The sequence below is a fragment of the Phaethon aethereus genome (genome assembly GCF_964289735.1).
Source record: "Phaethon aethereus genome assembly, chromosome: 11".
NCBI lineage: Eukaryota > Metazoa > Chordata > Aves > Phaethontiformes > Phaethontidae > Phaethon > Phaethon aethereus.
The window spans coordinates 12,970,216-13,092,111 of NC_138587.1; the positions used below are offsets into that span (position 1 = coordinate 12,970,216).

Consider the following 121,896-nt stretch of genomic DNA (forward strand, 5'->3'; position numbering starts at 1 on the left):
CCCTGTAGACCAAAGTCAGCTGAGAAACATAGATTTAGCTTCAAAATGCCTCAAATTCTCAAGTGCTTAAGTGAGACATTTCCAGTCCAGTCCTCCCTGGTGAGAAGAAGAGTTATCAGTGCTGGGGGTAGAAGCCTTGCTAAGTTCCAGCTGGTTTACCCATGCCCAGAAACTCCAAGACTTTGCCCCATCCAGCAACAAGGACATGTTACAAACGTGCCAGCTGTGGCTGAGATGCAGAGCACTCACCGGAGGTGCATTTCAGCACTTCATCATTTTCTCTCGCTCTGTGCCTCACTCAGTTTGGAGTCACTGCCCCTCAGACACATTGCTAATAGATCCTAGGTTTAGGAAATTTAGGATTCCCGAGGATTAGGAAATCCAAGAGGAAACCTGGGCCAAGCTGGAGATGCAACGGGTCTGACAGGGTTCGGAGAATCCACAGTCCACACACTCCCTGCTCACCTCGAAGGGGAGAAGCGACCACCTGCTCTGGAGTTACAGCTCTGCAGGCAGGAAACCCAGCGCAACTGCAGAAGGATGCGTGCCACCCTGAGACCGCACAGCTCTGCCGCTGCCCAGCCTGTCTGCTCTGTCCCCGCGGCCACTGAAGCTCAGCCAGCAGCTGGGGCGCGTGGTGACACGGTGGTGACATGACAGAGGCCCGGCTGCAGCTTTATGCTGGAGGACAGCCTTGCCGCGACATCCTGGGGCATCAGCAGCAAGGAGAGCGGCACGTCCCTCCGGCTGCCCTGACGGCTGGCCGGGCTGTGTGCTCTTGTTCCTCTGCTCCTTCGACTCTGCCCAGCCCACGACCCCACAACCCAAAAGCCGCCTCTTATTCCAGTCCAGTGACACAGAAAAACAGCCATCAGGGTGGGGGGAAGGGGTCAGATGCCAGCACGGAGAAACCCTCCAAGTCAGACAGACAAACAAACCCCAAGCACCGCTTCTCATGGATGTCACAATAAGCAGCACAAACTGTAGCTGCAGGAAAAAAATCTGATAGACACCAATTAAATGCATGGCTTGCCTGCCTCTGCCACGGCAGGCAGTGGTGGTTTGCTGGTGGCAGCGGAGTATCACTGGTCATTGCTGACACTGCTGAGCCGCTGCCTCTCCCAGGGGATGCCAAGGACGGTCAGTCTCACTGGTGCGACGCGTGCCCGCGTACCAGCTAGTTTATTGCCAAGTACACCATAAAGTCACTCATGTCCTGCCTTAAAAACAGGATCGTCACTTCGCCGTGAGGCCAGATCTCCCTGGAGCATTAGCAGTGGGTGGACCCAATGGAAAAAATGTTGTTTAGATTGCACAAAATCTGGGCTAGCGCAGGCGGGAGCATGTCTGCTATTGCTAAGCAGGATGCTACAGCCAGGGCCAGCCCAGCAAAGGTCCTGCCACGTCCCTTGACACGACGGAGAACAGGATCACCCCATGCCAGAGATATCCGGAGCAGCTGTTGGGTGGCAGCGTGGGACAGCCAAGAGAAAACTCACAGCCCATCCCCGAGCCAGAGTTTTTCCTTGCCTGCCCACAACGATGCTGCCATCTGCTTTAGACATCCCAGAGACGACTCTGAAGAGCCGCACTGGTGTGATAGCCACAACAGCACAATGCTGTGCCAGGCAGCCCAGCCACGGCATCCCCAGAAGCAAGCACTTCCAAAACCAGCCCTCCTGGTGCTGGCAATCGGGCACCACAGCTCTCCCGGGCATCTGCATCACGCTGCAGCACGTGCTTTTCCTGGGGGCTCTGGGCCCCAGTGTTCCCCATAGCACTGATGCCTGCTCCCCCACGGGCTCCTGCCTTGCCCTCCACGCTGCAGCCCGCACCCCTGGCCCGGAGCATTCAGCGCATCGCCAACACGACTGCAAGAAACGCGCTTCCCTCCTCTTATTTAAGCTGCAGCCACTAGATGGTAATCCAGCCCTCCGAGTTAGATCAGCTCCTTGCTTTGACACAGTGGGCAGCAGGTAAGTGTCTGAACCCCAGCAACTAATTACCAGGTGCCTTTCAACAGCCCCTGCCTAAATCAGCATCCGTGCCCCCCACGGCTAGTCAGGGAGCCCTTCTGGCTACCGCTGAGCTGCACAACCTGCAGAAGGCACCCCGATTCAATGCCACACGCTGGAGTGCAGTCGTGACTCTCGTTCTTCCAGCTGGATAATGCCACTCCTCCGAGCTGATTAAGAATAGTACAAAATAATAACACTAATAATGAAATAACGTTTTTTAAACCCACCATAACCCTGAAATCTTCATTAATTATGAATTTTGCATGGCAACCGTTACTAAGAGAGTCTCCTCTGAAACTGATGTTCAAAGAACTTTACATCAAATCTTCAAACAGCTGAGAAGGTTCAAGCTACAAAGTCGAAACATCTGTTGCTTTCCATGCATTTTTCAATGGGGAGATCAGAGAGGAGGAAAAAAGTGTACAAAATAATCCTGGTTCTGCTTTATTATTTAAATACAATGACAGCCGATGATATATGCTCTGCTCAGAGAGAGAGAAAGCAAAAATGAAGGCAGAGTGTTATACAGTTCTACCTACTGGAGCCAAAAATATAATATGCTTCCATTTGCTTTAAATTTAGCCCTTCTGGGAAATGCTGTATTAACAGCCCTGGGGGATGAAGTCTAAAAGAGGAAAAGAAGGGCAACTTCTCCAGCAGAAACAATGAGCTGACGGCCTCATCCCTCCTCCGACTGCCATGCAAAGCCCGGCTATGGTGGGAAAGTTAGGAGGCACGGCTATGGGGTGAACCTCCCAGCTACATCTAATGCCACCTCCCTTCGTGGCAGCCAGCAGGGAACAAGCAGAAAGGGTTGTCCTTTGTGCCTGCGGGAGGGACCAGGCAGATGAGGCTGTCTCCTAAAAACTGCCTTCAAAACACACTTCCCACACTCAGCTTTTTGCCCTAAGGGCAGGCAGAAATGTGGAGACTGGTGCCTCTTCACACCCGATTAGTTCCGTCTAGTGAGGTCTTTACTAGACCTGTCTGCGACATTTTCCAAACTTTTAATTTGAAAAAACTAGCATCTTTTTACCCAAAACCAAATCTTTCAAGCAATAAAACAATAACCAACATCCATAACATTTTCCAAGGCTTTGCAAAATATTTGGTGTCACATAGGATCGATACCGCTTTCAGTGTAATGTTGACATTTTTTTGTTGAACAGTGAGAGGGAATTTCTAACAACATTTGGATTAAAGATCTCAATTCAACACACAGCGCAACAACCTCTAGCCAAGGTACTCTCAGAGATGTGACCCAGAAGTTTTCAAGGTCCCTTGCACTTGCGGTGTTTCAACCGCTTTCCCTGGAGCCTCAAGCATTGCTGCATTGTAGGACCAATACCTGATGAGAGGTTTACCAGCAGACAAGCCTCTCTTTAAATGGGAAAACTGACTTCAGCTTTTCAACCATGTGCTTCTGGGGACTGCTGTCCCTCTGAGAGCTCATACTGGGTTGGAAAAAAATGGTCTGCCACAGGTAGGTTCATTTAATGCCAAGAAACAAGACCGATTAGCAAACTTTAGGTGAATAGCTAAAGGACATCAAGGACATCTGTAACACGAGGCTGGGAATGGCTTCTTGGGTCACTGTACCAAGTCCCTGCTGACACAGGCACCATGATATATTATCCCTTAATAAACATAAAGCTCAAAGTTTTGGTTCAAATCCCCCAAAAGGAAGGTGGAGGAAGCGTGAGAGACTGACTGGCTCCCAAAAGCTTTCTGAACCTGAGATTCATGACCGAGCTCACCTCCCTGCCTCAGACCCATCCTCAAGCAACAAAACTTTCCTCAAGGCACAGTCGTCTGCTACTGTGGCAAAGGTGAGAGTTCCCCCCATGCCTCACCCCTTCCAGCAGGAAGGTGTCAAACTCCTTCAAAGAGGCTTTTTCTGCCTGGAGAGCCTGCTTTCAGCCCCAGTTCATTCGGAGGCAGCTGGGAAATTCAGCTGCTGCTGGCTCAGCGCAGGCAGGAATGAATTATCAAATGCTGATCCTGAAGGCATGTAAAATGTCCGAGTCACGGTCATGCTGAACTCCTGGCCATCCTCTTGCTTTCAGTGTAATTTGTAATTTCAATTTGGGCTCCAACAGCTCAACGGCCCTTGGGGCTTGGTTGGGTCAGAAAGATCAGAACAAGAGGAGGAACAAGGAATTAACTTTTTTAGAGTGCTCTGTCCCAGCAGCTTTCCCAGCTCCCGTCTCACCCAGACTCACCTGGGCCCCCAGGCAGCTCCTGCCCTGTAAATCCCATCAAGTTTCAGCAGCTCCTGCCCGTGCGACCAGCCGGCAGCAGTCAGAAGTGAAGGCTGAAGCCAGTGCAGAAATCCCCTCCTCCCCAGGCAGTGCGTTTCAATTACCACAGCGTGGGCTTCCAAGTGGATTTATCAAACCGGGCCTATAAAGCAAATTGAATAATCTTGTGCTTCAGACCTATAAAATATAAGCATTATACTTGAAAGTACTTTGACAAAGTAATAGAGATGGAGAGTGAGGGAAAGCAGTGAGGAGAGCAACCAGCTCCTTGTTAATGTGTTGTAACCGAACCCAGTCAATGCCCAGCTCCAAGGTACCTCTCGATCATGGGAGCCACCAGGGCACATCCAGCTGTAAGACTGCATGATCTGGATGGAAAGCTGATAAACTTTAAGATATAAGGCTATTTGATCATTCATTTTGCCCAAAACTTCTCCCCTCATTGTTGAACCTCCAGATCTCTACAAAAACAAGACCTGGGGGAAGAGTTGGAGAAAACTGGGACCTTGAAGGGGGCCTGATAGGAGTCAGACGCCCGTCCAAAAATAGCATCTGTGAGCAAACTGGTCTTCACGTCTCTGATGAGCAGGACCAGCAGAAAGGAGATTAAAATTCAACACGGAAGATTTAGAGGCTGGTCAGTGGGAAAAACATACTGAGTGTGAGCATGGGGAAGCCCTGGTGTACGTTGCTGCTGGAGACTGCAAACGTGCAGTTGTTTCAAAGAAGCAGTTAGGGGAGTATCCTACCACAGTTTGGGACAGGGAGAACACTGATACACCGGACAGGTCCAACATGAGGTCTTTCATGATACTAAACCATTTGAAAATCAGGGTACCAGGCCACGTGAGACACAGGAACAACCCTGGCTCTTTTGGGGGCTCTCCTGCTCCACCTGCTTCTGCCGACACTCAGGTGCTCCCTTTTTTTAACCCTGTCCCTGACTGTAACACTAAGCCCCACCTTGGGCAGACTCTTCCCATACGTCCTGATATTAAAAATGAACACAGGTTCCTCGCCATAGCGGTGTGCTCTCCTTCCCGCTACCTCTGTGAGACCCTACAGTCAGGGGGACCTCCCAAATCTTGGCCACTGTAACACCATAATACTGCCATTAGCGGGAAGCATCTGCTCTCTCTAGCATAAAAAAAGACATCCGCAGCCTGCCAGTACCAGTTTTCATAATTTGTTATCTGATGGTAGGAACAGAGCTCCAGGTTTTGCTTTCCTGAACCCGATCACGCCCTGCCCTCCATCAGCCCCTCGCAAACCACACTAGCACTGAAGACAAACCACCTACGAAGGAGGCAATGCCAGGAACAACCACCAGCTGTGATGTTGTCCAGACAGTATCTGTAATGCCAAATGAGGAGCAAACTACAGAAAGGGCTTAACTCCTTGTATCTGCCTCCATTCTACCTCTGCAACCCTTAGGTCATCCAGAAGCGTTAACCCAAGAAATGGAGCCATGAGTCCTCCTTCTCTATCTCCTCCCAAACATGAACACATGGGATCCCATGTCTCCACATCATGGATTTCTTTCTGGCAAGTCTGGAGTAACATGCTCACCTACTCACCCAGACAACACTTGTCGAGACAACCCACAGTATGTGCAGCCCTTCAGCTCTAGCAAGTCCCGCTCTGGCCTGAAGCTCCATCCCTTGGCAGGACACCATCTGAGAACCACATTTCCACCCAGGCAGGGGACATATCCGACCTTCCATGTCACAGCACCCAGTATTTCCCCTACTAAACCAGCATGCAGAGCTGCAAGGCGTGATGGAGCAGAGTGGTAAAACCATTCAGCCAGCCCTTCAGAAAGAAAAAATAATTATCCAGCCTACAAATTTACGCCCGTGATTTCCCACCGCAGTGGAACCCCCTCTGGCCGTCCGCTTGACCTCAAGCGGACGTCAGACCCCTCTCCCTTGCTTGTTATTTACTCTCCGCTCGCTGCCTTTCTTCTGCCCCAGTGACCCCACTGTTCCCACATCTCTGCTCCGCCTTTAACCCCGTTTTGGTTTAGGGTCTGATTAACTCTTGATGCTGAAGGTTTTCGCCATCAAAAGGCTTTGTTACCATGGTAACTGCTGGGGGGGATTATTCAAACCAGTGTGTCCAGCTAGCACGGGGTCAGCAGGATGGAGGAGCCTCTGGGGATGCTCAAGCCCCTCTCCCCAGCAGTGCCCGTGCCTCCTCCCCGCCACCAATTAGTGCAGATCAGCGCCGAAATCCCGCAGCCCTCCTTAACTCCCTCTCTGCATTAGCACCAGCTCATACACTTTTTTTTACCTTTTTTTTTTTTTTTGCGCCATGTGTCACTAATTTTACTCATTTTCTGAGTTTGTCTAGAATAGTAAAAGATTTGATTAGAGCGTTCCCGGTTTTAATTGTAATTAGGACAGTCATTGTACAAGCTATAAAAGGAAATTGGGCTACTGCTGAGTGGAAGAGCCCCTGAGAGAATAGGAGCTGCAAAGGGAGAATTTCGTTCATAAAAGACGAAAAAAAAACAGTTTGGGGAAGAAATAAAACTCCAGCTCAGGATACCGTGACAGCCAAAGTGGCCCAAGCATCTGGGACCATAATAAAAGCATGTTTCCTTGGGATTTCAGCATGGGTCACGAGCGATTTCTTCCCTGCTGCAACCTTCTGCATGACCTTGGGGGAAGCAGCTCTGCTCTTGTGCCTCAGTTTCCCCCACTGGGACTGATCTGGGCAGCCTATGAGCTAATGACTTGTTTTACAATGTGCACTGTGATCCCTTGTGATGTGGGAGAGGCGAGCATTGAAATACCCCCCCCTGCACCCCATCACTTGCCAGGAGTCACCTTGCTGGTGGCACCACGGCTGCTGAGGGACACCACCTGCAGCCAGGGGACAGCAAGATGCCCCCGGCCACCATCCAGGTCCCAAGGATGGACATTGGACTTTTCTGCTTTTTTCCAGCAGAGGGAGGGGAAGGCCAGCTCAAGCCTGTCGCAATGGTATTAATGTTGGGAAGAACACCTAGAAATAGCATGTGCAGAGTCACACCAGTCACACCTCAAGAGCCTGTGGAGGAGCGGGGCTCCCCAGCCATAGCAGCACCGGCGTTTGCCAGCCTGGGGTGACCTTGTTGGCCACCCTTGCCAGGCACACGGTGGTGAGCCACCAAGCCGTCGGGGACCAGAGGGACGGGTGAGGTGCCTACAGCAGTGTTTCTTGACCAACTTCACCACGTGGAAAAACTGCTTTTGACAGTCGTGGCTGAGATTCCCGGTCATGGTCTGCAGCCTGGCCACTGCACCCCACCGCCAGCCCCCCAAAGCGGGAGCGTCTGAAAAGGGGCAGCTGGCAGTGCCCAGAACCATCACCTGCCCACCACCCCGCGGCTCTGCAGAGGAGTGGCTCGCATCTCCAGAGCTGTCAATCCGATGCCATAAAATTCAAGATAAATCAATTTTCCCCCTTCCCCCGCTCTAATTCCACCAGGGGAGACGGTCGTTTTCCTGAAGCAATAATTTGCCTCAGTTTAAAAAAAAAAGTGAAGCTCTGCCTGCTCATGGCACATTAATGTGTATCAGCCGTCACCTGCCACCTCCTAATGATCCCACCTCCGATCCAAGCCCAAAACTGTGGGCTTTTTACCACTACATTTAAAGCAAAGAACAAACATAAACCCGTCACCTCCCAGCGTGGCTGCGATTTTCATTAGACCAGGCGGGGAGAGGAAGGGGGTGTTGCTCTGCTCGGCCCTTACTGCCTTACATTTTATGGATTTTTTTTTTTCTCTTCCCAGCAGCTCAGAAGAAACTTAATCATCACCTCTGAGTGGGAAGAAACCCCCCATCGTATCCTTCAACTTGCGGGGCCACGTGGTGCTGCTCTGGCCTCTCCCATGCAACGTCTGAACCCAGCGCATGGCCTGGCACTTGCAGCCCATGTTAATACTTAAGCTGGATTTTAATTCGTATTATATTTATTATATTATATACATAGTTATATATTTCATATATTGTGTATGTGTCATGCGTGTGTGTATGCCGATCTGCGCCTGGTCAAGGAACACTGCGGACACAGACAGACGGAGCCGAAAGCCTCTCTCCTGTGGGAAGTGGCTGCTCGAGGGCCCCTCGTGCTCCCCGAAGACGTGGCAGGTCCCTTTCCTGCAGGATTACGGAGCCGAGGGGCAGCCCAGCGGCATCGCTGGAGGGGCCGGGGCTGCCCGGGCTGGTGCTGCGGGAGGGGAAGCAGCAGCCCGGTGCTCTCTGCACATGAGTGGACGGACCTCGCTGTTAACGAGTTACAGCCTTGTCATCAGCTGCAGCAGCAGCCACGCTCCCAGCCCAGCCACTCGCAGCCCGCGCAGGAGCTTGGGGCCGGTGCGCGAGGGAGATTTTTCTGCAGACCTGTTGGCTAAGCCTGAAGAAGAGGATGAGTCTAACGCCAGCCTTAGTGGCTCAGCTGCCGGAGGCTCAGCCTCCCGGGCTCTGAGCACATCAGTGGTGCCACCAGAAGAAAACAAGCACTGGTGGGACTTCAGTGGCAAGTAAAGCAGGTGTTAAACCCCCAAGGCAAACCCTCTTGTCTTTCTGGCGTGCAGCTTACCAAAGGCAGGAGGAGCTTTGCTGGTGGTTGACACTCACACCACGGGCACACGGCTGTCCATGAGCATGCCGTGGGACAGGAGCGTGGCACGTCGCAGACCCTGAGTCCCCGTGTTGCACACACCTTACCCCGAGGCGACGCACGGCACCGAGCACGCAGTGCTTTCTGCAGGAGCCGCACTAGCACCTACGTGCCTGTCCCGGCCCTCGCTGCGCGCAGAGGGAAACGGAGGAAGGAGAGAGACCTCGAGAGACCCAAAGGGCCGTCTCCCCGGGGCTGGAGAGGCCAAGGAGGTGCACAGAGAAAGCGCAAGACCACAGTGATGCTGTAGAGATAGAGATCTTGTGCGAAAAGCCCCGGATGAGACCTTCAGACCCCACGTGGGTTCCCTGGGATGTGCCGCTCACCTGGAGCCCGAGCTTGGGCGAAACGACGGCGCGGGGACCTCCAAGACCCCCGGGGTCAGCCAGGGCGGCCGCGGGCGGAGGGAGGCGGGGAGCGGGCTGCCTTCGCCGCCGAGCCCCGGCCGGCTCCGCGCGCGCTGCGGCTGCCGCGGCGTTCCTGGATTACCGCCGCCTCAGGCGGCAGTGGTGTATGTCAGTGCTGGAAGGTTCACATTTTATCGTTTAATCAAATAAAGTGCATTTGTGAATTACACAATCATTTGCAGGCCTCGATAATCTTTTTCTGCTTAGCTCTGCGCTAGAACTGAGGAGGCAAACAAAGACATTTGTAGCTGTCGTTGGAGGCGCTGGCTTCGTGCCAGCAGCTCTTACTCCTTGGGAAAACTGGTGTAATTTGTATTGAAGAACATCCTGGTGATCGTGAAATACTAGGTATTTATTTGTTTGGCCAATCAGGAGGTTTTTAAGCTTTTGTTCCCTGGTAAAACAATAGAACAAATATTAAGAGGGAGGAAAAACGTAAAAATCCTGCCTGCAAAGGGCTCAGAGAAAAGCAACAAGGTTCAGCAAGAAGGTTTGTGGGGACAAGAAGCATGTCCCAGATGAGTGCCAGGGTCACCCCTTCCCCTCTCTGCACCCTGTCATGGCACGCAGATGTCCTCCAGCAAGAAATTTCAACTCAAAGCAGGAGAGGATCCATGTCTGTTGTCCCCAGGGACGGGAGGGAACCCCAGCAGTGCCGAGCCCCTGAAGAGGGGAGTCATTGAGGGGACAAGGCTCCACTTCTTGCACTGGGGTGGGTTCCCTCCAACACATCCAACAAGGACATGCCACCACGGAAACCCAACCTGACTCTTTGGGAAGAGACCCTCACCCCCGTGCCTTGAAAAGACTCCAAAAGCAGTAAAAGCCCCACTGCATGTTGGAGTGAAAACTTACTGGAATACAGTTTCCGCACCCGGCACGGTGCTCAGCTGCCGCCAGCTCCCACGTGGCTGCCAGGATGGTGTTTGCAGCCACAAAATGTGAGGAGATGGGGGCCTTTTTCCCATTGCCCTCAGTTAAATCCTTCCAGAAACCTGAACAAAATTCAGTTCGAATGTGATTTTCTTAAACATTTGAAAGGTTGGTAAACAAAACCTTTTTTTATCCTAGGATAGAAAAAAAGATCAAATCAATCTTTGTTTTAATGGCACATTGGCTAAAATAGTGGATGTTTAATACTTGCTGCTGATGTTCTTCTTGCTGGAGAGCAGGAAAACTGCAGGAGAAAACAGAAAAAACATCCAGTTTATTCATATACTAAATGCAGAGAAAAGATGTATTTAGGATCCACTGTACACAACCAGCCCTGCAAACCCAAACCCTCAGGAGACTGGCTGTAGGAAGGGAAAACTGTAAGGAAATAAGAAAAAAAAAACAAAAGCAGCTCAATTTGTGTGATTTTGGTCTGTGTGCTGGGCAGAGCTCCGGCCCCGAGCCCACACCCCAGGGATGCACTCCCCAAACTCACCTCCTTCTGCCTGGCAACGTCCCCTCACGTCTGCCACGGCCACCCAGTGCCACTGAGGTACGGGGTGACGCGACAGCTTCGCAAGGGCCAGGAGCTGGAACAGAGGATGCCCTACACCGCACAGACACGACTGCAGCGTCGCCCACCGCCCTGTGCCTCTTCCCCCCACCCCCAAGCACTTCTGCTGGCACCCGTTATGTCCCCGTGGGAGGAAGGACCACGGCGGCCAAGAGCCAGAAGCAAAGCTGTGCCAGCCCCGGGCGGCTCCTTTTGCCCTGGTATTTGCCTCGTCTTCCTCGCAGTGTAGCGGACTCCGCTCCTCTGCATCTGGTCAGCAGCTCCGAGCGCTTTGAAAGGCGACGAGTGGAATCCAACGGTTTAAAACAATTCAATATAAGCTGCCCAGGAAAGCGGCGGGTGGAGAAGACCCCTCCCACCCCGCATACGTTCTCCATCCAAATCCCCCTGCAAGCACCAGAGTAGCCCTCGGAGCCACTTTGGGGCCGTGAACAGCCACAGCGCTGGGTCCCCGTCCCCACGCAGGCGCTCAGGGACGCTGGACCGTCCCGATGCCGTTTTGCATCGTGCCACCCTGGCACAGCCGTGGACTCAGCCGCAGCTCCCGAGGGCCACCCACCTCTCCCACCTGCATCACCCCCAAAAACACAGGCGAGACACCGGCTTTAGCAAAAATGTTTAATCTCTCCTTGATGCGTGTGTTTATTTACAAGTACTAAATCTGAAGAACATTAAAATAGGAAATAGCAGGATATTTACACGATTAAAGGGCGTTTGACCAGCTGCGCTGGCCTGTTGCTTCAAGTCTGAAACAAGCACAGAAAGGTAACCAGGACTCCGGATTTTTATTTTTTTCCCCATTTAATTTTTTAAAACTATTAAAATTCTCTGCCTTTCACCGGGTCCGCATTAGGTTTCCCCTGCTTTCTTAAAGGACAGCTCGTTGTGCGCTTCGGTCGGGACCGGGGGAGCCTGGGGGGGGACCCTGCTACCTGTGCCCCTGCTCCCCGGCCCGAGGCTGGGGCCAGCCCCGGGGGTGGCACGGGGCTCCTGCCGGAGGGGGCACCAGGGCCAGGCATGGGGGACACTTCCAGGCTGGACTGCTTTTTTTTCTTTGAACCCCAAACTGAAAAGGCAATAGGGGGCAGGGAGGGACCTGCTTACTGCAGCGGTCGGGGAGCCCCTGGGGTCCAGCTCCCTCCGACGGCGGGGGCAGAGCGGGAGCTCCCTGAAACGCAGGCTCAGGGCAGGGGATGCTTCTCCGTCTCACCCCATTTTGGGGCACAGGCAATGCCACCGGTGAGTGGAGTCCTGCGAATGCTTCCCCGCCTCTCCCTGCTCCTAGGCAGGGTGATGACAGGGACAGCCAGCCCGGCTCTGCCCCCGGCCCGGACGGGGCGAGGGAGGAAGGAGGGGCTGCCTGGCACGATTAAGGACGTTGGGCATCATGCGAAAGGCAAAGGTAGCACCAAGAAGCGCCGGAGGTGGCGGGCAGCATTGCAATGCCCACCCTGCCGACCACCCCCCTCCCCATGAGAGGCAGCAAGGGGACCCCGGCGGGGTGGGGAGGTGCTGGGGGGGATCCTTCGGTGGAGCAAACCGCAGACAGCCCAAAGGTCCCCAGGAGGAAGCCAGCGGGAACCCATACCCGGGAGCACACCACGGGCTCTCGGCACTGCGGTGGGGTGGGAAGAGCAAGACCATAGCACAAGCGGAACTTGGCAAGGGAAGCCCGTAGAGCACAGCCACACCACAGCACTGCCAGCCTGCCCAGCGCGACACCCCCGGAGACCTCCCCGCTGCCCAAACCCAACCCAGGCCCACCACGGCCAAGAAACTCGCCTGTCCCTCCAGCCCGGCCAAGGGAGCACCTGCAGCGTCGCTGCTGGGAAAGCAACAGGCCAATAAACCCTCTGCTCTTAACGGTGCTTCCAGCCCCCGCTCGCCAGCGAGGACATTTCCAGGGGGATGCTCTTAGAAACACATCTCCATCCTCTCCAACCGGCGGTGGGGAGGATGCCACCATCCCCTCTCAATCACCAAAAAAACACATGCTTGGTTCCCTCAACGGCAACAGCAGCTCCCCAAGACTCTTACCGCTGCACCGGGCAGGGCCCACGCCACGTCTGGACAGAGACTGCAAAGCACCCGCTCCCCTTCCGCCGGACGCAGTGACGCACGGCCGTCGTCCTCCGGGCGATTCCCAGGACCTCCAACGCTGCCCAGCCGGCCGCACCGCCAGGAAGCAGCTTCGGGCCAACCTTGCACCACGGGGAGCCACGGGCACCCCTCCACCCCACCGCGGCGGCAGCCACCTCTGCAACGGCTCCCCGGGGGGACCTTGTCCCACCGGAGCGCCCAGGGAGATGCCGGCAGCTGGTGACGGCGGCCCCGGCGCGGGGTGGGCACACAGCTGTCCTTTAAGGCTCTCCGAGTACCACGTTTGAGATTTGAACCTCTGAAGTCTTTCTTTTTACTTTGTTTTTGTTTTTTTCTTTTGGACGAGAAAGTGACAAATTAATTTCGAGTAAAAAAAAAAATAGATAACAGGTCTAAACAAACCTCTAATATTCAACACTTGCAGTTCTTCTGTTTTATGGGTTTTTTTTTCTTCTGTTTCTTAAAAAGATCAACTCAGACTAAAATCTAGCACAGTCATGCAACAGCCCACAGCTCTCAGAAATCCAGCGACAGCTCAGGGTTCATAGGTTTGGGAAACAATTATTACTTCTTTTTCAAACATAGTTTTGCTGTTGTGGTTGGGTTTTTTCTTGGTTTTTTTAATCAGCATCTTCTCCTTTCCCTTATTAAAACAAAACAAAACCAAACAAAATTACAACATAATGAGAGATGTGCAGGCTTCAAACGATTGTTCTGCATGGTGAGAAAGGCTTGGAAATTTCTTCCAGACCATTTGGTAATCTTTTTTTTTTTTTGTAGTTGTTGTTTGTTTTGTTTTAACTGGCGGTGTAAATTCATTTCATATTTATATTGGTTCGATTCTCCTTCAGTTAACTATACAGCACCCCACTGGGGCACGAGAATTAGATTGTAACCACATATATATATATACACACTTTTATTTTTTTTTTTAATTAAAAACTTCATTATTTCTCCCTCTCCCCCCCTTTAACTTGCAATTTAAGGGAACAGACAGAAATCAGCTGGGCTTTTTCCCACTTGAATTTTGACAGCCGCCCGCTCCTGGCAGAGTTTGGCCCCGTCTGCCGTGGCCCGGGCAGTGACAGGAGCTCTTGGTACAGAAAAGGAAAGAGGTTTGCTCATTTTTGGGGGAAGTTTTTGGTCACCTGCCACCATTCGGGGCAGCGTTCGGCACCTTTTCGTCTCTGGAAAGCACAAACCCATGAGGATCTGACGTTTCGGAGGGGGCGGCGAAGGGAGAGACCCTGGGTTTTCAGCACCCCCCCCGGCAGGGCGGCGGCGGTGGAGGGGAGACGGGGTGACAGCAAGGAGAGAAAGGGGGAGAAAGAAGGAAAAAGAGAAAGAAAGGTCAATCTTGGGCGGAAAGGCCTGCACACATTTGGGCTTCCCGGGGTGGGGGAGCAGGTGACAGCCCCGTGGTGGCTGAGCACCCGGTCCCTCCGCCGGCTGGTCACCCCGGGTTGGTTTGCTGGGGGGGGTCCGGGCCAGGGGACGCGGAGGAGCTGCCTCCCCTTTCCCCTGGGGAGCTGATCCCTTCCCCTGCGCCAGCACAAAAAGATGATGGGGGGTGGCAGAAATCAAAGGGGATTCGTTAAGGCTGCTCCAGCACCAGGGAATCTGCCAAAAAAACCCCAAGCTGGCTCTCCGTGAACCCCCCCGACAGCCACCAAGCCCCCGCAGCGCAGCCGCCCTCCGCCCCGTGTCGCGCCGGGACAGGCAGAGGCAGGCAGTGGTGCCCACCGGCCACCGGCCCAGTAAAACGAGGACGAGCTCAACAAAACACCAACCATCCCTCCGCGATCCCCCAGGAAAAGAAAAAACAGCCTCGGGATCTCCCTTCCTCTCTGATCACGACCTCCAGAACCACTCCAGCAGCATTTAAATAAGAGCATCTATCCAGCTAACAAAACTCCCACCTTTTTTTTTTTTTTTTCAATTTTTTTTTTTCCCGCACTAAACGACATTCAAATAAAACATGGCACAGGACATATTTTAAGAAATATCAAAGCTCAGGGACTTCTCCCTTTCCTGCCCACCCCTACTGCCCCCACACTCAAATCTCCCCAGCATCAGTCCTTTAGCTTATTTTTTAAAACTGTTTCTGTTAAGTTTGTTGCAAAAATTTAGAATTTTTTTTCCCCCTCCCATTTTTTGTTACAATTTTTCTTTAAATTAAAAATTTTGTTTGTCTCGTGTAAATTGTGCAAATATAGCAGATAACACTAGTGGCAGAAGGCCAGAGAGAGAGAGAAGGGATAAGAGACAGAAAAAGAGAGAGGAAGAGGAGGAGAGGAGGTGGCCAGCTGGGGGGGAAGGAAGGGAGAGCAAGTCAAGTACAGTAAAAATAGGAGCCCACCCACCCTCCCTCCACCAAAGTAACAACAACATCCAAACACCGTCCTAGAAAGCCCCGTGGTCCCGACCCTCCTTCCTTGCGGGCTCAGGGGCTCTGCCCGGGCGAGGGACACCCCGCGGGTCCATGGGGCGTGCGATCCCCTTCTCCTCCGCCCGGCATCGCCTCCTGCAAGGTCCCTGCTGCGGCCCACTTGGGCTGGGGGGGTTGTGTGTGTATGTCGGGGGGTTTATTGATGTTGCTGCTGTTGTCAGGATTTTTTTTTTTTTTCCCGCTAAAGCACGAGGTTTCCTTGTTCGTTCATGGGAAGCGTGCGGAGGCGCGGCGGCTCCCGCGGGTCCGGCCGGCCCCAGCCCCAAAGTCTTCTTCTGCCCATGGCTGCCGCTGGCCGGCCCTCCCTCCTGCCGCTTCCGCTGCCCGGGATGCTGGCACCGCGCCGCTGCCTTCTCAGCTGCTTAAGGCCATTGTGTCGATCGCCTGCTCCAGCTTACTCCTGAGTCGCTGCCTCCGGGCCTGCTCGTCTTTCTCCAACGCGGCTAAAATCTGGGGGAGAGAGGCGAGAAGAGAGGGTGAGGAGACGCCCTCCTACCCAAAGCGGCTCCTCCTTGGCCATGCTGGCTCATCAACAGCATCAGGGCACGAGGGTGTGGTCCCGTGGGACGCAGCGCGGGTTCGTTCCCATCCCTAACGGGGCCAGGAAAAGGCCAAGGGAGGCACGAGGTGGAGGACACTGCCCCGAGCTCTGCCACCCCACAGGCAGAGCCCCAAGGGGCTGCAGTAACACCCGGGACCTGCTTGATACTAATGAGAAGCCAACTTGCATGTGGGAAATGAAGAAAACAAATATCTGTCGTCAAACGGAGGGTGAACCCCAAAACCAAGACTATGACACCTTCACACCACATCCATGACTCCAGCAATGCCCCAGCTCCTAGAGAGGCAGGGGCCGCGTTTCAGAGACCACGATCAAGCCATGAACCGATTCCACGAACACAGAAAGACCAAACCCATGAGGCTTCAGGTGCCGACAGTGGCAAAACCCCCCTCACCTCTCCCCAAGACAGACAACTGGGGGCCACTGGGGTGATGGAGGAGGACACCAGACGGATGCACCAGCAAAGCCTGCCTCGCTGGGAGCCCTTAGTCCTGTGCAAGGGGTCACAGACGCCCAAGGAGGACTTTCCTCCCTTGAAATCCTCTTTCTCTAAACCAGCTCCTGGCTGTGATGACAGATCGCAGGGTGGAAGGACGGTCCCCTGCCCTGGGCCGGACGCAGCTGTGCCCGCAGGGCCAGGGACGGACTGGCGGCTGGCGGAGGGTGGAGGCTTAGAGTGGGGAGAAGGGAGTAATGAAGTGTAAAACGAAGGGGCATTGCCCTCCCAGCAGCCAGGAGTCTCGTCTCACTAACATCATGCCAGCAGAGCAGAAAAGCTGGTTTAAAAAAACAAACCTGACAGAAATCTCATCTCCTCGGGTGAGTTAGTTGAGAGAGCAAATTTTTTGCAATTAAATATCAAGGCATCCGTCAAAGGGGACTTGATTAACCATTTCATTGGCCGCATAATTGGAAACAAACTGTTGTATAATTAATAGACTTACTAGGAGGCAGGCAAAGTCCATCAGGAGCCCTACAGGTAACTTCTTAATGGGGAATCAGCTCCCTTTGATTAAGAGCTGCTGCAGCGCTGGCGGGTGGTGGAGCGGCGTGCGGGGCGCGCTGTGCAGCATCCGCCACGCTGCCATGCAGCAGCCTCCAGCCACCGACAGGCTCTGGCTCTGCGCCAGGCTTTTTGGGACAGGACCGGGCTGGGGCCTGCCTGCTGGGGCAGTAAGAGATGCCCGATGGAGAATCTCTTCCCAAAGGAAAGGGGGAAGCTGCATCTCGACACCGGCGTCCGCTCAGGAGGGGAAAATTTGCCAGCGATAGCCGGGCACATCTCATTTACCTCGCCTGGGCTGCAGCTGGACTTGCAAGAGCTCATAGATTTTGCCACAACCCTGCTACCGGGGATGCACCCCCACCATCCAGCTCCGCTGTCAGCCGTCGCGCTACACGTGGAATTAAACTATAGTAACACTCACTCAGAGATCAAAACCCCACGTGCCTGAAAGGTGGCTGAGCCGGAACCAAATGAGATCGGTCCGACAAGTGGAAGAGGAGCCTATTCCACCCGCTTGCCTCCTCCGCCTCTCCCGATAAAACAGCTGTGTATCCTGGGATGCTGAGCTGTCAGAAGATTCACAACCTGCCCTGCATTTATTTGCTCCTCTCTTCTCTCAGCCTAACGGAAACAATGCAGTCAAAGGAAACCTGTGCTGAGTGTAGAGAGACACTAAGGTTTGTCACCTGCTGTAAGGAGCCAGGACCACTGATTACCAAGATGCAAGTACCCAAGTGAAAATTAATTATGATTTCCATTCACAGCCAATGACAGCATATTATTGCACTGAACAACAGGAAAAATTATTCTCTCCCATTTTGCATCAAAGAGGGTGCAATCGGGCTGCATATAATTGTGCTTAATGAATGAAAACAAACAAAGGGAACAGCTGCGATTTATTAATCCCATTACAAATAATAAAAGAAGTTCCTGAGAGCTGTGAACACACTTGTGATGCTCAGAGAGCGGTTGACAGCAAGACACTCAACAGATGTCAGGCTGCTGTTAGCGGGCAAGAAGAGGACCTGTGACCCTAAAGAGCCGCTCATCCATGCCAAACGGTCCCCTCCCTGCTCCTGCCCTCGCCCAGGGCTTGGAGGGTTTATTTAAGGCTTGGGGAACTTCTAGCCTGGAGGAAGCAAGCACCTGATGATGGTTACCCTGCAGCAGATCTAGATCCTCCAAACCGCTCCCCTTCCGTCCTCACGGTAGCCACAGAGCTGTTGTACAAAATGTAAAAGCCCGAAAACCCTTCATGGCCAACTCATCACACAGAGCTATGGGGGCCTCTTGGACATGCTACCCCGTGTTGTCTGGGGAGCATCACAGAGGTGCCACCAGCATGGTCACCAGCACAGTGACCACCACGTGGCCCCTTCCAAGCACCAGGGTTTCCTCCCATCCCTGTAGGCAAGCCAGGCCCTCCTCCTCCTCCTCGCTCCTGCGAAGCACCCAGCTCCCTGAGGATTTTGGCCACCACAGTCCCAGTGCTGACCTTAGACCCAGGGGCCAGGTCTGCTGACCTAAATTCACACCTCAAAGAGGCACTGGGAGATGCCTCTCTGGATTGCTGCAGGGTACGACGGGGACCCCGTTCCCTCTCCCTGCGGAGCAAGAGGCTGGCTCTCCTGGCTATCTCCAAGCAAGGAGATGTTCTGGCACTCTGTCATCTAAATAAGCCACCGTTCAAACACAAACATCAGTCTGCTTTATTGGGACAATAAAACCTATACTATCATGTTATATGTATAGATCATTATTTTACTGTAGTTACGTATTTTTTATGTTTTTTTATATTTGAGCGGTGCTTTATGAAGTTAATTTGCATAAATTTCAACAGAGGAGTTTTTAACCATTCTTACTGATGTTCACAAAGCAAGCACTGAGGAGGCCACCCCATCCTCCAGCATCCCCAGGGATCGGAGCCAGATGCCGCCCGTGTAATCACGCGGCGTTGGTAGCGCCGTGGCGCTGGGTCAGTGGCGGCGGATGCAGGAGCCACACTGAGATAACACCGTGAACTCTGCAGCTCCACTGAGCTCACGTGCCAAGTATGTAGAAAAATAGGTGTTTCCCACATTACTCACTGCAGAAAATACAGAGAATGAAGCGCTGCCCGCACCAGCGCCTGCCTCCACACCTCCCAAGCCTTTCCTTCCCCGCCAGTCCAAGCACAGACACAGACTATGCTGCCCTCCCACATTTCATGGGATATTTTTCTGTAGTAAAAGCAAGCAACTGCAGAATGCAGGCAAATGGACACGGCTCACAGCCCAGGCTTGACTCCCTATCGCTGCATGTTACCTCGTCCTTGTACTTGGTGATGTAAGAGTAGATCTCGTGCAGTGCGCTCATACTGTTGAACTGGCTGAGGTGTAGCCGTGACTGCTCCGCCAGGTATGCGCTCATGTCCTGGTCACTGATTGCTGGCATTTTAGCTATATCTGCATAATATCTGCAGGGGAGAAAGAGAAGAGTGGGTCAGAAATAGGGACAGACAGAAGAGGATGGAACACCACCGTGACACTCGCTGAGAACAGCCACTGGAGAGGCAAGGTGAGAGCATCTTGCCTCCGAGCAGTGACATACTGCTATCACCGATTATAACATGACTGCTCATCAGGAGCTCTCTGAGCACTCCACAGAGCGGTCAGCATCGTTAGGAACACGTTCCTGATGGAGCAGCATGGAGCCCAGACCAGCCCAGCTCACTGTGCTGGGGAGCCAGGAGCTGCTGCTGAGGGATTTCCCACCCTCTCCTAAACCACACATTTTTCCTCCTTCCCATCCCATTGACACATTTTGCCACCAAACCACATCCACCAGAATCCTCCATGCCTGCACAACACGTAAGGCTTTTCTACCATTCTCCTAAGGCCATCGTCTTGCTAAAGCCAACAATGCCTCTTTGCACTCAATGAATACTTGGTGCATGAGCACAAGACAAGTTCACATCCAGCCCTTGCGTTGATACACGCCCATGCGGTTATGTCTTCCGCAGCAACAGACATTCAAACACCCTACGACTGCCACTGGCCATGCTCAGAAGTTACCACTCACCAAAAAGCTACAAGAAGCTTTTGTTTTCAGTGAAAACTGAGGTTCTGCAGATGCATCTGTGAAGTCAAAGGATCCCAGGCAGCAGAGGAGGCAGCAGAGCGCATGCCTGGGCCAAATGACTTGGTGCTTTCCTGCCTTCCTTGTGCTTCTCTGATGGTTGCCACCAGCAGGGTAATACCTCGCATTTCCTAGGACACCTTAAGATTTGCAGTCCCATCCCATAGCCGCCTCACTGAAAGGCTCAGCAAATACAAGGAAACCCAGACACAGCTTATATGGTCCAGAATCGTAGCAGAAAAACAGAATATCCAACAGAATATTCATGAAAACCCAGGGAGATCAAAGCCGCAGCATCCCATTGCAGCAGGAGGGTTACACCAAGCAGATGCACGAGTGGACTGGTCGCTGAGGTCCTTTTGGAAACCAGAGTTGTGTCCACAAGCCTCTATTAAAAAAGAAACCTCACCTGCAGCAAACAAGCCCTGGGTGCTCCCACCACCTGGAAATACAGAGTGCCCATCTCTCCCAGGTTTGCTTTACTCCTCCTGACTCCTCAAACTACTTAGCGAAGTTTCTGGTACAGTGATTAGCATCATTAGCCGAACGCTGAGGTGGAACATGGCTGAAGCACTTGGATAGGAGCAGATGGCAGCAAGACCACTTGAGGAGGTGAATATGAGGATCCACTCCATCCCACAGTGCTGAACTCAGCTAGTGATAAAATACTTTGGCAGTTTTTACAAGGAGGGTCATTCACATCCAGAAAGTGATGCGAGAGATTTCCTGGATGCTGCCAAGAGAGCAGTGGGCTGAGGTGCGGACCTCTGACCAAATCAGGCACCTAGAGATCTGGTACACCTCTAGAGAGATTCCCCTAGGGTGATGTCTCCTAAAGCTGACATTACTTCTAACTGTGCTGAGGAATATTAGGGACAATATGCCCAACCTTCTCAGTTCCAGCCAGCTTTGATTAGCAAAAGAAAACCCATAGAGGTCCTCCTGGACACCCTGTAACCCCGTAGGTGAAGACACCTGTGGGAGGGACTCACAGGATATGAACGTACAAGGGAGGGAGACCTGCTGAAGAAGAAAGTTTTTTGTGGCTGCCACCACAAGATGTCCAGGTAACGTGCAGCAGTTTTACATTCCAGGTTTTGTCACAACACACATATTTTTATCATGACAGGATGGCAAGAAACCATCATTTTTCAATACAAGCGTGCATGGCTCATGTGGACCACAATCCCAGTCACACCTACCATTTCCAGAGGACACCTCCCACAGCCATGACCCCGGCAGCAGTCCCTTTGGGTTCTCCCAGGCTCACCACCTCCCAAGCCCTTTACCGTTGCTGTCCCTGCCTCAGACTGGCAGCATTCCCTCTTTTCAACTGGTGCCTGAACCAAGGCGGCAGACAAGACCTGCTGTTGGGACTAGCAGTCCCTCATAGCCGCTCTCGCATCACTCCCATCCCGCCTCTACAAAGCTTTGCAACGATAACAGTGCCAAAAGCCAGAAATGCCGATTATGCCGTAAATCCCTGCTGCACAGAAGCGGTGGGAGAGTCATACCCTGCACAGGGCAGCTCTGCCGCCTGCTCTGCTGCCTCTGGGACTGCACTGGCAGTAAGTGATGGCAGAACATCTGTCACCGGTGAGATCTTTCACCTCCTCCGCAGGGACACAGCGTGTCTAGACCAATGTTTCACTCTGGATTGGTTTTATACCTTTTTTCCTCCGGGCACACACAGAGCTGAGTATTTTTGTCATACAGATGGCAAGGTCACTGAAACTCCCCTTATGAAGTTTGTGATGTTCCTACAGGACCCCACTCCAAAGCCCCCTCCAGTCCCCCAAAAGAACTTTCTCCTGTTACAATGCAGCTCATCTCTCATCTCAGCCATCATATTTCAGGGGCACCTTTTCTTCTGATCCAGGCCCTATCTTCCTCAAGGGAAGAAGCTTGCTTTTGTACCTGCCTGCAAAGCACCAGGCATGCCAGTGGTGCGACAAAAATAACTGCGTACAAGCAAGTATGCACAGGATGATTTAGGCTACACACTTGCAAACTAGAGAGTATGATGCTTATTATTGCCTGGACGTCTTTCATTTAGTTCATTATGTACCTGGTCTAGATCCTGAAACACAGAAGGGTCCCGAGTTAAAAAAAAAAAAAAAAAAGAGCATGATCTGTATAGCACAGCACATCAGCACAAGGGAAAGGTTGCATCAGCAACCTGAGGTCTGCCATTTTTTAAGCTTGATGAAGTTCCACTTTACAACACAGCAACATTTTAACAGTAGCTCTTTTTGGAGGGCTTTGGAGGACATCTCCTAGGTTTCTCTCCCAAAAGTATAAAGCTAAACACTGCATTATGCTTGAGTGCATCAATTTGCAATCAGTAGCATTCAAACCCTGAACCTTTACTACTGCATTAATTACTTCAGTGGGACAGAAGGGTGTCTCTCATCAGCTAGCAGTGAATGTGGAGGGTGTCAGAAGGAGTCAGGGGACCTGCTCCTCTCCCTGCTCCTTGGCACAGTGACAGTAGAGCCCGAGCGCTGCCTCAGACCATGTGTTCTCATCAGGATCCCAGGGGAGATCTACAGATGGACGAGAGGTAGGAAATGGTCATTTTCAACCATTCCAGCAAAACCTGTAGCATTGTCACAGTACAAAAAAGGCACTTCTCTAGTCCAAAGCTGACTTTTTACTGCTCTTCGAAAGCAATCCAGGGAGGTGTTAGCAATCCCCTAGCACAGACCAAGATTTCACAACAGAAAACATTAGACAAACTAAAAGTGGGGATTGCTTTTAGCACCCCTTAAGCAAGTCATAAATGGCTCTGTCAAACAGTCATTGCAAACTCATTCCAGGAGACAATCACAAGAAAGCATCATCTCCCGCATGACAGGATCACCTTCTGCAAGCATTAGTATGGTCCCTCTTCAGACAGCTGCCAAGAGGAGTCCTCCCAATGACCCACGTCCCCACACCCACGTACATCCACCAGATGATGCAAAGAGCTATTGCCAAGTCTACTTACCTTTCCACCCAGCTCTTGTAGTTGGGGATGTCCTTGGCGTACAGTAGTTTGTTGGAGGGAGAGTCTTTTCCTAGCTTGTGCTCAGAAGTTGAGCAGGAGTCCATGAATGTCTGAGCCACCACAGATAGGCAGGCATCAGTAATACTGTTCTTGTGAATGTCGAACACAAACTGGGGGTTCTTAATCACATTCACCCAAAAACGTAGAGGTAGACTGAGGGAAGAAGGAAACAGGAGTCAGCACCTGAACTGAGCCCTGCATGGTAACCAGCGCACATGCCAGTTGCGGAGGAGCTCCCCATGACCCAGAACTGGGCAGGATGCTTTCCCAGCACCCCAGGAATGCAAACAACCTGGGGTAAACAGCTGTTTCCCTCTGCCTCATTGCAATACCACCTCCTCTGCCCACCCCCACATGGCCACAGCTCTCCACAGAGAAATTCCTCAGCGCTGCCAACATCTCCAAAGGTAAAGCAGGGCAGCGCAGACCCGCAGTTTCGCCAAGGATCCACTCATACTGAAGAGCCCTTGCTGAGCTCACAGGTCAAACCAGGCATGGTCCCCTTCTCTCACATTAATAAGCCCGTCTACGGCGCCGTGTGGCATTTCACACATCTCTCGTGTCTGAGGAGGGGGTTAACTGGATTCCTCGGGACTCATTAGCACATTTAACACCACGGGAGAATTTAGGCAGCCTCAGATGTTGGAAATAAAGCTCTCAGCTGTAGAGGCAGCGGGTCTCCTGGCCAGCCACTGACAGGATGTTTGTTGCGTACTGACACACATGCCACTATCCCCGGCTCCATTTCCCAATCCTGCTGCCCCTCTCCTCTCCCAGGAGCATCTCTGGGTCTCCCCCCCTCAGAAAGCCTCTCTGTTCCGTCATCTCTCAGCACCAACACCCAGCGAATGCTTTTATCTTAGACAAAACACACTTTATTCCCCAGGACTTTCCTAATGAGGGTACTGGGTGCATGTACATATTTCATTTGTGAAGGGAATGGCCTCGAGAAATTAGCTCCACACATCGAATTAGCGCCCAGAGATAAGCACAGGCATTAGTATGCAGGAGCCTGCATGCCCAGCCCCTGCGGAGCAGAGCTTTTTTTTCCTCCCTTGCCTTTCGTTCCTTCTTTTAATATAGAAAGCCAAGTTATAAATCAGTTCCAAGCACTTCCGCACTCTCACATCTCCATTTAAAAATGTTTCTTTTCCTGCCCTGCTAATTGCCAACAGTTACTGAACTATACAAAAGCAATTTGGCTGCCATTTAACAAATGCCAGACATGGGAATGTACGTACCCGTCTCCAGTAACGGCAAGATCAGAGAGATGAAATCAGTGAGGCAGCAGAAAAGAAAAATGCCGAGGGGGGGCTGCGGAGCAGGAGCCAACGCCTGCTAGAGCCCCGGCCCCAGCACAGCACTTACGGAGGTCTCAACAGCCGCTCCGCCCCGCTTTTCAGGGAGCTATTAGCAGAGCTGACGGGCTGGCTCTACAGGCGAGCTTATGGAGGACGCACACACGGCTTTACGCTGACTTTGTCAGGGCACGCGCGGCTGAGCAGCGGGAGGGAGCATGGAAACACCTTTAGGACAGTCAAGACAAGAACTGGGGCTGGCATCTCCGGAGGAGCCCGGAGGACAGAGAAGCCTGAGCTGCCTTTGCTCAAGGTGAGACGGGAACAGAGCCGCTGCGGTCCTCGGCAGACTCCAGCCGTCAGGGGGAGCGTGGCGCCTGGGATTTGGGAAGTGTGGCGCCTGGGATTTGGGGATGGACGGGCTGAGGGAGCATTGCATTCCTGGGATTTTTTTCTGCTGCAGGAAGGCATGCAAGGGATTTACCCACACCCGAACTACAGAGATATGGGCCTCTCTTGTCCTGGATAATTTCCAGAGACATATTTCTGCTCCCTGTATGAGGGGTTGGAAGTATTGTTAGCTGTGCTATCATTAGCCCCCCATCCCACTGCCCCTCTCCATTACCAGTTACTCTTCCAGGTGTGCCTGACATCGTAATCATTGATCTGATGCTTATCGGCTTGTTCATCCAGGAAATCAAACATGTATTTGATGGCGAGAGGCAGCGCGCTCCCACGATGTGCTGTGCTGAAGATGGTCTCAAACAAGTCATCCACGAATTTCTGCAGGGTGCCCTGAAGAGGAGAGAGAGAGAAGGGCCGCTCAGCAACACCCAGCACCAGCAGAGAGATGAGCCAAAGGTCAGCCTTTAAACCTATTTCACTTTATTCCTACCACCTGGAAGAGAAGCACAGCACAGTCTGTGTAACCCTACTGGTTCTCAGTGGTTTACACTGGGAAACAGACACTGCAGTGATGAGGTATCTCCTTCACTGCATGATCTGGCATGCTAAAAAGCAGACAAATAAGAACGCCACACAGAGCAAAAACCAAGTGAATGTATGTCATATCATGGTCTTGTTTGGATCCTATTAAGGTATCCAAGATCTGATGACAGACATGGCTGAACAAGCCCTTGTCCCACGAGTCTGGGAGTCAAGTCACAGGGGAGATGGCTGAGCCCAGTCTCTGCAATCCTGAGCCAGTACCTTCAGCACAGCCCTCTGCTCCTCTCTAGGGACATCTCAGACACACAGCACCCACTTGGCACTAGAGAATGTTTTGGATGTGCTGAGGGAAGGGGAACCTGCTGCGATGCCAAATGCCCTGGGTAATTACCCTTCCCACATCATTGATTTTGCAGCTTTATCCCAAACACCAAAGGGGATGAGGTGCTTGCTCCAGGGCATCTCTGCTTTGCAGTCCAGCAGTTGCTCAAGGGTACAGGGAACAGTAAAAATGCCGAAGGGTGCAAAAAGCAAATAGGAAAATCCCCTCAAGGGATATTCATTGAGGGTTTTGACACGCAAAAACATCACTTCCAGCTCAGGAAAGAGGCCAGGAAAGAGAGTAGCTCCTCCTGTGCTGAAGCAGAAGGCAAATAAAAAAAGCAGTGCTTACCACTTTTGCACAACCCAAATCACTGTCCTTCCACACTCAGATTTAAAAAGCCAGACAGCAGCTCTGCGTCTCTGGGCCATACCTTGGTGGCTAACAGGCGGGTCAGGTAGATTTCGGAGACCATCTTGCTGCCCCGGTCGCCCTCCCGCTGGTCCATGTGGTCGTGGTTTTTCACCAGGTGCCAGAGCTTGGTGCCGCTCTCCAGGTCAGGGGTGATCATGGGGGTCCGTGAGCGCAGGCTGTCGGGGCTGCTGGCTGTCCGCAGCATGCTCTCTGCAAGCACGGAGCAGGGGGGGGACACTTGTACCCTGCCCACCTCCGCCTCGATGCCAACCCCTCCGTCCCCCTTCCCCCCACTGTGGCTTCAGGGCACATCACAGCTGTGAAATGGGAGCTTTGGGATCCAGCCTCTGCAGTCACTGTGGACTGGGAGCCTTGTGGGGACTGTCCTCACAGCCTGCCAGGCTATCATAGAATCACAGAATGGTTCGGGTTGGAAGGGACCTTTTAAGGTCACCTAGTCCAACCCCCCTGCAATGAGCAGGGACATCTTCAACTAGATCAGGTTCCTTAGAGCCTCACGCAACCTGACCTTGCACATTTCCAGCGATGGGGCATCTACCACCTCTCTGGGCAACCTGGGCCAGGGTTTCACCACCCTCATTATGAAAAATTCCTTCCTTATGTCTAGTCTAAATCTACCCTCTTTTAGTTTAAAACTGTTACCCCTTATCCTTTAGTGCCTGCTAAAACATCTGTCCCCATCTTTCTTACAAGCCCCCTTCAAGTACTGTCAGGCTGCAGTAAGGTCTCCCTGGAGCCTTCTCTTCTCCAGGCTGAACAACCCCAGCTCTCCCAGCCTGTCCTCCCAGCAGAGCTGTTCCAGCCCTCGAAGTATTGCTGTGGCCTCCTCTGGCCCCGCTCCAACAGGTCCATGTCTCTCCTGTGCTGAGGGCTCCAGAGCTGGATGCAGCACTGCAGAGTGGGGCAGAGGGGCAGAATCCCCTCCCTTGCTCTGCTGGCCACGCTGCTTTGGATGCAGCCCAGGAGATGGTTGGCCTTCTGGGATGTGAGCACACATTGCCGGCACATGTCCAGCTTTTCACCCACCAGGACCCCCAAGTCCTTCTTGGCAGGGCTGCTCTCAATCCCTTCATCCCCCAGCCTGTACTGATACCAGGGGTTGCCCCGACCCAGGTGCAGGACCCTGCACTTGGCCTTGTTGAACCTCATGAGGTTCACATGGGCCCATTCCTTGAACTTGTCCAGGTCCCTCTGGATTGCATCCCGTCCCTCAGGAGTGTCAACGGCACCACTCAGCTTGGTGTCATCTGCAAACTTGCTGAGGGTGCACCTAATAACACTGTCTGTGTCACTGATGAAGATATTAAAGAGTACTGGTGCCAATACAGACCCCTGAAGGACACCACTCGTCGCTGATCTCTATCTGGACATTAAGCCATCGACCACTACCCTTTGGATGCTGAGGTACAGAAGCCAGGACTGTCATGGAAGGGGTTCTGCAGAGGTCTGTCCTGCTCCCAGCACACAGCTGTCAGGATCACAGATGCCTCCTGTGCCTCTGAGCTCACTAGACAAATCAAGGCTGAAGTACACTTGCCAGCGTGTTCGCTGGAGTCCTCAACTCTGGTCATTTAAGTGCAGAATGCCTCTGTGCCTATTTTAATTAGATTTCAGGGGAATAAAAGGGAGGGGATCCCTTAGCAGCAGCCATCTGACACACATCTTTCTCCCCCGATTCCGACACTTTGCAAAGAGAGATGGTTCTGAGGGCATCTGTTCCCTCTCCAACATCAGAATAAATAGCATGGTGCAGGAGAGACAGGTGTTTGGAGGACCTTGTTCACATGCGCCACAGTTACAATCACCTGCCCTGTGCCTTGGTCTGCAAGCCCAGCCCAGTGCTGGGCCCACAAAGCAGAGGATGCCCTGCCCGCTCACCGTATCTGCTGAGGGACTTGGTGAAGGTAGAGGAGTTGGAGATGTTGTACGCTGAGTTCTGCTTGGGCACCAGAGCTACCGAGGAGCCATCCGTCACCTGGGGGGAGAGATGGCATGAGCAGGCTGCAATACCAGAGGGGCACAGGAGGAACAGCCCCGCAGCAGCAGGGAGAAACCAGCCCAGGAGGGATGAAGCTACACTGCACCCCACCCCAGCGACATCCATATCCAGCAAAGGAGACCTACATATCAATCTCTGCGACAGCTCAGGGTAAGGGGTCAGAACAGGAACACACCAGAAACCTTGGCATGAAAATGGCCAAGTAAGGTCAGAGCAAGAAACAGCCTCTGTGAGTCCTGGAAATGCCCCACAGTGCTTCCTTGAACACAAGGACTACAAACATGGGGCCCAGGCAGGGAAGTGACTGCAGACCCCCCGGCCATACCCTGCCCGAGCAGCATGGTCTGGAAAGCTGAGCCCAGGCCCTGACCAAGCTGAGGAGGGAGAAGAGATGCTCAAGCTCAAAGCAGCTGGTGACTCAGTGCCCTCCACCATGGACAGCCTTACCTGGTAGTGGGCCAGAGTGTTTAGCCTCTTCCAGTCATTGTCGATCTTTGTGGTGACATCTTCGTCCTGCAGTATGATCCGCGCCATCCTGCCCTGCCGCCACTCTGTCCCCAGGAGGGAGAAGGGCTCATGGTTAGGGAGTGATAGGAGCACAAAGCTGAGGCAAGGGTAGGAGCATGGTCTGGGCATCAACAAAAGAGCCCTCCCACCACCTTCTGAACCCCAGGACTGATGACTATCAAGATGGTGCTGGGCAAAAGCTGTTTCTAAGTACTCAAGGAAAGACAGCATCGATTTGAACCTGGCAACTGTTTCCTTTGCTCCTCTCCTCTTCATTCTCCTGCCCCTCCTTTAAGAACAGGACTATTAACACTTTTCTCAAATATTCTCCTTGGACCTCAGCCACTTCAAGCCTGCAATCCAGACCACAGCTGAGGCGGCTCCTCTCCCCATCCTCTCTACTGGCAGGACCCACACTCTCATGCCAGGGGTCCTCACAAACAGTCAGTGCCACCAGCACAGCAAAAGTGGACTGGACAAGCACAAATACTCTGGTCCTGCCAGGTCTCCTCTCCTGCAGGAGATGCAGGTTTTCCTGCCTTGAACAGTTTTTTTGGCACTTCTGCTCTTAGTCACATGCCTGGTCCCCACAGGGAAGTGCTTGGCCTCTCTCTTACCAAGGTCCATGTCTCCAGCTTTGGGTCGCTGGGAATACGGCACACCCTTGTAGACAGTGTCCAGCAGCTTCTCTTTCACCTGCGTGATGGTGTCACAGTTCAGCACCTTGACAGGGATCTCCGGGGCGTTCTCATTCTCGGGGTTCACACAGTTGAGGGTCTGCACAGCACAGCAGGGCAAGAAAGACTCAAGTGAGAGGTTGTGACCTTGCAAAGGCAGGTCCAAGGCCATGGGGCTACAGCTGGCTACAGGCCATGTCTTCTCACCTCCCAGGCCGCTGCGGAGTTGCAGCCATGCGGCACATTCCTGCTCCCATTTTCTCCCCACCTCTCTCTGCCAGCCTCAAATCTCCAACTATTCCCAGAAAGGCAGCACAGTGTCAGTGAAGGAATCCTAGGCCAGCAAACCATGCCCAACTCACCAAAACCTGTCTAGCCTGAGCGATGCGCCAGCATACTCCACTCCCCTCCCAAGCTCACCCCTGTGAAGACCAAGTTGGTGAAGAACCAGCTGTAGACTCAGCCACGAGAAGGGCCTGGCTCATCATTCAGCTGGAGAGAGAAGATGGCTCATATGGAAGAAGAGAAGTATCTCTCCATCTCCTGCAGTAATCTCAAGGCTCTAACTTTCATCCCCAACAAACATGTGCCGTTGGCTGCTCCTGGTAGCATGTGCTAAACAGCATCTCTGGCCCCGTATCTGTCAGGGCCAAGGGGTTTGCTGGGAGAGGTGGGGAGGGGGATTCAGTTCATATTTAGTTTTCTCAGCTGCATGGCAAGAGCAAACCTTGCCACGTAAAGGCTCTGTTTCTGACCCTAGCTGAGATGGGCATCACACAAGACAGGGCAAGAGCCACCCCAGGTATGCCAGAGAGAAGAAGAGACAAACCACTCTCTGCGAAGTACTTTGGGTGCCTCTAAGATCTTGTTAAATAGCTGGACCTAGCAGTCCTGGCAAGCCCCAGTACCAGTGAGGCTTCCACTCGTACTAACCAGCATTTTGTAGTCAATCTGCTGCCGGATAAGTTTGTCTTCACTGAGGGAGTAGCGAGCCTCTCCTGTGATGGCATCAATGGGTCCCTTCTCCATTTGCTGCTTGATGGCGCAGTAGAGCATGAAGAGTGGTTCCCCAGCACACTCCTGCGGGACAGGGGATGGAGGAGAGGGAGGGAGAGGGGTGAGAAGGTGCCAGGCACCAGCCTTGCCTTTCAAGAACCAGCACAGGAGCCTGCTGTGACCTTGCAGCATTAAGCCCCAATATGTGGCTTTATAAAGAGTCTCCAGCCCTTGCTCAAGACTGCAAGGAAGGGGGCATGTGGTAAAATTGGTGGAGGGATTCTCTCCTTCCAAGCCTGCTGGAGGTTGTTCCCTTGTCTATCAATCCTTAGGCTCAGCTTCCCAGAGTTTCCAGACACTCCCAGTGAATTCTGCTCATTCTACAGGCCAAAAATAATCTAAAAAGGTTAAATTAGGGGCTAGTGAAGAGCAGGTTGGGTCTGGGGCTTTAAGGGATATATATGGGATATAGCCTGTCTTTTGAGCCGGCTCAGCCAAGAGAAGCACTTGAGAACTGGAAAGGGCACATTGCAGTGGGACAGCCTGGGGGGCCTTGCCCAGGTATCATGATGCAGTTCTGGCATCTGCCAGGACCCCAGTCTCACATGAGAGAAGGTCAAAGGAGCCATATGATGGCTGGGCACAGCCAGCCAGATCCACCAGGAAGGAAAAGCAAGACAGTAACTCACTGACAATCCTACCCCGAGTCTCCAGCTGATGTAGGGGACCAGGCAATGAGGTTTCCTGAAGTTAAACTATTTGCCACTTGCATGTCCCCACTGCCAAACCCCTACAGTCAGAGCCATCTTTAGTCACCGGCCAGAGCCACATCAGCATCTATCTCACAGGTGGAGGAAGGGAGTGGGAAATTGGACCAGACACTTCCCCGAAAGATGCTGGAACTGCAGCAACCCAGGAACCGCAAAGGACCTGCCAAGGTCGGAGGCACCAACCAGTCTGGAGCCACGGGTTGGCGTAAGGGTGCTGGAAGTGGACACCCCTTTATCACCCAGGGGCCAAACCTCTCCCCTAAGCTGCATCCCAATGAGCCCTTCCAGATACAGGCATTAGCCCTAATGGGGAAAAAAGGATACACTGGGAGCAGAAAGGACAGGAAGAAATCCCAGCAGATTTTACCCCACCAGCCCTCACCCCTCCCTCCCGGCCGCCTCACAAATAAATTGTACTTTGGTGCAAAGTGCGGCTGCTCTCCCTGTCGCCATATGCTGTTAGCATCTCGTTAGCATCTGCGGTAATTAAAGAGACAGCTGCTAACGAGCAGGAACAGGCATACATCATCCCCAGACCTTCCGACAACATGCCTGTCTTTGAAATTATGTTTCATTTGCAAACTTGGCTTCATTAAGTCAGCTTGGAAAAGTGAGACACCCAAGGTGGGTGCTACGCTGCGCGTTACCGGCTGCGTGGCAAGGTGGGAGTGCCAGGCTGGCCGCAGAGCCGTGAGCCCCCAGGGGCTCCCATGGCACCCCGAGCCCATCCTCCGGCCATGGTAGAAAGACTTGAGTTGCTTCTTTTGGTCGCTTGTAAAAAAAAACTCCTCGACTTCCAAGTCTGCGGAAGTGGTGTGGATGGAGGACAGCTTAGAGCGGGACTCCTGCTCACATCTGGCACAGCTGCTCCCACCTCAGCCCACAGATTTCCCCCCTCTGGCAAGGCATGGTTGCTGCCCCCACATCTGCAGCTCTGCGCCCACCTCTGGGGATCCCCACCGAGAGAGGTGGGCTCAGCCCTTCTCACACTGGCAGCCCAGCTGCACTCCAGGCATCACAGCATCAGCTCCTCCGCTCCTTGGACACTGGCCGGGCTGATGGGGAGTAAATCTCTTTTCTGGATGCATGGATTAGAGCTGGCCCTATGGCCTGCCCGGAGGGATGGAGGCATCAGTGGTCCTGGTGATAGGTACGTCACTCCTCCAGCACCATGCAGGCTTTGGGCGGCTCCTGCGTGCCCCAGGATCCTGGTCCCCTTCTGACCTGTCAGGCACCCCAATGTCAACCAGAACAGCCCCTCTGCCCTGTGCCCCTGACTCTGCACATCCTCCACGTTGCAGCTAGGCTTCCCCACTTATTCCAAATGTGTATCCCTTAAAATCCAAAACCTCACTCCCAACCTCACCGTCCTCACTGGCTCCTGAGGCCTGGGGCTGAGATGCTGCCGTGGGTCACAGCTCACTGAGCCACAACAGATGCGGATGGTTTTAGGGCTCGTCCTTGACAGAGACCAACAAAATGAACAGGGACCACAGAAACCGGCACCAGGCCGTTGCTCGGAGATGACCTCCATCAGGTGAGATAAAGAAGGGGACCACTGAGACAGGGCCGGGAAGCCCTGCAGGTTGATGGAGGGCAACCTGCCCCCCAAACACAGCCATGCCCACGCTGCCAGCCCCAGTGCAGTTTGCTCACTGCTGGGGGCCTGAGTGAGGGGGCTTGGGCGGGGGGTGTCTCTGTGCAGGCCGAGCTGGAGGAGGGCGGCTCCAATCGCCCCCGTGCATGCAGCACCGGTACGTTGGGAGCAGGCTGAGGCGAGCCAGCTAATGCTCAAACTGTCTTATTGACTAGATCTAGCTCATCAGGCACCTAATATCGTGCATTTTTCAGCACTTGTCTCGATTTATCCCTCTCCCTTTCCCCGGGGTGTCTCATTAAGAGTCTGATAAATGCTACTACAGGGTGCCTGGGAAAGCGCCAGCTCTCGCTGACTCCCCACGCTGCTGGCCCTGGGCAGAGGGGCTGTCCTGTCCCTGTCCTTCGCCCCAGCACACCAGGGCAAGGCGATGCCGAGTGCCCGGCCCTGCTCCAGGCAGGTTTGCTGAGAGCCGATCTGGCAGCTGGGCACAAAACCGCCTGCCTCATTTACATGCGCAATTACCGCGGTTCGGTGCAGTTTCCCTGCTGGCAAACTGTCTGCTGTGAAGCCTCTCCATCTACTCCACGAGTTTCTCCTGCTTTCGATGCCACCTGTGATCCTCACTGCCGGGAGACAGGTGGAAACAGCCCCGTGGGTCTCCCTTGGTGGGACCAACCCAGGAGAGGCCATGAGCACATCCTCAAGTCTCTTCCAGTCTAACTCAAGTGACCCAAGCGATGGAGTTTCAACCACTTCCCTGGGGAGATGATCCCTACCGTAACAAACCTCACAGCCAGCGGGTTTATCCAGGCCCTCCGCATACATTCCTCCTGTAATGGCACATCTAGACCAGACTTCTCTCTCCCACTGCTACCGTCCAGAGACTGGAGGCGTTTTCCCCCACCAAAGCCATGGCACAGCCAAGGACTTTATAAAAAGGCATTGCCCTGGTCCCATCCTCACATCTCTCTCTCCTGCTACTTCTTATCCTCAGACCTGTCCCACACTGGCGATGCGCCCAGAAGCCTCTCCCAAGAGGGACAGGGCTGTACAAGGACAGATGCAGGACAGTAGTGGCACATGAGCTGATCCAAAGCAGCTTCTGAAGAAGGTGAACATGCCCCTGTCGCCTGCCCATGTGGCCCAGCCCAGCCAGGGACAGGACAAGGGTGTCAAGTCACGCACATGAATGCAATGTCCCCAAACGCCGCCGTGGGCATTCGAAGGCTGCGCACTGCGCTTCGCTCGGCCAAAGCACAACCTTGTCCACTTCACAGAGCCCTGAAGGAGTTTATCCACAGCGAGAGCTACTCCTGCCTGTCCCACCAACCCCACAGAGCCCAGAGAGCCATCTGCTGGTGTCCTACCTGATCCCACCAGGCACCCTGCTGCAGGGGCGGAGGGTGGCCCCGCTGAGCAAAGCCCCAGAACGAAGAGGCGGTAGGAGGTCTGACACCTCCCTGCGACCGGCACAGCTTTTCTCCTCTCTCACCCCTGGAAAACAATCTCCGCTGCATGCTACAGCTAGATTTTTATAGATACAGGCTATCCCTCGACAGAGGCAAAAAGCCAAGTGCATGTAAGTGATATTATAAATCACCTCTCGTTGACGATCACTTGAGCTCTGCACAGACTCCTGCTTGCTCTCATCTCTTGGCTGGAAATGGTTCAAACCCTCTTTATCTTAATGAGGGATGAAATCCCACAAAAACGGCTGCGTGCCACCCCGCCTCGCTGCACTGACGCCAGGCAGGATCCCAAGAAACAGCTCTGCTGACTGACAAACCCACAGTGGGACCAGAGATGCGTTCACCCAACTGGTGTCATCCCGAAGCAGCAGCAAGACCGAGCCAACGGTCCATGAGTTGGAGCTGCAGCTGTGTAACCCGCAAGGCTGCTGGTGCGGCTCTAGCAGGTGGAAGCACTGGTGCTGATGGGATAAATGTTCTCAACAGGGGTTGGGTGAAGCAGTGGTAAAAGCAGCCCTTATGGTTTGGCATCCTCTTGTGCTACCCCCAGTGAAACTGGGAAAAAGGCAAATTCAAGCTAATGGGCTTGCCAATGCAAGCAGGGGCACAAGGAGGTCCAACATCATCTGCACCCTCGTGCAGACGCTGTGGAAAGAACTGCATCCCCAGCTGCCAAGAGGCCCCATGGGGCATCCATCCCCATCAGGGCACCTTTTGGAGGGGAAGCAGAAGCAGAAGCAGAGATGCCTGGAGGAAACGATTCCCTTACAAAGGAGCCTCAGTGTCAAAGAGATGAAGGAAAAGCAGCAGCATTACATGAAGAGCACAGTACATCAAAGTACAACTCAAACAGGCAGAAATATCCTCCAAGCACAGTGAGGTCTACAGAAGGACCAGCTCCCGGGGCTTTTGCCTCCTGAGTTACACAAGCAGAGGCAAGGAGGGAGGAATGGGGGTCACTCTGAAGGGATTCAAGACTGAGCTGAGTTGCTTCAGATTTCCTTTCTCCAGGCACCATTTTTATGAAGATCTCAAACGCACTATGCATTAAGCAAATCTGGTCTGAATTTCATTTCTCAATCTCAGCCCTTTCTCCAAAAGGAGACCCAGAATCACTGATGACATATCAGAAACACAGGATGGGAATGGAGACCTGGGAAGCAATCTCTGGTCCAGGAGGGAGCAGTGACGCTAAGGAGCACATCAGCCCAGGCTCTGGGTATCACGCTGCCTGTCCTGGTGAGGCAAGAACCACCTCCCCACCCACACTCATCATCAGAAGCCATCCCTTCCCAAACTCACCTTCAGAAACTTGTACAGTAGAAACGTGAACCAATTCGTCAGCATCTTCTCTGCCACCGACTCCGTTCTGTAGGGAAGGCAGAGAGCAAAGTTGTCAGGAGACGATATTAAAAGGGCTCTGATCTCACCCGTTGCCACCTTAGCCTTGGACTGTGGCTATATTGGTTTTGGCTTTAAAAGGTCACATCTGGAAAGGCAGGAGCCTCAAAGGAAAGGGGTACAAGCAGACAGCAAAAGCTCTAGTGAAAAGCCTGCCCATCTGAGCCACAGCAGCCCCTCAGGAGAGAGAAGCAAATTGGTCTCCGGTGTATTTGGAGATCCAGAGCAAGCCGAGCACAACCTCGTCCCATGGGGAGTCTCGCCCAGGGGATGACCAGCTTTCTACCTCTCCCCGGTACCTTCTACTTAAATGAAGTTTGTTTCTTGCATCACGTCCCATTGGAACCAGGCAGCTCCCTCCACAGGAGGATTGTATGAGACACCTAAGCCAGGTAAAATGTCACCAAACCTCTCTCAAGCTCCCCAGTTAAAGCACAACCGGGAGGGAAGAGCTGAGGTTGCAAGGCAAGGTCAGATCTCAACCCACATTCCCACAACAGAAGCACCTCCTCCCAGGTCACCGCGTGCCTGATCTAGCTGGAAGCTCCTCTCCCCACCTGGGAGCTGCTGCTCTGATTTCTGCTCCTGCAACGCACTCAACAGCACTACTGCCCTGGCACAGACCCACCACTACTGGGTGACAGAGGAGATCCCAGCAACACTCAAAGTAGCCCTTGGTCTCTACAGCCTCAAAGCCCAGGACCCACAGTAGAGTGAGAGGACAATCACCAATACTGGAGGGATAAAGAGAGTTTTCCCCAGCAGCCTGTGCAAGGTCTGTCCAGAAGAACTGCTGGAGGAGAGGACACCTGGTTCTTGGCACTCAGCAGTGGTAAGCTTTAGGAGGGCACCCTGGCTTCCCTCCGTGCCCCTGCCTTTGGGCCTGCATCTGGGTGGCTCTCAGGCAGGGATGCAGAGCCCTGCAGTGCAGAGAGGGCACCGGTCCACTGGCACATGCCTTGCTTAAAGCCACCACTGGATTTAGCTCTGGAGACTTTTGATCAAACTCTTCTCTGGTACTAATTCAGCCGAAAACAAGGGGATTAAAGGAGGGAGGAATAAGAGCAGGGGCTGGAAGCTCAGGCTGCTCTCCACATACCTTTGTAGCACTGTGCAGAAACTGTGCCAGGCTTGGGATTTAACCCTTAAAGCCTCTCCCCTTCCTGCATGGTGAAAATCCCAGGTCTCTGTGTGTCTCCTTGGAGTGATGTGGTGCTGTAGCAGTTTACAATGAACGATGCTGCAATCACCTGCTCCAAAAGGAGCTTAAAAATGGAGCCATGCCTCTCAGTTTTTGGAGATGCAGTTGAAGGAAGCAGCCAAAACTGTCTTGAGAAAACCTATATATTGCCCCTTGTTCCCTAAACCATGGTTCAAATCCAGACAGCATCACGCTCCAAAGTAGCATGGGAGGGCAGGTCTGGGGGAATTGCCTGTCTGCCTGGGACTGTCACGCCGTCACCGCACAGCGTGTGCGAGAGGGAGAGCAGAGTCAGCCAGGATGAGTGTGAGATGTGGTGGGCCCAAACAGGACATGGAGACCCTGGGGTGGTGGTACTGCAGCTGGGACATGCCGCACCAGCAGAGGAGGGGGACAGCTGGGCATGGGGGGAGCTGAGGGTGACACGTTGTTTTTAAAATGGTTTTTACTCCCTTTAAAGCAAAAATGCCAGCCAGCCTCCTGAAACTCTCCAGTATGCTTCTTCAGCTTATCCACCCATTAATCATCAGATCAGCCACTTGCAAATGCAGATGCTCCTGAAAGCACAAGCAATACTAATAACTCACGAACGTGGCTGCATTCCTGTTGCACCAGGGGGAGAGACACAAACAGGTTGACTCAAGAGACAAAACCCAGAAGGACCCTGAACATCAGAACCACCAGGAGGAGTCCCACTGCCCGACACCATGCACTGCCCAACAGCAATGCCATGCCCAGCAGATGGGCCAGGAGCAGTGCTGGATGGCCAGATGGCTGGGGTAAGAAATCCACTTTCCCAGAGTTTATTCAAGCTGACTCAGGGTCGTATGGTCCCATACGAGGCTTTCTCTTGTGCTAATGGGGCTTAGCCCTTTTTGCCCTCCCTGGAACAGCACAGGTCTCCTTAAACCATTAGGGGATAGTAATACCTGAGCTTCCAAAGGAGGGAAGCCTTCCTGCGTTCTGCCGAGAAAGATTAATCTGTCAAGGGGACGAAAAAAGAGATAAGGAAAGGGATGTGGGGAGAAAGCCAAGGAGAGGGTGGTCTGAAGCTATTCAGCAGATATACCCTCCCTACCCTCAGACGAGGTCCGCCACAGACAAGCCTGTAACACCGATCTGAAGTGCCATCACCCAGGCTCTGGCAGATGTTTGTCTTTATCTGCGATAGAGCCAGATGCCACAACAATGGGGGGATTATCCAATAACTAAATAAATAAATAACAGCTTTTCCCAGTTAGATCAATGTTAATCCAGTTGCCCTGGGCCGTAAGCACACTCTCGCGCCCAGCAGCGGGGCTAATCAAGAGGATGGAGAAGCACAACCCTCAGCACCGCTCGCTCCGTGCCACAGCTGCAAGAAGAACAAAGTCTCCTTAAATATCATTCAGGGAGGCACAAGCAAAGTACCAGCCAGGGGACCTCGTCCCTGTCCTAAGGCTTCCACAGCTCCACCTGCGATGGACCCGCAAACTCCGCAGCTGGGGACCAACAGTCCTTGGGCTGCTGGCTCTCGCCGTGCCAGCGCGGGCTGGGCTCTGCCCCCGTGCCACTCCCATGGCTTGGCCACTGCAGCTGCTGGCCTCCCCACACTGCCTTTTATTTATATTTTATTGATTTGCTTCATTCTGGAGTTCTGCTCCAATGGAAGCGGCTTCCTGATGCTCCAAGAGACCCAGGAGCTAGAAATCCAGTTTAAATGTTTCAGTGAAGCCTGGTGTCACGGAGGGACAGTGAGAAGGGAAGAGCCCAAGGATGTGCTTTGGGGAACAGGGATGGAGAAACAAGGGTTGGAACCTCCACAACCCACCCCTCTTCCGGCCAGCCACGGGTCTGCACTGCACCCCCTCTCTGGCACATTGCTAATGAGGTGCTTTGAGAAATTAAGAGCGCCCTTGTAAAGTGATAAATGAAGCGGAGAGAGCAAGAAAGCAATATGCCTAAAGAGACCAGCTGAGGGAAGGCAGCAGGGATGTAACCGGGACTTGATGATCTTAGAAGTCTTCTCCAGCCTTCATGATTCTATGTGTCTGCTCCAGGCACCTCCCCAGGGCCAGGCACACAAAGCCCCACAGGCTTTGTCTGGTCTGGCTGTGCCACAAACATTGGTTGATGTCTGAAAGATGCTGTTTTTTTAAAGCCTTTCTGGTGACATGCCAGCCCCATGGCCCTCAGCCGTCCCTGCATCTCTGCCGGGGGCTGGTGGCACCAGGCTGGTGGAGGTGGAGACGGGGAGGCACGGTACAGCACGGCGTGTGAAGGCAGAGGACATCACGGAGGGCCTCAAGCTGGGCTGGTGGAGCTTATTAATTGTTTTTGCTCGTCACTTGGTGTATCTTTCAATATTCATCAGCCCATGATGAAGGAGAGCTCAGAGCTATCGTTAAATATTGATGGGCCAGGCAGACTCGTGGCAGGGCTTGGCAGGCTGCCTCCTGCTCACGCTCGCCCCTGGCCCCAGTGAGACTCCCAGCTCGTGAAGATCTGCTTGGCTTTCCAGGAAAACCCCCACGTGCCCGGCAAGGTGGGCAAGCCAGGGAAGACAGGTGGGAGCATCACTGCAGCGACACGCGACACCGCCTGACGCCAGTGTGCATCCTCCTTGCAACAGCCTACGCAGCCGGCAGCTGCCGAGCATCTCGCTCCCTCCTTCCCAGACAATGTGAACCTGCAGGGGCCAAACCAGAGCGAGGACTTCTCATGGGCAGCTCCTGAGCTGGCTGGGTTCAGGTGGTCCCACAACCCTCTCTCATACAGACAGTCAAGGAAACGCTTCACCACAGACCCAGTGCAGACATTGCCAAAGCCAACATCAAAGCCATCACTGATGGTATCCCCTAAAACACACATGCTCAGAAAAGACTGGGCACTGTCTCACAGCTCTGACCTCTCAGAGGGACACTCACCTCCGCAAGAGCAGCTTGGGGTGGTTCTTACTCTCCAGGTTCTTCTCAATGAGATCGGAAAGGAGCTGCTTGAGCACACCCGTGGCGTACTCCATCTCGCCCTGCAGTGCCGTCATGATGAGAGAGGCCACGTTGCCACGGTCCCGCATGGAGAAGCTCCGCTGAGCCTCCAGAGTGCGGATGAAGGTCAGCAAGAAGTGCTTCTTGTTCAGAAGCTGCCCAAAGAGGGTCAAGGACTTCTCCACATTCGCCTGGACCTGCGAGGATAGAGCAAAGCTGGGAGATGGGCATGAGGGGAGGGTGACAAGAAGGTGGCTGGGCTGCACAAGACCCTGGATTCGCCCTTATGCCCCAAGAGGAAAGGATGAAAAAGGGTCAAAAAGCAGCTGGATTTGCTCTCTCCATACTACCGAGCTTCCTCTTCGGTGATCAGTCTCTGTCCCCTCCAGAAGTATTATCTGGTTTGTAGTATCTCAGCATTGGGTTAAGAGAGTCTCAGGGCATCCATGTGTGCGTGTACACACACACACTCTCTCTCCCCTCCTCTTCCATACAAAGACTCTCTCTCATACATGTGCAAGCACATACACACACTTCCCTCTCATAAACAAACTCTCTTTCTCTCCCAAACACACACACACAAATTATAATTTTCAATTTCAGCTAACAAGCAGCTCAATTCCCACCCAAGACGCTGCAACACATGCTTCGGGCACTGCACAGAAAGCAAATAAAGCCACAACCCCAAGCTCCGCTGGCAGTAAACCTGCTTGGTTTTGGGGGGCTGGATTTCAGACAGGGAAACAAATAGCAGGAACTTGTGTCTGCCCCACTCCAGACACAGCCTGAAATATTCCCTTTCCTCTTGAGACATCTGAAGGCGTATTTCTGGCCACGCTTGGCTGTGTAGGACCCAGCAGGGACTGGGCTGGGATGCTTTCATCCCCGTGCCACTGTCGTCAGCCCAGCTCTGGTCAGCCCGGACCACATTTCTTATCAGAAATGAGCATTTCTACAACACGTTTTCGCATTAGAAAAGATGGTTTCCTCTGAATAAAAGCCTTGCTGTGGTAAAACATCAATTTTAATGATTTTTTTTTCCCCCCTTGTCTTCCTGATTGGGAGAATAAGTGAAAAATTTCATTTCACGTCGATATTTGGAGACAAAACAACACTTTTCATTTCAAAACACCAACTCAAAATGAAGAACAGGGTTTTGACACATCAAATCATTTCACTTCAATCACAACTTTGGATCGGTGCTGTTTGGTTCACCAAAATTCCTCATGCTCGTGACTACCCTCTCCAAAATGCTCCTTCCCACCAGCTAAACACCCTGTTTCCCACCCAGTCCTGATCACCTCTGCGATCCAAGCCCCCAGGTGCCACTGTCACCCTCATCACCCAGAGCATGCCAGAAGGGTGATGGGGGAGTGACAAACCCTCTCTGCCCCCATCCTCAGGGTTCCCCTCGTGAGCACCACACAAGCAAGCACGTGGCTCAATTTCCCTGAACACAGGTCAGAGGACAATGTCCCGCTAGGAACAGAAATGCTTTAAATGATGTTTTCCCAGAGTCCCTCCCTCGGGACAACGCAGGGACCTCATTGCAACGATGCTGGTAACTCAGGCAGATGCCTGAGGTTCAGCAGCACCGGCTGCTCCCTATGGGGACGCAGAGATGCTGGTTGCTCCCCCAGCATGGGAAGACCCCAGAGCCGGCTGGGGCGCAGCGGCTGTGCTGGAGACCTACCAGACCCACCAGTAAAACTGGGGCAGAAGGAGGCATGCTGCATCCCCACCCCTGCGTGTTGCTGGTGCTTTTGAAGCCAAGACCAGGCAAAGCAGACCATGGGACAAGAGGCTTTCTTCCTTCAGCAAAGTAGCAGGATCTTGATAAGATGGGAAACGGGTCCCATCTGACAGTGACCATCCCACTGGGAGCCTCGGCAGGGAGCAGGGGAGGACATGAATCCCCCATCACACACAGCATGGCAATGCCTGAGCCCCCCACACCTCCCTGGGCCCCCATGTTTAACTTGCTGATCATTAGCAGAAATAAATGAACAATAAGGAATTAAATATTTAATCAGGCTTAAATCTGCACAAAGCGACAAACCTCCCTCCCAAAACCTAAAGAGAAAGGGAGCGGGTGCCGACAGCCTGATGCTCGCTATGGATTAGCGTGTGCGTGAGCAAGTGCCGTTTCCCTCCCGTCACTTGCAATAGCTAATGTTACACTCTGAGTAAAGAGACAAATAAAAGCAAACCTTATTAAATTATATGAAGCTTACACAACTGTAGTTGCTTTATTTAATCTCTTTTGGGGTTTGGGGTTTTTTTTTTTTTTTCTCCTTTGCAACTTTAACCCCTTGTTTCTCAGGCCAGGCTGAGTGCTCTCTCAAGTGGGATGTTTTGAGTTAGGAGCTAGAAGGGAATGAATTCACACCCAGACTCCTATGGCCAATGCAAAATTGCTCCTCTGATACCCTTTTTGATACCCTTTCCACCCCTCTCTCCTTTGGGAAAACCCATAAGAGCAGGAGCAGAGGTGAGCAGAGAGCCAGGCGTTCGCACAGACAGGAAGGGCTGTGCCCCAGGGAGGGCTACGCTCACGCCTGCTGCGGCTCTGAGCATCCGGAAACCCGAGCTGCAAAGGGGAAATCCATGGAAACAGGGTCCCCGCTGCACTCCGGAGCTGGGATTAGGGACCAGGGAAAGAAGGCGGGCAGCGGGCCCCGCGCTGCAGCCGTGCTGGCGCACAACACCAGCACGTGCACTTGCAGTTGGTAAGAGCTTGTTGCGTTGTAATTAGTGACCGTGCATCTTGCACCAGGGCCGATTACTTCTCCTAAATACATTGTGAAGCCCACGTTGACATTAATTACTGTGCCGGGTCAGCAGCAAGGGGAAGCTAAGGTCACCCCCCTCCTTTCTGTAATCAAGAGCGGTCTCAGCAAGCCCAGCAAATGAGAAGCCAATTGCTGTGCAATTGCACGCACTAAATTAAACAGACATGGGGAGGCCGGGAGAGGAGAGGGAGCTGGTTTGGGGAGAAGGGGAAGGATGCCAAGGATGGGTTCTGCATGGGGAAACAGAGCCAAGCAAGCAGGCGATGTTGGACAAGCCTGCTAGAAACGAGCGGCCGGTCAGGCATCAAACAAACCCAATTGAATAAAGCAAGTGCTGTAGAAAATGACAGCAGCAATGCTATTAATATAAATATTGATATTAATGTCAGAGAGTGCAGTAACCATTCGGCGGCCGGTCTATGTTCGCATGGGCTGCCACGCAGCGAGATGCTCTTTGCTGCACCAGGCTGGGCCAGCGTCCGACCAAAGCATCTCTCCAGCTCTACAGCTGGGGCACGGGGACTCGTGCAGGGGAGCGAAACACTACAGACACAGACAGACAGACAAATGGTACCATACCTCCATCTCCTTCAGCACAGGGTGGTCCTCTATCCCTGGGAAGAGAACTCGCATGGCGTAGGTGCGGTAATCCAGAAAGGGGATGCCAGCCCCGTCCAGGTCGTTGGTCAGCTCGTTAATGTCAGTCTGCAGCTCAGCAAAGGCTGGGGTGGGAAAAGCAGAATTAAGAAACACATCCCGGAGTCCCAGCACCCAGCAGCAATCGGCACCCAGCTCCCACCCCCCCCTCCCCCAGCACCCCATGGGTGGGACCGCCCAGGTGTGAACTGGCTCCGCATCTCCCTCCGCAGCAGGCTGTGATTGCTGTCCCCATCCCAGCGATGGAAAAACTGAGCTGTGGAGGGTGGTGATGACTTCCCCAGAATAAATCAAGTGGCAGATTTGAGAACAGGACCGCCGGGTCCCAGGAGGCTCAAATCCCCCCTGCTGAGCACTCACAGTCTCTCAGGGATGCTGGGGGCAGCAGGGAACAGCAAGTCTTGAACAAAGACAGAGCTTCTGGGAGAAAACATTAGCCTAAACCACAAGAATGTCCTCATTTCTTTTTGACCTAAATACTACTCGAGAGAAGAGCTTGAACACCCCCACCCCAGCACCTCTTGATCTGAGCAGAGGCAGACGCAACTCCCAGGGGAACGTGATGCAGAGGGGTCCTGAACCTTTAATTGCACCTACAGGGAAAAGCTGACAGGAGAGGAGTCCCGGAGATGCACCAGGGAAAGGGGTTTGGGGGGGGGGGGGAACCCTCAGAAAAATCAAATTAACAGCACTTTAAAGGGAGCTGAAAGCCAGGCAGAGGACTGCAGGCTCGTCAGCCTGATGAGAAAAAACAAACCGTCAGCTTGAAAGGCGTGCTATCTTATCTGTAACTAGTGGGACTAGAAAAGAGAAAAGGCAGGGAAGAGATTGTGCCTTTTAATTAAAAGCAGATCCTTTTATCTGCCAGCTGTGGAAGACAAGACACCATCCCCTCCACCAGCTCCCTCCCCTCTCCCTGTCACCAGTGCCATCCGCAGGCGTCTGTAGGGATGGGGATTTGGGGGAGCAGAGGGTTTTTCTTTCTTCCTCCTTTTTATTATCTTGTTTTCGGTGCCTGTTCCATCCGCAGCACCCGGGCTGGCTGTCTCTGGCAGGGTTGGGTCCTCGGGAGCCAGTTCAGGGGGATAATGGGCAATTAGGTTTTATCAGCAGGATTATCCAAGGAATTCTGTCCAATTTCACAGCATTCGTCTGTCACATAACGAGAGACCGACTGCCTGCTCACAAACAGCCCTCACTACCCTCCTTGCTCTCTTTTCTCCCATTTGGAGAAACAGAGGGGAATTCCTTAACTGGAAAAATCCCCAGATCCCACCCAAAATAAGTTTGCTTCCTCCGGCAAAGCAGTTTTTCCCATTCCCGTCTCCTCTCTGGAAGGCAGTGGGAAAGGCTAGGAGTACACAGAGCCTCAGGATGGTACGAGACCCTCCAAGACCCCCACATTAGTGGCACAAGGATCCCGCACCCTCTTTGCACTCCAGGGCTACCCGGGACTCCAGGTTGTCCATCTGCAGCTGGAGGCGTTTCAAGGTCCGGTCAGCGTCCCGGGACTTGCGCTTGTAGGCAATGAGGACAATGATGATGATGAGGAGGAGCAGACCACCCCCGCCGCCGATCCCGATGATGGCGGGCAGGGTGAGCAGGCTGTCGGAGTAGATCTGCAGTGTCCCCGGGGAGAACTCGAACCCTCCAGCCTTGATCTGCACCACGGTGGGGGAAAAAAGAGGATGTGGCATCAGGGGCCATGTGCCCAGGGCAGCCCCGCCACCATGCCCGCTGCTGGGAATGGGGGCATGACTCTCAGCCCAGGGAAAGAAGGATGTGGAACAGCGCAGGGATGGCAGGAGCTGGTCCGGAGCACCATGGCATGCTTTAATGGGATGCAGGACACACACTGCCAGAGCGGGCAGAGAGTTTGATGTCTCATTCAGACAACATTACAGTAACAGATGGGATGTGAAGCGAGTTCCCCCACAGGTGGGGAGCCTGGGGTGGACCATGCCAAGTCCCTTTAAACCCGGCGGGGTCCCGGAGCGTGAGCACCGCTGCGCTACAACCCCACGAACAAAGGCTCCTTCCTTATGGCATGAGCCGGCACCGGGGGGAAGCGGTGGGAACCCCCCCGGCCCTGGCACAGGCTGCGCCTTGGCACCCAGAAGGGAAGGGAGGTTGTTGGCAGGACCACCCAGGGTGCAGGAACGCCCGGCTGAGTGTCCTGGGAAGGGTACGAAGTGTTTGGTCCTACCAAACATGTAATCAGGGAGAGCAATGCCTGGGGTGTAGGAAGAAGGTGCCTGAGGATGCTCCCGCACACGCACTGACTGTCTGGTCCTCATCCAAGTATGAGCACACAGCAGGGCCGGTGCCAGGATCAAGACTGAACCTCTGTGACACATGGGACACGAGAAGCAAAGGCACCAGTGTTGGCATTTACCGTCACTTTGTGCTGGCCAGTGAGGTTGGGGGACTCGCAGAGGAGCTGGGTCTCGGAGACGGTCAGGGTGCAGGGAGTGTCTCCGATCAGCACTGTGTAGTTCAGGCGGGAGTTACCAGCAGCTGGTGGGAGCAGGTTCCTGCCCTTTGAGGGAACAGGGAACAAGATTGTCAGTTCTCATGCAACAAGGAATGCTTAAAAAACTCAACATAAAGGGAATTTGTGCTCCCATGGTGCAGGACTTCGCCCCAGGAGAGACAAAAAGCCACCTCCACGGAGTTGTTACCCCTCTGCCCCCAGGCGCGCACCGCCTCACCTTGAGGATGAGAGGAGAGCTCGGCTTCAGCTCCAGCATCCCCGTGGGGCTGAGCGGTTCAAAGACAGGGTCTGGGTAGTAAACGAAGTTGGTGGTGTTGACAATGAGCAGGGCCTGGACGTTATCCATGATGAAGCCGATCTCATCTGGGCGGTCGCCAACCTCTGGAGGGCTCCGCACGGGGTTGTCGATGGAGGGCGCGTAGCACACCATGGTCGTGTCGTTGTAGACGGTGCAGTTCTGCAGGAGGCATGGACTGAGGTCAGACCCAGCTCCTGAGAGGGAGGTCAGGATCTGATGCCACAAGGATCTCCTGCAAGCAACGGCTCTGGACACGGTGTTTAGACTTAGGATCTCCTGTCCTGTGCCATTATATCAACAGGAATCACATTCCACCCCGGGGCAGAGAGAGACTCCTGTCTGCAATGGATGTGCAAGGGGTGGCAGGTGGGAGCTCGCTGGGGACTGACTCTTTGTGTCACTATCCCGCAGACACCCCACAAACCTCCCATAGTTGTGCACACTCAGATCTCAACCCTCTTCTGGAAGCACCTGGCTGGAGGCCCTGCAGGGAGATCAGTGCCTCTCTTTGGGTGGCAGCCCCTGGACCACGGACCCTCCAGGCCATCACACTTGATGGGCAAGGGATGCACTTTCCGCCCTGTGTTGCAGAGGGACAGCATCCCTCCTTCTTGTGCTCTGCCCCCAGCCCCAGCCAGCACCACTTACGTTCTCCCTTTCAGAGCTGCAGTACTTGGCCCGGATCCTGGGCTCTTTGATGGTGGCCAGGTTGGTGCCAGTCACAGTCAGCAGCGTCCCACCACTAGAGACATGGAGGCAATGGGTTAGAAGAGGCAGCTTGGCACTGGGTCCCCACTTCTGGGAGGAAAGCACCCATCCTCACCAGCCAGATGCCCATCTGCCCCAGCCTGGGTGCACTGCAATGCCCCAGGACCTCTTATCCCACCCAGGTGTTACCACGGCCAGCAGGATCTGGCATTCACCACCACCAAATCATCTCAGCTGACCCAAGGGCCAACTAGAGATATAAAACCTGCCTAATTAACACTAACATCCCACCCTGTGTCTGGGTTTGGGGTCTGAAGGCAGTTCCCAAGCTAAAGGAGACCAGGGGTCCACAATGGGAAAGCATCCTGAGGAGGAGGAGGTCCTCTCTGCCACCACCTTCTCTACCACGCAAGGCAGCAGGTGGCAGGGTGTGCTGAGCCCTGCTGGGTTTTCTCTATGTCTTGTTGTTAAAAGCCCCGTGGTCCTGGAGAGCTGGACCATGCCCCTGGGGAGCTCGCTCCTCATCAACACCCTGGGGAAGGTTTCCCTTGGCGCTAGCGCTTAATGGATTCCTTTGCCTCCTCTCCAGCCAATTCAAACCTTTTAGAAAAATATGTAAACATTTAAAAAAAAACCCCAATGGGAAATATTTTAATTTTATTTGCCACCGCCAAATGTCAAGCTGAAATTAAGCAGATCCAAAGCGCTCTCTGCTCTTGCCCCCTGCCAGGCTGAGCACTGCAGGCCAGGAGTTAGTAGGGCCCCGGTGCCAAGCCATTGCTCACGCTCCTCTCGCCACGTCTCTGGAGCACAGCCCGGCAGCTATCGCAGCAGCACCGAGATGTACCCACCAGGAGGAGGGGATCCATGTGGAAAACAGCCCCCCACATGTCCTTCAAGCTCCCTGCGGGCACCCCACAATTCACCTGTTGATGCTCCACTCTGGATCGATCTTCTGGATGGTGGGGTCCTCTGTGTAGTTGTACTTCACCTCTGGGTTGCTCAGTTCTGCTCGGTTGATGTTGATGAGGATGGGGGAGCCGCCGGGGGTGTGCCCGGGGGGAGTCCTGCACCGGATCTCGCGGGCGCTTCTCCTGGGGCAGAAATACACAATCCATCAGAGCCTGGGCAGGAGGGAGGTGAGGGTGGCTGGTGCTGCCCGTGAGCCCCTGCCCCAGCCCCAGCCCCTCTCCCCTTCTGAAACTGCCGGGGGTGGGGAAGAGAGAAAGGAGAGGGAAAAAAAAAAAAACCACCCCAAGAAATGAAACAAAAGGCAGCCGGGAAAGGCTGAGCAGCTCCTGAGCGTTCCCATCACGCGGCTGCTGCAAACAGCAGCGATTAGGGCTGATAACCAGTAATTACTGCAGGAAAATATTTAAAGAGCCGCTCCATTATCATCCCTAATCTAAAAATTATCCACTTCATGCCTCAGGGCTTTCTGCTTTTAGAGAAAAATCCCCGTTCTTTGGGCTCTTCCTGCAGCGTCTGACACACAGAGGTTTCAGGGGGAGACACCTCCGCCCGCCCGCAGGGTTTGGCTCCCGGGTCCCTCCTGCTCCCCAGGATGGGCTCCCAGCCGCTGCCTCCATCTGGGGGTCCCACTGCCTCTGGAGGTGCCCGTCACCTGCCCTCTACCACCCTCCATGCCCCTCACCATGAAAAAGCGCAGGGCCGTCCCCCGATAGTCACAGAGACATTGCTGCCAGCGTTGAGGTGGCTGCCTTCGATGGCAATCCAGGTGCCACCAGAGAGAGGGCCCCGGGCTGGGACCACGCGGGAGAAAGTGGGCGTCTGTCAAAGGAAAAGAGCATCCCTGCTGTCGGAGGGGCTGGGGACTGAAACGTGTGTCCCCAAGCAGCCCCGAGCAGGTGACGGGGCCGCAGAGGAGAGCGACCCGTGGGACAGTGGCAGGGCACAGTGGTGAGGGCTGGCAGTGCCAGCAGGACCGTGGGGAGGCAGAGCAGTAGCAGCTTTGCAGAAATTCAACCAGCGTGACCCAGCACCTGCCCAGAGCATCCCCACCTGTCCCCCAGGGAAATGAAGGCCAATTTTCCAACTGGCTGGGAAAACCACCCAAAACCGCCCAGCATCACCTCCGTCCCGCAGTGCCAGACCTGTTCCCCAGCACAGGGCTTACCACAAAGGTGAAGCTCTTGGGGGACGTGGTCCGGTAGCCGGGCGAGCAGTCACGGATGCACACTTCCACCCGTGCCTCATGGACCTTGCTTGGGCTGGCATCTCCAATTTCACACACAATCCTAAGTGATGAAGGGAAGGAGCCCTCAGTGCCCCGGCACCGAGGCTCTCCCTGTGCTATGGTGGGGATGGACTGGCTTCAGGAAGGGACAGATCTAACACCAAGCAAAGGTCCCAGGTGCCAGCCAGTCCATGAGAAACCAAGGCAGTGGCTGTTGGCACTGCCAGCCCTGGGGGAGCTTCCCGAAAGCTTCTGGGCTCCTTCCAGAGCAACCACAACCAGCAGGTACTTTTCTCACAGTTCAGCCTAGTCAGCTCCATGTCTTCAGCAGCCACAGGCAGCGTTTGAGACCAGCACCCCTGTTGCCCACCTACCGAGGTGACCCGGAGCACGCCCACCCCTCGCCAGGCACTTACTGCTCAGCGCTGATGTACTCGCTCTCAATGGGGATGCACATCACTTTGCCGACTCGAACACCCCAGCGAACATCTTCAAACTTCAGGCCCAGGTTCTCGCCGGTGATGGTCAGACGGGTGCCTCCTTGCCTGGGGCCGGTCTCGGGTGACAGCTAGGAAAGAGCACAGCCATCAGCCAAGAGAGCGGAGCTGTGCGGACACCTCGCTCAGGCAGGCTGCAGGCTGGGCAGCCACGGGAGGCGTGTTACTCCCCCACGAGTGGCGAGGAGCAGATGGGTGATGATAAATGCCAGCACATCTGCAAGGAGCCCACAGAGTGGGAAAGACTCCCCAAATGACAGCTGTGTCCACAAACCCCCCAAGAACAAGCCAGGAGATGCCAGATGTGGCCAAGCAGAGGGTTGGGATTTGGACATCCCACTGTAGACAGAGCCACCCTACAAATGACATGGACATGGATGGGAAGGAGAGAGGGCAGTGTCAGTCATGGCTCCAGCTGAGCCAGTGTGGAAGCATGTGGATCTGCCTGGCCTTTGGCCAGATCCCACGCACCCAGGGATGAGGTGCCCACATCTGAGAGGTCCTCAAAGGAGAAAGCATCTCCACCAGGTCCCCGCACATGGCAGAAAGGGGGAAAGGGGTTTTTCTTCACCGGCAAACCCTGTGCCGAGGCTGGCTGGGAAGGGAGGGTACAGCGCCACGCCTCATTTACCAGAATGACGCCAAATAAAGCGGACCCGTGTGGTCTGACAGACGGCGGCGGGATGAGGGATGAACGGAGGCGCGGGCCCACCGCTGCCTCCAGCCAGGCCATTACAGGCAGCTCCACACCAGTGCTGGCCAGCCCCAGCGCCCAGCACCCACCTGCAGCACTAAGCGGGGCGAACGGCAGGGCTGCGCGCCGCGGCTGGGACTGGGGATGGGGTTGGCTCACTGGTGACACCAAGAAAGCAGGGAAAAGGCAGCCGCGGGCAGCAGGCGAGGGAGGGAGTAACGAAGGCTGGGTTAGGAGGAACGTCAGGAGGAACGTGTCCCCTGACCCAGGAAAAGGGACCGTTTTGTTGCAGGTGATGCTGTCCTCTGCTCGCGTCCCTGTGATGCGGGCAGAGATTCCTCTAGCACCAGGAGACATCTCTGCCAGCACTAAGCCCAGTGCCTGGACAGGCTCAAGCTATGGCCATGCTCATGCTGTGACCAAGCACGTGTGAGCTCTCTGCATTCCTGGCAAATCTGGGCGGCTGCAACCCTGGGGCCTGAGCCAGTTGGAGCCTCCTCCTCCTCCTTTTCCTCCTCCTTCTCACACAGGGCTAGTCCTGGATGCCACCCCTGCAGCGAGGAAAGGCCGACAAGCAGAGAGTGGGAAACATGCAGAGCTGGGGACCGTTTCTGCAGGGCCCCACCGCAGCCATCGCCTCTCCAGGGTTAACCACTGTCCTCCAGATTCACACTGGGCTGATCACCTTCAGCGTGCTCGAACAGGGGCACCAGGTCCCCCCTGCATGCAGGCCGCCCTCAGGACGAGTCCCAGGGCAGCAGCAGAGCTGGGACCCAGGGCATCCAGAGCCCCAGCTCCCGATGAGGTGGCCACAACTCACAATTTACACAGCAACAAAACCCCCCGGGGCTGCAGGGAACCACTGTACCCAGCTCAGCCCCTGCCCGAGTCCAGGATCAGGACTCCTTACGGCCGCTGCAGCCAGCACCAGGTTGGGTCTTCCCGCTAAATCAAGCTCCACTGGGGCGGCTGGCAAGAAGCGGCTGTTTGTTTGGTGTTTCTAAATGAGTGTTAAAAGCTGCTCGAGCACATTACATTCCTCCTCCTCCTCCGCGGCAAAGCTGACAAGGGCCACGCGTTCAGGGAGAAACAAGCCCGGGAATGAAATGACATCGTCGACTGCCCAGCGCAGGGAGGTCATGACTAAACAAGGCGCATGGGAGGAGGGAGCTGGCGAGGAGAGTGGGGGCTGCTTCAGCCTCCCCTTTCCCCCTTCCACCTCCAAACCCCCAGCCCCGACAAACACCGCCACTTTCCTGCTAATTGGTTTCACAGGGTCCTTTTACATCAACAAGCAAATGGCTCCGGTGGGCGCAGGTGGTGGGCTCACGCCCAGCTCTGGTGGCTGCAGCAGGGCCAGGAGGTGCCGAGGCCGAGGAGTTCCCCCTTCCCAGGGGAAGAGATATCGCTCTGAGGGTCACAGCCAGCACCAGGCAGGAGCCCACAGAGGTTTGGAGGGGGGCTGTCCCCACCACCAAGCAATGGGCAAGTGATTCTTCACTCCAAGGGTGAAGAATCGTGGTCATCTCCCAGCCCATCCCCACTACCCATGAAGACACCCGCACCCCGGTGGGCTGGGTAGGAAGGAGGCTCCATCTCCTCCTGAAACCGCTGGAGAAGACTCTTTTCCCCAAACACCCCGTGCTGCCCTCTCTGCACCAGGCTGCCCTCCGGATCGCATCCAAGCCTGCCCACAGCCCGAGGCACAGGTCAGGGCTTGTGGGAAGCAGCAGGCAACAGGCAGGCTCTCAGAGGAGCATGACACCAACAGCTACGCACAGCCATGCTGATCACCGCCTCCCAGGCACTATCTCAGAGCGGCACCGAGGTCAAACCCACCGGCTAACAGACCCGCTTCTGCTGCACCGGCAATTACTGCAAAATTTTACAATGACTCAGGGCAGGAGGGCTGCTACCGAGACTGGACACCATGAGCTGCTGGGAAGCTGCTGTGAGTGGTGTACGTGTGGATGCCTGCAGCCCTGGCCACGCGAGCACAAGAGGACAGGGCAGAGCCTTCAGCGAGGCCACCCTGGACCACCCCTGGTGTGGCCCAGCCACTGTGACCTCTGCTCTCACCATCCGCAGGCGTCCGGCTTTGGGATGTTCAGCCCAAACATCACGAGAAGCCATCAGGGACGGGGAGTCCTGCAGCCCCACACACAGCAGCAGCATCCTTGAAGGGATGCAGGCTCTGTGGCTTGACCCTGTTCCCCCAGGAACGGATCCCTTCTCCGGCCAGCAGCCCACCAGGCAACTCAGCAGGCAGTACTTCTCGCAGGCAGGGCTCTCTGCAGGCAGGGCTGTGCCCAGGGGAGGGGGCACCCCCCTCGCAGCTGCCACCCGGCACGCCGCAGCGCCGGTACGCTGCGAGAGGCAGGCAGGGGCAGGCAGCGCTGGGGAAGGCAGGACTCTCATTTCCAGCCTCCATCAGATAAGGCACTGAAACCCAAACAGATCAGATCCTGTGCTAAGACTCCGATAATTAACACCGGTGAGGCCCGGCCAGCCGTGGGTAAACAGAAGGTATCCAGCAGAAATACCCACCAGTCCCTCCTCGTGCACTTGGAGCCTGGCCCAACAGGCATGTGAACATTAGTATACGCAATCTTATTAAACAAAGGTCATAAACGCTGTCAGGGAAGGGGGATGATGAACGACCAGCGTGCATGGCAACAAGAGGAGGAGCAAAGCGGAGCTGTGGCTTTCCCGGGATCCTCTGGCCGTGCGCAGGAGGAGCGGTGGGAATCCTGGAGACGGGCCAGAAAGCCCAGTGCAATGGGGGTGGTGGAGAGAGGATTTTAGCCTTGGAAATGAAAGCGGTGACAGGAGATGCTCAGTCCTAAATACCAAGTAGATCTGGCTGCTGTGAGATGCCACTGGAGAGCCCTATTCCCATCTCAGTCCCCTGCTGCATCTCCACTCCCATCCCCATCTTCCATCCTGGTCCCCCCGCACAGGGCATCACCGTCCGCCCGTCCCCACGTACCTTGGTGATCTTGGGGTCGGTGCAGCGGCTGTTGCCGCTGCTGGCGTGCATCCAGCTGCTCTCGTAGGCCAGGCAGTGCTGCCGCAGCGAGCAGCGCCTCTCCAACACGCACCAGCCACACTCGAAGCGCGGGTCGGCCTTGAGGCACAGACCGCAGCTCTCCCGCAGGGCCGAGCACTTGTACAGGTGGGCTGCAATGGCAGGAGGAGCGCAGGGGTCAGCGTGGCCCTCCCCGGGCACCCACGCGTGCCACTGGCCACCGGGGGGACAAACCCCCCTGGGCAGGAGGCACCATGCACCCTAGACTCAACACCAAGGCAGACCTTTGGGCTCTCTCCCAAAGCTTCTTGGCAAGCCTCTTGTTGAGAAACGCGGCTGATCAACACAGCCGGAGCATCGCTCCCTCCCCAAGGCACTGGTGCAAACTGCAGGCAGGCAGGGGATGGGGAGGCTGGAACCCGGGGAGGGCACCAGGCTGCTTTCCCACCCCCGTCTCATCCCTCACTCACCCTGGATGTTCTGGGGGTTGTCGATGACAAAGTTCCCATTCCAGACCACGGACAAGTTGACCGGCAGGTCGCTGATGTCATTCCCTTCGTAGAAATACTGCAGGAGGAGACAGAAAGAGGCAGAGCCTGTTAGTCAGTGAGGCAAAACGCCCTGGTGAGGGGCACGGAGAGGCGTATAACCCCATTACGTGGATGTCTCCCATCAACCCAGAGGAGAGGGGTGGGGGCCTGGTTCGGACTCGCTGCCCACTGGTCAAAGCATCAGACACAGCACATGCAAACCAGTAGGTTAGACTGGCAAAAAAAGATAAATAAGCAAAATAGAGAGTTTCTAAATAGACCCAAATCCCATTAACCCAAAGGTCTGAAGCTGCTGCTGCTGAGAGAGGAGGAAGCAGATGGTGTCTCTGCGGCACACACATACCTCTCCCCACCAGGCACCCCAGCCCTCCCCCATGTCCTCCCCACTCCAGGGACACTCAGTCGGATGTTCGGGATCACGTTTGGGATCACATTCATCACAAGTGAAGCTCAGGGAGGACACATGGCAGGAGCAGATTCGGCACAGCCCTCCCAACACCCGGTGGGAGCATGTCCCCGCGGTCCCCTCCAGCCCCATCACCCATAACACAATGATATAAAGCTGCGGCCACATGGCCATGGGTGGGACAGAGCCAGGCACTAGGCTGGTGCCACGCCAGCCCTCGGAAAGATCTTGGGAGACCATCCCTGCCCTCCACACACCACCTCCACACTGCATCCCCAGCTGCCCTGCTGCCAGCCCCACACCATGCTTGGCTGTTGGCTGTACCCTCCTCCAGGACTGGCACCACAACCCTGATCCCCTGAGCTCCTGTGTAAGGAGGTGACACTGGGGGATCCCCAGCTTCAGGGGACCCCAAATTCAGGCCCCAGCATGCGCCGCTGTCCAAACACACCCACCTCTGCTGCTCCTTCCAGCTTGGCCGGTGCTTCCTCCCCACCCAAAGCCCTCTCCCTTGCCTCGACACACGAGCCCCAGTCCCGGCAGCCCCATCAATATTCCCCGCACAGCCCCTGCATGCAGGCGGAGAGGTTTAATCGATACAGAGGCAGGAAGGCAGTCGGAACCATCCCTGACAGCTAATGACCTCCTTCGGCAAGAGATTCCCTGCTCCTCGCCCGAGAAAATGACAGGCGTGTCAGGAGAGATTAAATGAATGATTCATGGGTTGCTGGAGTTTGTTAGGGAGCGGCGGGACGCGCCGGCAGCGGCTCAGCTGGCCGCGGGCTGGCCGCAGCCCTGCCACCTCCTCCAGCCAGCCCGAGCGTCACCCTTCGCAGCCCCAGTGCCACACCTGGAGGAGGTGGCCTCAGCATCTCCTCCAGCACTGTCCCAGCTGCTGCCCCACAGAGCACATTTGTCCCCTGCCAGTGACCACTCCGGTGGGTCTGCTCTGCTTGAGTCCCTCTACAGGAGGCAGGGACATGAAGGAAGCCAGCATGCCCAGGTGGCTGTGGGAAGCTTGGGTGCTTCTCGCCTCATCATCAAAGCTGGTCCTTTCTGTGCTGAGCCCCTCCCAACCAGGCAGCATCACCAGCCACAGTCCAGCATTAGACACGGCACCAAAATGGGGCACACGGCTCAAGTGAAACATGGCTACGGCAACGCACCCCTCCCTTAACCATACAAGGTACAAACGAGACACCAAGCCTGGTCCTCTGTTACACCTCCACAGTTTTTGGCTAGTGGTCCTACATCCAGGGGCCACCCCACCCAAACGCAGGATGGAGGACCCCAGAACGCAGCCCTCCCGGGGAAGAAGGCTGTTGCCAATCAACCGTATGCAGCAATTATAAGGCATAAAACATCCAACCGCAAACTCAACCCTTTCTTGAGCGCCCAACAGCTCCACCACCACCTCCCCTCTACAGGAAGAGCCCGATCACCCACCACTATGCAGCCTCTCAGCCCCTCAGACACAAGCACCTCTCACAGTGTTTGCTCAGAGGACCTTCAGCCACATCTCCACCACGCACCTTCTACAACCAGAGCCTCTCAGCAACATTCCCATCACCCAGCCTGGGAAGATGGAGCCAGAACCAGGCTGGGAGTTCCCGTATCCTACACCCACCCAAGGACATCCCCAGCAGGACCATGATGAGGAGCTGACCAGACCCGTAGCAGCGAGCAGAGACCATCCCCTGGCAGCAGGAGGGAGCACGTGCTAGGGAGGGCGGTGACGGCGCTGGAGCAGAATTTAGCTGTGACGAGCCACGTGGCAGCGTAAGTGAAATTGGCATTTTCAATTTGTACTCTGACATGTCTCATTTGGGGCCCTGGCATCTCGGGAAGGCATCCAGCCTGCAGCTGTCCAAAACACTTATTTGCATCTCTCTGCCCTGGCTGCTTTTGGAAATTAGTTCTTCTGGGAGGTGGGTCAGAGGAAGAAGAATAGGGGGAGAGGGAGGGAGAGCATTAACTCTTCATGCACCAGCCTCGAGACAGCAACAGTGCAATTGCACAAGAGACGGCGTCCCTCTGGGAAAGGACGCCATGCTGAGGATGCTGCATTTGCCGCGGCGTGGAGGTGGAGCGGACGGCGCGGAGCGGCCAGGAGCACAGGACTGTGCGGAGGGAATCAGCAGCCAGGAGCAGAAGTTCTCACCCCTGCTGGCGTTCACTGCGTGGGATCACCAAGGGAACGCAGATATCAATGAAAAACATGTCCTCGGCATCTGCGTTTCCATCAGCAGCCTCTCACCTGCCCTGCAGCGGACCCGCAGCTTGGATGCCATCGCTGGTCCCTGTAGGATGCCAGAGCTGGAGCAGTGGCTCGGCAGCATGTGGGCAGGAGCTGCGGCCGCAGGGGCTCAGGGCTCAGCCTCCTGGAATGCCAAGATCTGTCAGATCCCTCTCTAATTTCCAAAGCACCTCTTATTTTGAAGGATGTTTTCAAAAGACCTCCCTGCAGTTGCTCTTGCCGTAGCATGGGCAGGAAGGTGCCCTCTCCACCCGCGGGCACAGCCCCAGCCGGGGAGGTGGCAGCAGCATCCAGGCTACGGCAGCTGAGCAAAGCAGTAGCCACTTTCTGGCCCTGAAGGCCCCACAACTGGTGGAGATCAGGCAGGGGGGTGCTTACATCCTCTCCATCCCATGGGATCCAGACAAGAGCCCACGGGCAGCCAGCAGGTCCCATCACGCTGGCTCCTCCCTGCTGCTAGCTAGCAGTGCTAAGCACCCATTAAACACTTAACTGTTATTAACTTCCCAGTTAATCAATCGCCGTGGCTGGCAGTGATGTGGGATGCACTGCGGGAAAGGGGGCCAGGGCAGCGTGAGCCGGCGGATGCCCTTACCCAGGCAGCCCTGCTGTCAGACCACCCTTCCCTCCAAAAAGGCGCCTCGAGGCCGAGTTATGGGAAAGGGACGTTTGCTCTGGGAGCAAAAAACAACAGGCAGAGCCCCAAGAGCAAAGCAATGGCACCCAGAAGAGAAGCGTTCTCACACGGCACGGCCCACAGAACGGGACGGGAGAAAAGATGTCATCGAGTGAGTCAGCAAGCAGAGATGTGAGCTGCTTGGCTGCTTACCCGACCCAGCCAGCCTTTCTGTCCCTTCTCTGGAACAGCCTACAAGTTGAGTGTGGAAGGGCTGATGGGGATGCACCAGCCCCACCGACCTGGATATGGCTACTCCCAGTAAGGTCTCCTTCTGGAGGGATGTGGTTCAGGCAAGAGGACTCCTCACAAAGCCTTTATCAAGGCTCTTCACCCAAAACTTATCTCGGGCATCTTCCCAAGTAATAGCTGACGACCTCATGTGCTTTTGACAGCTCCAGTTCTCACACCCGCTCCAAACCCACACGGGGGATGCCCACGGGCCCAGTGTGCTGAGAACTGTGGGTGCCACATGCCCTGAAGGTCTCACATTTGGTCCTAGCAAGCCCACTGCTCACCCAGCGGCTACCAGCAATGGGCACCGAGAGCCGCCCAGCTCCCCGTGGGGTGAGGGATTCAGCCACGCTCCCAGGGGACAGAGCCGCAGCCAGCAAGGCGGCACTCCAAATCTGGGGGTGGGTGGCACTGAGAAGCACTTTGAGAAGCTCCTGCAAGCACTGTGCCAACTAGCCAAAGGCACTAGCCCTTCCCAGTCCAGACGAGGCAAGGTGGCCCCATGGCCATCACACCCATCGCATCCATCCCACTCCAGCCACGACCTGCACAAGCCAGCACATGAAGGAAGGGAGGGACTCCGCTCCCTGAGGAAGGCAGCGGAGGGGCTGCTCCTCTGCCCTCCGTGAGCAAACCCACACATCCAAACTTCCCTTGCAACCCCCCTCCCTCGCACATGCACCATCCCCCTGGGCTGCATTTCTGGAGGAGCGCTTGGGCTGCAGCTGTGTCCTATTTTTCTGTAGTTGATGACCTCAACTCCTTCCCCGCACTACGGGGACGGCAGTAATGTACATCGCGTCTCGCCAGGGCTCAACTGCAATTCATCATTATTTTATCTGCTGGAATTTAATTGGATCCTATCAAACTCTCCTGATACTCCCTTTTCACTTTAAACACTGCTGCAGGAAAGATAAATGTAGGCACCGCTAGGACGGAGAGCACGGCTTTGTTGGCGAACGGTGCTGGGGTTGTGGGCTCCAATCCTGTTCCCCTCTCCATGGCTGGTTAATTAGAGATACATATACTGGAGGTGTGCGGCGCTCGGAACAGGGCATGTGTGTATGATTTATGTTCCTCTATAAATACACCCTAGGCCTAGTAAAATACCGTCATCCACACAACAGCATAACTTGACGGTAATGCTTGGCCTCTGATTCTGGATGTCCTTTTGCTCTTTTCACATAAATCTCCTCCTTTCCTCCCCCATCACACACAAACTTCTTTGCCTGGATTCCTCCTGCCCAAAATTCAGCAGGGTGTAAGTGAGAACCCGAGACCCTGGGAAGATGTCAGAGCAACACTCAGGCTCCAACACAATAAAAAAAAAGACTCAGAAAACATAAATCTACCAGGTCTTGCCTGCCTTCCCGGCACGAACGCCTGGGGCTGGGCACCCCAGCCTCAGCATCCGCAATGGGTACCACTCGCGTGCCCCCCCCACCAACCTGGCTTGCTCCGCACCCACATCACTTTGTCACGGGGATAAGCCGCTCCGGGACGGACACCCCGACCCACGCCTGGCGGGAGGGGAGCGACCTCCAGAGCTGCAGGCAAAATGAGTGGGCAGGGTGGGCTGCCATATCAGCGAGGAAGAAGCCGAAAGGGGGACAGGGAGGTGACACAGCTGCTCCTCACCACACGAGGCTTTGGTTAAAAGGAAAGGGAAATAATTGAGGCATAAAGTTTAAAGTGCTGAGACGACAAACTCAAATGCTCATGGAAAAGAGATCAGGGGTTCTTCCTATTTTTACATTTAAAGGGAAAGAGCAGCTCTAAGGCTATTTCAGAGAGGAACATTAACCCCTGACAGCAAGAAACACCTGTGGCCATTTTGCCAAGGCCAGGACTAAATCGGATGAAGTCCAGTTTTACAAGCAGTAGTGCACATTCAGGACTGTGTTACTTTCTAACAGCAAAACTGTTTGGTTTTTGGGGTTTTTTTCCAGCAATCGGAAAGATAAGCCCCATTGTGGGATGGCAGATGGTAAAGAATGGACAAAGGCAGGGATGCTTGGAAAAAGAAATTCAGGCGTTACCCGCACACATTAAGACAGGTGACCACTTCTCCACCCTCTGTTGCAAGAAGCAAGCCTGAAAATGTCTGCCTCCGGAAGATTTAAAGTAACCAATTAACAAAAAATAGTTTACTGGCAAAGAATTTATTTTCTTAATTAGGTTTTTCTTTCCTTTTTGCTTCTGCACAAAGCATGTGGAAAACCTTTAAGGTTGCTTTCCTCTCGAACAGCAGAAAGACACCAAAGTGAGGAGGCAGAAAAGGTTTTTTTCTGCTTCTTTTTTTGCCCTGGGATGTGTGGGGAACACCAGGCCTGGTATCCTTTGAGTGCACTGAAGATCTATTGGGTGTCTCAAATGATGTTTATAGTCGACACTCAAACCTTAATGAATGGACTGCTGAATATTTAACCAAGATGTTCTTTCTTCAAAGTGCTAACATGTCACTGGAGTTTGACAAGCACTAAAACTAAACAAAAGCTGAAGAGTTTTAAGCAGGCTTGACTTATTATCCATTCCATTCACTCTTGATTCAGGAAAGCATCCCTAATTCCACAGACTAATTAACCTCCTGTTTAGATCCCACTGAAGTCCTGGAAACAAAGTGTGCTTAAATGCCTTCCCGAGGAGAGGACATCCATTCCTCACTTGCTGGCTGGGATGATATCATCCTTTCCCTATTTCTCCACTCCCCAGTGTCCTCCACACCAGGCAAGACCCAAAATCATAACCCAAAGGATGAACTGCAATGGAAGAACCCGGTGGGTCACGGGTGGGTGACTGGGCAGGAGCCTGAAGTGCTATCAACCAGCCAGATGGACTGCAAAAAAAGACGGGGAGGAGACAAGCATCACAGAAGTGTGAATCTGAATCCCCCACACCATAAAGCAGGCTGGCTAAATGCCCTCAAACATTAAAGCAGGCGAGCAGACCCTGAAAGCAAGACAGCTTCTTTCAAGCCAAAACTCTCTTCTTCCGTCTGTGAAGCCACCCTGCTCATGAAAGTCACGTCTCCTGACTGAGACCGCAGCCCCATGGAGCTGCTGCCACCTGCTCCCACACCCACACAGCCCGCAATGCTTCCCACGCACTCTCCAGACAATTTGCTTTGCTTTCCAGGTATCCCTGGCAATTTTCAGGTCAAACATCCACCACTGTCAGTCTGGGACGAGGTGCTGGTCACCTCAGCTCCGTGTGGGGACCATACGGCAAGCAGGCACACCTCAAGCCTTCCCATTCATTTGGACAAGAGCTGCAGAGGCCGTGCAGCTCATGGCACTGGTGCCGGCAGCCATGGCACCCCTTGGGAAACACAGGTGGTGGTTTTTGCTTCTGCCTCTCCCTCCTGCCTTGCAAATTGAAACTTACTGAGGAGAAATGAGTCCACATGATTCAGACCCCCCTCTGAGCCCCACCACCACTAGATGAGGGCTCTGCGCTGGTGCAGGCACCTCTCCCCCGGCAGCCCCCAGGAGCCCCGAGGCTGCCGCTGCCAGCACCACGCAGCCGCGGCGCTTCTCTGTAGGGAGCATCCTGCAGCACACACCGTCCCAAACTGCTTTTGAGTGAACTAAGCCAAACCTCACGCTAAAGAATTGGGCAAGAGGGAACTGCCAGCTCTGCCAACTGCAGGCAGAGGAGACCTGGCAGGAGGCTGGGCTGGCCGAGGGGCGCTGGGCAGGCAGGTGCTCACAGGATGGCCCCGTGAAGCTGGGGACCAGCAAAGCACCGCGAGGGATGAAGGTCTGCAAGCCAATATCCGCTTCCCCCACAGACCTCCTGTGCCCTGGGCAGACGCAGGTTTGGCTCCCAGGTGCTCACACAGCTCTGCGCCCGGCCGGGGCCCCTGCAGGCTGGGCTCTCTCTTCAGGACAAAGAGATGACATTTCTGCCACACTCTGCAACAGGGCAATGGTTCCTCCAGCCCATTTCCAGACACAGGTGCTCCGGCAGTGGGACCGGGCACAGGCACATTGCAGAACAGCCCTCGAACAACCAAGCGGGTACCTGGATGTAACCGGCCTTCGGCCAGGACAAGAGTGGCTTGGCTGACCCTCAGGAAACCTCCCACATGGCTGCAATGGAAACAGAGCAGCCAAGCTTGGCTGCCAGCAGCAACGAGACCCCAGTGAAGGGACCCCCACCATGGTGGTGTCTCTTCTCACACACAGCCATCATGTTCCCCTCAAAGCACTAACACCGAGCCATGCAGGTGACAGGCAAGACGGGTACGGGGACAGATCCACGGGGTGAAGCCCTGGTGAGGGTCACGATCAACAGCAGAGACAAGCAGCCAAGACAGCTCTGCTGGGCAGCACTCAGCTTGGCTTCTTTTCTTCCCCGAACAGCAGCAGCAAGACAACAAACCTTTGCGTCAGCTAATGGCTTCTCGCAGCAAAGCGCTGCAGGCACTGCTCCGGTCCTGCGCCTCCCAGGAGCCTGCCCTTTGTGCCACTGCCTGCACTCGCCCCCAGGCCGGCACAGACCCACCGACAACATCTGGCAGCTCAGGACAGGAGCGTTTCTGCTCCTCGCAAACTGCGTGTCGCTGAGAAAGAGCCCCGGCAGCAGGCGTCCCCCAGCACAGCCGCCCAGGGCAGGAGGCAGCGACTCGGGATGCCCCTCCTGCCCAACAGCCCTGGGAGCGCAGCCAGGGCTGGTCTTCAATGGCCTCTAAATGTCACTCGTGCCACTGGAGGACCGGGGAGCAGCACTGGTGTTAGGCTGCAAATGACCTTTCACAGTGTGAGTGATGGAAAACAAATTTGAAAAGGATTAAAGGAGAGAGAAGGGAGGAGCCGGCTCCTTGCGGATGAGGGCAGGTTGGTGCAGAGCCCAGCGGGGCAGCCGAGGAGCTGAGCAACGCCAGCTCCAGGGGCACTATTATCACCCTGGATGGGTTTGCTCATGGGCTTCGTGCTCCCGGCGTGGGATTGCTATGCAGCACGGGGGACACACGTAGCTCACCAAGGGGCTGCAAAACACCCTCTCACTTAGAGACAAGGCAAGCGGAGAGGGTAGAGCAGGCAGAGATGCCTGCAGAAGTGATCTTAAGCAGCAGAGCTGCAGGGAGCAAGGAGGAAGAGGCAGGCAGCGATGCACCAGCAGGGCCGGGATGGCGGGGGGGCAGGCAGGCAGGGGGATGAGGGTCGGTGCCAGGGACGGAGAAGGGCTGCAGGGGAGGAGGGGAAGCACTCATGGGGCTGGCAGGCACGGCTGCACGTGGGGCAGCCTGTGCGCAGCGGGACACAGAGAAGGTGTTAACTTGATCCTGCTTGTAAAGTGGGATGGCTTGGTGTCAGGGGGAAGCGAGAGCAGGCAGAGGGGAGGGGGAGGCAAGGCTCTGGCACGTCCAGGCCAGCTGGCTCCAGCCCAGGCAACTTTCTTCAGCTTTCCAAAGCCAATTTCCTTGGAAGTGCTCCTAAAGCCTGGCGGCTCCCCCAGGGCGGCTCTGGCATTGAGCCTATCCAGAACAATCCTGGGCAGCAGACTCCCCATGCACCTGGGGGAAGCAGGGGTAAGCCCACCCCACACCCCACAAGCACAAGAAAACTCCCGTTACCTGACCACAGGAGAGCAAACCCGGCGGTGCAATGAGCTGGGAAGCTCCCAGTGAGCAAACGAAGCCCATGCCGAGGTGAGCCACACACTCACCGAGGTGTTCTGGCACTGGATGCTGGTGCTGTTGAAGCGCAGAGCAGTGACGCGGGTGGTGCTGCCGGGGATGTGGAAGATGCACTCGTAGTTGCGCTGGCCGGACTGCGGCTGGGGCAGGTTCTTGGCTGTCAGGGTGATGGGTTTCACCACGCCCACGGGGATGTAGATTTGGGTGGAGGGCAGGATCTGGGGGCAGTCCTGCAAGAGGTGCAAGGGACAGCTGATGAGAGGAACACCGCACAGCCTCAGCATCCTCCCCCAGCATCCCCACAACCTCCCGTTGGCTGGAAGGCTGGGCAATGCACTGCAAAAAGACCACCCTGAGCACAGGCTTGAGTAAATCCTTTGTGTGCAGCCAACCTAAACCAGCACCTCACAGCTGCTTTGACCAAAGCCCTGAAGACAGAAAAGGAGCGCAGAAAGGAATGTGGCAGCAGGGCAGTGGGGTGTTTTCCACAGCTCAGGTTGACCCAGGCAGGAGATGGTGAGGGGATTCAGCTGTGGGACCTGCAATCTGACACTGCAAGAGCAGCACACATTTGGGCAAAATGACTGGTAATGAGATGGGCTTTAATGCCATCACTGAAGTCAGTAGGTTTCCGAGTTAACACCCACTGGGCTATGCACTGTCAGGCTACCCCCTCAGCTTTCCTGTTTCCCTTCGAGCCTCCATCCCCCTTCCTTGACAAGTGGACAGAAAAGCCTTCGCCCCTTTGACACTGCAACATGCTTCTGCAGTGTTGCAGAGAACCTGCTCTGCAGCAAATGTTGCTGCTGCTGCTTCTATCCATGGCCAACTCAAAGCAGCACCACCCCAGCCAGCCTGGCTGCAGGCTGCCGAGAAGACAGCGGTTCCAGCAAGGGAATGCCGTAAGTCCAAGCCCAGGAGGAAGGCAAGGGCTGGGGGCTCGGCACCACCGTGCCAGCACCCCACAATCCTCAGGGAAGGAGCTGTTGGGAGGGCAAAGCACTCAACTTTTAATAGCCGCTGGCTCCCAGCTGCTCCGGGGGAGCCGATGAGCCTTGTATGCAAAGCACAGGGGAGCAGGAGGCAGCAAAAATAAATGAGCTCAGGCAGCAAAACAGCTCTGCAGCCCCGGCGGGTGCCACTTCGGCAACAACAGCCTGATGCAACCCCAACCCCGCCTTGCCGAGCCTGGTGGAGGCCTTGCACCTACAGCAGCGACTCCTGGAAGCATCAGCTTTAAATAACGGCAAAGGGGGAATAACGTGTGCTGAAACGAGCTGCTCCGAAAAGAGAAACGGCAGCAGCAGCACCGGGGGTGGAGGCAGCCGCCCCACTGCTCTCGCAAGGCTGCTGTGGCCATGGCTCAGCTGTGAGGGCAGCTCTCGCCCCAAGGCCACCGGCAGCCACGCGTGGCCAACGCTGCCCAGCTGTCTCCTGCCACCCCACAGCGAGCTGGGCCGGACCCTGCACAGCACCAGGCTTTATCTCAGCCTGCAGGATTAATCTAACTTTCAAACGATGCAGAGAAATGAAATTGTTTCATTTGGCAAATACTGACAGAAAACCCTAACTCATTTTACTCTTTAAGTTTCCTGTTCTTCGCAAGTCTGTATTCCCCAAAAGTGCAATTTTTAATGGAAGAAACTACTTATCCCCAAAATGTGCTAAACAAAATGAAAGCAGAGAGGAACAGCAGTGCCAGCCCCAACCCAGGGATGGTGACAGGGCTGGGACAGTCTAGGGACCCTCAGCACTGCCCTGCCACCTCCCCCTCCGTATTCACCCCTCTGCAAAGCGGGGCTGAAGTTGCCCCCACTTTCAGAACCAGCTCAGGGCTCACAGCAGAGAGACCCTGCGTGCCCAGCTGCCATTTATAATGAGCAGTCCCAGCCAGCTCCCGGCTCAGGGTGGTGATGGAGGGAGATGTCCCCACCGGCTTGATCCCTGCCACGTTGCAGGGGGACCGCGGGGGTGGCACATGCCTTCCCCATAGGGCACACACACGGTTGGTGAGATTTAGCTCCCAGCTCGTTCTCCAACGCCTTCACCTCCTCATTTTTCCATAATTATCGCTGCCGGCCCGGCCGGGATGGTGGGTAAGTCCGTGCTGCCCCAGCTGGGCTCACCACGGATGCTCGCAAGACCAGTGCCTGGGGAGCATGGCAGGCCCGTGCGTCCCTCTCGCCGCGCAGGCAGTTGGGCTCGTTTTGCTGACTCGTGGTTTGAGCCGAGTTCCCCCGCGACGTCACATGCTCCGCATCTGCCGGAGAAGTGTCTCATCCAGCAAAAATGTCAGCCTGCGCCCGCACAGGAAGCACCTGGTGCTGGTGGGCGCCCGGGGTGCCCAGAAGGGTGGGGGCACCGCGACAACTCATTTCCCCTACAAGCAATTCCAACCACTGACAAAACTCACCCTGGCACTGCCCAGCACTTAGATCCCTTGGGAATGCTCTGCACAGCCCACCAAGCTCCTCCTCCTGCTGAAAACAGCCCCGCCCCCGAGGAGAGCCCTGGCTCCCAAAGCAGGGAGCTACAAAGGGATGGGACGAGCAGAAAAGCAAGACCCTGACACACACTTTCCAAAACACTGCACAGCTCGGATATTCTCCATTAAAACCATGTTTCTAGCTGGATGAAAAGATGACCAGGGTTCCCAGGTTTGCTTGAAGAGGTAAGAGGTTTAGAGTCATGCTGCAACTGCTGCGGTTTGAGCTTCTCTGGCAGCTCCCAGCTCCAGCTGCAAAGCTGCAAGGAACCATCAGCGGAGGTGGGATGAAGGCAGTCTGGGGCTGGGCTTGACCCTGGCTTTGAGGGTCCCTCACAAAGGCCTCAGCCATTCCCACTGGTGGGGGAACGAAGAACAAACACAAGCCAAACCTGCTTAGACCGAACCAACATGCTTGGTCCCCACAGGTCAGGAGCCTTTCACCCTCCGTGGCAGCTCTGCATCAGCAGGCAGCAGGGACTGTTGCAGGAGAGCAGCTTTTTGGGATGGGAGACTCCAGCGTCCATCGCTGATCACCCCACGGCCACCACTGGGCACCGTGAGCGGGGAGAAGCAAACAGCTGCTTCATCATCCCTTCTCCACCCCTGCACCCCCCAGCCACCACAGCTGCTGGGCAGGGACATCCTTCCCGCTGCTGCCATTCCCAGGCACTTTTACATGAGTGGTGGCTCCTACCCACACCCCGTTCCTGCCCCGCCACCCCCCAGAAACCCATGCAAACACCCCCTGCATGCCTGAGCAAGTGCCATGCATTGCTCTTTGCATTTTCCTACAGAACAGCTGCTTTCCCACCTGGGAAACCGTGGTCAACCACCCATGGGAACCAGCAGAGATGGAGTTAAACGCTGCTGTTTACCCCCATCCCTGCGTCTCCTGACCAGTGCCCACCACACTCCAACCAACGCAGACAGACCAACCAAATCCTGCTTAAAATAACCCTCCCAGTTAGACATCCTCCCACAGAGGGGATGGGGCTGGACATCTACTGTTAACTGGTCCAGTGGTGCCATGGGCTGGCACCGAGTCGTCCCCCCCCACCGCACTGCCCTGCTGGGGACCGGGACAGCCGGGAATGGGGACGGGATGTCTCACCCCAGCCCGGACAAGCAGCCCACAGCAGCGGCTAGTCTGAGGGTGTCTCGCCATCCCCGCCGGGAACTGCTGAGGCCACACCGATGTGCAAACAGGCTGAGCCAGGCGCTCCAAACCTCAAGCCAGGCACTGCTCCAGGTCCCAGTGTGGCCAAAAGGTCTGCTGGGGGACAGCCTGCCCCTGCTCGGGAGTTCCCAGGCAGCTGGCCCGTGGGAGCAGCGCGCGCATCCCACAGACAACACCCCCGGGTGGTACAGCCAGATGCTTTTGGGTTCGCCTGGCAGGGAAGGGGGAAGAGCCCAGCAGGCTCCCCATGCTCTCAGCAAGGGGAACGGGCAGACGAGAGCCATCAGGCTCCAGCGGTCTGGACACCACGTGTCCCGTGTGCAGGAGCAATGCTGGGGCTGGCTGGAAGTGCAACCTCAAGAGCAGGCTTCTGGGATGCCTGGGACAGGCCGATCCCTTGCCAGAGCACAAGCTGGGAGAAAACGGCTTTGTCTCATCTTCTCACATTACTGAATCTCCCCTCACGTGGGGCCACTGGGCTGGGCTCGTTCTGGCCCGTGCATCACATGCTGAAGCACCGATGAGCACAGTGCAACCCCCTTGCACTCAGATGATACCTCCAGGGAGATGAGGGACAGTGCCAGAGCCCAGAGTTTGGCTGTCTTGTGGAAGGGGCAGGGGAAAGCCGTCGCCGCGCTATCCGAGCGGCACGGAGCGCTGGCAGCGTGGCCGTGGTGCAGCCCAGGCAGCTCCACGCTCGCCAGCAGCGTGGGAGCAGGACGGGCTGTTTGACGAGCAGAGTCTCGTTCCTGGTGCTTGCCTTTTGCTGTGCAGAAACAGCAAGCACCAACCCCACCTGCCCACGCGTGGGAGCAATGGTTGGGCTTTTCTAGCTCTCCCGATGCACTTGGCTGAGAGGCAGCTTCGCTCAGTTCCACACCTGGAATAAGGATCAAGACGAGAGCCAGCACAGCCCCATGCAGGACCACCACCATATTCTGCAAACCCATCCAATTCCTGAAGTCCTTAGGGGCTCCAAATTGGGGATTACCCAAGTAAGAGACCCAAGCAGCCCTCTTTGCAGGCTGCAAATCCCAAAGGTCCCCCCATAGACACAGCAGCTCCCCTGGGAGAGGCAGCAGGACCAGGGGCTCAGGGATGTGGTGGGTTGACCTTGGCTGGAAGCTCTATAGAGCAGCTTGGTGGGCACCCAGCATCCAGTCAAGGTCAACCCACTCCAAGGGAGCAGGGAAGCCATGCAGGACTCAGCCCCAGTACACAGGAAGATGCTCCTCCACCCATCTCATCCCTGGCACAAAAGCGATGGCACTGCTGGTGGCTGGGCAATGGCTCAGTAATGGCCCAGCTCTCCCGCTCTCTCCTGGGAGAGCTCTTCAAGTGAGGAGAGAGGCAGAGGGGGAGGAAGGGGAAAAAATTAATTGGGACATCTCAGCCACAGAGGGATCCATCTGACTCCACACCCAGCCCAGCACAGAAGCAGCGCGACACAGGGAGGACAACAGCCCTGATCTAGCAGGACACCCATGAACCCACAGGTTGCCACTGAGGACGAGGGCAGACCTCAGAAGGTACAAATTATAGGGGATGGAGATTCACTTGGAAACACTGCTCCTCCTGAGCGGGGAGATGCAGAGGCAGGCTTCCTCTCGGTGCCAGCCAAGATGGCAAAGACCTTGGGGGACATCTCGGTTGCTTGCCTTTACACATGGTCTGTGGACACAAGCCTTTCTTGTTCACCTCTGCTCCTGGGGACCTGGGAGGCTGCTGGGACACAAACTCTGCCAGAGCTCAGAGACTGAACTTTATCTGAGATGATCTGGGCAAACACTTTCTCCAGGACAACATCCATTTGAGCCACTCCCGTGAGGACACCACACAGCTTTGCTCCCAGCAGCAACCATCAGGCAGCACGACCCTTCTCGCTGGGCCCTTGCACAGGAGACTGTAAACCCAGGTAAGCTCAATCAGAGCCCCCTTCCAGGATAGGGACAGGAGAGAAACTCTCCTTCCCAAAACTCTCCCTTCAGGACCCAAATCAGCATTTACTTTAGAGCCAGCGGTTGCTTGCCAGACCTGCAGACCCAACCCAAGCAGTCAGCAATGCCACCACAGGCTGGGTACGTCGGGACCTCCTGCAAGCGCCCTGCCAACAACAGGTTTCCCTGGTGGGTGGCATGGATGCTGCACAGGACGAACCCCCGCAAAAGAACATGCTTCTTAGCAAAGCGTTTGAGATGAAGGTGGCGTGAGGTGCAGCAAAATGGTTTGTTTTATGGATTTCAACTTCCCCTCTCTGAAAACAAGTTGTTCTGCAATGACAGTTCAAGCTTGCTCCCTTCAAAAACATCAAAGGAAAATGCTTTAGCGTCTCTGCCTTTGTTTTTCCCTTCATTCAGCCTAAAGTGCTCTTGGCTGCACCCAGCTTCCCAAGCAGCCTCTCTGCAGAGGCACTCCTCAGCCAGCACAGCCTCTCCGCACCGGCACACGGTCCCAGCAGCACTTCCCACTCCTCCCTCACTGCTTCACAGGCAGCCCCAGCACCCCGGGCAAGGCAGTGGGCAAGGCAGTGGGAAAGGCTTCCAAAGCAGTTTTCCCTCTTCCCTGCAGTGCAGGGGGCCACGACAGGACTAGGACGGGAGAGGGGAGCCATGTCGCATCGCCTTACCTCGGAGAGCTTGACGCGACCCTCCAGGAAGGAGCAGTCGGCAGCGTTGTGGGTGCAGATGTGGCGGTACTTGCACCAGTGGCAGGGGAAGGAGCCGTTCACGCAGGACAGGCAGCTGTGAGAGAGAGAAGCGGGCAGCGTTAGGGCAACGGCAAGGCAGGGTCCACCAGGGCCCTTCTCCGGATGCTTCTGTGAGACAGCAGCCACAGGCGATCTCTGCCCCCTCATGCACAGGGTGCGGGCTGCGCGCCGATGGGCTGTGAGAGGAGATGCCTGCACACCCAGATCCCCGGGCTTTGCCCACGGCAGAGCGAGGGGAAACGGCCTTTCCAGCACCGCAGGGTTTGTGCCCCAGCCAGGGCAGCCACGCTCCCTCCTCCGCTTGGCAGGCTGACCCGGTCGGCCCCGGTCCTGGGGTGGGGCCGAGCTCCAGACTTTGGGAGCTTTATTTGGGTTCGCTGAAAGGCGATTTTAGCAAGAGGTGGCAGAACAAGGACTCTGCACCGCGGGGAAACAGGGGAGAAAGGGCCAGATTAATGCATGCTCATCGAGAGGAAAATTATAACTGGCAAAAGGTTGGGTCAGATTAACATTTTGGGACTGTAGAGCCTTTCAGCTGCTCACAATAGGTTGTGTGTGACCCCCTCCCTCGGCCCCCTCATCCTCAGCCCTCCGCAGCCGCGCGTGCGTGTGTGTCTGCGCTTCCACCCCCTCTCTCCAGCCCGCGACGTTTCCGTCTCCCTCCCCAGCCTCCGCGCCGGGCTCTTTGTGCGGTGGGATCGCGCGTGCCCCCCTCTCCCTGCCCCTCCTGGGGAATGCACTCGGGCACCTGGGGATGCCGGGGCGCGCGGGGATGCCAGGAGCATCTCCCCCACGCAGGGGGGCACATAGAGAGTCCCCTCCTTGTGCAACCTTCCACACAAGCGGCACCCCAACAGCCTGTCCCCTTGCTAACCCCCCGCGAAAGCATGCCCTCCCGGCACCATGAGGCATTGTTGTCTGCAAGCACAGAGCATCCTGCGGAGCCCACGGGCCGGAGGGCAGCTTTTGGCACCCTCACCCGCTGGGTGTGGAAGGGCCTGAGCCCTCCCTGCCACGCTGTCCCAAGGCTGCAGAGAGGTCCCACATAATGCAGCGAGCCTTCACGGGGCAGGTCTGCACCAGGCATGTCCCGTGCAGCCCAAGCTGCCCTCCCAAGGAGAAAACAGGGGAGCTGCTGAAGCATAAGCTCAAAGGCGAGAAAAAGAATCAGCATGTTTTGTTGGGTTTTTTGGTTTTTTTTTTTTTTTTTTTTTAAAAAGACAAAAAAAAAAAAAAGCAGCAGCACCATTTTTCTCCCTGGAAGGCTCATACCTGCTTTCACTGATGCGAGCACGAACAGGATCATGCCCAAAGCAATTATATTTAAACAAAGGCAGGATCTTCCCCTGAACACAGCCCTGGCAGGAAGCAGGCAGCCCTGCCCAGCCTGATCCCATTCCTAAATCACACGCTACCTCTCTGCCTCTAACCTCTGGGAAACGATGGGGGAAACATCACAGCATCACCGTGCGAGGCAACAGAAAGAAAATCTTCCTGGAGAGGGGGATCCTTGGGTGGCAGAGCCTGGCATGCCGAATCCCTGAGCCCTCCGGCAGACTTGTCACTTTGGAGGTGTGAAGACAGCGTGCGGCGGGCAGCTCGGGGTGCGGGCAGCTCAGGGTGCACACCTAGGGCTTTGCAGGGCCACCGCTCCCTGCACACCCTGGGGCTCCACACACCATTACATATACAGCAAGACCTTCCCAAATCCATGTGTACACACCAAGGAAATATTTAATTAAGCTGCTTGCAAAGGGGGCTGGAAGTCATTTCCATGTTTCGCTCACATTTTCACTTCCAAATGAACAGCCCTTTTAGCTTTACCCACAAATATGCTAATTGAGATGCTCCTTATGCAAATATATGCAATTTTATTTCAGCTGCAGAGATTCAACTTAAAAGCAGAGCCGTAGCCTCCTATCTCTGGTTGCTTTGATGGAGGGAGGTGCAGAGGGTGGGGGGAACGGGGGGAACAAACAAAGTGAAAGGACGGTTCCTGCCCTCCCAATAAGGGCTCCAGCAGTGACCGGTGGGCAGGCAAATCCAAGGCGCAGAGGCAGCAAGGGCAGGGAAAGCACGGGTTAATCCTCATGGAAGCAGAGCAACCACAGAGAGGTCATGTAAGAGAGGAGCATGGTCCAAGCAGTTGCAAGCCAGGCGCTGGGGCATAACCACCAACCCTCACATGTAATCAGTCCTCCGCAAAGGAGAGATTTTCCAGCCAGCAGATCTTTCAGGGTCTGCAAAAGGACTCCGCAGTTCTCGCTCCACCAACTCGCAAGGCACCTCAAAGCAGGCGGGTGAAGCACCCAGCACAGCTCTGCCCCAGGCACCCCATCCCCCAGAGCTGCAGCTCTGCTCTGCCGTTCTTCAGGGCCAAAGCCAAATCTTGGCCATTTCGGGAGCCTCCTCACCTGAGGGTCTCCTTTGCCATTTAACTATTGCAGGTCCCAGCTGGTCTCCTGGTCTCCACTTGCCAAAGGACCTAAAGCATCTCAGGTTATCCTCCACATACACCTCAAGGTGCTTGGTCTCCCCCCTCCTACTTCAGCCCTCCTGGCTGCTTCTAACTTAACCGAGCCATTTCTAAAGGCCCATCCTTGGAGATGGTTTTCACGCTCTCCCTTCCAACGAGGTTCTCCATCTGCTGTAAGGACATCAAAGAGCACTCACTGCTCCACGTCCCGCTCCACAGCATTTCTGCTGCGTTTAGAGCCTGCCTGGGTCAGCACCCCCGGCTGGCCAAAGACCCTGTAAGGTGGCAAGCAAGTCAGCGCCTGGGTGCCAGTAACACAGCGAAACCCCATTTCCAGCCCGCCTGGGTGCTGCCAGCCTCAACGTGTCTGTCTGACCCCCGCAGGCTGGGGCAGGAGCCGAGGCAGGGCTCCCCGGCCGCAGGTCAGGCTGGGCGGCATGGCCAGGGCCGTATCCCCAGCGTGTCCGTGTGTCGCCGCTGTCTGTTCCCGGCGCAGGAGCAGGTTGCTTGGCAGCATGATGCCATCTGTGCCGTCTCTCTCCTTCCCACGGTCAGGCACTCTTCCCTCATCACTTCTTGCCTAAGAGGCTTTCATCACTCCCGATAATTAGAGGGAGGCTCTCCTTCATGTGTTGAAGTCCCCCCCTCCTCGAAGCCTGTCGAGCGTGCGAGAAGCCCAGTCAGGCAGAAAACCGAGGCTGGGGGTGCAGGGCAGACATGGACCCACAGCTTGCTCCTCATCTGCCTCCTCCCCAGCCCTGCCAGGGCCCGGGCAAAGAAGCCCAGGCTGGGCAGGGGGAAGGGGGCCAGACCCTCTGGTGGTGGCCCCGTCCCTCCCAGTGTCCTCATGCAAGAGGAGCGGCACCAGCCTCAGACCCGCACAGAATCGCTCTGTGCAGAGTGCCCCATCCCAAAACAAGTCCAGGCTCGCTGCCTGCCTGCAACCTCCTCCAGAAAGAGCAGGCAGCCCTGCAGGCAGCAGGGCAGCTCTGCCTGCCTCTCAGTAACACGGGCAAAGCCGAGACCTCCCCACAGCCTCCACGCTTGCCCCCGACTCACTACACAGGTGGGACAAGACCTCCTGATGCTGCTCCCCTCCACTTTCCAAACCAATCCCAAACTTGCTGAGGCCACACTAGGGAAACACCTGACATAGCTGCAGAAAAGCAGCGGTGCAGAGAGGACAGCAGGACGGTGAAGGAGCATCTCAGAGCTGGGCACATCTGCAGGTGGGCACAGGGCCACAAGCATCATTGCAGGACGAGCCCAGACCCAGGGGTGGCTTCAGGGACCAGCTCCTCACTGGGCGCACAGGCAGCTCCAAAGGTACCTCCAGCTGCCAAGGAAAGGTCACAGCTGTCTCCTCATCTGATCCAAAGTGATGCCGCAGCTGATAGGAAGCACTGGAAGCCAGCAGTGCTGGATTTGGGCTCCTCACTCACCCTCCTTCCCGCACTCCCGGCCCCAGGCATGCCACAGGGGAGAAAGCCCACTCCCTTCTCTGATCTCTGGGCCTGAAGGAGCCCAGAGCTCTTAGCACATTGAGCGGGGAAGGCAGAAAACAAAATCAGTGTCCACAGGGGTGAGAGAAACCTGAGCAGCAAACACAAGAAGGATACGGGATGCAAGCACTGCACACACACGTGCGCGCACACACACGTGCGCACACACACACACACACTGAGGCTACTTCCATGGAGCAGCACGTTCCTGAAGGAAGGACATGGAGCAAAGGGCCAGGAGGAGGGATGGGGGGAGTTCAGTGGCACCAAGAGCAGAGCAGGGGAGGTCCATTGAGAAGGGAAATTATAAACATGGTGCTGATGGAAACAGCATCTGCGCACGCACATCACAGCCAGCTTGCAAGCTCCCCAACTGCTCCTCAGACCTCCTCTTGGCAAGGAGGATGCATCCTTCACGAATACTCAGCTCCGGCGTAGCCTACATCTGGAGCAGCAGCTGTCAGGGGTGAGAAGCTGAACTGCAGTGCTTTGGGCTTTATAACCATCTCTCTGCCCCAAGGAGGAGGGGAAATCCTGAAGAGCAGCAGGAACAGACGGTCAGTAGTCCCCAAGCCCCTACACAACCTATAGGCAGCTCTGCCCTTCCCAACTGGTGCCCAGACTCAAAGCCGGGAGAGGCAGGGGTGGGAGATCAACTCTCGCCTCCCTCCATCCCTGCCTGTCTCAATCCATTTCTGCCCTTCCTTTTGTGCCAGCTCGATGCTTTTCCATCCCTGCTGGGTTTTGCCAAGGGCCTTACTCAAGGACTAGGGGTTGGGCATGCAGACCTGCTGCAGGGTGGCCTGGGACATCTGCCATCGTGCTGGCTGGAGGGTAGAGAATCAGGCCCTGGTTTTTAAGGTAATTCACTTGAAACACTTTCAAGCTGCCTCCCCTCACTGAAACACAACACCAGCCTGTACCAGCCCTCCTCATTCACAATAAACGTGGCATAAGCCAGGTTATCCCAAGCAGTCTCTGGGGCCATCCTATGGGATTTTCCACCTGTCCCAGCCCAGGAGTACGCAGGGATCTGTTACCGCCTCGCAGCTCAGCTGTGCTAACTCAAATACACTCACTCAACTGCTTGCAGCCATCTGTCCATCTTTTTCTTTGAAAAGAAAGCATCTGTAAGCATCTGGAAACAAGCAGCGTTGGGCCAGTGGAGAAGCCGCCGCGCTGTGTGCAGGCAGCCCGGGACATGGCGAGCCAGAGGGGCTGCAGCAAGGAGCCCAGCGGCCCGAGGGCTGGCATTGTCCCATGGGTGCCACTGGGTGCCTCGGCCACCAGAGCAGCCCAGCCCTGTTCCCAGTCCCTGGGGCCATGCATTAAAATCCCATTTACTTAATGGAGGCTTACAGGGAAAGCCTCACCCTGTGGGACAGGGCCGCAGCAGAGTCACCTCTCTCCAGCCAGGAGGAGCTGGAGCCGCTTGGCGTGTCTGCCCCTCGCTCCAGCCTCGGAGAAATTCAGCATCCTGCCACTGATGGGACCCGGGTGTCACAACCATCACCGCAGCGAGGCACAACCACGAGGCTGGTACCATCATGACCAACACTCGGATAAGACACAGCACGGGCATGCACCAGCGCAGGTTTCCAGGCTGCCTGGATGCCTTCTTGGGGACCTATGAATTTCCCCCTCTCCAAAAAGCCAAACCACAACAGGAGCTACAGACCATTTTCCAGAGGAGAAACCCAGAGCGCATAGATATAGTGGGAATAAATACAGCTTGGTATTCCCTGGAATTGCTCGCTGGCTTTCCAGGAGGATTCCCCACTCGCCCACCTCACCAGCAAGCGCGGGCTCTGCCGGAGGCAGGCAGGGAGCCTGGTGTTACGTCTTCATCTTGAAAGGGGACTCATTTCCCCACAAATGCTTTGAAGAGGGAGTTTAACGCTGACAAAGACGCCCTCAACATCTGCCCGCGCACGCGCTGGACACGGGCTGATTCATTAGACCATTAAAGGCACCGAGAGGTCTTTAAACGCCTGTGCTTGATCCGTGCCCCATAGGAAACCCCCAAGGGAACCCACTCCAGTCCCTGCCATGGGGTTTTCCATCCTGTGCTCCACCACAGGAAACACAGCCTGTCACCAGAAGCAGCCCTGCCCGCCCCTGCTCCGTGGGCTGGCAGCGACCCTCAGCCACCCACGTTCACCTTTGCAAGGGACCCTATTTTCTACATCAACCTCCAGGTTTCCACACCCCCATTCAACGCACCTCCCACAGCTCAGCCAGAAATACCCCCCGCCTGACACACAAGCCTTCAGGAGCAAGATGCCCAAAAGATGCCACTGCCTGGAAAAGCCTGCCTGAGCCCCATGGGAGCCCCGAGGCCAAAGCTTGCTGGGTGACCCTGCTGGAGCAAGGAATGGAGCCCCAGAGAGGGTGCAAGTCCCAGACCAGGGCTCCCAGGGACCCTGCCCAGAGAAGTACCCCGGGAGCGACGCTGGTCTGCGATGGGGACAGCCCCCTTGCACCAGGTGACACTATAAAGCCCTGCAATGACAGACAGGACAGAAACAGGGCTCTACCTGGAAGGCATCCCCTTGGCTTGACCGTCACAAGCCAAACATACAGGCAGCACAACCTTCCCTGTTGAGAAAGGGATTAGACATATCTTCCCTTCTGCAAACCTTCCCTGGGCCAGGCTGGTTCCAGCAGCCCTTGAAAATGCACGGGAAGAAGAGTTTTGCAAGGCGGTGAGAAACAAGAGGGCTGGGATGCTCGCACAGCAGCTGGATCGACCCCACAGCCTGCAAAAGGGCTTTAGCAGCGCGATTTGCTGATGCCTTTCCAGGCATCTGCTGAAAATGAGAATGGTCAGACCCTCCCGGTACATGGCGGAGCTGCGTTGGCTTCCCTGGAGCAACCCCAGCTGACACGAGACAAGAGCTGCCTTGCAATCCTCCCATCTCTCTACTACTATCTAAAAAATCTTCCCTAAACGTTTCGTTCTCAGCTGAGAAATGATTCAATATGTAGGCCTCTGGCTCCCAACCTAAGCAAAGCTGCCCAAATATAAAAATTAATGCACAGTGATCAGAGAACTCCACAGGAAAAACATTAGCCTCGTGGAAAAGCATATTGTTCCTAATACAGAATTTATCAGGCTGACGTATAGATTTTCCTCCACAAAATATGAAACCTGGATCTGAAAGGCTATTAACTCCGAGCAGATCCATTAAAGATGCCTGTCTGCAAATGATATTTAAAAGTATTGCATCATTCTAGGTATTGTCATGCTCCTAGGTACTGGCTATGACTTGACTGCAGGTCACATAGTTAAAACTGCCTCCAAACCCCAAAATTCTTGACGTAAAGAAAACAATAATAATGTTCACCAGCCTAGAACATGGACTTTTCTATCAGCTCCAACTGGAGCCCATAAATATTAATGCATCCATAATTAGCCTTTTTAAATAATGCATCCAAAATTAAACATCAACGCAGTAATAAATCAGTCAGGGCTCTTTGTTGTAGGTTGTTTGGGGGGGGGTTGGGTTTTTTTTTTCCCCTCCTGTGTCAGACACATAAAATAAAATGCCAATTCCCTCGCCACCTCTTCCCACTGGACCAAAATGCCAGAGCCCAAATTGGACGGAATCCGATGCCATTTGTACTTAAAAGTCTTCTCTCTTTCATTTAGAAAAATAAAAGCCACATCTGCTTTTTGATTTGCAAAATAATGATATGCAGCAAGCCTGAGCCAAAGCTGAGCTAACGTTATTGAAACCACACGACGTGAAGGAAGACAAAGCTCATCTCGGAAGTCAAGGTGAGGGAGAAAGTCAAGTTTGCGAAGTCTCTCCTCCCTCGCCGGCACAGCGCTTCCAGCAGCTGGGACCCGCTCCCCATGCAAAGAGCGGGCAGGGCAGAAAGACAGAAATCCCAGGGCTGCGATGCACAAGGTCTGCAAGGGCCATTCCTCGTGGGTGTCGCTGCGTCCCTTTCGGAGGCAGACAAGTCCCTGGTGCTCTCCTCTGATGAATTCCCCTCGGAGCTCATTCCCCTCGGAGCTCACAGCAGGTACCAGGCCAGGGCACCTGCATCTCACCTGTTTTTTCCCTGATCAAAGTGGAAAATCCAACCAGGCTTTGGAGGAGCAACCTGCGGCAGAGTCCCCCGAAACAGCCTAGACACTTTGCAAAAGGCCATCCAAAAGAGATCACTCTGCATTTGCTTATCTATAATTACTGATCAGCCGGAGCACCACCATCCGCGGGAGGTTTCTGGCAGGGGAATGAAATCACTCGCATTCTTGAGCTCCAAATTCTTTGCCCAAACACACCCCAGCATCTTCTCCGACATACCCACAGCAGAGCCGTCTCCCCACTGCTCAAGCACTCCCCATCAGGAGCTCGCTGCTAGAGGCTTTAGAGACCCTGCTTAGACAGCACATCAATAATCCACACTCCCTCTATTTTATCACATGCGTATTTCAAACTGCCTAAAAACCCATACGTGGAGTAGATTTCAAGGCAGCCTGACAAGAAAGCAAATCCACAATTACTTCCAGTTAGGAAATTCTTGGGTAAATGCCCCAGGACATGCAGCATGTTCTATCCCATGTTGCTGTAACTTTCCAGCTCGCTCTCCAGCAAGCCTGGGAAGCAGGTACCAGCGAAGGAAAACACAGGTTTCTCCTTTTGCATCGCCAAGTCACTCCTATTAACTGCTTCCAGGAATAACAAGATGCTTGGCATTTTTGGTCACATGGATTGCTACAGTCTGCAATGCAGTAAACTTGCTTTTTCTTCCAAAGCTTTGCCAAACCCAAAGCCCTGTTTTTAAGTGAGGTTCTGCCCTGATGCTACATGTTCCCACACGCTCAAACCAACCGTGGGTGCTCTGGTCACCATCCCAGTTTACAGGGGCAAAAGGAGGAGGTTTCTCACTGCAAACACACTATACTCAACTGCCCTTTCCTCTTGCAACATCAACACCCACAAAGCTGAGATCTCTCCCTCTCCCAGTCTCACATTGCCCCACCAGTCTGTTCCCGCAGCACACTCACAAAGCACAGGCCACTTACGACTGATGGACACTGCAGTTGTAGAAAACAAAATCCACGGAGGCGAACTTCTTTCCCGTCTCCTTAGATTTCAGGTAGAGCTTCACCACTCGCTTGTCCCCTAGGGGAGACCCAAGCAGAAAAAGGCATCAGAAAGGACGTAGTACACAGCCCAAGCCTTCTGATGGGCTGGAGGGATCTGAGCATCACCACCCATCCCACTTAACTAACAAAATCCCCCCAAATCGGGCAATGAAAAGTGTTCACCCACACCCATCCAGCCACCAAATGGGCCAACAGAGCCCCAGTACGGCTCTGAGCCCCTACAGCTAACTGCAACCTGCTGGCATGGAGGCGGGTGCCTTAGGTTGTACTGGTGGTACGGAGGGGAGCTTAACAGTTTTGGAGTCAGCCCATGGCCATCTACAGCACATCTGCCTAGGAATGGTCCGTAAGTGGGAATGAGACCAGGGTGGTGCACAGACCACTACAGTGTCAGCAAGCAGCTGTGCCCATGGCTTGGAGGAGAGCAAGGACCAGAACGCCATGAGCAGCAATGTCATTCTCTTACACCCTGAGAACCCAATTTGGTTGCTGCTCAGGGGCCAGGGATCGCTGTCACGGGAGGACTGTCCTTGTCCACAGTTGACAAGTGTTTGTGGGACAAGGTTTGTCTCGGGCTTTCTTCCCACCCTGGAGCACAAGCTCACCGCGGCCTCTCGTGATGGGGATGACGTCCTTGGCAGAGGGAGAGTTGCAGTAGATCTTCCCATCTTCGATGCGGCTCTCAGACTCGGTGAAGTCTTCAAAGGAGCAGTTGACTCCTGCTGAGAGGTCTGGGACATTCCAGGCCTGCAGGACCAGCTGCGGGGGAGAAGTAAGAGCATCAACATAGAAAACTCGCAAAAAAAAGACCGCTCCGACTCTGCTATGCGTAAGTCTAACCAACAGAAAAGACCAGGGATGCAATCCCTCCTCCACATGTGGTGAGGAGACCTACTCCAAGATTTTGCAAGCGAGCCCCACCCATGAACCTCCCCGCTCAAGCAAGTAGAGGATGTAAGCAGGTTAAAAGACGGAATGACTCGCAGCCTCCCGTCCTCACCGTACCACAAGCCATTACGCCTCACCTCTACAGAGACGAAGCACAGAGCCAGGCTAGAGAGTGTTTCACGGAAAGGCAGCTGCTCCGGCAGAGCCAAGGAGGGGAGGAATCCACCTCTTCCCTCACAAAGTCATTCCCGGGGTCAGCATTTCTCACTTTACAAAACGCTTGCCTTATTTCTAATTTGAATTTTTCACAGCTTCCAGCCATTAGTTCTTGTTATGCCTTTCCTTGATAGATTAAAAAGCCCTTTAGTCCCTGATATTTGCTCCTTGTAAAGGCACTTATACTCTGTAATCAAGTCACCTCTTAATCTTCTTTTTGATAAGCTAAGCAGATTGAGCTCTGGAAGTCTCTCACTGCAAGGCATTTTCTCCAGCCCTCAACTCATTTACATGATGTTTACGGGAGGTTTTCAGCCTCCCCCTTTCAGAGCTGGACGCCAGCCCGAGCACAGCACCTCCGTGCCGACCACACCAGACCTCCGCGCGGCACCGGTCAGGGAGATAACCGCCCGCAGAGGTGAAAATGCCACCCAGGTCCCAGCTTCGCACGGGGAGCGAGCCCCACAGCGAGGGCTCAGCCCCGGCACCGCTTTCCAGGACACTGGGCGAATGCCTGCTTTTTCCCTCCATGTCTAACTCTGCACCTGGCACTATCAAACCCCACTTTCTCTGCTAATCCAGCCCCACTCAGACCCAACGGCTCTGCAGGGGCATCTCACCCCATACCACCCCACTAGTCTCAGTATCCCAGCAGGTCCCGTCTGCAGCCATCTCGCATTTATTTCCACGTTACCAACAGACGTCAGCCCCTGCAGAAGCACTTTCCAAACCGTTTCCATCCAGTGACAATTCCCCTCTGACGAGGACTTTTTGAGATCTGTCACGGAGCCAATTCTTAATCCACTTAACACGTGCTTTATCAATATTGTATAATGCTAATTTTTAATCAGAACGTTGTGTTGTACCAAGTCAAATGCCTTGTAGAAGCCTAAAGACATCACATCCCTGCAGTCCCTCTTCTAATTCAAGTCATAATTTCATCAAAGAACAAAATGTGGTTTGTTTGACATAAAACTGCATTGACTGGCATTGGTTATATTCCCATCCTTAAATCCTTATCAGTTGTATCCTGTGCCAGTTTTTTTCCTTTAGTTTTTCTAAACCTGATGTCAACCTAAGCAGTCTCTGATCATTTGGTCCTTTCTGCATATGGACAAAAAAATGAGCACCTTTTCCATTTCCCGGGCTTTTCTCAACATCCACTTACTTATTACAAAGTCATATTATTACAAATATCTGCAGGCCATGGAACTACTCAGCCAACTCTTTTAGGACTCCTGAGCGCCAGATATCCAGACCTGGCAGTTTTCAAAACTTTACTGCTAGTATATGCTGTTTCATATTCTCTTCACAGTGCTAATGGCCTGGAAAATACTTCAGGGAAGTCCATCATCCTTTCTGTCTGCACAGAGTAGAGCAGTGAGTTGTGCATCGAAGTCTCATCCCAGAATATCTACTGCAGGCCAGGGTCAGAGACAGGCCACTGAGCTAGATAGATTGCTGGCCTACGAACGGCATCTTTGATGCTGGTGTTTGTATTATGGAGAAATATTTATTGCTCGCTTATGTCTTTCCTGAGTAATCATCAACTGGTTTATTATCTCCATCAATAGGCCAGCCCTCATCAATGCCCTGCATTTTGCTATGTTTTATTTGTCTCAGACCTCTCTTCCCCTTTCTCCCTATTTGTCGTATACCCATTACTTATTTTTAACTGCTGCTTGCCTGGCCGTCACCTCCAGAGGGTCAGGAGGTGGCTGGGGGGGGTCCACGGGCAGCAGAGGTGGCTTACCGGGACCTCCGACATGGTGACCGAGATGTTCTTGGGCTGAACGGTGAGCTGGACGCACTGCCGCAGGTCGGAGGCGAAGCGCTGGGGCTCGTCCGCCCGCTCACACCGGTCCTTGCGTGAGCACCTGGAAGGGGATGAAACCACCACGGTGAGGAGGAGAATCCCCCAGGCTCCTGCGCGGCTCCGGGCTGACGCCACGGCAAACAAGACCCTTTGGCACGGCGGTGATGCCCAGCTAGGGATCTTGGGTGCCCGAGGCCCGTACGGGAGCTCTGCCTTCCCCTGGTGACAGCACTGGGGCTTTTGGGGACGTTTTATATTCAGTCTTTCTTATTGGCACAAGGATGCTGAACCCGGGAGCCCATGAGCAGAATTAGCGGGCCCTGCCAGCATCTTTGCCACACGTGGGTGCTCATGAGCACAGCCTGAGCACCGTGGGAGGGGATGGCAGATGCCTTGGACCACTCCATCCCCCTGCGTTTTGGGGCCAAAGTCCAGAAGGAATGCCCCCAAGGAGACCAGTGGTGGGGACGGACACGGTTTGCCAACCGTGACGCACTGGCGTGGCCCCGGGGACGATCCCGCGGTACTTACACGTTGTGGAGGACACACCAGCCGCAGTGGGGGTCCCGGGAGCCCAGGCACAGCTCGCAGCTCTCGTACTGCTCGCAGCTCTCCACCGGCACCCGCGTCACCTGCGGGGAACAGGCAGGGAGTGAAGGGGGACAGGCTGCCTGTTTCCCTGCTGTGCGCACACACAGACCCCGCAGAGTCGGACCCAGTACAGGCTCACCCTGGCCCATTAGAGAGGAGGCAACAGCAGGGAGCAGGCTGAGCCCCCCACCATCACCCGCTCCTCTCCCAGGCCCGGGCGGCACGTTTGCAGGCAACACCTCCACCCCAGCGAGGCTTCTACCCCAACCAAGCTCCTTCCGTCGTTGCATCCTCACAGGGTTGGGGGAGCAGGCTGCGCCGGCTCAGCCCCACACTGGCTCCCAGCGCCAGCCAGGCACCCCACAGCTGCCTCAGCCCTGCTCCGAAAGGGTTACCGGTCCTTTATTAATTGCTCCTCCAGATTTGATTAAAATCCCCTCGTTCACCAAGCCCTTCGAGCTCCGTTACAACTGTTCATTTAATTACTTTCCACCAGCACTCTGATAACACCGAGCCGTACCAGGGAAGAGAGCAGGTTTTATTAAGGAGAGGGGAGGAGAAGGGGGGGGACGCGGAGGGGTGCAGGAAGCAGGGAGCTGCCTGCTCGCCCGCTGCGAGGAGCCAGCAACTGCCCGTGCCTGCTGTGGCTGTGCCTCAGTTTCCCCACTGCTCCCACGGGGCAGGATTCACTCGTTAATCACAATTTGCAAGCTTCTCTACTGAAGGCTAAACCCGGGGTGCCCTCTCTCCTCCCAGCCCAGCAGGGGATGGGCTCAGTGTCATGCCTAAAGGGCTGGGATAAGGCTGGCCAACCCGTACCCTTCGGTTTGCACACCGATGAGGATACCTGTAGCGTTCCCCTTTGTCTGTCCCCGACATCGCTTTAGGCACACGGTGCGAGGGGGTCAGCAGTGGGTCCCCCCAAGGCAGACCCCGCACAGGCACATGCCGGCTCCCAGCAACCACGGTGGCCCTTGGGGGTGATCCCCAGTCCACCTCAGCCTAACACCCCCCTCCCGCATCTCCAACACCTCCCCCGCAGAGGGGAGGCTTAGCTGAGCCATGCCAAAGACATAAACACAGCCAGGGACAGAAACACAGCCCAGGACAGCTGCACGGAGGAACCCAAACACAGTTTCTGCCCCTCCTGGAAAGCCAGGGGTTTCCTGCAGCAGAGCAGAAGCCAGAGACAGGCGCTGGGAGGAGGAGGGAAAGGGCTCTGCTTTCCCCACGGGGCTGTCTAGACAAATCCACGGCCCTACTCCAGCATCCTTCCCCCTCCCAAGCCCCTGGGCTGGTGGCCAGGAGACCTGTTATGTGCCGAGCTCAGCCATGGTCCCACACATACACACCTCTCCCACACAGAACAGTGGAGATGCTGTGAGACGCAAGCATGCCATGTCCCAGCACGGCCGCCCTGCGTCACCCCACCAGGCACAGCACACGTCCCCACTGATGACAGATCCAAAAAGTGCCACCACCGTGGCACGAACCTGCTTCACCCATTCCAAGGCAGGACATGGATGGATGAACTCACACCAGCAAGCTCTCCAGCAGGTCGGGGATCATGCAAACACTTGGAAAGCCAATCAAACCTCTTCTCAGGAGCCTCAACTACACTGCCAGGATGGCAGTGCTGGATCTGGACTGCGTCTGTACCTCCAGTTAGCTCAAACAGGAGCAGAGGCCGGGATCAAGATGTGCACGCCGGGTTCTGGGGGTACACCGTGCCCTCTGCCCCAAGGTGCAAAAGCACTCCAGAAGAGAAAAAACAGTTTGGAGCAAGGAACTTCTGTCAACCTGCAAAAACGCTGCTTGGGAGGGGATGGCCAGAGCTGGCCAGAGCCAGTAGGAGGTTTATGGCCAGGCCCCTGCAGCAAGGAAGGGGCAGGCAGCCCTTGGTCCCTGGGGACTACTGGGATTCCAAGCAGCTGCTGCTAACAATTAATGCCTGGGGCATGGCTCCAGAGAGGAGAGGAGCAGCGGGGCCACAGAGTCAGTGCCTCGGGGCAGTGTTTTTGCAGAGAGGAGCAGGGATGAGCTGCCTCCGCGCCCTGGGACAGGAGTCCCCAGGCAGCCCCGATCCCAGGAAGCAAAGGGCAGGCCCCACCAGGGAGCTGCCCGGAAGGTTTCCCAGCACATGGGCCTGCAGGCTGGGGCAGCAATGTGTGCTGCCAAGTCAGGAGAGGGAGGCTGCCATCCCCTACTCTTACCTGTTTCTCGGTCATGGCGTATATGTGCTGGCGGTCGGGACTCAGCACCAGGTCTCGCAGGATGGAGCTGCCCTCGTGGGCCACAACGTTTTCGTACTGCAGCACTTGGTGCTTCCTCTCAGCTGGCAAGTCCACCAGGATCTGTGGGGAAAGCAAGGGGAGATGAGCACAGTCCCATGTGCACCTCAGCCCCCACCCAGGGAGTGGGATGGGGAATGTGCCCCGTTACAGATGTCACCCCTTTGTCCCAAACCAGCAGCCACGCCATGGCCACTGAGCACAGCAAAGTAGCAGCCGCTCTGCAGACATCCTGACCCTTTGCAGAAGACCGAACTGCAATGTTTTCTTCCCTTTTTTGCATTTGTCTGGTGCATTTGCACCATGTTTATGCCAATGGCATTCACTCTCTCCAGGGAAGGAAGCAACATCCGTGGTTCGCACGTTGCGCCCTGCTATGTGCTGCCCTGCTTCCCCCACTGCTGCTCAGCCCCAAAGCCCCTCCAACTTGCAGCGTGGCACAGACAAGCCCCCAGCTTGCAGCAAAGCAGTAAACCCCATTTTGCTGCAGCAGTACCAAAAGCAGCTTGCATGCTGCACCGCGCCAAGCCCCATCCAGGCAGGATGCTGTGGTGCGCGCAGGCAGGGCTCCTGTCTCCCCATCCATCAGAGGAAATGCTTGGGTTCATGACCAGGGAAGTCAAGAGGGTCTCAAGGAAGCTGAGGGTCAACAGAGGTTCAGAAAGCGCCTTTGTTCTCTGAGCAGGAACGTGCCAAAGGCTTTAATCCCCTTACGGCTCGCAATTACGTTAAAGCTCTTCCTAAGTACACCGGTTTCTGGCTGTACCAGCGATAACCACATCAGGAGGCACCACGGGGCTTGGGGCACCCACCGAGCAGAAGCTAAACTCAGCTGCGCTACTTGCCCTAACCTGATTGCCACCTCCGCGAGCAAGACACGCTTCCTGCTAATGCCACTGCTTGTGATACCCCCAGATTCGGGCTGTCCCCCGAGATAGGCTCAGATAGGCCAGAGAAATGGCTCAGTGGGTCTGCTTTGCTCCGGTGGGATGGGATGGGTTGGGATGGGATGGGGGCCATGCCCGCAGGACATTCTGCGAAAACCCAGCGGCAGGTGGCAAAGCAGCATGCCCAGCGAGACGGAGCAAACGCTGCCCAGGATCGGCTCCACACTGCTGCTGGCAGTGCCGGTCCGGCATCCGCATCCACAGGACTCCAGGTCCCCTCCACTGCACAGGGCCAAAGCCACCGCTTTGAAGCACCCCCCAAAATGCATCCCACACTCTGCCTTGACCATCACACCCACTCCCACAGCCTGGCACAGCCAAGCCCAAGCCCTGGTGCCCCCCATGGCAGCCGTCCTCGCATCCTGGCCGCCTCGTCCCCCTCCTGCAATAAATCGCCGCCAGCATTTGCATAGTTCCCAATCAGGAGGATACCGGGCCGGGAAAGCAGGATCCCGGTGTGCAGCTGATTAGCATGGAAATGTATGCGGCTCACAAACAAACCGGAGCCCGTTTAATTAGAGCGGCGCCTTTGATTCACCGCCAGCCTCCTGCATGCACCAGCACCGGATTATTTTTAGGCAGTTTTACAAAACAAATGTATTTAATTAAGAAAGAGACCCCTGAGCAACCAGAGAGCGACAAGTCCTGCACAGCGGTGAGCAAAGGAGCCGCCCTCTCCCCGGGGGACATGACGACCAGGCTTGCAGGGCCAGGGTAACTCTTGAGAGCCCACAGCACAGCCAAAACCCCCCTGTAGGTCCTGCCGCAGGCCTGAAGAGCCTTCACCATAACCCAAACTGCGCCTGGTACGTACCCGCCTTCTCAGCATCCTTTGCCAGACTCTGCTCCCCATCACCCTTGCCCTGGGTACCACTGTGTGCTGGGGAAGCCAGACATGCTGAAAGCCCACCCTAAAGCCTCTGCCTGCCCTTTTGGGCAGGGGTGTCTTTTTGCCCAGGTCCAGGACCGCTCCTACTCCAAACATCAGAGGAGGTGAAGCCCCAGACACCTACAGTACAGGGCCACGTGGCACCCGCTGCCCTGCGACACCCCTTGCCCAGCGGTACCCAGCATCACCCCCAGCACCCAACCCTGCCTCCCACCTCCCCTCGCAGGTCACTCCCGTCCTGGTTCTCGGCTTCTCTCCTACGAAGTCCTGTCCGAGCCAGCTCTCTGGGAGAGGGTAACAGGGAGCATCCCCCCTCCCCAGCGAGGCACTGTCTCCCCTTCTTGCTATGGCAACGTGACAAACGCACCTTTCCAACCCTTTTATGGGCCGCAGTTGCGGCGCAGAAGAATCAATATAGTTTTACCCTGGTTCTAAAATAGATCTATGGCTGGATGTCGCGCTGGCAGTAATTTTTAACTAGCGGGGTAATTTCCCCATTACATTATTGCACTGCGCAGTGCTGGGAAAGAGAAAGAGATGTATTAAAAAAAACAACAGACGTGAAGCACTTCCAGTTAATTTGAGGCTACAGGAAGAACCTAAAAATACTCTTGGTAGTCTAACAGGGCTGGAGCTGGTGCTCTGGAGGGGGGCACGAGGCCACCCTGGGCATGCACATGCAGGAACCGTTCTCTCCAGCACCTCCCCTCCTGCTAAGGGTGCTCTAGAGGCAGCTTTGGGACTCGGGAAAATGCAGTTTGGAAGACATGGCAATCGCATTGTTTGCTGGTTGGCCAAAAGGCAGGGCACAAGAGAGTTTTTGAGGTCGCTCGTGTAGGCAAACCCATCCTGCCACTCCTCGCCAGCACCAGGAGGTCACGGGCAGACCCACTCCAACAGCATCCCACGCCAGGAGAACCTGACCACCCACGGCGCCCGCTGCTGTGCGGGCAGAGGGGGGAACCTGCCATCAGGGCCCTTCCAGCGGGATTAGCCCGATGAGAACACGCTCATCCCGGCTGGCGGCAAGGGGATGGGCTGTTTGGACCATAACATGGTGGAGCAGCGCATGGGATGTACAAGGTGCCTCATGGACGCTGGGAGGGACCGTTTCCCCCCTCCCCCTGCACCCACGGGGTAGCTGGGGGCAGGGGAAGGGGGAGAGGATGCTGTTTAATCAGAGCAGCCCCCCTCGGAAACGCGCTCCTTCCTGCCCACCCTGCCTGCCTTCCCACCTGGGGGAAAAGACATTTAGCAAAAATAAATAAATAAATAAACCTATTAACCTTTCTCCTCATCCTGACACTGATATAATTACCCAATACTAATAATTACTCGCACTAATTTCTCACTCAGGATTCCTGCCCTCGCTCTTGCCTGCCTCAGGCTGGCTTCAGGCAGCGGCTCGCCGGCGCTGCCTCCTGCGAGGGGCTGGCAGGAGCCCCGGGGGGAGGCTGCACCCTGGGGCCGTGCCGAGGCGGAGGAGCAGGAGCGAGGGTCGGCTTGTTGGGCTGCTGCCTCATTAAGCAAACGGAGGAGACCAGAGGCAAGAAATTACAAGATCCCCGCTGGGGTGAATCATCTCAAAGCAAGCCCGGAGGCTTTCTTCTGTGAGAAACCCACGTGCATGCCCTCCCCACCCAAGCGAGGAGCCCACCCCACGGGGCGAGCACCCAGCACAACTCCACTCTGAAGAAGGAAGGGTTTAAGACCTGGTCCCCCAGAAACCGAGCGGGCTGGTGGAGGCAGCGCAAGGCCAGGAGGTGCAAAGGCGTCTCACCTTCCCAAGTGGTCCCTCGCCTCCCAGGCCAGCCACAGAGAACCCCAGCAAAGGAACGAAAGGACGGCGTGCAACGACCCCCAGGCACCCCCGCGTAAGGAGTGACCACGCATAGCACGCCCCGGCTGGGCAGAGGCAAATTCCTCTCCCAAGGGACCCGGAGAGTGTTCCTGGGGATGGTTTGGTCTTGGCTGGAGAAGGGAGTTTCCATCCCATGCGGGTTTTGGGGGAGGAGGAGAGCACACAGCGGTGCAGGGTCACAGACAGACAACACCACTGGCTGGTGCTGCCACTGCCTCGAGCCCAGTGCTCCCTCCAAAGCTTGGCTCTCCTCTACAGAACACGATGCTGGAGCATCCACAAGCTTCTGCAGGTCCCAGGCCCCACCACGGCCAGCGCTGGTGAAGAGCTGCTGCCCCAAGGAGCTGTACCTGAAGGCTGGGACCTGAAACCCACAGGAAAGTCAAGGGGAAGCGAAAGTACCGGGAGGGCAGAGACAACACATCAGAGGAGTGACGGCTCCTTCCATCACAGCACGCTCGCTCCCCTGTGCGAGATGCCCTCCTCCAGGCTTGTCCAGGTGAGGAGGCACCTCCCCACTGCCATAACTGCTGCCCAACGGCCGCTCACCAAACCGCAAAGGGGAAAACCTCTCAACGTCCTTACGGCCACCAGCAACGGGCACAACACAGAGAGGAGCATCTCCCCAGGGCTGCCTTTTGGAAAGACGGGCGATTAGAGGAACGAAGGGCAGCAGCCACAACTGGCAGCCACCCAGCGCTGGCAGCGGGTCTGGAGGACACAGCTTTAGAGCTCAGCCTGGGCCAGGGACGCCAGGCGGAGAGGGGGGAAGCACAGCCGGAGAGGGAAGGCAGCTGCAGACATGCCAGAGCTGCTTTCAGATTTAATACACGCCAACAAGGGTCTGGCCAGGGCCCGGGGGGTGCTGGGGTGGGCCACCGGCTCCCTGCAGGACCAAAAACACGTGCTTGGGGGCACAGTGCAGAGGGTCCCCACGAGACCCGGTCTCACCGCAGGGAACACCCCCCAAGCTCACCGCTAGGAGCCCTCCCATCTTCCAGCCCTCCATCTCTCCCCTCCAGGCTCTCAAGCCCCCATCCTGGGTCCCACGCGGTCCCCCGCAGACCCCTCCTCCGGGCAGGAGAAGTGCTCAGCCAGGCTTTGTACTCTTATCTGTGCAGGGCTGTGATTAACTCGCAGCGGCTGGCAGCAGCTACAAGAGGAGGGCGCTTCTGCCCGCCTGCCACACTTCAAAGGCAGGGACTTATCTGCCTGAAACACACTCCGCAGCCTTTTCACGGGGACCCTTTCCAGTTCCACGGGGCTCGTGTGGCGCTGACGGGCAACGCAAAAGAAGGGCTTATTTACAGGAGTGCATTTCAAAGCCTCCCCCCTTCCCTCCCAACACTCGCCAGGGGAAGCAGAGAGTCCCCCAGCCCCAGGGATGTCCATCAGGGACAGAGACTGAGCGGGGTGACAAGATGGGGCTGTGAGGAGAGGATGCTGGATCGAGGTCCCTGTCCCACCTTCGCTCACGTCCTGGTTCCCTCCTGCCCCATCCTCTTGCCAGTGAGCAGCTCCACAGCATGTCCCTGAGTTGGGAGGAGGAAAAAGCTTTGACACATGCGGAGGACGGAGCCCAGCCCCAGGACCGAAACCTTCCCCTCCCCACGCCACTGGTGCTCACGGCTCAGGCACCACCAAAGCCTCAGGCTGCCACATCCAAGCCAGCAGCTGCGCACCCCCCTCCATGGGAGTGGGGCCATACTAACATCCACACCATTCTGCTTTGATTTTGGCACCATCCACCCAAAGGGCAGAGGACAGAGCAAATAAGACCAGGAGAGGAGTGGGTCCCAGCAGAGCTGACCCCCCAAACCATGGGGCCATCTCCCAGAGGCAACAGAGGACCCATGCAGCCTGGCCACCCCGGGATGGAGGTGACAGCTGCCGGGTAATGTCACACAACACCATGCCGACATGGCTAGAGACGGAAAGGGAGTATCCCATGTCCAGCCGGGGGGCTGGTGGGGGAGAGGGACCCCCCGGAGTGCCAGCCTGCATGGCCCCTTCTGGCACGTGGCCTGGGCTCACCCCAAGGCAGCAGGCTGCGGGGCGATGGGGACACCGGCTGCCCCTCCACATGCCTCCCCCAACCAGCCACCCCCTGGGGACAGCAGCATCAGCAGCTGCCGCCCACATGCCCCTCTCCGGTTTCCAAAGGAGGGCAAGGGGTTTAAAATGAGATTCCTGGATCAGCTGCTCCAAGCCGGGGGGGACACTCTTCCTTCCCCCCACCCCAGGAAGGTACAGGGGCTGCCCAGCGAAATGTGGGGCCAGGAGCAGCTGTGGGGCCATGGCATCGTCTCTCCAGGGGGCACAGCTGGTGGGGACGGGGGGCTGGGTACTGATGAAGAGGAGGACACCGGGACAAGAGCGGGGAGGGGGAGAAGGCAGCGGCTCCTGCTCCCTCCCACTGCAGGGGAGAGTTACCAAACTTTGTCAGGTTACCAAACTTTGGCATCGGGGGTGGTGAGCATTCACCTCCAGTTTTGCTCAGTCATCAAGAAAATTGCCCCCAGCAGAGCCCTGGCCACGCTTCGCCCACGCTCGCCCTACGGCTGCTCGGTGCCGCGGGGCAGGAGCCACGCACCCAGCTGGAAGTGTACGGGCAGCCGGCAGCAGGGGCACAGGCAGGGCTTTGGGGATGCATCTGCCAAGGGCTCACGCCCAGACTGGGGACAGGATGGCCCCACAGAAACATCCCAGCTATCCCACCCCGGCTACCTCCGCTTCCCCCAGCCGGCCACCCTCCCCACCGGCCCCGCCAGCTGCCCGCGCAGGAATGCACCAGCCTGGCGTGGATCAGACCCATGCCTCCTCCCTGACAGGCAGGCAGCTGCCTGCTGCCGGCTGCTCAAACCCGGCACACCAGGGTCCTGCAGAGGTGGCTGCCGGCCTCCCGGCCTGCTCCGCGGGAGGAGGTTTCGCCAGCCCCTCGCACGGGGCTGGGATGCTCCTGCCTCATCACTAACCCGCCAAGGGAAAGGGGAGAGATGAGCTGCCTACTTCCACTCAGTGAAACCCATTTGCTTTATAAAGACGAATACGAGCAAGACTTTCGTCCTGGGCCCAGCATAGCCCTGAGCTGGAGAATACTTGGACTTTAATTGTATCAGTATAATAAAGTAAAAAACAAGGAGATACTTAATCTAAATCAATGCTCATAACAGTAACAAATGCCAGCAGCTTGCCAACACTGGCAGATATGACACCGGTTCATCTCTCTGGTTTCGAAGCGCACATCACTGCCGGTGTGTCGTCCCCAGGCAGTATGCCAAGCCTGGACATGTGGGCTGAGAACAGACATGCTCGCTGCACCTCTCTGGGGACATGGGGTGGGAACTGCTTGGAGGCAGGAGACAGGGGAGAAGGGGAGGCAGGGGGAGACCCTGCCCCAGCAAGACCCCAAAACACAGCACCACCTTTCCCAAAACTCCTCAACTGCTTTTTTCTTTCACTCAATCTCATTTCCATCTTTTTCTCTTCTTCTGCCACCCACATGAGTGGTGCTTCCCCACGCAGAGCGGGCTCGGCAGAGCCAGCCGGACCAGCACCAGCCCGCATGGCATGGCCCCGCATGGCACTGACCAGCCCCATGCCCACCATCTGCAAACCTTCCCAAAACCCCCCCCGACCAGGTCTGCCCAACTGCTCCATCAGCAAGACATGGAAGGACAGCCCAACACACGATTCCAGCAATTCTGACAGAACAGAAACACTGTCAGAAAAATCTTTTTGATCTCTCTATACCAAAACGAACTGCTGGAAAGAGGGAGCGAGCGCCAGGGCACTGCCCGGGAGCAGCACCTTCACCAAAGTGAAACCCAGGTGCAGGAGGGACTGATGGAGGTATTGAACAAAGGAAAGGAATCACAACCACGTCGCCATTTGGAGCCACACGGCGCGGGACAGGTAAAGGCACTTGCCCTGCTCCCCTCCCCTCCCAGGTCCTGGCCCCCGTGGCCCCATAGCAATCTCGAGCCATTGATTTCCCAGCTTTGCCCTTCAAAACTCTCCTGGCTCAGCGCCCGGTTTGTATCGCCTAGTCACTCAGGAGCAAAATATCTCTATTATTACTGCAATTATTTCCCAATCAGCATCACTCCGGGCCTAGGCGGTCAGAGGGGGGACCCCGACAAGTGAATCGATGGGCAGCCTCTGCCCTGGGGGCTGCCGGGGATGGGCGGGGGGTGCCAGCAGCCGCTAAGCAGCACGGGGAAGGGCAGGCGGAGGACGGGGGACCCCAGGGACACCTCCATGCGATGCTGTGGCCTGGCAGGGTGGCAGTCCTTGGTCTTTGCTGACCCTCAGCCAAGCGACGGCGACGCAAAATAACCTGTGCGCAGAGCGTGCACGCAGCCACTGACCCCACACGCTCTGGATGCGATGCAAGCGCTTTACCTCCGAGGTGCTTCACAGCTAAAGACAACCGACGGGAACTCCAGGGCATCCCCGGGGACAGCGCAGCTGCCTGGTTCCCCAGGGAGGGTGTGATGGAGCATCCCAAACTAGCCCTCCAGCAGCACAGCACCCGCACTGGGCTGTGCCCTCTCCAGCATAAAGGCACAGCGAAATCCCAGCACCAGCACCTCACCGCAGACACGTCCCTCTTGAGGGAGGGGAGCGCAGGCAGGTAAGAGGGTCCGGCTGTTTCTCAAGCCACGGGAAGAGGGGAGGAAGCTGCAGAGGTAGGAGAGCCCAGGTAACGGATGGGGAAGGCATTCCTGCAAAATGGAAGATAACAGCAGAAAAAGCACACACAGCAAAATGGGATGGGGACCTTCTCGCTGTGTCCCAGTGTTCCCTTTCGTGTAGGAAAAAGCCTTGGGTGACAGCAGGGAAGGGCAGAGCACATCACAGGAATACAGGATTACGTTTTCTCCCGTTTATTAATTACTGTAGGCATCCCAAGCGTCCCAGCAGGCCCCAGGCGCACTGAAGCCATGGCCATGTGTCACCCTCCCGGCTCCCACGGGTCTCGGACTGCACGTGACCAGCCTGGGGTGAGTTAATACTTAAACGTCTTGGAGAAGTCCCTGGGAAGAAAGCTCTTGCCTGAAGGACTCAGTATTCAGTTTTCCAAACAAAAGCCATCTCCTCCACTGCCAAGGCACCAGCTCCTCCAAGGAGACTGCCTGAGCCCCTGGCCGTAGGCATGTCCCGAGCTGCCAGGGAGAGCGAGGGTGGTGGGACAGGCCCTCAACGCTCGTGTTGGCGTTATCTTGGTCTGGTTGCATGGTCAGAAGTGCAATGAGGCTTGGGAGAGGGGCTTGTGCCACCCTCTTGAGCTAAGCAGCGTTGTTAGGAGGAGGGTAAGTGGCGCTTCAGATTTGCAGGATGGGCTCCAGGGGCTGCAGCACAGCTGGAGATCAGCTGGATCCTTCCTCCCCCCTCGACTCCAGGAAAATAGCTGTTTCCTTCCTGGTCCCTAAAAAAACACAGCAGCAAAAGAGGAGCTGCCCGAGGACAAGGCAGGGGCTGTCGGTCCTGCAAACGGAGGAGCCAGGGAGGAAAAACCTACACAGGGGAGACTGTGGAGGGACGGACACCAAGGGGGGGTCTGTCAGATCCCCTCCCACCCCACCCACAGATTCAGCACCAGCCAAGCCCCCATTTCAGCAGGGCAGCCAGCGCAGCCCTCCCAGGCTGCTGCACTGGGCACCATGGCTGGCGTCTGGATTTATCCATCCATCAGACTTTCCTCCGGAGCCCTGTGTCCCACAGCACAACCCCATCCCAGCAGCTCCCAATCCATTCAGCTCTGGCCGCGTAAGTGCACCAGCCATTATTTCTGTGGCGTACAAGCCGAAAGCCGTTCGCTGCAGCAATACATTGCAGCAAGGGGCATATAATAGGAGCTAAATCCACTGCCATTCACCTCCACCCAGGGAGAAGGACAACATCGACTGCACGGGGGGGATTTGGTTTCACCCATTTAACACCGGCTTTGATACCTTCCTACCGGTCAGGCCTCTTGTTACCGCAGATCTGGGCTGTGCTGGCGTTTTATCTCCATGGTCAAATCACACTGGACTGCCCAGGAGAAGCTGATAAGCAATAAATGATCGGGGTCTAAATATTGCAGGACACAGTGACAACATTAAATATTAATACCCAGCACAGGCAGCAGGACTGGACACGCATAATTTCTTACAAATTCAATGACAAAATCATACATCGCATGATGTACTTCATGGGAAGGTAACCCATGGCATCAGGAGGGGGCGGAAGGTTTTTTTTCTTGTTAGATCAACATCTCTGCTATTGACATGCTGCAATCAAAACTCCAGGCTCTGCCTTTCCTCCCAAAACAGTCCCTGCTCCAAACATAAGCACCTCCAAGATTAGAGGAGAAATCTTCCGCCGCTCCACGCTCAGTGTTCCCAGCGATAACAGCTAAGCCTGGCTTTGGGCTCAGCGCACCAGAGAGGGCCTGCAAATATTCTTCTTCAAATACACTCAGACCCTCTCGCTCACTCCACCTTGAGCTCTTGACGGGTTTGCTAAATTCCCTGCTCTCACCTCTTGTTTGCATTTTAAGGCTTCGTTCCCACACCCTAAACCTCTGGCCCTCCTACAGCATCCCCAACCCCAAGAGCCACATCCCTGGCTATGCTACACCCTTCTCCGCGTCTCTGTAAAGCCAGGGAAAAGCTGTGGGGCCACGGCTCCCCACCAGGCAGAACTTGGAGCAATGAAAACCACTTCTCTGCAGTGGGCTCCCCGTTCAAAACCAAGATGAAAATTAGGCTCTTCAGTCTGCGGATAGGAGCAATTTCGAAGGAGAGATTGAGAAGATTTAAATATAGAGATTGCTTTCCCTAAGGATGCTGCTTGAGATATTTAAGAGCTCAGGTTTTACACTGCATGGATTTCCTTTGGCACAGAGGCAGAACTCCCCGCGTCGCTTCTCCAGACAGCAATCCCTTCCTCAGGCTGTTGGGGAGCGCCGGGTCCCGTCGGCTAAGGCAGAGCACGACAGTGACCACAGGGCTCACGCGGGGGGTAAACTGGGGTGCAGGGGGCTGGAGCCCACCCAGAGCTTTCCAGGTATGACAGCACCTGGCCACAAACAGTTGTAACCCCAGTTCTTGCAGGTCCATGCAATGAGAAACGAAGAGCCCAGCTACCTTCTTAATAAATTACCCCTGGGGATGCAGGGCTGCTCTCTGAAAGCCCAGCTCTTGCTAAGACCGGACCAGAGCACATGCCACATTCAAAACCAAGTTCTTGGAAGATCTTTGAGGAACACATGCCACCCTGCCCACCATCCCCACCACTGCCAGGGGACTCAAGCGGAGCTGCCACGCGCCACGACTCACCGGCATCATGGCCAAGGAGCTGCTCCCAGCCAGGGATGCAGGTCAGCACCCAGCAGCCCGGCAAGAGATGGGCAAGCAAACGCGGTGGGACCCCACCAGTCTGGTGCTAGAGGGAGTGGAGATGGGCACGGGCAGACAGCCCCCAGATAAACAGCTTTATCCCGAGATGCAACCCTGGCAGGCACCCATTGCATGCCTGAATATCTGTAGAGGGAGGCCAAGGGGTGGGAAATGATGTTAATTAAAGTTTTAATTACTGTAACCAAACGAGTAGTATAATTACTTTATTCTCACAGAGACTTCAAACTGATTAAGGACCACGTGCGCAATCTTCGGGTTGATGTGGTTTTTAATTAAACATGCCGTCAAAGACAGTGAGAGGGGCGGGCAGGACGATGGCTCAGCCCTGCCTGCTCCTGCCGGTACCCCCGGAGACCTCGTGCGAGGAAGGAGCCCAGGCTGGCAGAGACACGAAGGTCAAGAGCAACTAGTGCGAACTAGTGCAAAAGGCCAAAGATAGCTGCTTTGGGAAGATCGAAGCCGGCGGGATGCACACAGGTGTCTCGAAGCAGAAGCTCCTCTCCTATACGTCGGCCCTCAGCTTCACATACCCCCAAAACATCTACTTTTACACAAACATCTCCAAAACAACTCCGCACGGGCCCTGAAAATATTAACGAACTGGTGCTGCCAACTGGAGGGAATGATTAAAAAACAATTTTGCAAAGGTATCCTTTTCAAATAATAATAATACTAAAAGACAAAGCAGTAGAAATTAAATTCCCAGTCCCCTACCTCAAATAAATAGTATCAGAATTTGAAATGAGACATAATTACCCCGGCAAGGTTAAAGCCGCTAATGCACATGGAATACAGAATCACCATCCATCATAATCATATCTCATATCGCAGCCATTATTTATAATTAGGAGGCATGGTTTAAAAAACACATAAAGACGCCCATGCAATGCAGTAATTCTTCTGTTATTGCTCCTGGAGGGCCAATCCTGCTCCAACTTGTGGAGTCCAGGATCAGGCAAAAGTAATTCCTCAAAAACCCCCAAAAGTCCTCCCTAAAAAGTTCCTTGCCAGGAATGGAAACCCACCTCAGCCCACCTGTAAGCCCTGCTTAAGCGCCGGGCTGGCGGCAGTAGGACACAGCCAGGCTGCGCTGGATCTCTCCCCACCACTTCAAACCCAAGCAGGCTCACAAGGCATCTACACAGTCCTTCTCCCTTAACTATATTCAATTATTTTTTTTTTCCCCCCAAATGCCAGAGCAGGAAGAGCAGAGCTGAGCGGACACCAGAGCCACAACCCGGCTCAGCAAGGTGGTGGTGAGCCCACTGGGCTTTGCCTGGGCTTTCTCACCTGCTGGGTGGTTTCTTAACCTATTTTTAAAACCACAGAACGAGTTATAGCAAAACCTGGGGAAACCGAAAGCTAACCCCAAAGCTGCTGAAAGCTGCCCTCCTTTGAAGCACAGGCTTTGCAGGCTGCCCCCGTGTCCCAGTGAAATATTAACAAGCTCCCAGCAAAGCAGGAGGAAATTACCCTAAATACATCCTGGGGAAGTCCGCACATGGCAGCGCCTACACGCCAGAGCCCGGCTCTGGAGGTACCTACCTCTAAATCCCTTCTCCTCCCAGCAATGAGGAGCAGCGTGCCTGCAGCCCCGTGGGCACACGCGGCAGCTCCAGCGCGCACCAAGCGCTGAAGCCAGAGCAAAGCCCTTGCCTAGAAAAGCACAAAACACCGGGACGTGGTGGGGTACACAGCTGGTTCAGAACCCCAGGAGTCTGGGAGAGGCGGTTTTCACCCTTTGGTGGCAAATTAGAAAGCAACAGCGGTGGGAGAGGGTGTCCTGGAGACACAGAGCCGTGATGGCAGAGGCTACCACAGAAGCCCAGGGATGAGACCATTGAAAGGACAGACACACGCATGCACACACACCTGTAAATCTAAGCTACAGTGTTTTTGGAGATGGAAAAGGAAGCGGGGATAAGGGCAGCGGAGAGCGGAGGCACAGCCAGAGAGGCACAAGTCCCCAGCAGAATCAGCCCCGAAGAGGAGCTCAGCCCCACCACTGGCTGCAAGCGGCCCAAGGGAAACAGCCAAAGCCGGCTCGCCCTGCCAGCCTCATGACTCTTGCTCACAAGCAAAGCTGCACTTTCTCAGAAGTTTCATTAAGCTGTAAAACAAGCAAAAAATAATAGGGGGGGGGGAAATCACAAAAAAGCCAGCTTGCAGATGCATGTACAAACACACACTCTCCAGAACCCAGGAAACATGTTTCTAATGAAAGCTGCTGCAAACACAGCGCAACACCAGCCGGAGTTTCCAGCCAGGGTCCCCTTGTGGAGGTGCCGCTCCCACGGCACAAGAGCACAAGGGGCACAAGGAGTAGCGGGCGGGGGGACACATCCAGAGAGAGGGGCTCTGCGCAGAGCAGCACCGTGCTGCTGCCACCACGGAAGGGGGGGGAGCCTTTTTGGGGTTCAGCCACCGTGCCCACCCGCTGTCAGCTCTCCAGGGCAGGTTGTCTTCTCGCGCGGTGGGTACCAGCCTACGCGCCCCATCGGGAATGATCACTCTGATCTCCAGGGCGGCATGCACAGGACATGGGCATCTCTTGGGCTTGCCCTGAGCATTTTCCAACTCCTCCTCTATTTCAGACAGCCAGCACACTGCCCAACATGCCAAGGATCAGGCCAGCCTTGCAGGATCGGCTAAGTTTGGGGGAGACTGCCTCGGGATGCCAGAGAGGGGATGCTCCCCACAGGGCTATAGAGGAGTACTGCAAAGCCAAAGGGGAAGCATCTCCCTGCAGCCAGTGCTTCCCTGGGTCCCGAAATGGCCATCGGCACCTCTCCGGGCGCTGGCTGCCATCCTTCAGCCGTCTCAGCCCTGATGGCACACGCCAGAAGGACTTTTAAATCAGTGGTGCCGAGTTTACAGAAACCAAAAAAAGCAGAGAGAGGAGGAGGTGCTTTGCAGGATGGGGCAGAGGATCACTATTCGTCCTGAAACTATTAGCTGAAAACTAATCCCCTGTCCCCCTTTTTATCCCAATGAAAACTTGACAGAACCTCCTAGCACTTTGCAGTGGAAATTGGCAGGTCTTAAATTAATTGACTGCAATTTTACACAACAACATGTTTAGCTGCGAGCTGGCCCATGGCCCGCTTGGCTCGCCACCGCTCCCCAGACACTTTTCAAGCAATCTCCAAAACTTCATAACACATCTAAGGCGAGGCGAGCAGGCTGCCAACGTGACCCGCTCCCTGCCAAAAACCAGCCCTGCCTCCCCGCGCCCCTGCCCCGACCCTGCTCCAGTTCCTCCGGTGTTTTCCCCCGCTCTCGTTAATGGCTTGTTAAATTATTCTCATCGTCTCCGAGGATTTTTGCTCCTCCAAACCATGAGGAGCACGGGGCGGGCTGGGTTACAGGCCCGCTGCTTCGCCATGGAAACGGCAGCAATGGGACCAATACACGCAACAGGGGTGAGAAAAGTCAGCGTTGTGTTTTTTTTTATTTCAACCCATCCTGACATTCCCGCTCTCCTTCCACTTAATAGCCCAAAGGACGAAGCCCAAAGCGAAAGACAACGACACAGTGGCAGGTCTGTAATGTCCCCATCCAGGGCTGGGTGCTTGGGGTAATGCAAAAACACACAAACCCAGCACCCAGGAACAAGACGGCGCCTGCAGCCCACTTCCAACCCACCCAAAAAGCAACCGTGCTCTTCTTAGGAGAGGGTCTGAGCGGGCATTGCCACTCGCATGGAGCCTGCCTGCCACCCAGCCCCCAAAACGCAGGGCTGGTCCCGGCTCAAGGTCTCCGAGCCTCCCGGCGAGCTCCCGCGAGATGCAGCGGCCGCCTCGGCCAAGCACGAGCCCCAGCGATGAGTCAGCCCCGGCTCCCAGCCCTAATCTAATCCCGTCCCCGGTGCGGGCGGTTTTCCAGGCATGTCCGCCACATGAAAGGCGTGCTCTCGCCACACTGCCGGGTCGAGAGCCGGAGGAGGAGCGGGGAGGATTGCTCCAGCTCTGTCTAAGACTTGGGTCGAGCAGCTGATGCTCTGCGAAAGCCAAACTGGGGGTGGGTTGTTTGTGTGATTTCATTGCTTGAACAAACAGAAACATCCTGTATGTGATTAAGAGCTTTTATGAAAAACACACCAGCACTGAGCCCCGCAGCTGGGGCCAAAGGTACGGCTGCGGCTGGAAGGCAGCGCGCAGCAGGGCTCGGCCGCGCTGGGGTGACCGGAGCTCTGAGGCAGATTCACGCAGCCACAGCATCCCAGGGACGTTTCATGGAGACAGACATGAGACACCACTCCTAGGAAATCACCTCCCCCCAAAAATGTCATTTTCTTCATGCCAACCTCCTCAAGACCTGACTTGCTCAAAGGAGAAAGAGGCACAGCAGGGTTACCAACAGCCCACGAGCTGCGGACGATGGCTGCACAGGAAAAGGCATCATCTGAAGTATTCAGAACATCACTGAACATGAACATCACTCTGAAGCATTCATTCTTTCCTTTATCACCTTCTGCCCCGGGATACCAAAGTACTCTGCGCATGCCTATAGCTTGCTCCTCCTTTTGGCTGCGGGCATCGCCATCCACAGACGGCACGGAGGAGAAACAGGCAGCGCAGGCAGGAGAAGCGAACTAACCACAGTCATGTGTGTCATCCCCCCCGAAAAAGGGAGGACTCCAGCATCTGCCAAAAATCAGGACTTGCCTGGACTTGTGCGGCCGTCACCTCCGCAGCCCCTGCCCTCCACTCCGGCAGAGCCGCCTCCAGGGAGCTACGCCAGGAAAACACATGCTTTTGTTTAAGGAGCACAGGCTGAGGGGGGAAAAAAAGCACTTACACGTTACACACACACACACACAAAAAAAACCCAACGAAAAATCGAAGTTTTAAAGTTGTTTCTCTTTGGCGAAGTTCAAAATAGGGCAAGGTTTTTGGTTTTGCTGGGAGGCTGTAAAAAAAAAAAAATGTATTTCATCCAAATCATCCTTGAAACATTCTTGACATTTATTTCCATAAACTTTTCTTCCAATTAATTGCTTCTATATAACAATCATTCTCCTGACAAAAAGCATCACCAGAAACTCACAAGCCATTAAAAAAACCTCGCTCACTCTCTCTCTTTCTCCCTGCTCATGAGCATAAACAGAACTGGGGGCGGGGGGGGGGGATGCAGAAACAACAGTTTTGACTCAACAGCTTTGGCCAGCGAGAGCTGTCACCCACAGCAGGGACACCGAGGGCAAGACTTGGACCTCACTAGATGCTTGCAAAAACACCCCGGCTCCGCAGGTACGTGGTACCACCTCCGGCACTGACCCAGAAATGCACAGTGGGCCAAGTCTCAGCCGAAAAATCATGTTCTTGGGGATTTGCACTGGGTTTATAGCCAAGGCTTTCACAGCACGGCAGCGAGGACGCTCACAGCAGCATCCAGCACGCTCCAGGGGGCAATGAAGCCAAGCAGAGGTGAGCGGAGATGCCTCCATCCCAGGAGGGAGGCACCGACAGCCACCTGGGCAGATATGGTGTCAGGGAGGACCGGAGCTGTTCACACACTCTTTAATTGCTTCCATTTCCAAAATGAAGCCCAGGTCTCGTGTCGGCAGCCCCGGGAGAGCAGGCATTGGGCGGAAAGGCATCCCCAACAGCGGCCTGAAAGCACAAGGCTGCAGAGGGGAAGGTGAGCCATGATGCTGGACACCGGAAAGGGGCACGGAGGAAGCCCCTCCACCTCTCCTTAAGCCAGTGGGACGCAGTTGCTCTCCACCTCCGCGGCTAACGAGGGGACGAGGGGCAGGGGGACACGCTCGAGGCACCCCAAGCAGCACACCCACGGGGACCACGGGGCGTAGGTGCCAGCCCAGGCTGTGCCAGCCCCCACGCAGCCTCTGGCCAGAAATGCTGACGCTGCCGTACAGCCACGTTACTGCCATTTAACAAGCCCTCCCGCAGATGAGCGGCGGTACTGCGGCGTGCCCTGACTCACCGACATGAACCACACTTTAAAGCTCACGCAAGCACATTTTCCCCCCTCCTCCATCCCCATGCTGAAGGTAGCAATTTTTGCCCTCTTCTAAAACTAGAAGCCACCAGAGAAAGAAGCCAAAGCTCCCACAACAGAGCGCCGGCCATCCCGATTCCCCGCAGCATCGAAGCCGACCCGTCCCAGCCAGAAGGAGAGCCCAGGCATCCTGTTCCCAGGTTATTTGCTCCAGCCACAGGCTCGCACTTTCCCACCGGCAGATTCGGGGCGAGGGAAGGAGAGGCAGGAAGGAAACCCCCAGCTGAGACAGGGAGTGTTTATCTCACCTGCTAGAAAAGAAACACGTCTTTAATTTTAAACATTGAGTGTAAAAACAGATCCCTCGAGGCTCATAAACATACCAGAAAGAGAGGGAAAGTAACACGGAGAAACCCTGAGGAAATAAACAGAGAATTCAATTTGGGAAGTTCCCATCCCTCGCGTGGGGTGGGAAGCAGCTGGCACGGGCCATGCAGGCGAGGTGCAGTTTGGGCTTTTTGGGGTCTTTTTAAAGGACTTTTCTCATTTCTCACAAAACCCATCGCATGCATTTGCCCCCCTCCAGGAAACCATGTGCGCAGCGGTGAGCCTGAGCCCATCCAGCACCTCCATCCAGGGGGTCAGAGGCTGCTCCCCTCCCTCTGCCACGAAAGCTGCCGGTACCGAGCGCGCCGTGGGAGCCCTCTGCACCCGCCGCGCTCCAGTCGGGCCCGCCGCCCCCGAGGTCCCACATCCCAACTTCCTCGCGGGGATGCTGAGCCTTTCTGCGCGGCTCGCATCCTCACTGAGACACCCGCTTTCCATAGCTAATTACAGACGCAGCCACCCTGGCCAAGACACAGGCCTATTTTTGGAAGCTTTTAAAGAAAAAATAAATGCGTATACACACACGCGCGCGCGCACATCAAAATGGCATCAAATTTTTTCTCCGTGAATTTTTTCAGTTGTATTTTGCTCAACAGGTGCTGGTTAATTTTTGACCACCATCAATGGAAAGCAAAAAGCCTTGAGGAGGCAGGGAACAGGCAGGCGCTGACCCAGCCTCTGAGGCCAGCAGACCTGCTGGCTTCACAGCATCCAGGACTGCAAACCGCTCTACAGACCACAAGCTTGCCCACGAGGCAACCCTGGTGAACCCAAAATCCACCCTTGGAACTTTGATGCATCTTTCAGTGGAAATTTAGCTTTAAGTCCTGGCTGCAAAGAGCATCACCAGTGACACGAGTTTGGTGGAGCTCAGAACTTGGCAAGAGTTGTTGCTGGGAGGACTAGGGGATGTGAGAGGGCTGGGGAAGACTTCTGCGAGTGAGAAAAGCCCTGCTGGAGACACATGCATGCCGTCTCCTTCAGGGTGGGAAATGGGACCAGAGGTCTCCAGCTCCCTCCTCCCCAAGCTTCGCTGGAGAACAGCCCACAGAAAAATCACCCACGCGTACACTTAACATCATCCCTTCAGCTGCCACTGCCCCAGCTCCCACCCACCCAGCTCCAGAGGTCCGTGGCATCCTGCAAAGACACCAAGTTGTCCCCAAAAAGGCAAGGAAGCCCCTTACCTCAGCAGCCGCCCAGCCCAGCAAGCAGCATTGCCAGCGTTAAGCCTCCAGCTACGGCAGCACGGGATTCGTTCTGCGGATGCCAGCACGTAATTAAGATCTACGGGGCTTTGTCAATCACCGAGGGGAAAGAAACAGCAGTGAAGCCTCTGCCGGGACACAGCAGAAGCCTACACATTACTGGTGCCAGGGCACCCGAGGGATGCCAGCGGGGGGGCACAAATCCAATCCACGCCTGGAGCGAGGAGCAGGGCTCTCCTCCCTCCGAACTGCCTCTTCTCGCCTGCTTCGCAAACCGTAACCCCCACCAAAGACAAGCCTGTTCTCTCCCAGTGCAGCACCTCTCCTAACTCTTGCTGCAAAGGGAACGGCCACAGTTAACAGCCCCGTGGACACTGCAACCCAGGGTGGTTCTGGAGACCATCGCTGTTGGGAAGAGCCAGCGGATGGGGTGCTAGAGCATGGGAGGCTTCGATCTGGCACCCCAAGGCAGGGGCTGGGGGCAGAGGGCGTGTTTGCACGGGTCCAAGGAGGAACCCTCCAGGACACACATCCAGCACAAGGAAATGGCTCCTCTCCCCGCTCTGCACCCTGCCTGCTGCCTGCCCTTCCCCAGCAGGACAAGAGGTCTCCAGGAGCCCCTGGAGAGCAGCAGCAGGATGGCCAGAAGCCCTTTACCTGTCCCGTCTATTGCCAAGCCCTCCTCTGGTGCCCAGCCCTAGGGGCGATTCCCTGACCCTGCCCTCAGCAAAAGACCCCCCAGCAGGGACCCCTCCCTCCAAGGGGCGAGTGAAGGGACCTTCCTGGGACTCCAACCAAAGGAAGGAAAAGACCAGGGAAAGAGAGCAAGTGCCCTCCTGCCGCAAAACACTCTCATTAATCCTCCCAGCCAAAGCACAGAGCTTACACCCACCAGCTCTCAGCCCACACTGCAGCAGCATCGGGGAGCAGGACGGCAAAGCTGCACCCTAAGAGCACACACAGACTGGGAAGCGGCAGGACAATCCTCCTTTTCCCCAGAGCATCAACCTTTCCCCAGCTTGCTCTCAAAAAGGGCCAGCCCGGCAGGATGGAGCGGCAGCCCCGCTACCCCGGAGCCACGCACAGTCACACTAGCACACAAATTGCTTCATTAAATTTCATTGCATTAAGCCAGTTTCATGAATTTAACATTGTCCCCGGACTATTGTTTGCGTGAAAATTAAATTACAGCAACATTTGTTGTTTCAACGAGTCTGTCAGTTAGGGATGGGGCCAGAGGAGGGGATGCAGGCGCAGGCGGGTGATGCCGTTTCGGCAGCAGGACTCCTCTGCCTGGGTGGCTTCGGTGAAGGTGGGAAATGCAGCCGTGGCTTCCTTCACAGGGGAAGGAGAAGGGAAGGATGGAGCTAACATGCTGTTGCAACGAAAGCCAGCCATGCCAGATATGGAGAAGTGAGACAAGCTGCCCAGGAGGGCAAGCATCACTGTTTTAGAGCAGATAAAGGCTCTGAGCAGTCCCAGCAGACACTGGCTGGCTCAGCAGAGCATCATCCCGTACCCCTCCGGGCAGCACGGACCCTGGCTACACCCGCACGAGGAGCTCTGCGCAGCAGTCCGGGACTCTTTGATCTTTCCAGATTACAAAGCTTTGCCATGTACAGGAACACTCTGAAAAATTTCTCATTTATTCTTCCTTTTCCCTTGAGCAGCTCCTCTCTGCAGTATCAGAAACAAAGGTGACAACCTTTCACTTTGTAAAGAAAACCGTTGAGTGAAGCAGACTATAAATAGCACCCAAAACTGACCCGCATCCCCAGCCGAGGGGAATGAAATGAAGACGAGTGAACGAACAGCTTCAAGGTCAGACAGACTTTTTTTTTTCCTTTGTTCAAGGTCTGGTAATTTTTATCCACACAGGAGAGCAATCCAAAATACATCATTAGGGTTGTAGCTAATAAAAACCACGCAGGCTTTTTTCAGCCCGGCATCGTTTCCTTCGCCCATAAGGGGATTACAGCAGGAGGGAGATGCTTCCTGCAGCACCGGCTCTACCGGCAAGACCTCCCCTTGCATCCCCCAGAGCCCCACACTGAGCACCCCGGCCATGTCAGATCTGTCCTGGCACAGAGCGACCGACCAATGCTGCCCTCAAGAGCACGAAGCGTGGCAAAATTGAAGTGCTATCAGATTATCCTGCCTTTCTCTGCCAGACTGTAGGGATGCTCCCCACCATCTCAGCCCATCCACAGTCTGCAGAGAGCCGGCTTGTCACACAGTGCTGGCTCTCTTCCTTCTCTCCAGCTGCTAAATGGCATTAAAAGAACTAAGCATCCATTAAATAAAACTTTCCCGCTATTGCTTCCCATGTAGACAATTGCTCTCACTGCCACGGGGAGGTTTCGTGCCGGCAGCTTGTCCATGGGCGCACAAAGAGTTGGGAGGTGCCAGGATCAGCTCTGGTACAGCACAGGCCACCCAGGGAAAGCACCCAGGTGCCCCAAAATCCAGCGCCAAACCCCGAAGGATGGTGCTCCCCCTGCCCATTATGTCCCCCGCTGTGCCGCGCTGCAGCCCCACTCTCCCCCTCCAGTCTCGACTCAATTGCAATGCTAAGGAAAGGGGTGGGGGTGTGGGGAGATTAACCAGCTTGGAAGCAGCTGGGGAGGGTTCCGGAAGGTTTATTCAGTGCAAAGCCCTTCAACACCACTCCTCCGACCAGTCAGAGATGAGATACGGGAACCTCAAGGACTCACCAAAGGGCAGGAAAGGAAGAATGTGGGGCTGGTGTGCAGCGGCTGGAGCTATTTCAAGTACTGGTCAGGGTAGGAGAGATAAAAGAGAAAGGCAAAGTGGAGGAAAAAAGTAAGAATGGGAATTGTTTCCATTCTGGGTAGAAAGGGAACAGAAAGTGGACGCAGCACCTGTGGTCTACCCCATGGACTCGAGCTCTGAAGCTCCTCCTGCCCCTCCTGAGATGCTCTGCCCCGCTACGCCGCCCTGGCTCTGCCCACCAGCCTACTCCGATTCACCCTCAGCCGCACAACAGCGCCCAGTCGAGGGATTAAAGTGAGAACCCACCAAACTCATTTCATCATGAAGCACCATCATGTAAAATGCTAAGTATTATCCTCACTGTGGTGGCATAAGCCAGAATTAGCACCCACGTCCCCCAAGACTGAGAGCGCCCTTTTCTTAGCCGTGCGGCATGTCTAAACCCCAGTGCTGGGGCTCCGGCGCCCTTCGATGAGCAGAGCTCCTGGATATCTGCTCATCCGTGATGATGATATCGGATTACCAAGATTACCAAGATTACCAGCGCTGCCCTGACCCCTGGGTTTGCTTGACTCGTATCGCACAGGCAAGACGCGGGCTGAGCGCTCCGGTTCTGCCGAACGTCAATCACACCACACCCCATGCGCTGCTCAGGTACCAGACAGGACGGGGTTGAACTCCTATCCCCCACACTGCTGACCAGCCAGCAGGAGAGAGAGGGGCACAGTCCCCAGGGTCTGCACCCTTACGACCACCCAGCACCCACTCCGGCTCCTTCACCTCCATATTTCGCCCCAGGATGCCGACCCCGCGGGGCACCCTGCTGCTGCCACCTTCCCCGTCAGCGCCAGCCTGCTGCTAGCATCCGTTCTCCTGCTCCACTTCAGAAAAGCCCATAATTAACAAGGGCAGGGGATAACAGAGGGCAAACAGCAGCTCTCCCGAGTGGCCTGGAGCTGGGCGCCATCCCCACCTGGATCTGCAGTGGAGACAAATGACCCCCATGTGCACCAAAATCTCAGAGATGGATGATGGGCTCCAGCAGCCATCAAGGAGCAGCTGGAGTCCACATCCTGCATCCCCAAGTGCCACATCACACCTCCACCTCGCTCTTGATTTACGATGGATTTTCCTCTCGGTCTGGAGGGGGGACCGGGGGGCTCAGCCCATGGGGCTGGGGACGGCTGACCCTCCCCGCTGTCACATCTCTACCTGAGGCAGTGCTGGGACATGCGGCGACCCAGACAACATCAAAACCAGCCTGGCCCCTGCTGAGCACACATCCTCCCTCCTCCAGCAGACCATGGGCTCAGGGCAAATTCCTCAGGCACTGTTAATCTGGGTTAATAGGCTGCACAAAGACAAGGCAGGACACCAGCACTGCCCCTTCCCACCCAGGCATACCCCCAGCCCCTGCCTCCCAAACCACTGCTTTCCTGAGGAGCAGCAGGGCTCCCTTGTCCTCCCTCTTCTCCACTGCGTTTGGTGGGAGGCCGGGGCTATTCTCCCACCTGAAAAGCCAAAATTAGTCAGTGTTCAAGCCTGTGAATAGGCACAATGGCTCCAACAGGGGGGACCCAGCAGAGCTGGGGCCTCCCGGCTCATTTCCATCTCAATGGGGTGGTTTTTCACCCTGCCCTGTCCCCATGGAGCCACCACAGAGGTCCCCAGCAAGAGGCGAGGCCCAAAGCAAGAGTCATGCTCCCGCTCACCCCAGCAGAATACAGGTCGCAGGCGGGGGCCACAGCCCCTCATTGAGGGGCAGAGAGATGCAGAAGAAAATGCTCAGCAGCTTCATGCTTCACCAACCACACCAACCCCACCAGTTGGGAAGGAAAACCCAGCGCTCGCCGCCGGCGCTGCACACTTCCAGCAATGGGCAAGTCCACACATCCCTTTTCCTAACGCAGCCCCCTCAGCGCCTCTCGCCCAGAGCTTTAGGGGGGCTCAGTGTCCGCACCAACAACCCCAAAGTATCGCTTTTCCGCCTTCCTCTCCCAGCGCTGCCGAGCCATGGCCACCACTGCCTGACACAGCCCCGCGACAAGAGGGGCAGGGCCAGGGACAGCATGGAGGCACAGATCTGCAGGCTCTTGCTTCTTCCTTTCCCAGCCCTATTCCCACCTTATTTCCAGGGTGGCAGACCCTGCCCAGGCACGGGCTGGTCCACAGGCATGGGCTGCAAAGTTGATGCTGCTGCATTTGGCTGGTACAGACCTGCCAACTCCTGAGCACACCCCACGGGGCAGCACGAGCTGGATCCAGAGGCTGCCAAAGGATGTTTTGCCCTCAAACCCCCTTTTTGGGGCAGTTACAGAAGCCAAGTTCACACCTAGCAGCCCTTTTGAAGATGCAGGGTCTCCAGAATCTGCCTCCATCCCTGAGCTTCCTCCAGCTTCTGCAACACATCACTCCTCAAAAGCCACCTTGCCCCGACACCGGCAAAGCACAGCGGCGACGCTGCCTTACCCGTCGGCAGCTCCCCAGCAGCCGGAGCGGCCTGATGGATTGGGGTTAGGCGACGCGTTGCCTGCGGGCGCCCGGCACCGGAGCCAGGGAGAGGCGAGATGTGCACTGTCAGCACTTTCAGCGGGGAAGGTTGGAGCAGGGCTGGCTGCTGCTGCCTCCCCGGCTGGCCGGGCGCCAGGCTCCCAGCCCTCGCTCACCTGCCGGCTTTGTGCGGAGAGCAGAGCAGATGGGGGGGGAAGAGGGTTATGGCTTGTGAGTCAAAAAGCCCAGGGGCACAAGGGGTGGAAGGAGCATGGTTTGGGGGGAAGGAGCCCCACAACAGTTCCTCTCCCTCCCCAAGGCTGGGTTAGCATGCCGGAGCATCCCTCAGAGGGCCAGAGGCATGGAAACGCTCGGATCCATCCATCCCGCACAAGGCAGGAGCCCCAAGTGCAGCAGCATTCCCCTCCAGGAGTCACTCGAGGACGGAGCTGGCAGCTGCCTGCAGCCCCAGCCCCGCCGCCCCGGCCGGTCCCCAAGGCCAACGGTTCACGATGAATTTCTAATTGTTTCCTCCAACAATGAGACATCCTGTTCGGAGCCGGGCGGCTCAACAAAGCCCGACGCCGGCGAGCGGGGCCCCTTCCTGCTGAGCAGGAGCGGGGCAGTGCCGAGCGCTCCCCGCCATGAGCGGGGGGACGGGAAAGGCTCCGTCGCCCCCTCCCCACAACCCCATCCACTTAACACGCCAGCTCTCCAGCCTCCACCTTGATTAAAACAGCTTAACGACTCCGGCAAGAGCTCTCGAGGGGGCGGGGAGCCGCTGAGAGGTATTTGATGGATTCACTTTGGCAACCGTTGGCTACCTTGTCATGCCAATAAAATTATTGCCATTGATCGGGGAGAGGCGCGGACGCATGCTCCGAGGAGCAGATCTCCCTCCCGGGGCTGGGCGCAGGCGCCCAAGAGGCTGCGTGCATTGCAGGGAGGGGGCGAGGGGTCCCCAGGGGATGGGACGGGGACAGAGCAGGATAGGGCAGACGGCAGAGGCAGGAGGAACAAAAGGCCCTTGTAGCGGGTGGCCAGCTGGGGAAAGGCAGCAACACGGGCAGGACAGGATTTCCAGGGGCTGTGTCGGGGTCAATGCTCGGGGAGTCCTCAAGGGTCGCCAGCTGACACCACCGGGGCCAGGGCAGGCTTCACACCCAAAATATGTCTCCCTCAAAAAGCCTGCCAAGGCACAGGCAGTAAGTAGGGTAGGCAGCCCCTCCTGGGTGCTCCGGGAGCCAGATTTCATGCACCGAAACACAAAAGGCCCCTTTTCAGCCGAAGCCGCTTACCCTGAGCACTAAGCAGAGGGTGACACGAAAGGACCCACGGGGACCGGGACCGGCAGAGTGAGCAGGGAGCCTTGACGGCTTCTCCTTCCAGCTCACGTGGACCGCGAGTGGGTCATGCCTTGTACCCCAGAGGCCGACGCACAGGGGCTTTCGTGATGGGAAGAATGCCAGGAGGCAACAGGGAGATTCCCAAAAAGCCCCTGCTCAGCAGTTCCCCCTTCCCACCACACCTATTTTGGGATCATACTGCCCAGACACACCAAGAGTTGCAAATGTACTGAAGCATCCTTCTCCAAAGCTTTAAGACAACAAAGTTTGTAGATAACCCTACACAAAGGAGGTGTCTCCACGGGCTGCCAAATTTGCCCCTCCGAAGCACCTCCATCTCCCCACCCTTGGCAGGACAGGGGGCTGCAGGGGAGCCCCTCGACCCTCCTCTGGACAGGAGCACCGCACCCCGCTGTGTAGGGATGGGGATGACCCACTTAGCGTGAAGAGTTTGTTTATTATTATTATTATTAAAGTACAGAAGCCAGAGAAGCCAGATGTGGGGCCAGTTCAGTTGTGCTTTCCACAGGAGAGAATAAACAAGCTGTGGCAAGTGTGAGCCCTGCTGGGGAGCAGATTCCTGACGGAGACACGGCTTGATGTGTTCACACCCGAGGCCAGCCGGTTTCAGGACAGGGCAGGGAGCCGCAGGGATTATGGTGGCAATTGGGCAGCCAGATAATCCTCAAAAAAACAAGACCTCAGCTGGCTGCGAGGGATGTGCAGTCCAATGCTATCCTGGCCGGGATGCACTGGCTGCACCGTCCCATGACCATGCCCACCTTAGGGATCTCCAGCGCCTGGATCCCACGTGGTGCTGAATGCCTCCCACGGGGCTGTGGCAGGAGGGACAGCTCGCAGCCTCCTTGCTCTGCAGCAGCCAGGGACGGACGGCAGTGGGCAGGGAGCCACCAGCTGCTTCGAGGGAGGAGCTCAGCTCACCCCCCCAAAAATAAGCAGGCAGCACCCAAAACTGGGTCAACCCATGAGGACCACAACACAGCTCTAAGGTGGTGCCTTGTTTGCATAACGAGGAGCAGATGGCAAGCTAACGCGAGTAGCCCCATCCCCACACTGCACCTCCCAGGATGCCCCACCGCCCCAGCTCCCAGCCGCCAGCCCAGCACGGTGCGGTTACTGGGAGGGGGTTGCACATTAGCACAGCCCCTCCAGCACTGTCATTCTTCCCTCTCTCCATGCAACACTTCAGGCAGACCCAAAATCGAGGCCGTGGCACACACAGGTTAAAAGGTGACTACGGGTGCAGCGTCAAACATGCCTTTCCAGCATGCGACTGAGCACTCCCATTGCAGCCACACACACAGTTTCCTGTCCACCCGAAAAATGGGAAAGACAACCTGGGAAAATGACAACTGTCCAATAAAAAAAAAGATCTCAAGCGAGGACAGGTGGTTTCCAGGAAAGAGCCAGGAAAAATGGGAAAGACAACCTGGGAAAATGACAACTGTCCAATAAAAAAAAGATCTCAAGCAAGGACAGGTGGTTTCCAGGAAAGAGCCAAGCATTAGGAAGCAAGCCTCGCTTCCCTTGCGCAAATATCCCCCGGACCTCCCCGCTGCAGCGTGCTCACGGCTCACATCCCCGTGTCACTTCCCCATCCGCAGCACCCCAAGACCACAGGGTGCGAGGCCAGGTCCCTGACGCAGCGGCTCGGGAGGGCAGAGGAAGTGGCTCACCACCAGCCCCAGCAGCATCAGAAGTCAGCCCCGCGTGGCTCACCGGGCAGCGGCAGGAATTCCCCAAGCGCCCCAATCCCGTGACTGCTGGCACAGAGGGCAGCGAGCACGTGGGGCCGAGGGCTTTGCAAGCCTGGCCCCTCTGCGTAACTCAGGGCCAGCCAAAGATAACCGTCTGCCCGGTAACTCCACAGGGACAAGCAGAGAGCAAGCTGCCATGGGCTTTGCTGCTGCAACCCACTCCGCATCCCAGGGGTCCTGTATCTCCCTCCCCCTGGTGCTCCCCCATCCCAGCCCACGGTCTCCATCCTGCAGCCAGTTTTGCAAATCTGACATTGTTTGCAACATCCTTCCACCCCCCTGCCCCGAAATTAGGGTCTCCCTGCAGCTGCGGCGGCAGCAGGTGCTGCCCAGCACCCCGGCCTCGCGGCAGCAACTGTTGGCGGCAGGGCCAGGGAGAGGCTGCAGGGCAGCCAGAGGCTCGCGTGGCTTTTTCGGGGCAGGGGGGGACACACAAAGGGAGGCTCTGTCTGCACGCAACAGCCTAGACAAATGCTGGGCATGAGAGCTGCCATCCAAGGAAAATCCAGACGCGGCAGCGACTCTGCCCTGACCTTACCCCGGCCCAGATGGCGGAATGGGTGCCCCCTCGGCAGAGCGGCATCCATTACAGGGCTCCTGGGGCCGGGGAGGGGAGCATCCAGCTGTCGGCACAACCCTCCCTCCCAGAAGGAGATGCCAGAGGGTGCCGGCAAGAGCAGGGGGACTGGCAGGAGGGCAGAGAAGCCACCAGGCTGGACCAAGCCTAACGCAGGCGCTTGCCAAGGGGACGGGGGAAACGCCGACGGCACGCTGCTGAGGGATGTCCCCCTCCTGCACCTTCTGCGCCTCGGCCCTCACACTGCTGTATCCCTGCCGGGCATCCCGTCCTCTGGCTGGGGGCACGTTCGCACTACTTGGGCACAGGTCGGCAGCGCACCATGCAGGGACGCCTTCCCCCTCTCCAGCCCCGCCGGCAGCCAGGCAGCAGGATCAGGTAGCTGCTGAGGCAGCGCTTTGCCGGCCAGGCAGCCCCTGCCGCAGAAAGGCTGGGCTGTCCACCCCAAGGTCACAGCAGCGGACCGCTCCAGAACCCCCAGTCCTCATTGGGACCCAGGAACACAGGGCTCGGAGCTTGCAAAGTGCTCCCTCGCTGCCCTCAGAGTGCTCTGCGACACCAGGGGCTTTGAGGGCTCCGGGCGGGACAAGCCTACAAAACCTACCCGGAGTCCCAGTGCTGGGACAGGATCGGGACCCATCTCTTCATTCCTCATGGAGCTCCTGCTCTATGTCCTCGTGCCCTGCAGAGCCAGAGAGCCAGGGCCCTTTGGGGCACTGAGTTTAGAAACCAGTAAAAAGAAATCTGGGGAAAGCCCTGCAGGAAAGGAGGATGCTCAAGCCACACCTGGGCTCCAAGTCCTGGCCTCAGCCTTGATCTTGTAGCACACACAGCCCACATCCCAGCCAGGCACCCACCCTAGACTGCTGCTTGCAACTGGCTCTGAAGGTGCAAAGATCAGAGAAAAACTAAAAAAGGAGGGAGAGGAAAAAACAAATGTGACGTTGTAAAAAGCAACTGCCAGCCCGTCTAGATAAATAAGTTACTGGAGGTGTAACACTGTCCCCATGGCTTTGTGAAACCTCCTCCCACACGCTCCTTCCTTCCCATCCCCACTTAAAACCTCCCATCTGGAGCCCAGCGGCGGGAGAAGCCGCCAGCAACGCGACACCGGTCCCTGCGGATCCCCCATCGATCCGGAAGGGAGGACGAGCTGCCTCCGTCAGCTCCCCGCAGCCCTGCTCAGCCCTGGCGCCGCCGTGCATCCCCCCAAGGACTGCAGAAAGCCAAGCAGAGGATGTGGGGCTGGAGAGGACCACCAGCGTCCTGCCCGCCACTGCCTGTGTTCCCCTGCCCCTAAACACACTGCTAACAGGCAGGGCTGCAGGCAGGTGGGGGGCCCCAGGGAAACACAGGCAGGGTGAGCAGGACATACAGGGACTACTCCCGCAATGGCACCCTGCCCCCGACTCCTGACAGGGAAGCTGCTCTGCCTCCTCCGGGGCACCCTGACAGCACAGCCCGCAGAAACGCGGAGTGCTGTGCCCAGGACAGGGTGCTGGAGCACCTCACGAGCCACAGAGCAACAGGCTGGATCCCCCAGCCAAGCCCTTTAGCCAACCCCATAGCAGGACCTTCACGCTGCCTTTGCCTGGCTGAGGATGCAGTTAACGCAAGCTGTGTTTATACAGGGCATGTACAGCTGTAATTATAGGCACGATGTTATGATAACAGGAAATCCGTGCCCCGTGGAGATGCAGGCAGAGAAAGGCACGCTCGGAACTATTTGCTAATTGCCACCAACAAGCAGCCTTTTGTGCCGTGGCGGGGTACGGGAAGAGCAGTCTCCCCCACGCCATGCTGGAGCCATCAGCACCCACCTCTGCCCACATCAATGGCGGGGCCATACAGACCCAGACAGAGCCCACCCTGTGGCAGCTACAGGGCAAACCCACCCACCCTGAGAGGCAATGTGACATGCCAATCCACCAGTGGTCAGGACTCAACTTCCCAAGGTTATAACCCTTCCAAAAGACAGAGGTTTTGTAAATTTGGTTGGCAGAGAAGAGCAATGGGGAATTGCCCTTCAGAGACTCTTTGCACGTTACCCCAATATACCAAGTCACAGTGTGTCAGAGGCACAGCCCTCCCTACCAGTACCCTCAAAGGGCCAGCAAGGTGAGCAGTCATCCCTCCCATCGGCATCACCGAGGGCTTTCCTACCTTTTTGATCTTCCCACTCCGTGTGCCCGCAAAGACGACAGTTTGTCCTCTGTAGTCGTACGCAGCCACAGAGGTCATCCCATCCTCCTTATCCACGAAGAGCGGGGTCCCCTCGATGGTGACAGTCCCACCCAGAGGCTGGTTAAAATCCTGGCCGCAGAAATTGTCGTCAATCTGCAGCGGCTGTCGGAAGAAAACAGAGAAGAAATGAGCTTTTTGCCAATGCCCTGACATGCTGGATCTCCCAGATGGCCATCAGCCATCTCCCATCTCCAGCCCATCAGCTACGTCAGCTTCGGAGGCCCCATCCCTTGCCATTCCTGCCCCAGCCATCCCACCTCATCAGCTGAGGGAAGGGACGAGCTGATGCTTCCCTAAAATTCCCTACACACTGATGTAAGGCACTTGGGACACATCCAAGGCATGCAGCCCCTCTCTGCATCTGAACAAGCTTTGCAGACCAAGACCAAGGTTCTCAGTCCTCTGCATCTTACAGAGCAGCACGTACAAACCCAGCAGAAGCCAGGGCAGCATCCCTGCTCCGCCTCCATCCCCACTGCTGCCATCTCAGACACACGTGTGCCAGCACAAGCTCCCCCAGCGCACACACACCCCTCTCCTCACCCCAGCACGAGCTTCAAAAAGAAAACGGCTTGGCAGTAAGGCAGGAGGGGCTGAATCTTGCGCCTTAGCCTTCCCCCGGAGACAAAACACTTCCCAGCCAAGGCCGTGCCAAGACAAACGGGTCAGGGCTCCTGAAAGAGACTCACTTCACATAGCAGAGCCTCCAGCAAACAGGCTACCCACCTGCCAGCCCTGCTCCTCCTCCCGCAGGAACGTCTTCGGGAAATCCCCACATTCTTTCCATGCTGCCTTGCCCCAGACAAGGCGCCTGGCTCAGCCAGCTGCCTCCTCGGTTCAGCACTCGCCCACAGGTCCGGGAGCAGCTTTTGCAAGCTCTGCCTGGGGAGAGGCAGAGGCAGGGCTGCACCAGCCCCTCTCAGCCCTTGGGGCTGCCACAGCAGGGACCTCTGATGAGGAGAGTCGCGCTGATGGGCAAGGCAAAGCCAGTGAGGTGAAAGCCGGGATGCAGATGGAGGAGCGGGACCAGGACCAGCTCTGCAGTGCTCACTCCCTCCATCAAGCACCCTTGCTGTATCGCACTGACCTGCTGAGCAGGATGACAGTCCTGGCCATGGGTATCCAGCCTGGGGGGCACATCGGCCTCCCAGAGGTCCCACGCTAGGCAATGGGCTCATGCAGTCACACAGCACCACCAAAATCCATGCCCAGCAGCTAGGGGCTCCAGCCAAATACCCGAGGGCAGCAGCAAGCCTGGGTGCAGGAGGTTAGTGTGGCATGGCAGGCACGGCCAACTGGGAGACAGCCTGCCCCAGCCACAGGATTCTTCCACTTCACAAGGTTCCTTATGTAACTTTGCATTTAAAGGGGAGAGAGGTTTTTTGGCAAGCAGCAGCCTCCAAATGCATGCCAGTCCCCAAGGGGTTTTAAATCCATACAGCATGTGCAGGGAGCATATGGGAAAACGCCAAGCTCCCGAGCTCCACGTACACAAGGGCAGTAAATAGCTCTGTGATTCCCACCCGCTGCTGCCTGGGAAGCAAGGGTCAGCCCGGACCGACTCCTGCCAGCAACCCATGACACCAGCAAGGAGGTAAAACAAGATGCTTTTCCATGCCTGGGCACAATGCACTCGCAGCCACAACAGTTTCAGCCTCCCACAGCCATGGTGAGGCTGCTCGCCCTCCTCGCCATGCCGGACCCAAGGCCAGTGGTCCTGCTCCCGGCTGCAGCCAGGACTCAGCGCCTTGCCAGCCTTCCAGCAGGGGAGGACCGGGAACGGCGCCGGCCGGTCACGTTCAGCCTCCCCGGGCAGTCCAGAGATGCTGGGCTGCTTCCTCAGTTACTCTAACTTGTGGTTTTGTGGGGTGCCCGAGTTAGTATATGGCCAAAGACTGACTCCCTTCCCCGTCTGACCTTTGCTTGTCCTTCCCTAAACTGGGGGAACTCCTACAGCCAGGCACGCAAGATGTGGGGATCCCCAAAACAGGAATGTGGGGCACCACACGCCTTTGCAACTGCAGGAGAAGGGGGAAACAGGACCTCTCCACCCATCCTCTGAACCCCAGCCTTGCAAGCACCCTCTCCTACCCATCAGCCAGCACACACACTAAGCATCCTCCTCTATCGCCAGGCTGGACACATCTTAAAACAGCAGATCCGAGAAAATTATCCTCCCAACCATGGAGCAAGATGGGAGCGATGCTCCAGCCGATACCCAGCTCCCATCCAGATACCCAGGATCCTTCAGGTGCTTTGCTGGGAAAAAACACTCTGTGGCCCCAACAGTCCCTCTGCCCCAGTAAAGCATCCCGGCACCTTCCACCCGTCCGCCAGCAGTAGCAGGAGGGTTTTAGGGCAATGCCATGAAGGTATTTAAGCCCCAGCAGCCCGTGGGTGCAGTTGCTGCTCTCTCTGCACTCAGTCTGCAGCTTCCCCAGCCCCTCGGCTGCTGAATATGCAAGAGGGGAGATGTTTACGGTGTTTACTCCTCTCTGCTTTGTCTCAACAAACTCTCTGGGAAACGACAAATACAGCTGCGCTCCGGGACCGCAAGGAGCGCCCGCCACTGCCGCCGTGATGCCGACACCACCTCGATAAATAATTACGCCAACAATTAGCTCATTAAACAGCAAACTAGCTCATTAGGGAAGCGCAGGCAGGCAGCACAGCGAGGTCGGGCCAAGGGCGGGAGTACGGGGTTACGGCACCAGCCGATGCAGGCTGCGGGGAGAGGCGATGGAGGACGGCGGGGCAGAAGGACAGAGGGACAGCTGTCCCCTGGCCAGCGCTGGCAGGGGCCGGCATGCACCGGCACGCACCACAGCACGCGAGGGCCAGTGACCTTGCAGCATTTCAGCGTGCAGATGCTGGGATCTGCAGGAGGCATCGAGCTCTGCCCACTCTCCCATTTGCATGGGTGTTTGCAGGGACCGTGGCCTCAGCCCATTGCAAGGGGAGGTCGTTTGTTTTGCGGGTTTGGGGATATTTTTTATTTAGTATTTTTCTTCCGTTTTTATTTCAGTGTTTTCCTTTGGCACCCCTCACACCTGTCCCTGGCCCCCAGACACCCCAGGCCTGCACCGCGGCGGCCTTCTCTCTCCCAGAACTAACCTACCTCCCCAAAACAGGGTCAGGAAACTTGGATTTCCCAGGGGAAGTGGGCCCGCAGCACCAAGCGAGCAGGAGCAGGCCATCTCCTTGATGTGCCTTGTCTCATTGCCTCCCTTCAAGCCCACTTACGAAAGCAATGAGGGAGCAGACAGCCGAGGCAAGGCTCGGATGCTCAGCATTATTAATTAGCCAGTAATTTGTCAGTTACCACCATTACAGGCTCACCCCATCCCCCTGTGCCCCTCCAGGGGCTGTGATGGAGGATGCAGGGGACACGAAGAGCCAGGCAGGAGGCTGCAGGAGGCAGGTACCAAGTGCCAGGCTGGGATGCCAGGCTTTTTGCACATTAATCGCTGCCCAGGAATAGTCCCAGTGTGGTATGGTTCATTAACACCTGTATTTCTCTGGCTGCTCCCAGGAAGGATTTGGTTTATCCTCGCCCAGTTTGGGCCAGTTTGTCACCAGCCGTCGCCCTGTGCCAGCAGGCTGGGCAACAAGCCCCACCAAGGATTCAAAATTAATTTGCTCCCTGGGGCAGCCCAGGGAAAGCTGCTGCCCACATCCTGCCGGCTCCAGGTACTGGCTCTGCCCACGCTGCCAGCCCAGGGGTCAAGGACTCCAGGAGCCCCAAATCACTCCCTGCTGCAACATCTCCACTCCAGCTCCAACCCACTGCCCTTTCCCAGCCCTGCTACATCAGACCCTTGTCCCCACATTTTGGGGACAGGCATGCTGGGCAGATGCACTGAGCATGTCTGGCCACGGGCATGTAGACCTCAGTCCCTGCGTTGCACAGGGGAAGCAAAAAGCCCGGCTACACAACACCGAATGCCTCTTCAGTGAAACACCGCGAGACGGAAAACCTCTGGAGGGGCTCACAGAGATTTAAGCAGTGGGGGTGGCACAGGTGAATGGACCAGGTGGTCCCGTAAGGTGCCTTTGCTGCGTGTGCGAGTCCATGCTCGGGTCTCAGTGCAGCAGCATGAGCGGTATCGCTCCCGAGCCGGCTCTGCTCCCCTTACCACTGCTGGATCCCAGAGGGGAAGAGAGAGAAACAGGAGACAGGAATTCACTCGGCTTGCCAGCGCCAGGAATGAACCACTAACATCTCCCGAGCTGCCTGCCAAGACTGGCGGCCTCTTCTTCTGGCTCTGGCACAAGCTCCAGAGAATCGGAGCTGCCCTGCAGCACCCAGGGGTGAGCACCCCTCAGCCCCACGCTGCTCACGGTCTGGGACCAGGGCACTGGCAAAGCCTCCTCCAGCATGGACCAGCCTCAGACCCTTGCTGCCACGAAGGAGTGGAGCAAGAGAGCTCCCTGGGACATTTTCCGTACAGATGGGCTGTAAATCCCAAGCAACTCCTGACTTGAGCAATTACATTTTGCCTCCTTAAAAATAAAAAAAAACAAAACATGCCCTTTATTTTCGGCCATCCCTCACCACTAAGAGATCCGTCACTGCCACAGCCCACCCCAGAGGTGGCTGCATTTTATTAGGGGCACAGAGATTCCTGCCAGAAAGAGGTTACATGCTCCGCAGGGTCTGGTTTGGCTTGTGCTCAGCACAGCAAGGGGCTGAGGGCTTGACTCATGATCCAGATGTGCCTTTCCCAGCTCTGCTTGGCAGCCGGAGCAGGAGAGGACGGAAAGCACCACCTGGCTGCCCTGGGGGAGGGTGGCACCCCCCAACCGAACCCATTCAAAAGCAGGAGCCACCCCATGGTGGCAAGCATCCCTCCACCCTGCAAGAGCCACGTCTGCAGGACTCAAAAAGCACCTTGAGATCCACCTACTTGCCCCAGCTGGCCACCAGGAAGCAATCCCAGGACCCTTCCTAGCATGAAACCACCCCCAAAGTGCAGGGGGGCAAAGCCTCCTCCCCAAATCCGGGGGACACAGTGCTGCCGTGGGGTGCCAGCAGAGGCGAGCTGGGAGCGCAAGAGGCAGCAGCGAGCGTCTCCTCCACCGGAGCCAGCAGCTGCGCAACCCAACAGGCAGCAGTGTAACGATTTCATCATTTTCCAGCAAAATTGAATTAGTTCAAAGCCAAAATCTGATTTGCGAGCCCAGCGCTCTTGACAGCAAACCCTTTACTTTGTCAGGCAGCTGTTAGCTGTCTCCTCCGGAGCTGCGGGGAGGACAGCAGCAGGGAAGGCAGGGCTGCTCCGCAGGGAGCCCCTGCCCACCACCTACCTGCACCACCAGGCACCCAAACCCCTGCTGGGGCAGGGCTGGGGCTTAGTGATGAGTGCTGAGCACCAGCAAGCGGGGATGGGGGGAGGTGGGTGATAGCAGGGTTGTCAGGACCTCCACCAGACCCTCCCAAACACACACACCAGCACCCCAAAACCCCTCTGTGCCAGGTATCTGACCCTGCCTGGGGACTACCTAGCCTAGCCTGGTGCTGCCTAGTGTAAGACCTCCCCATCATCCAGAGCTGTAGCCTCCCTGCAACCACTCACGGTTCACAAAGTTGCCTGGAAAAAAATCCAGCAATAGTAATAGCTGGAAAACAAACCCAGAGAGCCAAGCGTGAAGGTCCCCCATTCCCCACCAGTCAGAAGCCCCACACAGAGCTGCTGAGCCACAAGCAGGGGCCAGGCACACTCATGTGAGCACCAGGCAGGACACATCTCTGGGGACTGAGGGGAATGCTGCCTCAGTTGGGAATCACTGCTCTGGGATGCCAGCTCCTGCCTCCGGCACCTCTGGGTGACAGTTTGCACTGGCAACACTCAAAACCCACCTTGTTCACAGCACCTTGTGCTCTCCATCCTCCTCTCCAGCACCTCAAGGAGAGGACATGGTCACTCCATGCTGAGCATCTGACCAACACCAGCAACTACCAGCACCACCAACTTCACCGCCTCCCTCCATCAGGTCTGCACCTCCGATCCCCCACCACCTCCTGCTTGGTCACCGCCAAGCCCCAGGTGACACAACACTCACAAATTCACGTGTGCCATCTGCGAGGGTCTCCCCATCAGCAGATGCCTTGAGGACTGAGCATCCTGCCCTCCCATCCCAGCTCACTGACACTCCCCAAATCTACAGGGTAGGGGAACCAGATGCAGGCACCTGTGTTGGCACAGGGCCCCTCACTCAGGGCTCTCCACAGGCACCGATGCAACTCAAACCCCGACGGCCGCCCCACACAGAAGCAGTGATCTCCACAAGGAATGCTATCAAGCAAGGAGCACCCAGCCCAAACGGCATCGGTCCTCCCCATCAGGAAAACACAACTCAGGTCAGGTCACTGGGAAAGGTACAGCCAGAGAGCACCACCAGGACACAGAAACAGCCTGGCATGGGTGGAGACAAAGGGGAACTTACCGAGTTGATGCAGCCCAGCTCCTTATTCAAGAGCCAGGGCAGCGAGAGTTTTCCTTCCCCTCTGTAGCACGACTGGATACGCTCCTTGATCTTATCCTTGATCTTCTTCAACGTGAAGAGGCAGAGCACAGACTCCTTGGGAGGCTTAACCCTGTTTTTCTGGCCCTGGGAAAAGATGGTGAAGAGGATATCCTCCCGCTCCGAGATGCCCAGGTACTTGGCCAAAGCCTTGCCAGGCTTGGTCAGGTAGGCATCCTGGATCAGGCGGTACTCAATGCCGTCCTGCATGCAGCCAATGGGGAACTCCACGTAGGAGTAGAATTTGGGGTCGTCCACACATAGGCGGACGATCTTGGAGGTGAAAAACTGCTCCCCAGTGGAGTCAGGCGAGGTGAGCTGGGTGTCCAGCTGCAGGGTCAGGTAGTAAACAAACTGCTCGCTGCTGAAGCTGTAGATGTAGTAGATGTCGAAGGTGGGAAACTTGGAAAGCGTATCCGAGGGGATCTTGAGCTGGGATGAGACAAACTCATCCTGGTAGACAAAGCCAAACATCTCTGCATTCTCCTCGTTGGCCATCAGCTTGCGGCTGGAGAGAGTGGGGAAGTACTCCGACTTCCCGTCAATGGGTGTCCCAATGAAGAGCTTGTTCTGCCCATTCAGCACCTCGATGATGACCCCAGACATGGTGCCCGACTCGTTGACACTAGAGAGGTAGTGCTCCTTGCGGTGGTGGGGCTCCCCCAACTTGAAGAGGTCATCCAGACGCAGGAATTGGCAAATACCCTGGGAGGCACTGCCACAGGCGATCAACCTGTTCCCCGAGTAGTCCACCAGCAGCAGTTTGTTCACGTTATTGGTGGTGACCAGCCCGTGTGGGCAGGACTGAACGCTGGGCGGAGGGTAACACTTCTCATTGTCCTCCACGGGCCCAGTCACATGGGTCCGCAGGAGCGTGAGGTTATTGGAGAGCTTGTAGATCCGATTGACAGCTCCCACATAGACCTCCCCGGTTTTGTTGTGGACCACCAAGTGCGTCAAGCTCCAGTCTGTAACCGGGAAAGTCCTAAAGGGTGACTTGGGGCTGCCTTCCGCCAGCGGTAGCCAGGTGCTCCCCAAGAGCAGCAAGGTCCAAACGTTGACGGACAAGTGGTGCTTGAGCCAGAGAAGCCACATTGCAGCAGCCTCACATCTGGCCAAGGCCATGCCCAAACCCAACCACAAAATAAATAGAAACAAACCCAAACTAAAGGGAGGAGGGAGGAAGGAGGAGCTAACGGGACACAGTCTCCTCTGCTTCCGCTGCGCTCGGCATTCAGGGCATCATGGGCACGGCCAGTTCAGTCAGCCCTAGAGGGAGAAAGACAAGAAGAGCAGGGTTAGGAGGCTTTCCTGCACAGTGGCAAGCCTCTTCCACCCCACCCAGCAGAGACTGTCTACTTCTTTTCTAGCAGGCAGCCTAACAAAACATCCTCCCCACCT

At 55.9% G+C, this 121,896-nt stretch overlaps 1 protein-coding gene across 1 annotated transcript; it reads right to left on the reverse strand.

Moving 5' to 3' along the window:
- Positions 1-12,623: 12,623 nt before the first annotated feature.
- On the reverse strand, positions 12,624-121,620 carry PLXNA1 (plexin A1; the record flags this gene model as incomplete). The annotated part of the gene is made up of 31 exons (XM_082004483.1): positions 12,624-15,863; positions 19,286-19,436; positions 23,088-23,300; positions 25,071-25,240; positions 26,149-26,339; positions 28,029-28,125; positions 28,597-28,700; positions 29,274-29,433; positions 30,267-30,413; positions 35,471-35,537; positions 39,677-39,933; positions 43,108-43,250; positions 44,612-44,846; positions 45,581-45,724; positions 45,897-46,136; positions 46,626-46,719; positions 47,612-47,779; positions 48,340-48,476; positions 48,823-48,943; positions 49,299-49,450; positions 53,063-53,253; positions 53,572-53,668; positions 62,896-63,096; positions 69,158-69,272; positions 78,255-78,354; positions 78,944-79,097; positions 81,196-81,319; positions 81,790-81,890; positions 84,063-84,203; positions 113,890-114,072; positions 120,418-121,620. The coding sequence occupies 31 exons, from the start codon at positions 121,618-121,620 to the stop codon at positions 15,768-15,770; spliced, it is 5,697 nt and encodes a 1,898-aa protein (XP_081860609.1). The 3' UTR covers positions 12,624-15,767.
- Between the last annotated feature and the right edge of the window lie 276 nt (positions 121,621-121,896).